General features: G+C 39.1%; 5 protein-coding genes and 2 pseudogenes across 7 annotated transcripts; all 7 read left to right on the top strand.

The window, feature by feature from the left end:
- Positions 1-48,048: 48,048 nt before the first annotated feature.
- Positions 48,049-52,968, top strand: LOC110939818 (calcium-dependent protein kinase 7). Of its 3 annotated transcripts, XM_035990625.1 has the most exons (9): positions 48,069-48,313; positions 48,434-49,001; positions 49,441-49,564; positions 49,672-49,815; positions 49,903-50,055; positions 50,739-50,854; positions 51,320-51,487; positions 51,566-51,796; positions 52,563-52,968. In XM_035990625.1, exons 2-9 carry the CDS (start codon positions 48,501-48,503, stop codon positions 52,716-52,718), a joined length of 1,593 nt encoding a protein of 530 aa, XP_035846518.1. In that variant the 5' UTR covers positions 48,069-48,313; positions 48,434-48,500; the 3' UTR covers positions 52,719-52,968. The 3 variants fall into 3 exon arrangements, with proteins under 3 accessions (XP_022037078.1, XP_035846519.1, XP_035846518.1); XM_022181386.2 differs by having other exon boundaries at positions 48,049-49,001; XM_035990626.1 differs by lacking the exon at positions 49,672-49,815 and having other exon boundaries at positions 48,050-49,001.
- Positions 52,969-55,050: 2,082 nt separating this feature from the next.
- On the top strand, positions 55,051-56,755 carry LOC110939819. Its single transcript, XM_022181387.2, has 2 exons — positions 55,051-55,251; positions 55,942-56,755. The coding sequence occupies exon 2, from the start codon at positions 55,973-55,975 to the stop codon at positions 56,528-56,530; it is 558 nt and encodes a 185-aa protein (XP_022037079.1). The 5' UTR covers positions 55,051-55,251; positions 55,942-55,972; the 3' UTR covers positions 56,531-56,755.
- A 2,172-nt stretch (positions 56,756-58,927) lies between these two features.
- Positions 58,928-60,624, top strand: LOC110938493. The gene is made up of 2 exons (XM_022180794.1): positions 58,928-59,013; positions 59,854-60,624. The coding sequence occupies exon 2, from the start codon at positions 59,878-59,880 to the stop codon at positions 60,409-60,411; it is 534 nt and encodes a 177-aa protein (XP_022036486.1). The 5' UTR covers positions 58,928-59,013; positions 59,854-59,877; the 3' UTR covers positions 60,412-60,624.
- A 499-nt stretch (positions 60,625-61,123) lies between these two features.
- On the top strand, positions 61,124-62,183 carry LOC110938492 (annotated as a pseudogene).
- Positions 62,184-69,671: 7,488 nt separating this feature from the next.
- LOC110942568 lies at positions 69,672-108,246 on the top strand. Its single transcript, XM_022184340.1, has 6 exons — positions 69,672-69,917; positions 70,012-70,978; positions 71,041-71,086; positions 107,546-107,708; positions 108,111-108,134; positions 108,238-108,246. The coding sequence occupies exons 1-6, from the start codon at positions 69,672-69,674 to the stop codon at positions 108,244-108,246; spliced, it is 1,455 nt and encodes a 484-aa protein (XP_022040032.1).
- Positions 108,247-112,959: 4,713 nt separating this feature from the next.
- LOC110942567 lies at positions 112,960-113,697 on the top strand. Its single transcript, XM_022184339.1, has 2 exons — positions 112,960-113,058; positions 113,152-113,697. The coding sequence occupies exons 1-2, from the start codon at positions 112,960-112,962 to the stop codon at positions 113,695-113,697; spliced, it is 645 nt and encodes a 214-aa protein (XP_022040031.1).
- Positions 113,698-124,171: 10,474 nt separating this feature from the next.
- On the top strand, positions 124,172-125,352 carry LOC110942566 (annotated as a pseudogene).
- Positions 125,353-144,179: the final 18,827 nt, after the last annotated feature.

Raw genomic sequence — 144,179 nt, 5'->3', positions numbered from 1 at the left:
AGTCTTGACTTGAAGTTCCGAGAGCAAGTTTGGTGGATGAATTAGTTTGGAGCACCTTGTCCTTCTACACGAGGAAACGTAGGTGTGTGAGTTTGGCATATAACGGAAGATTATAATTTGGAGTTTAACATAGCATAAAGTAGGATATCAAAATAATCATCCTTGACTTATACTCTTATATGACACTACGTAACCACTAGGGTTATATTGTATTTCATGGGTAGTAAGCCCATTAGAATCATACTTGGAGTGTTAAGTCTAAGAGGTCATTCTACTACTTTAACATATAAACACAAGTTTAATATTAAAGGTTCGAATGTGTGTGTATATATATTTAAGTATTACATATTATTAAGTTCAATATTTCAAGTAGGAGGTAGAAGATTAGGATCTTCGTTTAGGTACCTCGAGTCATTCATGAATGTCATGTATGGGGTAGGAAGAACATGCTCCCATTTAGGGACCCCTTGAATGTTCACCACTTCACTTGATGTAAAGACAACCAAGGAGGGTCACGAACTAGGTTTAGTACAATAATACAAACAATCTAACTAAAGAGAAATCATCAAATCATGTGAGGATTTTATGTTGGAACAACCCAAGTTGTTCCATAATCACTTCTCATCAAGAACCAAGCTTGAGCATGACTTGTGGGTGAAATACCCTAATAAAACAGAAAGTATTTGAGGTTTTAACCTCTGATTTATAGTGTCTCAACCTTGTTTTTAAGCTTTACCAACCATAAGAGAGGTTGTAAGCATTAGGACATGGGCTTGAGATGTGTTAGACACAAGTTGGATGAGTTTAAACAAACTTTTGAAGAACTTGAAACAAAACAGAAAGTTTGTGGACAATTTCGGAGCAATTCCAGGTCTGATTTCTCCAAGGAGAAGTCAAGGAATCAAACCCCATGATTATCCAAGCAAGTAGGAAGAAGAATCGAGTGATTTCGTTAAGAAATGAGCAAGTTATACTCACTTTTGTGCAAGAGTATGAATCTGTCTGAAAATGCAGATTTACAGCTGAATTGAGAGTGAATTTGGAGTGATTTGTGAGTGTTGAAAGTGTAGAAATGCTTGGAGAAGGTTTATATTTATAGTGGAAGAGTTTGAGTATGATTGGAGGTGTTTAGAGGTGGCTTAATGGTGATTGGGGAGTGTTAGAACTTAGGATTTCGTGCTAATTCGCGTAGATAATCAGCTGTTGTGTTTTTTTCCCGATCTGGCATCCCCACGCGGCCCGCCTGAGGTTTCAGGCTAAGTTCACGCGTGCCGTGAGCCATTTGTGGTTCTGGGTAAGTTTCATTTTTTTACAATTTGGCCCCTGAAGTTGTGTAATTGATGCTTTTAAGGTGTTTTAAGGGCCATTCTTGTCACAAAAGCATTGTTTAAGATACGATTAAGTATGATAAGTATAAACCAAGTATAAACAAGCGTATAAGTATCCATTCAAGTGTCGTTCTCGTTCAAAATACGTTCCATGCATAAGTTTAGATTAATTACAAGTTTCGCACATAGTTTCCAAGAATCATGATTAAACATAGATTGATTCACCAAATCGAACATACGAGTATACATAGAATGCGTTTAACATAGATGTAACAAAATATAAGCTTCATTAATGATCCAAGTCTCGGTTTGACAATGGTTACAAAGAAGGGAACGATTACAAGAATACAAAGTTTCCAAAAATAGAAATACGATCAAAACCTTCTATAAATGGAAAGTACAAAAGAGCCGGGCGTTACAGGGTGCACCCCCTGGTTCCCACTAAGCTCCTCCCCTGACGACGCTCACCGCTAAGGTTTACTTGTGAGACATATATTCAGAAACGCCACCTACCGCGTGTGAGTTCACGAGACACGGTTTACAAAACTATATGAATAGACAATATGGGTTGTACTAATTAGGCCCAGGGGGCAACACATGCTTAACCTGGATTACCATAACCACCGATTGTTGATCTATCAATCCCCGACCATCAATAGGTATGAACATGTGTCGTTGAGCATACGAGCATCTTTTGCCCTTTTAGCCTTTTCAACACACAACATTAAGGATACTAGCATTCTCATTATTACCAGTTCATACATGACGAGAATACTATCACAGTTTAATAAGCAGTCATGATAACTCACCGGTATAATGGTTGTCAATACAACGGATATTGTCCCTTGGTCCTGTTATAAGTCATGGTAATCCTAGTTAAGTGAGGTTTTACCGAACTAGTTATTACTATGGTCGGATTTGGGCAACCCTACCTAGTTTATGCACAGATAATAAGTCCATGCCTAGACTAGGGTCAATCTACCCATCGCCTATCATGGCTTTGACCCTAAGATCTACTACCAATAATATATTTAAATTATTAAATTAGACTTAAAGACTAGAGAGCATACTTAAAAACGTACTTGTGTATAATAGGAGAAGATTTGAAATTGCGAACTCATAATTTAAATTAGTATCTACTTGTGGGATTCTCCCACCCTATGCGATAGAAATTTGGACGGTATCAATTGGGTTTGTTACGGTACCAACACTTGCTGCAACAACCCAAAGAGAAAACTAAAAGATAAAGTCGTGATATTTTAAAAAGGATATCGAAATATGTTTTACATCTTTTGAAATCCATAAAAAAGATACCAATGTTATCTAATCAGAATCGGTCCAGTTTGGTTCGTCAAGGTAGCGACACAGTACCAACACTCGTATGAATTATATTTGAACCTTCAAAGCACATCACAATGGTATATTTGGAATTTTACAACGAATTATGTTATATTATTAGAATGATGAAGTATGGTAAATGACGTCACTATATAACAAAGAGTAAACTACGACGTCGCTTTGATGAGATGTACGTTTGTTCTTCACTCACTTGTACATCGCAAAGGTATGTTCAAAATTATATAATGAATTATGTTATATCATTAGCATGGCGAAAGGGTAAACAACTGCACTTTATATTACAAAAAAATTCTTTAGCATGAAGTAGCTTTTATTATATGTACGACATAGATAAAAATAAACACGTAACAATGCCATACCTAAAATTTTATATAGTATCGTATTTTTAAACTCATAAGTGAAAAACAAAATACGCTTAAGATTAACATTAATCATAGAGATAAGAGATCATATACAAGTGAATTTCATACAAAGTTTAGGGGAGAATCATGGCCCTGCACGTGTCTTTCATACAAAGACTAGTCAGGTATCCGATTCATGACTCGTCTACATACGTAAGCGGCAATGTGTTCATTGCCGATGCGGGTGCAACCCTGCCAGGTGTCCCGATTTTCTCTTCACTTTAGATCCTAGATGCAGTTGTGAAGCTATAGTACGAGTATGAGTTATAGTGAATAAAAATGAGAAATTTTAGCATCTTAATTCTTTATTTTTAATTTTGTTTTTATAATTTAGTGATCATGAAGACTCGTGGATAAACTTAAGGGTCCCAACTCCCAACCAACAATAGAGTGAATGTAACTTTACGTGAAGCATACTTTGTTTTGGACTTTGTTCGACGGAATAAAAAGGGGTCAAATCTTTGAATATACCATTTGACCTGCTAATGGAGAAACGGGAAAATTACAAAAATAACCCTGCTGAGTGCTGACCTAAGAAATGTAGAAAGGATTGACTTTAGTTTTTAATTTTATCCCCTTGGCCATTATTGATTTTAATTTAAGGCTTATTTTTATCCACTTGGCCTTTGATTGATTTTAATTTAAGGCTTATTAGAATATTACATTGAGAATCTCTTTCATAGAATTTAATTTTTTAACGGCAATCACTGACGTACCATTAAATTATCATTGTGTCATTGGCGGAACCATCCGATTATATCCATCTCCACTAGTCATTAGGCAATAATGCCTATACACCAAATAATTAAAATATATAACTGTTTTTTTTTTTTTTAATTTTGTTTATTGTTTTTAATTTCTCACATATGATTCTTTGTCTTTATCTCTATTTCACTCACAAATAATTATTTTTTTTCTTGAGTTTATACACTCACAAAATTATACTTTGAGATGAATAGTAATCTATATATCCAGAGATGCCCTATCAACTCTCTAGATGTTTTAACTTATTTTAGAGACTCGATGTAGAACATAAAATACACAAAATTGTCATCACTAGAAATTATAGAAAATATGATTTTAGAGATTCCAATAAAAATCCTCTTAAAGCATTCACATCAGACTCTCGATCTATAAAATATATAAAAATATGTGTTTTTAACTTATTTAGGTTCTACATTAGCTTCTTTATTTTGTTCTCCACCTACAAAATTGCAGTTGCCCTTCTGTTTTAGTTCATATATAATTGAGTTAAATGTCATTTTACTCCTTATAGTTTGGGCTATTTTATCAATTTAGTTCAAAGATTTCATTTTTTGCATGTGAGTCCAGTCAGTTTAGTCCAAAGATTTCATTTTTCACGTATGGGTCCAAAAAGGTTTCATCGTTGCCATTTTAGTCCACTGAGTTAACTTCTTCCATTTTTTTGGTTATCGAGAAGGGCAATTTGGTCATTTTATATGGCCGAATTGCCCTTCTAATTAACAGAATTATGTATAAAATGACTGAATTGCCCTTCTGGTTAACAGAAAAAAATGGATGAGGTTAACCCAGTGGACTAAAATGGCAATGGTGAAACCTTTTTGAACCCACATGCAAAAAATGAAACCTTTGGACTAAACTGGCAAAATGACCCAAACCACAGAAACTAAAATGACATTTAACTCTATATAATTAAATGTTTATCAGAAAACTGAAATTACATCTTTAGCATTTTCAAAAAGATTAGACACTTCATTTAATTTTGATGGCTAAATCCATTTGGTGGCTCGTCGGAGTTTGGCTGGAAAATATGGATTTATTAGCTTGTGAGACGGATAAAGATATTCTCGCCATGGCATGGGGGGTTAATCTACCGATAGTACAAAAGAAGGCCTTCTATTGCGTGATTATGGCGGCCTTATGGACCATTTAGACACAAAGGAACGAGAGGATCTTCAACAATGCACATAAGTCACACTCAAGGATGCTCGCTACTATGGCTCAAACATAGAGGTCAAAAGAAGGATATTGGGAGAGATCATTGGTTTAGTATGGGTGTGAAAGGAATTAATTAGTAGGAGATGGGTTTTTGTTACTTGTATGTTTTTCTAGCTCCTGGCTAGAAATGTTATTTGTAACTATTTTTCGAGTAATGATATGATCCTCTTTTCCGTTAAAAAAAATTAATTTTGATGAAAATTAGAGCAATATACTAATATGCAGTGTTTCTTCGCCTTCAAGAGCATTCACATCCCTTCTCCCAAATTATGTGAGAGGGGTTTTTATTTTATAAAAAGTGGTTGTAGGCGGTTATGAGTAGGGGAGAGCGAAAAATGTTATTCTTCATCTGTAAATTTAAGGGAATACTATTCACCCGTTATAATTTTTTATTACATTTTTAAAATAGTTATAAGTGGAAAAAAAGAGAAAATATAATGATTTGAAACCTACTAAGTTCACAAATGGAAATGATTACAAATTGTAAAAATCACTTTGGTGGTTCAATAAGGTGCTGTTTGTTTTTTGGCCAGAACCACTTCTGGCCACTTATGTCTGCGCCGCGCAGACACGCGTAGACCTTTGGGTCCTGCAGCTTGTTTGTTTTCCAGAAGTACTTCTCACCTTTTACCTCTTCCCCACCTCTTCCCCACACAGACATAAACCCACCTCTTCTCACCTCTTCTCACCCATCACCACACAAACTGCCTGATCAAATTTTCCTCTCACCCTCTCGTCTCTCTCAGTTTCGACGGAGAAAAACAACCGGCCACCACCCTCCGGTAGTGGCACACGGCGACGGAGCCACGGCGTCCGGCAACGTTTCCGGCGGCAGTGGAAACAGCGCCCCCCCAGTCGGTTACTCTCCTTCTCTTCTCCTCTCGTCTGTTCCGGCAACGTTTTCGGCGGCAGTGGAAACAACGCCCCCCCTGGATCTCCGTCGGAATTACAAGGGTTCCAGCTACTTCGTTTTCCACCTTTCAGCGTCAATCACAGGTACCATTATGTGCACCTTATTCATTTTAAGGTTCAGATCTTAAACCCACAATCAATTCTTATAATCAGAAACTGTATGGCTCCAATTTATTGTGATGAGGCTTTGGAGAGACGGTGATAGTGGTGGTTCTGTGGGGGCTAGGGTTTGCGGTGGTGCTTGGCTTCGCGGCAGGAGACATGGGGCGGTGGTGGTGGTGAACGGTGGAGGAGGTGGTGGCGGCAGGTGGACAGTGGAGGAGGTTGTGGCGGATGGTTGTGGTGGTGGTGGTGGTAGATGAAGACAGAGAGAAAGGATGTGTATTGTGAAGTGGTTTTTGTAGAGGTAAAAAAACAAACACTCTTCTCCTTGCAGACTGCAGACCTTTGGTCCACCTCTTCTCCTGCAGATGCCTGCAGATGTGGTCCGCAGACTGCAGACCTTTTACATCTGAAAAAACAAACACCATCTAAGACTAAAGGGTATGGAGAGCTCTATCCCCATGAGGATGGGCCGACACATAGGCACCACATCACCATCCATGAATCATGGGCCTCCTTCACTTTTGAGGAGGGGGGGGGGGGTGGAGGATGGGGCTACCCCACCTTATTATTTTATAATTTTCTAAGCTTTTTTTATTAACTTAATTAAAACTATATAAAAATTAAAAGATACTACATAAAACAACATAAATAATTTTATTTCATAACATAAAAAAAGTACATTTCCTAAAAATAAAATAAAAATAAAAAACATTTACGGAAAAAAAATTACATTTCCTAAAAATAAAAAAAAAAAACATACGATGTCCATTTTTTCTTCACCTCTTCCTTCATCCTCCGATACACCTTTTGTTCATCCTCCGGAACCGAGTCGAGATCCAACCTCATTATCCTAAAATCCTCCGCTCGAGCATAGTCAGCCGACACGTTTTTCTTGTGACTATATTTTTCGGCCGCAAAGCCTTTAAACGAACGGAATTCGGAAATTAACTCGTCCATTTTCGAAGACGTTTTTCTTTAAACGAAGGGATTCATGATTGTATAAAAAATGAGAGTGTTTTTTTTATAAAAATGGATGAGAGAATGAGAGAATAATGGAAGAAATGGATGAAAGTTGTATAAAAAATGGAAGAAAATGGTATATATTTAAAGTGGAAGATGAATTTTTTTTAGTTAAATCAATCTGTTGCCCAACGGATATATTTTTGAAAATTGGCTCGTCGCAATCGTCGCTGGACTGCTGTTGTTGCCGTTTTGGGATGGAGGGGGGGGGGGGGGGGTGTGGGGGACCGGCGCCGGTCCTAGCCGGGCCTCAGCCGGCCCCCATACCCACTAGTCTAATTGATTCTGATTCTTCAAGTACCATACCAAAGTGATTTTTCAAAACCAAAATAATCACTTATGGTGCTCTAGTGGTGGTCACGGGTACTAACCATCACTAGTGCTTTAGTGGTGGCTATGGGTAATTTAAGTTCCATTTATGGTGGGTCTGGGTGAGTTTTCTCATCCATGTCTCAAGATCGAGTCTGGGTGATAAGGGTTTCTCATTGAGGGGTTTAAATTGAGGATCTATTGTGCGAGGGGGCTCTCTAGCGCGGACCTGGTTAAGACAACGTATGCTAGACCTCTCGATATTCGCGAATAATTCACACATTTCAAAAAAAAATTGCTAAAATCTAATATTTTGTTGAAAGTTTATAGTTATAGTTTGTTATTATCACGAGTACAAATCCATTCACTGAATATTTCTTAGTTTTACTTTTTTATGCAATGCATGATATTTTAATCAAGTTCACGTTGATATTTTAATGTCGGTTAACATGTTATGTCACCGTTAACACTCTAAATATTGAGATACAACTCATGACCTAACAAAGGACGCAATATTACTTAATTTATTTTTAAACAGCAAACAAACATTATATTACTCTTCAATGTTCCAAACGTGCAACTCATGGCCTAACAAAAGACACAATATTACTTAATTTATTTTTAAACAGCAAACAAACATTATGTTACTCTTCAATGTTCCAAACGTTTTAGAATTGTTGTATACATCAATTGGAGAAAAGTAGGCGTCCTGGTTTTTAAATGTGAAAATCGAACATTTTATTTTGATTTTATATAAATATAAAATATTTTGGTCCGTATTTTTTTTATTTAAATACTAATTTAAAGATGAATATAAATCTTCGTTGTGATTCTCTCACGTTTCAAGAAAACTTGGCATATATGCCGTTCAAGAAAAAAAAAAGAAAAGAAAAGAAGGAAAGAAACATTGGCATATGGTTTATTTATTTATTTATTTATTTATTTATTATACTAGTGGGTTACAGCCGTGCTTCGCGACGGGGCGACCCAATTTTTGATCCGATATAGCAGTCGAAAGAGAAAACTTACAAAATAAAGTCGTCGTAAGTACAAAAGTATGTCGACACGTGTTTTACATCGAACGGAAAACTCAATTACAAAAGTACTTAGAAAGTTAAAGGGTTGTTAGTGTCAATACTAAAAGTTGAGAAAATACAAAAAAAATTATGTCGAAATGTAAGTCAACTTAAGTTTATATCGACACGTAAATAAAAATAAAGATGTAAAAGTCGATTAAAAAGTATTTAGAAAGTTAAGAGGTTCTAAGAGTCAATGCTCAAAATTAAAGGTTAAAAGTAAAAAAAAGCAAATAGACAAAAAAAAAAAAATCACTGACTACAAAAGTATTTAGAAAGTTAAAGGGTTGTCAGTGTGAATACTGAAAGTTGTGAAAACACAAAAAAAATATGTTGAAACGTAAATCAACTTAAGTTTATATCGACACGTAAATAAAAATAAAGACGTGAAACTCGGTTAAAAAGTATTTAGAAAGTTAAGGGGTCGTAAGAGTTAATACTGAAAGTTAAAGGTTAAAACTAAAAAAAAAAACAAAAAGACAAAGTCAAAGATCAAAAAAAAAAAAAAAAATACTGTATCACTATTCATCCATATGTTTCAAATTAATACATACTAGTCTTAACCCCCCGCGTTGCAGGGTAGGGGGTGTAAAACCATGCTACCAGTGTTGCGGAGTGGGAGGCATAAAGTCGCGCTAAGTAGCAACTAAACGAAGACCAAAACCGAGAAAATTTTGAAATAAAATCATGAATTTTAACGCTTAGTGACTCACGTGACGTAAACCATAGACGAATTCGAATATATACCGATACATATTAAAAATTTGAGGGGGTAAAAACAGACAAAATGTGACCAACAAACATCGTGCTATGTGACAACCAAACAACAACAAACCCGAGAAAAAACGTAAAACAATACTATTATAAAAAAACTAAACTAATTTAATTTTTGTTACAAGGTTATACCAAAGCCAAAGTTTTGTTACATAAATATAATCTTAAAGTTTATATATAAGAAAAAAGAAAAGCATAAAAGACAAAACCATAATAAAACAAAAAAAAGTTACTATTGCTCATATTCTTATGAATTAATAATTAATAATTAATAATAATTAATAATTAATAATAATACATATAAGGAATTTGTGATTCTCATATTTAGTGCAAATCTTGTCCCTACAGTAAACTAAAACTTCAACAACCCCAAGATTTCTTTGACACTTTGATCAAAATCAAACAACCCCACTGCTTGACACCAAGAGAGACAAACAGCTAAAATTTGGAAAGCCAATAGCATGAACATGGGTTGCATGATAGACGTAGGGTGACCAAGGGTTGTTTCACGTATTGTGGTTTCATGGTCGGTGACTCGTATCAACGTTCACTATTTACAATAACAAATAACTTAGGAACTTCTTAGTCTCCGAGGACTCTCACTACTAAGGGTTAAATGAATTGAACGTTCAACGAACAATTCGTGACTCGTTTGGTAGGAAGTTTATTTACGTTCGTTCATTTGATAAATGAATGAACATGAACAAGAAATTCCGTTCGATTAGTTAAATGAACGAACATGAACATAGGTCTCGTTTGTTTAATTGTGTTCGTAAACGTTTGGTAATGTGTTCGCGAACGTTAGTTCATTTACATTCGTTCATGTTTGTTTGTTTATGTTAGTCATTAAGGATTGTTGTATATTTATTTATTTTATCTAAACTTAATATATTCAATTTTTGTTTATGTTATGACCGCAACAACTATAATAGCAAACCCTATTCTTACCTTGTTTACGCACAATTTCCCTTTCCTTTCTCTTTATTCACATCGACGAATACTATCGACTTGCGTTCCACGATTAGGGATTCGAGTTCCAGCGCGGTTCCTTTCGCCATACACCTCTAGCCTTCGCTTCCCTCGTTGATTTAATTTATGTTTGTGAACATGTTTATTTCCTTAATGAACGAGCTAGAAATCTTGTTCGGTAAGTGTTCAGGAATCGTTCGTGAGCACATTTATTCACTTGACAAACAGACACGAAGAAAGCCTCGCTCGTGTTTGTTCGGTTCATTTACAGCTCTACTCACCACCAAGTAACTCTAGACGCCCTCCTCAAGGTTTACCTGAGATACATACATATATTCAAAACAACCCCGTTATTGCTAGTGAGCTCATGAGCCCCAGTTTACAAATCTACATTGACAATTATGTATAAACAATATGGGTTATGATAATTGAGCCCAGAACGGCATCACTTTATAATTATATAACAAAAAGTAAGCCGGGAGGTCGCTTTGATGAGACATACATTTGTGCAATGATCACTTGTACGTCCCACAATATGTTCTTTCATAACGAATTATATTACATTATTAGCATGTTAAAAGGGTAAAAGACGTTTTACATAAAAAAAGGTCTATTAATGCCATGAAATAGCTTTGATGACATGTACGACGTAAATAAAAATCAACACGCCGTAATGACATACCTGAAAGTTTATATAACATCGTATATTGAAATTTATTTGATAAAAAAGAACAAAATATGTTTTATATTAATATATAATAATAGATTATTATTAAAAAATATTTTTGTTTTTGCCTGCCCCGAGGCCCGAACTACGTGTCAACAAAGATATTCTCACTTCTCAGTTTCGGGACCTAGGCTACTGTATTTCTTTTTGGGTCAAGCCCATTTTGTTAGCAGATGAACTTGTCCAAGGCTCCTAAATTTTGGGTCAAGACCATAATTATTATCGATAATTTGTAGAAATACAATCGACTTCGATATAATATGTCGGTTTTATTTGAAGTGATCGACTTCAATGAGTTGGTTTAGAAATTAAGCATGAAAATTGGATTCCCATTTGCTTTCCTTTCATTATTATTGTTGTTGTAAAGTGGTATTTTATAATACTAATTACACGTCTAGATACCTTATATTTCTTATAGTCGTTTCACTTGTTACTTACTCGATTAATAATATTTACAATCTAGGTTTCACATTACAGTTTACAGTAGAGGTGCACAAAAACCCGGTTTCATATCTGACCTGGACTCGGTTACGGTTCCTACCTAGTAGTAGGCGGAACCGGTCCATACCCGTTTATACCCTATTGGGCCTACCTGGTGCTAACTTTTTTTCTTTCAAGAACGGTTTCTACCTGGTTCCTACCCGAACCGTTTCCGATCCGACCTGAATTTACCCGGGTAGGAACCGATTTCAACGGTCTAAAAAATCAAAATCGGTTCCAAATGTTTAAAATTGTACTTTGACCGGGTATTTATTTTTTTGACCGTTGGAACCGGTTTTTAGACATCCAAAATCACTATAAATATCTTTGGGTTGTATTTGTTGATACATATTATGTGGACGCGACTCGGTTCGAATCGACTCGGTTCGACTCGGTTAGTTCGGCTCAAGCCCGACGTAGCGATACTCCTCCGTCGTGCGCCCCAGAGTTCGACACGCGAAGCACGAAGAGCCGCGAACCAATTCCCGCCGACACATCACCATGACATCACCATTATGATGTCATGATGATGTATGAGGTGACTTTTCAATGCATGGTCTTTCGTCATGAGCTTTCGTCGAGGGCTGAAGTCTTTCGTCGGCTCCATGAGCTTTCGTCGAGGTATTTCGTCGCTGCAAGTCTTTCGTCGACCTGCAGCCTATTTATATGCAGACTGAAGACATAAGAGATAGAAGAGAGCACACATCTGAGAGTTTGAGAGTATTATATCTTCTATCATTCTTGTAACCAAACTCTTCCAGATCTATACACATTTAAGCTTTAAACGTTGAATCTTTGTTTTGTGTTTGTTCTCTCGCTCGGTTTGTGCCGCAACGAGGATTCCGCATTCATTACGGCACCCGAAACAAGAAATCATCTAAGTCCGACGATCCGTATCGGGACCTACAGTATTGGTTAATTACCCAACTAAAAGACGCTTAAACGAACGCAAAAAAACTACAAATCAAACAACTTGCTGTTGGATTTATATGTACGAGTTCGATAAGTCAACGCTGCTGACCAAGCTATGACCCGTAAGAGTTACACCTTGGGCAACGGACATTAAATCCACTTAACTTGGTTAACTGGTGATCACGAACAATTAACGGAACGAAATATATAATTATCTAGAATAATTATATATCCGCGAGAAACGGGATTTATTATTTATACGGATTATAAATAATACAACGTTTAATTATTTATTTAATTAAACTATGTTTTACGTTTGGGCTTGTACTAGTTGTATTGGGCTTTGGCCCGGGAGATGATTAGTAATAGTTAACTAGAATTACGACCCGCCGCAATGCGGCAGGGATTCTTTAGTTATAACTAAGTCGATTTAGGATGCGCACGTTATGTTGAACCTTTCAAACGAGAAAAAAATAGACGATGTAAAAACGTTCACCCACACACGTACGTTGCGTCGTGTTAACTCGCAAAATTTAGAACGAAACGTAAAAGCGTTAAACCAAAGACGCACTTTTCGATGTGTTTAGTCACAAAATTTAGAACGAAGCATAAAGCGAAAAATTTACGGAAAATGAAAATTATAAAGGGCCAAAGTTGAAAGTAAAAAAGGTTGTGAGCATAGATTGCAAAAGATAAAAAGTTTTATGTTAAAAGTAAAAAAAACAAATAGTTTTGCGTTAAAGGTAATTTATGAAATACATTTGAGTGAAAAGTAAAAAAATCAATTTTTTTTTAGAAACCCTCAAAGCCAAGGTTACAACAACCATATGCATAACCATTTTTTCTTCGAAAAACTCTCAAAGCCAAGATTACAACACATGAGTAAAAAAAAATCAAAGTGGTTAAATCGCAAGAGATGGAAACTTTTGAATTAGAAGTGAAAAATCAAATTAATCAAAGGGGTTAAATTGTATAAGATGAAAACTTTTGAATTAGAAGTGAAAAATCAAATTAATGAAAGGGGTTAAATTAACAAAGATTAAAACTATAAACTTAAATTGTCAAGATTTAAACTTTAAGGTTAAAAAATGAAACAAAGATTAAAACTTTAAACTTAAATTGTCAAAGTTTAAAACTTTAGGGTCAAAAAGGAAAATTCCAATTTTTTTTTTTGAAAAGCTCCCAAAGCCAATTGTACAACTCTCATATGCATAACTTAGTTGCTTTTTAATAAGGTTATAATATAATAGGGTTTATGAGAAAAAACCTAATTAACTATTATATATTTCATAATTCCCCTATATATTAAAAACCCAATGTTTTGAACAGTGCTTTGGAATATATATATATATTTTTTTAATAATTTTTATTATCTTCTTTACTTTTTAAGTTAGATAAGCTTGTGTCAACAGGTATTGGTATTGAAAATACCAGTACGGTTATCGGTACATTAAAGGTAAAAACCGACACCAGCCTAGTACAGAAAACATCAAAAGTCGGTATCGAATTGATTTTGAAAATCTTTTAGTTCGGGAAATTCGGTACTGGTACCCGGTACCATTTGCTCATCCCTGATCATGTGTGTCGTACGAACAACAACGGTATCGTGCAACTTTTTTTTGTTGATTTTCTTCAACTTTTAATGATTTCTTTTTTTTAGTTTCAGGGGTAGGGATGAGCTCTGTGCCAACCAATATCGAATTGGTATTGGTACCGAAAATACCAGTTACGGTACCGATATATGAAGGTAAAAACGGTAACGAACCGGTACCGGGAATGCCAAAAGTCGTGCCAAATTGGTACTTAAGATCTTTTGGTTCGGGAAATTCGGTACCGGTACCCAATATCATTTGCTCATCTCTGACCACAGGTTTCATACGAACAACATTATTACCATACAACTTTTTTGGTTGATTTTCTTTTGGTTATCTTTTTATGTTTTTTTTCTATATTTTATTTTTATTCTTGTCAGCGGTTTCCGTACGCAACGCGCTCATAGTGATTTCAAAACACATGTAAACACAGACTAAAAAACAAAAGATGTTCGCCGCAACGCGACGATAGTAAAAAAACTAGTTATCTTTATAACAAAACAATCTTGCCGCAAGTTAAGAGGTTGGTGATATAATTTGACTTTGTGATAACTGATAAGTTGATAATCATCACAACCAAAGAAATAGAACTGCCGCAAGAAAGTAAAAATCACCACTTTTGTTTGGTGATTTCATACGCCCCTAATCAAAGGCAGACGACGCCACTTCTCAATAATTGTGCCGTCCTTTTTTGTTTTGTGATTCCGTATTCGTGTTCTAGCACTCGTTCGTTGAATCTTGGTGTCTCAAATGGTTAATCTTTAACCACAAAGGTATATTTAATCTCATCGGTAGATTAATTATTATATACATAGTATTTGCATGTTTATAACCATGATCCTGTTCGATTCACTTTTGGTGTTGATTATTTATATTTATTCCGCTGCGTATTTTATTAATTATATATTCAGTTAATAAAATATATCAAACCCGTTTTCATAAAAAAGTAAAATTGACACCACTGAATCCCAACAGTGGTATCAGAGCCAGGTTTACAACATGCAAATCGGAACCGGTCCTTTTAACCGGTTATAGATTTCAAACTTTAACTTGTTTAAAGTTTCAGATCTAAATATTTTTGAGCAAAAAGTTATTTGGTCAAAAGTTTTATTTATTTTTATTTGACCAAAAGATTGCCCACTTTAATATGATTGTGTTAATATGTAAATCTGGCCGACCTTATACTTGTATTTTGTTCTTGTTTTGGTTTTGGTTTTATGGTTTTTGGCCCACTTTGTGGCTAAAAGTTGTAATAGATCAGGGTTTCAATTTTATTATATTTTATTATAATGTTGAAGACCCGAAGACAAAACTGAAGACTTTACAGGAATCAAGGAGGTGTTAAAGACAACTAGATGCACTAGGTCCATCCATGTGGTTGTTTGTTACCCCGTGACCCACTTTGGTCTTGCTATTTGGCTCTAGCAAGATCAAACAAAATGGCCTAAAGATTTACATATTTATTTTTGCTATGATGGTTGCTTTTATCATATAAGTTGTTATATAACATACCAACTTAATACCAAACTTTTAAAAGGTGTTTTAAAATGTTCACAATCAATTATAACAAGTTCTAAATTGATTTTTACAACTTGTAAATATTTGTTATAAAACAAATAGTTTATTGTAAAATAAATAATAACCATTAGAGTTTTTGAAATTTAACAAGTTTTTAACTTTCTAAAACTCATAACTTAATAGTTTTAAAACTATTAACTTTTATATGGTTATACAAGTCGCGACAAACTTAGTTTTAATAGGTTATTTAAAATTAAGTGTCCTGAGAGATGAAAGGGTTCATCAAGATGTCACAACTAAATATGTACTAAGATTGGCTCTTACGACCCTATTTGGTAAATATTAAATTAACCCATAATTAAAATCAATAGTCTATGCCATCCTATCACAAGCTACACTTGGAACGTAAAGGCGAACCATCAGTGTTTGGAGCCACAGCACCACACTTGATGTCTAGCATATCCTTCCAAGGTGCAAGGGTTTCGTTGATACATCCGGCCCTTCCACAAGTACCTCTTTTAGGACGACTATTACTTTTTCTTTTCTCACCACATGCTCCAGCTGTCTCGAAAGTAAAAAGTCGGCATAGATGAGGCTAAACGTATCAATGCATAGACAAGAGTTGTCTTAGCGGCCTCATACTCGAGAGTTGTGCAATTCTCACAATTGACACTCGTTGTCAGTCTGCCTAGTCACTTACTAAAGTGCATGCCACAACTGCCTTTACTACTGACATAGCCAGATTCTCATTCCTTGTTCTAATTACTGTAATGGGTCACTAATTAAATAAGGAAATATACATTGAAAATATTAATTAAAATCTCTTTGCTTATGTAACAGATGTCTAATGAAAACAACTCATTCATTCTCAAGTCTATACTTGAAAAGGAAAAACTGAATAACACCAACTTTCTCGAATGGCACCGCAATCTGAGAATAGTTCTCAAGATGGCTAAAAGCTATATATCTTAGATGGCCAAGTCCCTACCGAGCCTGAAAGTAACACTACTGCTGCTTGTAAGGCACTGGAAAAACATAACGAGGATGCCATTGAGGTAGCCTGCCTTATGCAAGCCACCATGTCTCCTGAACTTTAGAAGAACATGGAAGATAAAGATGCTTATGACATGATCCAGCAACTGAAAGGCATGTTTCAGAAACAAGCCCGACAGGAGCGATATGACACCATGAAGCAGCTCATAAGCTGTAAAATGCAAGAAGGATCATGTGTCAGTATTCATGTGCTTAAGATGAAAGGGTACATTGACCAGATGAACAAACTTGGTTATCCCCTGCAAGATGAAATGGCAGCGGACTTCATCTTGAACTCTCTCCCTAGCTCGTATGACTAGTTCATTATGAACTATAATATGAATGCTTGGGTGAAGGCTGTGCCTGGGCAACATGGTATGCTCAAAACGGCCGAGATGAACATTCCACATAAAACCAACCAAGTTCTGATGGTCAAGTCTGGTGGTGTTAAGAAGCCCAACAACAAGAAAAGAGCTCATAACAGCAAAGGCAAGAAAATGGCTGTTGTTGCTGCCAAATCTGTAGGATCGTATCGCGACCCGAATGAGTCGATCAGAGGCGTTTTCGTCAATTACAGGTGCGGAAAACAAGTAATTGTAACACCTCGAATTTTTGTGTCCAATAATGTGTTAACACGTGTCATTTGATTACACGTGGCATTGATATTAAATAAAGGACTAATATTGACAAACCTTGAAAGTATATAAATTCGAGGGTTATAAATGTCAACCAAGGGTAAATATACTGTATAGTAACCCTAAATGATGCTCGTACCTTCAAACGAATAAATCATGGATCGTACGGAAGCGAAACGCGGAAGAAAGTGAGAGATTACAAGCTACAGGGGTTAACTGTGTCAACATGTTTAATTATACCTCTGAGTGACCCTTTAACGTTCCCGAGGCTTTGTAACAGTATAATACACTCACTAGAATGCAATATATAAATTTCGCGAAGTTCCGTTTTAAAACGAGAAAGTTATGATCAAATTCGTAGGAGAAGGGTTAAAAGCGTCAATAATATAATTTAAGGCTTTCCGGATAATAAATAAATTAACCGGGGGCTTAACGATACTGGTAAATAGCGCGAGGTCCTTAATTGTAATTAATCGAGGGCCATATCGCAAAGTTACCCCTTCAAACCCGAAAGGTCAGGTAATTAATTACCAAGATTTTCTAATCATTACAAAAAGATTTAAAAAGATTTATTTTTAACCCCTTACGGACCGTAAAGGGTATGCCTTACGGACCGTAAGGAGGGGGAATGATTGCTGATGATCCGCCTGTGGCTTACGGACCGCAAGGCCGAAGCCATACGGTCCGTAAGCGATGCCCAGCGACAGAAAATTGGCTGTTGGCTGATTTAAACGACAAAACAACTAAGGATGGGTTTCTCAGGGTCATGGGCGCCCCCTACTCGACCCATAACCCTCTAGGACACATGCCATTCATCCATGATCAGTTGTAGAGTGTTGTGTAATGATCTAAGGGCTTGTCTTTGACTATAAATAAGCACCTTGTGCTCATAAGTTTCATCACAACCCAACAACACTTCTCTGGTCATTCTAAGAGCTCTCAAGCATTCTTCTCTGTTCTATAAACAAGTCTCAACTTCTGTAAGTCCATTAGATCCTTTGTGGTTTGATTTATACTTAGTAAATAGCTAAAAACCAAACCGTCGTAAATACGGTTTGACTTCAAAATAAGTCCGTAATGGCTCAGGCTTATGACGGATCAAAAGTAGTTATGAGTTGGTATTTATGTGGGTAATAAACCTCTAAAAGGGTTCCCTCTGATCACCACTCTAACTAGTTCAAATGTCGAGTCAAACGAATGCTTAAAAAGTCAACAGAAAGCTATTTTAGCGATTCTTGTATAATCTGTAATATAAACGATATGCAACCTGTTTAGACACTCATAAAACATGATATTAAGTATATAAACTCGTTTACGCTCGTTTGAATCGACCATTTGCTATATTGACCCGGTTCGGAGCCGAATGTCGCAAAAGTTTGACTTTTGCTTTGACTTCAGTTCTGACCCGTTTTAGTGAGGTATAGATATGCCTTAGGACTCTCTTAGGACTAGGTTACATGATGGTATAACCCTCTGTGACCGGTTCATTGGTTGTCCGAGCCTTTTGCGCATTTCCGTTAATCGCCTAAAAGTTGACCGTAACGACCTTTTTAAAATAAAACGAATATTTCGGACACGTGAACGGACCATAACCTTGCTTACTAAATTATAAGCATGTCCTTAAAGTTTCACGTCAATCCGAGGTCTAGAATGAGAGTTATGCTAAATGGCGCATTTATAAGAAACTTTTGTAATAAACGGCGCAATTAGCATAACGCCTATCTAAACCAAGATTTCGTCACCAAACCTTTTACCCACTGTTATAAAATAATATTTTGGGATTTTTAAAGATTTTTAATTATTTTTACCTTGCTCATAACCTGCGGTTATGGCTACGGTTCGGTAAATACCGAATATGCCCTTTTCGGCCAAAACTTGAGTTCTACAAGGTCTTTTGATCCGATTCCAGTTGCTACTGATTTTAAATAATAAATAAAGTATTTTAGACTTTATAAACTGTTCGGGAAACTCAGATTTCCTGTAGAACTCGAAAAGCTCTTTAAAAGTCTTTAAAATGACCGAAAAACCCCTACGGGGCGATATATTAACTAAAACTCGTTACGGGCATCACGGAAGGTATCCTACTGATACCACAACCTCTTTAAGGCATATTGACTTAGGAAATAAGCGTAAGACTCTCATGGTTAACCGTTTCGCCTATTACGCGCACGGTTCGGCTTATGAAACTAGTTTTCATAAAATAGCCGATACGGGTCAAATTATATTATTTGGACCCCAAAATCCAGAGTGTGAACCTTAAACCCATCTAAAACAAGTCTCTGAACTTGTTGGGTCAGAATCACACTCCATTCTCGGTTTTCGCCTTTTCGCGCGATTAAACCATATTTATAATTCGGAACCAACCGGTCTAGGCTACGGCCAATATAAAGACTCGTTAGGATTCTAATAGGTTAATTAAAACCTTCGTTCCAGAATAGGAGCCCCAGTAAAAGCTATCGGTGATTTAATCAAACTAAGGATAATACTTGCAAAGGTAAATACTTTTAACTTATTTTCCCTATACGGGCTTGGGATACGGTATAATATTTACCGCTTGATTGAGCATCATATCTTCCATCGCTTAGGTGGTTAATTGAATAATATGATCGGCTCATTTAAACAGTTTTGTTTCTTAAAAGCCTTTGGGGGGTTAATGACCGTTGTCCCGGATATCCTTGGCATCATTTTACGAAATGGCCACGACCTCGACATCCCGGTGTAGGCGTACACCCGGTATATTATGTCGACATTATTATTAAAAGACGTAGCCGTTGGTTTTTACACTACGGTTTTACGCAATGTGGTGTGTCTATTAATCTTTAACCCGGAAAGGATCCGGGCTACTGAACGCATAAAAGGACATGTAATTCGTTCACAAGATTTTAATAATTTTCCCAAGTTATAAAAGAATTTGTGCCTTGTGCATTCAAATCAATTTTAATAAACATTTTCAAATGTGTCAGTTGAACGTATTTACCAGTGTAAACTGACGTATTTTTCCCCAAAAGATTAAGTGCAGGTACTATACGAAATGGGCTGGTAATAGCTTCCTAAGCATCACGAATAGTCTCGCAAACTCGATGCTGTATCTGAATGAACAATATTTTATCATTATTTTGATCCGCTGTGGATACATTCGACTTCTGTAATACATTTGATATTACAACCAGAGGTTGAAGTATATATTTATCTTTAAGCTTCCGCTGTGCATTTATATAATTGTGTGGTTTGACTATATTGTTGCCAACTACGTCACGGTAATCCCCCACCGGGCCCACCGGTGATACACGTGGAATTCGGGGTGTGACAGTAATCAACGTAGGAATAGCTTGCGATTCACTTTAAACTCTTTCTGTATTGATTTGACAGCAATTACATTCAGTTCTCGATCCGGTAGCACTTCGGTACGAGATTCAACACACACTTACAACTGAGATCGCTCCTAAGGTATATATAGAGTTCTGGAACCGCTTATTGGACAGGCCCAATAAGCGATCCAAGTAGTTGACACATGAGCGGTCCAGCTGGTTGCCATTCGAGCGATCCAGGATATGACGTTCGAGCGGACCAGACATGTCCGTTCGAGCGACCCTAAAACCTAATGGGCCATAAAAGCAACCCTAACAATCCAAATCTATACAATTCCACATTTTCTCATATTTCGTGCCCAGATCTAACAATCTAAGACTATGACTCGATACAAGACGTAATCAGCAGATGTAGTGCACCAACAGACTCCCCCTCAGATGTTGATGGAGTCGACTATCGAGTCACAACAATGCTGTATCTTCACATCTTCAGTCTTGATCAGTCTTTGGGCTTCTCTCTCTTCTCTCTCTATATCTTCAGACTCCCCTCTCTCGATTTACTGGTATTCCTTTGTTCTTCAGTAACATCTTCAGGATCTTTGTCGGTCTTTACGTTCTAACAGCTTCTCATCTTATCCTGCATAAGCTCTACCTCAAAATAAATTTCTTTCACATATATTTCAAACATATAACACTGCACCAAATCAGATTCTTATTCAAAACAAACACAGATTTTGATGAACCACTTGAAAGGTTAGATTATGAAAACATTTAATTTCACACACACACACTCCCCCTTAAGTATTGCTCATCATGTTTAGCACTCGGAATTTTGAAAATCAGCTATTCAACATCAGTTGTCGAAAATCTTTTTGACTTTTTCAAAAATTTATGCTAAAACACACTGAAAATCTTTTTGGATTTTGAAATAAAGAAACTTGAAAAGCAATAACAGAAAATATTTACAGACAATATTTTTTGTGAGCTCGTGCAAGAGGATCATATCAGTTTTTGAGACAAATCATCAACACCGTTAAGCTTTAAACATTCTCAGTTCTAAACAATTTACCTAGATTGTCAGTATGTTTGTCCACTTAAATTTTCACACAGATTTCAACTGATTCGAGATACGATATTAATGTTTTAGAGACTTAAACTTAATTGCGTATCACTCCACTTGAATATACTCCTGTATCCAGATCCCAAATATTCAGTCTTACAGGTGAGTATACCACAGATGATATCTGTAAAGGGGTTATGTGCGAGGGCCGTGAGAGCTCAGGTCGATACTTCCGTATACGCAGAGAGATGACGGCTTCGACTTTTGGTGGGTCCCCTTTAGAGGATCTTTTGATTACAACAGCAGCGACTATCAATTTTATTGTTTCATCAGCTTGCTGAGGGCGGCGCTTTTCAAGCATTTTGCGAAAAGCATTATCCGGGGACTAGGTCAGTACTTCCATACAGCAGAAGTCCCGGGATAATACCCCAGATATCACTGAGTATAAAGACCTAGTATCTCAGAATACGGGACCTTTCAAACAAGATTTCGGGGGTTACCCATATATCCAAGAATAGTTACCCACGAATCAAGCAAGTTTGATTTAGGTTTATATCTCGTTTCAATTTACTAAATGTGCGAAAATCTACTGACACATCCGCAGTAAGATCGTTTATTACATTTTGACTTTCCAATTCTTTAGCGTGTTGTGATAGTCCACTGATGTACTATCATTTCCTCTTTTATGCAACAAAAACTCATTTTAAATTTTATCATGTTTTTGGTTTTTTCAAATTTTCTAATGTTTTTGGATTTTCTGAAATTTTCTACTCCCCCTAAAATGCAAACACATTAACGAAAATATGAAAACAAACTGTACAGAAACATGACAACTGATATCGAATCACCTCAATTCGTCATTCACTTGGCATAAACAATCAGAACTCCCCCTATCAACAAACTATTTTCACATTTAGATTTCAAAACACTTAAGTTTGTTTTAATCAAAATGGTTTTTCCGGAAAATAAGTTTGATTGAATTTACCAATTGTAGGTTACCATTTGTATGTTTTACAACCAGTGTTCGAGGGTGTGGTTCATCATCTTGTCTATCGACCAATGTAGGAAAATACAAGTACAACTTAATGTCCTTGATTTACCATTTTCAGTTCAGAAACCTCTGTACCAATTATAAAAAATACACAAACAAACCTCTTTACCGTTTGAATGATTGACGTTACCGAATAAAACTTTAAGAAAGATGTCGATTCATGCTCCACACTTACCAACCTGGGAGCTCCGGCAAGTCCTGAGACTTATTGTTCATAATATGTACCATCCCAGTCACAAACCAGGGATGGTTCAACCTTTTCTTTCTTTGTTTACTTCTCATAAAATTCCTTAACCCCTTTGACTTTTCGATCAATCATCTTGCCAAAGATGTGTTTTACCTTGGGGTTAAAGACCTTCTCAGCATCAAATTCCTGTTCATCATGATAAAATTGGTTAGAAATTTCAACTTTACCAATTTTCTTTTTATAATTCTCAGCCCGAAGTAATGGAAACTCCTCATCATTCACAATCGGAACTGAGTTCTCATCTTTTACATCAGCTTCACCATTTGAAACAACTTGTGGCTCAACTGATTTTGTGGAATCAGTTTCATTGCCTGAAGATAGCTCCTCTGATTTTGATCCATCAGAATCATTACTAGAGCTTTCACCAACCTTCTTAACAACCCATTTCTGGTTGTCAGATTTGGCTTTCTTCTTGTAAAACTTGTTCCAACTTTCACCAATTTCAAAAATAGAATCTTTAAACAGTTTTGTTCTATCAAGTGGTGATTCAAACGCAAACACTTTTTCTGAGATTTATCGAAGAACTCCCTGTTTTGATTGTATCGCATTCGAACAATCTTTTGCAATGTGTCCAACAGTGTTACATCGGTAACAGGTTCTTGTATCTCGCTTCTGTTCGTCTTGCTTCTTCGCAAGAAACTCACTATTTGATTCCCTCCAGAAACTTGTCTTTTCTTCTTCATTGGTTGATGTACCTGAAACAAATGACATTTTGGATTTAAAATCACGAACATGTTTTTCATTTTTCTGTTTTTCTGTAGGCACCGGAGTTTTTGACTCAGATTTTGACTCTGACACGGACTCCGACTTTGACTCTTCACTATCATCACTATCTAACACATGATCCACGACTTTCTTCATCAATTGAGACTGTTGATCAGTGTCAGACGGTGTAAACACAACATCAATACTTTCTAGAAGATTGACTGACGACTCTGACTCCCACTGTAAATTTGTGGCCTTTTTGACTCTTTCATTGTTTGGATGTCTAGGCAAATATCCATTTTCCAGTGGAGGTGGACATCTGTTATAACTGACACCTTGCTTCTTACCAGATGGCGTCTTTTCAGTGTCTTTTTTCTTGTCATTCTTCTTCTTGTCAGCAATCTTTTCATCAGCACCTTTTCCAGCTGCTTTCTCTTCAGTTGACTCATCTTCTTCCCAGACTTTCATGCTTTCAACTGTAGGATAAATCCTGTCAATCACATAGGAAGTACATGAGTAACTTTTTAACAAACGATTAACTCTCTCCGTTTCAATTCGTTGCAGCTCAAGCTTTTGTTCTAAAGCAGCACACTTTTCAATGTAATTGTTTACAACTCTTTGTTTTGTCATAAACGCTCCCTGAAGTGTCTTCATAGCAACTGCTTGTTCTTCACTCGTTTGATTGTACTGATTCATTGTTTTGTTCAGCACATCATATGACTCCTTCAGACTGTTTAAGTTGTAAATCAACGTGCTGTTCTGCTTTTTCATCATCTCACAGTTTTCACATTTCACCGGAACCTCTTTAGCATCAACACCTTCATCAACCTTGAACTTAGGCACTTCTTTCACAGTTTGCCTTTTCACCACCGGCACTTCTTCATCATCACTACTCACCGGCGTCTTGATCTTTTTCTTTTTCTTCTCCTTCTTGACTTTTTCATCTTCGCTATCACTCTCAGCAAGCAACTTCATATCTTCTCTGTATTTTCTCGCCCAATACTCTGTATCATCATCACTATCATCTACAATCTTTGCTGTAAATGCAGTGTAAGCTGTGGTTTGATCAGGAATGTAATCATCCCAAGTAAAATTTGCCCAGCTAAAACCTTCTGCTAACTTTTCATCTTCTTGATCAATCAAACAAGCTTTTTCATTTTCTGGAATGTAATTATCCCAGTTAAATGATTGTTTTTGATTTGGATTAACTACACATGCTCTTTTTCCTGTATCTTCAATCACATCTCTTCCATGTGCAGTCTGAGCTTGATGTTTTTGTTGATGAGATGATTGACCAACTTGGTGATAGATGGCTTTGCGATAGTAATCGTTGTTGTTGTTGAACGGATTTTGAGCTCCACTTGCTTCTCGGTTTGTGCACTCCCTCTTGAAGTGTCTTTTTTCCCTGCATCGAAAACAAGTGACTTTAGATTTGTCAAAACCTAAAGTAGAAACATTCGCATCACGAAGATCATCTCTCCCCGTGATTTGTTTAAACTTCTCAGCTCTCCGTAAAACACTAGCCAGACACCATTTTATGTCCATCAGCTCCCTCTCTTCAGCATCTATCTGGTCGTAGTCTTCTTTTGTTAACATCGGATTTCCAATACGACCTGCAACAAAACAAGTATAAGATTCCAAAACCATTCCTAATAAAGACATTTGGTTTTTGGCAACTTCCTCAGAATAATCTTGATCATTTTCAAGATTCAATACAATGTTGCACTGTAATTTTCTCCCATTCTTAGTTGCAGAGATATTTGGATCGAAAGATGAAAATGGAGTGAAACTGGTTTTGCTAGTTGATCCAGATGAAGTACTTCCAGATGAATTCTTGGCACTGTAGGCAGTCTCAGTCTTCGGAGATAGATTCGAAGATTTCTTCTCATTTACCCCTGCCTTGTAATATAACCCTATGTCCTGTTCTCCATCGAAATCTTTCATTCTAATCACTTTACGTTGTTCCATCTCCTGAGCTTCGATCTTTTCAATGAACTTACTGAGCGTTAGATTACTGAAACCTTTCTTGTTTCTGAGCATCATCAAATATGTGCCCCACGTCTCATAAGGCAATGCCTCAGCAAGCTTCTCAATCAGCTCATCATTACTCTTCTCAATACTTAACCTTTTCATATTTGCAAGCAGATTACAATAACGTTCAATAATCTCTCTCGTACTCTCATTTTTTAACCCACGGAATAAATCGAACTCTTTCTTCAGAAGTGACTTTTTACTCTTGACCATCTCCTCACTTCCTCTAAACTTCGACCGTAATGCTTTCCAAATTGAGTACGACGTTCCATTATGCTGTAAAAGAACCATGATATCTTCCTTCACTGCCTGTTGAAGAAGACTAAGCATCATTTTCTCGTCTTTGTACTTTTTCCGAGCATCAGCAGTAAGATCTTTGATTGGAACGGGTTCTTCATCATCATTCAAAGGTCTAACATACTTTGTCTCTACACATTCCCAAGCATCAAGATAATTTGCTTGCACCCAATTCTCAAACCGACCTTCCCAACCTTTATATTCTTCGATGTTCATTAGTTTAGGAGGTTTTTGCATCGTCCCTGTTTCATTTTCTAACATCGTGGTTTGAATAGAGGTGATTGGGGTACTAGGAGTAGCGAACGCATTATAGAAATCCTCGTCCATTTTTAAATTTTCGAAAAATATTTCAAACAGCCTTAAAAGCGAACTGGGGATGTCAACTGTACACAAAAGCGGACTAGATGATCAAAATGTCACAAAAGCGGTCCAATAAGATCGAATGAGCGAATCTGATGTGTCCAAATAAGCGGGCCGGACTTGTTCAAATGAGCGGTCCAATAATATTCCAGATAAGCGGTCCAACTACTTGTCTGATCGAGCGGTTCACAAAATGTTGTACGAGCGGTTCACAAAGTGTTATACGAGCGGTCCAACTGAGTTAATTTGGAGCGGACCAGGTCACTCAACCGAATAAGCGATCCACAATCGACCGAATGAGCGGTTCAAACAACGTCCGAACGAGAGGTCCAAAACTGTCCAGTCGAGCGGTTCACACGATGTCCGAATAAGAGATTCAACCAATCGGACCTGTTTTTACTTCGAATTTTGGCTCCACACTTTCAAGGGTTTGTCTCTATACTATCGTGCACAATCCCTGAGATTTTCAGCAAATTTCGACCGTTGGAAGTGTCTGAAACAAGAAAAAGAAGGTGTAGAAGGCAGAAATTTTGATGTTTTTCAGCTATTCTCTGCAGAACTCCTCCTCCTGAAGCTCTGATACCAATTATAGGATCGTATCGCGACCCGAATGAGCCGATCAGAGGCGTTTTCGTCAATTACAGGTGCGGAAAACAAGTAATCAACGTAGGAATAGCTTGCGATTCACTTTAAACTCTTTCTGTATTGATTTGACAGCAATTACATTCAGTTCTCGATCCGGCAGCACTTCGGTACGAGATTCAACACACACTTACAACTGAGATCGCTCCTAAGGTATATATAGAGTTCTGGAACCGCTTATTGGACAGGCCCAATAAGCGATCCAAGTAGTTGACACATGAGCGGTCCAGCTGGTTGCCATTCGAGCGATCCAGGATATGACGTTCGAGCGGACCAGACATGTCCGTTCGAGCGACCCTAAAACCTAATGGGCCATAAAAGCAACCCTAACAATCCAAATCTATACAATTCCACATTTTCTCATATTTCGTGCCCAGATCTAACAATCTAAGACTATGACTCGATACAAGACGTAATCAGCAGATGTAGTGCACCAACAAAATCTACCACCAACAACAAGCAGGTTGCTAAACCACCCCATCCCCAGGAGCGTCAGTGCTTTGAATGCAACCAAATGGGGCACTGGAAAAGGAACTGCCCGCAGTATCTAGCCAAGTTGAAGGCGAACAAGGCCAATAACATTGGCACTTCTTCAGGTATTCTCATTTATGTTATTGAACTTTTTAGTGTCTCCAGCAACACATGGGTATTTGATACCGGGTGAGGTAACCACATGGTAACCACATCACTAATGTTTTGCAGGAGCCTGAAAAGTGGAGGAAGCTGAAACAAGGCGACATGGAACTCATCGTTGGTGATGGGAAAAGAGTGCCCGTTCTTGCAACTGGCACATTTCATTTTTCATGTCCTTCTGACCTTGTAGTTAATTTAAACAATTGTTTGTTTGCACCTGGTATAACCAGAAACATTATTTCGGTTTCCCTTTTGTTTGAACAAGGTTTCAAGTACGTTTTTAATGGTATTTCTATTTCTGCCTACTTGAATGATGTCTTTTATTTTGAGGCTAAACCTCGAAATGGTATTTATGAGATTGATGTTCAAACATGTAATAACATATATCACCTTTCTAAGCGTAACAGAGTTGGTATTAATGAAACCTTTCTATAGCATTGTAGACTTGGCCACATAAGTAAGGCACACATAAAATGGCTCCAATCTGAGGGGATTCTTGAATCCACTGGACAAGACTCATTTAATGATTGCGAATCTTGCTTAGTTGGCAAACTCACAAAGCGTCCCTTCACTGGTGTTGGTGAACGGGCCAATGGTCTGCTAGGACTCATTCACACTGATGTATGTGGCCCTTTCAGAACCATGACAAGAAACCATGAAAGATACTTCATTACTTTCATCGACGATTATAGTCGATATGCTTATGTCTATCTTATGAAGCATAAGCATGAAACTTTTGAAAAGTTCAAAGAGTTTCAAAACGAAGTAGAAAACCAACTTACTAGAAAGATAAAAAATACTTTGATCAGATCGAGGTGGTGAATACCTCAGCTTAGAGTTCCTCAATCATCTCAAAGAGTGTGGAATAATTTCAGAACCCACTCCACCTGGCACACCCCAACTTAATGGCGTGAGCGAGAGGAGAAATCGAACCCTACTTAATATGGTTCGATCGATGATGTGTAGAACTAACTTGCCTCACTCCTTTTGGGGTCATGCTCTTATGACTGCTGCCCGCATTGTCAATCTGGCTCCGACTAAAAAGGTAAACAAAACCCCATATGAGATATGGAATGGGCGTAAACCCGATTTGGAATACCTAAAAGTATGGGGATGTGATGCATACATCACAAGTGATGCTGATGATAAGCTCGATCCTCGAGGCGAAAAGGTTGTTTTCGTCGGATACTATAGAAGAAGCGGATATTATTTCTACCATCCTGATGCAAATGTTATTTCCATCAAAAGGGAGGGGGACTTTCTCGAAGAAGAACTTCTTAATCGAGGAACTGGAAATAATGTGGTTGATCTTGAAGAAATTCGAGAACCAACTACAACCGCCGATGAAGTCGGAACGTCTGAACAACAAGAAATTGTTGCTGATGAATCAGACATGAACACAGGCGTTCGTAGAAGTAGCAGGACTCGTAAAGAACCTGACAGCTACCTTTGGCATCTCGAAGGTGCTGAAGTCTTGGTAGTAGATGAGTCTAATGACGAACCTACTAACTACACAACCACTGATGTCCACAACAGTGTCCATTTCGTCCAGCCAGGTCATGCAATCCACCGCGCCCTTTTCCCTAGTAAAATCTCTGGGCTTGCAGAAGACAAAGTACTTATACGTGCAACCCTTGGCGCGGGGTGCATCAGTGAACACTTTCTTCTTAGGACGGAAACTATTCTCATTTGATGAGTGCCGATCGTCGTCCTTCTTAGGCTTAGACGGGGTCGAGGGTGGTTTGCTGTGAGATTTAGAATGGGTTCTTGGCTTTGAGTGTGGTGTAGATAAGGTCCTGCTTCGAGATTCGCTGTACTCTTCATATTGCCGATCTAAGGCTTCTTTAACAGCGTTGTATACCAAAGCTTTCAATTCAGCGCCCGTTATATGAATTTGGGCGGTATCGTTGTCATCCTCCTTCGTATGACTATTAACTTCATTTGGGTCAGCCATTTTGAGATCTTGATCTGCTACAAGGAATATGACAGAATTCTATTTAGGGGTTTATTATGGAATTGTCTTTTATGGCAATTCATTAATCATGGTAAACATCGACCATATTTGGTTAATTTGTTACTCACTTTTATTTAGGATTTGAATATAACTTATCCTAATTACAAACAATATTTTTAGTGGCACAAAATTCTAGTCACAAGGACATTTTATATATTAGTAGCCAGGATTTCAGAGAATCAAGGCATGAAGGTTTGAACCATAGTTCTTTTACCTTTTCTGACAGGGAGTCATAGACTACAACTGTCTTTTGTCTTATATGACAATAAGTATGGCCCGTAGGCACTACATCACTAATGGATGATTTAACCCATGATTTATAAATCATTAACTTAGGTCTTGGAATCCTTTGAAGGATTCTTATATAAGAATGACGCGTGTGATTTTAATGAATCACATCTGCCAAGAATGTTAACATGTTTACAGAGGTTAACAGGAATCTGAATCCTTTAATTAGGTCTCACCATCTTGGCCGGGCCTTATAATGACACCAGGCTAGGTCTCACCATTAAGATTCTTTATCTAATAACTGATAGGCAGATTAATTTAAAAGGAATGATTTTTGATTTATTTATTTCATATAATAGTGCATATAAAGACAGAGATGAAATTTATAACTTAACATTCCATTAATCATAATAATGATTACACACTGCCCTAAACAGGACTTTTAATAGACAATTACCTACGCGGAGGTTTACAGAAAACAGGTCCACGCATGGACCAAATACAAGGATAGATGTCCGCACAGGGACAAAAAGATAAGTCCACGCAGGGACTGAAAGGCAATTGTCCACGCAGGGACTAAACATAATAAATGTCCACACAGGGACTAAAACAAACAGATGTCCACACAGGGACTTGATTGAAATAAGAATTACAATAGAACATATAAAGACTAATGATCTCGTTTCTTCTTCCCTTTTAGCAGGTTTGCAAGGCCTTTAAGGAATCCACGATTGTTCTTACGTTCTTGCTCAAAGTCTCGTTCCACACGATTCAAACGGTGGAGGATTTCTTCTTATTCTGGTGGGGAAAAACGTGGCTGCTGCGTTACTTGCTGAGCCGGGATGGAGGGCGTCGGGATGGAGGGCGTTGTAATTGGCCGCTACCATGAGCTGCGTATCCTAATCCCCAAGGATCCCCATAAGGTCTGTCGGGATGGAGGGCGTTGTAATTGTCCGCTACCACGTATGGGTCGGCATCCGCATAATTATAGTTGTAGTGCGTGTGAGCTGGCTGCTCAAACGGGTTGTACGCTGTGGAACCGGCGTACGCAGGTATAGGGTTATCATACCCAAATGGTGGCGGAGGTGGTGCAACTGGTGCAGAATTCACCTCTGCAGGGTGGCCCGAAGGTTCACCCATTTGTGGTTCTTCAGGCAATGGCGGGAAATGACTTGCACTCGAGTGGCGAGGGGTGCTGAAGTGAAATTCCCTTCCTTAGGTGGACATCCGCGCGCTTGATCACCTACGCCTTGGCGGATCTGGAGGTGCTTGTTGAACTGGTGGCGGTGGAGGCGTGGCGTAACTGCCACGAAACGTGAATCCTCGGAAGGATCCTGTTGCTGCTGTTGCTGGTGAGGTGATGAATGGTGAGAGGGTGTGAAGTACCAATCACACTGGTTAAACCTCGCCTGATAACTGTCGGGACCTTGATAGGGTGTTCCGTGAAAGGATGACCCGTCAGAGATCTCGATAGGATGGTTGGGAGTACCTCTTGCAGGTTCGATGGGATCCGTGTCCTCGTCCATATCTACCGCATTATCTTCGGAGAAATGGTCTTCGGGTCCTAAAGGGTTATAACCTATTGGTTCTTGGACATAATCAGCCGGGTTGAACTGGCCTTGGAAGAAAGGAGTGGGATCGCCATAGGAACGATGCGAAACAGAACGCTGGAGAGGTATGAAAGAAGGTTGAGGGTTACTGGGCTCGTTCTCCGAATTTGGTCCAAAAGAGTGACGGTATGAAGGTGTCGAACTGTGTGAGGTAGACCGTCTTGCGGGCTCAAAGAGGTTCCTCCTACGCCTCTGAGGTTCTTCACTCCTTGTGCTGGAAGGAGCTCGTATGTTGGAAGGTCCGGCCTCGTGATCATTATGAGTAGTGATCGGCCCTTTGCCTCTTCCTCCTCTTCTAATTGCTGGTGGCATATTTCCTGCTTAACAAACTTTAAATCGCTATAAACAATAAAAGACAAACTGGAATAACAATTCGAATTTGTCCTATGTTCTTGTCTAGACGCGAGTATGTGCAATTGTGTCATTGAGATTAAACACATAAGGCTAGTGTTTAATTCACTCAACGTTGGCTCTGATACCAACCTGTCACACCCCGATTTCCACGTGTTTCACCGGTGGGCCCAGTGAGGGATTACCGTGACGTAGTTGGCAACAATATAGTCAAACCACACAATATTTAAATGCACAACGGAAGCATAAAGATAGATTATATTTCAACCATCAAATGTAATATCCAAGTATCACAAGAAGTTGAAATGAATCCACAGGGGATCAAAATAAAAATATAAATATTGTTCAACAGATATGGCATCCCAAGCTTGCGAGACTCTAACGATGCTTAAGGAGTGGCCAGCCTATTTCGTACAGAACCTGCATTTAATCTTTTTGGGGAAAATACGTCAGTTTACACTGATAAATACATTCAACCGACACTTTTGTAAAAATGTTTAATAAAATTGATTTGAATGCACAAGGCACAAACTCTTTATAACTTGGGATAATTTATCAATTAAATATTGTAAAAGAATTACATGTTCACTATACGTTCGGTCGCCCGGGTCGTGCCGGGTTTAAGGTTAATAGACACGCCACAAAGCATAAAGCCGTGGCGGGAAAACCAACGGTTATACCTTTAATAATATAGACACATTTTCGGGTGTACGCCTACACCCGTGTGTCGGGGTCGTGGCCATTTCGTAAAATGATGCCAAGGATATCCGGGACATGGTCATTAAGCTCCCAAAGGCGTAAAGCCAACAAAACCAATTTTTAAACGGGTCACATTGATAATAACCAACTACTAATGAGTTGGGTCAATTGCCCGACCAAGCGGTATCTTTATATACCGTAACCCAAGCCCGTATAACGGAAAATAAGTTAAAAGTATTTACCTGAGCAAGTAATAACCTCAATCAAACAAATGCAAGTATCTTTTACTGGTCTCCTATTCTGGAACGAAGGTTTATAACAACCTATTAGAATCCTAACGTGTCACGACCCCCGACCCACCCTGGACGGAATCGGGAGCCGCGAGCAGTTCCAGTGGTACCCGTGGTATTTAATTTATGCGGTAGCGGAAGTCTTTTATTTACAGGATCTTTTCACCGTAAAATGCTCGTTTAATATATTACACAAAGTTTTAAGGGATAAATCCCATAATTTACAATAAGTTGATTTCACACAGAAATCTTTATTTTTCAAAACACGTTTTATTGGTTTATTTACATTGAGCCACTTCTTGAGCTTGACAGTGCTTTACTGCACTTTTCCTGGATCACACAGATCACCTGAAACATGTTTGAAAATGGTTTTGTCAGCGGGGAAATACTGAGTGAATCATTCTGTTTTCTAAAACGACCCGTTAGTTATAAATTCACAGTATTAAGAGCGATTACAATGTTTCTATCAACCAATTATCAAGAATGGGTATTTGTCACTCGACCGGATCTGTGACTGTGGTCATACCACTATTGGGTCCCGTCGCCCCAATTAGTGACGGTTTACTCACACAGAGTAATACTCACTCACATAGAGTGATAATAATAGTAATGTGCACAATACCACACATACCAGCTGTAATTTGGTGATTACAAAGACTTAATCCCTGTAATTATAACCTTGAAAATAATTTGAGGTATTGTAATACTTACTCACAAACTGTGAGAAAACAGTTTAAAAAGAAGAATGACTCACATTGCAGATTAACGAGCAAATAGATAAGCCTACTGATTAGCCTTGATTAAACATAATTTAACACAATGCACACACAGGCAGGTTAGTAACTAAAACAGCAGTTACGTCAATTCACGAGATTAAACCTTCACAACGATTAATCAGTGCAATACTCGATAATTCAATCGGATTCACAACGAATAACAGAGCATAGTCCGAATTCGAACAGCACTCTAATATTCAAGTCGAAATCACGACGAATAATCAAAGTACAAGCTCAATTGAGCAGCACCTGGACTATCGTTGGATAGTTATAATCGATCGGACGTTGAATCGTAATAGCGATCGAGTTATTACCCTGATTGCGGCAGCACTTCGTGATCGGTGTGTGTTTTGTGTGAACGATATTCGCTATAACTCGATGGTTACAGAGAATTTGGACGTCGATTTTGTACCAAAGTTCAAGTGCCAACGTCCCCTATTTATAGCTGGAAATTGTCCTCCCTCGCGCCACGCGAAGAAGACATGCATACCCGTCGCGTGGCGCGACGGGTCTATTTCTTAGCCTAGGTTGTTTCGTGTCCCAATTAGCCTTGGTGAGTAAGTTAAACGAATAAATTTCGTTTCTACAGCAAATTTAGAAGATAAACATCACTAGGGTTTAACCCCCCCTGAGTTTTAGGGGCCCTGATCCTGATTCCGATTGTTATGAAAATTTTAGGGTTTATGCGGAATCACTTGGGTTTCTCAATTAGGGTTTCCTTAATAGCTAATTACCATCCTAATTATGGATTTTAGTGGCAGTTGTTACATCCTCCCCACCTTGAGAAAAATCTCGTCCTCGAGATTTATTGGAATAAATAAGGATATTTGCGCTTCATTTCTGATTCTAGTTCCCAAGTGTATTCTGGTCCTCTCCTTGAATTCCATTTTACTTTGACCAACACCAGTCGTTTATGTTTGAGAAATTTGACTTTTCTATCTTCGATCTGTAGTGGTTTCTCTATAAACTTCAACTCTTCGTTCACCTCTACATCTTGAAGAGGTACTACCAGGGACTCATCTGATAGACATTTCTTGAGATTGGATACATGAAATACATCATGTACTCCGGCTAATTCTTCTGGTAGTTGTAAACGATAAGCAACTGGTCCTATTCGTTGGCTTATTGGAAATGGTCCTACGTATCTGGGACTCAGCTTTCCTTTCTTACCGAATCGTACTACTCCTTTCCAAGGAGAAACTTTTAAAAGTACTTTATCTCCTACTTGGAATTCAAGCGGCTTGCGACGATTGTCTGCATAGCTTTTCTGGCGATCTCGAGCTGTTTTCAGTCTTTCCTTGATCTGAGTTATCTTGTCGGTAGTTTCTTGTACAATTTCAGGACCTGATAATTGACTTTCTCCTATTTCTGCCCAACATACTGGGGTTCTGCACTTGCGTCCATACAGTGCTTCGAATGGTGCAGCTTCGATGCTTGAATGATAACTATTGTTATAGGAGAATTCGATTAATGGCAAATGGCTATCCCAATTACCACCAAAGTCAATTACACATGCTCGGAGCATGTCTTCTAGAGTTTGTATTGTCCTTTCACTCTGTCCGTCTGTTTGTGGATGATAAGCAGTACTTAGATTTAGTCGAGTTCCCATTGCTTTCTGAAAACTTGTCCAGAAATGAGATGTAAAACGACTATCTCTATCCGATACAATGGAGAGTGGGACTCCATGTAGGGATACTACTTCGTCCACGTACAGTTGTGCTAACCTTTCCATGCTAAAGGTTTCTTTCATTGGTAGGAAATGAGCTGACTTGGTTAATCGGTCTACGATTACCCAAATCGCATCATTACCTCTTTTGGTTTTGGGTAACTTGGTAACAAAATCCATTGTTATGAGTTCCCATTTCCATACAGGCATTTCTAGTTGTTGAAGTAATCCTGAAGGTTTCTGGTGTTCTGCCTTATCTTGTGAACAAGTTAAGCATTTGGATACGTATTCAGCTATATCCTTTTTCATTCCTATCCACCAGAAATTATTTCTTAAATCTTGGTACATCTTATTGTTTCCTGGGTGCATGGTATACCTAGATTTATGAGCTTCTTCTAAAATCTTATTTCTCAATTCTCCTTGCTTAGGTACCCAAATTCGTTTCTTATGGAATTTCCAAATTCCATTGTTTCCTTGTTCTAGTTCTTTTAGGTAACCTTTCATTCCTTCAGCATCATCTTTGATTGCTGTTTTCTGAACTTCTTTGATTTGTGCTATTAAATCTACTTGTAGATTTAACCTCAGAGCACGGACTCGTTTCTGTTTTTCATGGTACTTACGACTTAAGGCATCTGCAACTACATTTGCCTTTCCTTCGTGATATTGAATATCACAGTCGTAATCACTCAGCATCTCTATCCATCTTCTTTGCCTCATGTTTAACTCTTTTTGCCCAAATATATATCTTAAACTCTTATGATCTGTATAAACAGTAAACTTACTTCCATACAGATAATGTCTCCATATCTTAAGGGCAAAAATTATGGCTCCTAATTCTAGGTCATGAGTCGTATAATTCTCCTCGTGCTTTTTCAATTGCCTAGAAGCATACGCAATTACCTTCTTGCGTTGCATTAACACACATCCATAACCTAACTTTGAAGCATCACAGTATACCTCAAAATCTTCTGTTCCTTCAGGTAAAGCTAAGATGGGTGCATTTGTTAACCTATGCTTTAAAATCTTAAAGGCTTCTTCTTGTCTAGATCCCTATTCAAATTTAGTAGCTTTACAGGTTAACCTAGTTAATGGTACGGCTATCTTAGAAAAATCTTTGATAAATCGTCTATAGTATCCAGCTAAGCCTAGAAAACTTCTTATCTCCATAGCTGTTTGTGGGACTTTCCACTTTGTAATTGCCTCTATCTTAGCAGGATCTACATGGATACCTTCATGATTTACCACATGACCTAAGAATTGTACTTCTTGCAGCCAAAATTCGCATTTCGAGAATTTGGCATAAAGCCTTTCTTTTCTTAACAAAGTTAAGAGAACGTGTAAGTGTTCACAATGTTCTTTTTGGCTTTTGGAATAAATAAGTATATCGTCGATGAAAACGATCACAAATTTATCCAAGTATGGTTTACAGATTCGATTCATCATGTCCATGAATGTTGCTGGGGCATTCGTTAATCCAAAGGGCATGACTGTAAACTCATAATGATCGTACCTAGTTCTGAAGGCAGTTTTAGGTATGTCTTCTTTTTGTACTTTCAACTGATGGTATCCGGATCTTAAATCTATCTTAGAGAAATACCTAGCTCCTTGTAATTGATCAAAGAGATCATCAATCCTAGGTAATGGGTATCGATTCTTAATCGTAACCTTATTCAGTTCCCTATAATCGATACACATTCTCATCGATCCATCTTTCTTTTTCACAAACAACACTGGTGCACCCCAAGGGGATGAACTTGGTTGTATGAATCCTTTGCTTAATAATTCATCTAGTTGCTTTTTCAATTCTAGCATTTCGGTAGGTGCTAATATATATGGTGCTTTGGCTATTGGTGCAGTACCTGGAATTAAATGAATTCTAAATTCTACTTCTCTATCAGGTGGTAATCCAGGTAATTCTTCTGGAAAAACGTCTGGGTATTCTGAGACTACGGGGATGTCCTGGAGTTCCTTATTTTTAGTGTTAATGATTACTGAAATCATGTACACCATTTCCTGCTTTCTCGAATAACTAGCCAATTTCATTACTGAGATGAATTTTAGTGGCTTTCGAAGTTTATCTCCAGTAATCAAAATAGATAAGCCTACTGATTAGCCTTGATTAAACCTAATTTAACACAATGCACACACAGGCAGGTTAGTAACTAAAACAGCAGTTACGTCAATTCACGAGATTAAACCTTCACAACGATTAATCAGTGCAATACTCGATAATTCAATCGGATTCACAACGAATAACAGAGCATAGTCCGAATTCGAACAACACTCTAATATTCAAGTCGAAATCACGACGAATAATCAGAGCATAGTCCCAATTAGCCTTGGTGAGTAAGTTAAACGAATAAATTTCGTTTCTACAGCAAATTTAGAAGATAAACATCACTAGGGTTTAACCCCCCCTGAGTTTTAGGGGCCCTGATCCTGATTCCGATTGTTATGAAAATTTTAGGGTTTATGCGGAATCACTTGGGTTTCTCAATTAGGGTTTCCTTAATAGCTAATTACCATCCTAATTATGGATTTTAGTGGCAGTTGTTACATAACGGGCCTTTAATTTAGCCTTAGCTTAGACCGGTCAGTTTCAAAGGATAATTACGGTTTAATCGCGTGAAAGGCGAAAACCGGGAATGGAATGTAGTTTAGACCCAACAAGTTTGAAGACTTGTTTAATATGGGTAATATAACCACACTCTGGATTTTGAAGTGAAAACGATAAGGTTTGACCCGTTTCGGCTAGTTTATGTAAACTAGTTACATAAACCGAACCGTGCGCGCAAATGGGAGTCCTACACAGGTTTCCTAAGTTAATATGCTCTAAAGAGGTTGTGGCATCAGTAGGATACCTTCCATAATGCCCGTAACGAGTTTAATCCCAATATACGCCCCGCAGGGGTATTTCGGTCTTTTTAAAGATTATAAAAGAGGTTTCCGAGTTCTACAGGAAATCTGAGTTTTCCGAACAGTTTATAAAGTCCAAAATACTCTATTTATTATTTAAAATCAGTAGCAACTGGAATCGAGTCAAAATACCATTTAGAACTCAAGTTATGTCCGAAAAGGGTATATTCGGTAATTACCGAATCGATGCCATAACCGCAGGTTATGAGCAGGTTAAAAATAATTAAAAATCTTTAAAAATCCCAAAATATTATTTTACATCAGTGTATAAAAGGTTTGGTGTCGAAATTTGGGCTTAGATAGGTCTTATGCTAATTGCGCCGTTTAATTACTAAAGTTTCCGTAATTGCGCTATTTAGCATAACTCCTATTCTAGACCTCGGATTGACGTGAAATTTTAGGGACATGCTTAGAAATCAGTAACTAAGGTTATTGTCCTTTCACATGTCCAAAATTCTCGTTTTAAAGTGAAAAGGGCGTTATGGTCAACTTTTAAGCTTTTAACGGAAATGTGCTAAAGACCCGGACAAACAACGAACTGGTCACAGAGGGGTATACCATCATGTAACCTGGTCCTAAGAGAGTCCTAAGGCATATCTATAACATACCATAACGGGTCAGAACTGGAGTCAATGCAAAAGTCAAAGCTTTGCGACTTTCGGTTCTGAACCGGGTCAAAACAGTAAATGGCCGGACCAAACAAGCTTAGACGAGTTAATATACTTATTATCATGTTATATGAGTGTTAAAACAGGTTACACGCCATCTACATTACTGATTATGCATAAAATCGCAATTTAGCATTCTGTTGACTTTTTCTAAGCAAGTTTGACTCGACATTCGGACTAGTTAGAGTGGGAATCAGAGGGTGCCCTTTTAGGGGTTTAATGCACACATAATTACCAACATATAACTACCTTTGATTCGACAAACCACTGGACCATTTGTGATTTATCCTAAAGTCAATCGTTAATTACGACGGATTGACTTTTAGGCTATATCTAAGCAAAACTTAACCAAGAAAGGGTGGAGCATACTTACAAGAGTCCTATGCACGACTAGGGATGAGCAAAGAAGGCACTTGAGCTCCAGAAGTGATCAAGAAGGCAGATTGGAGGTGTGAAGAACTTGTTGCAACAATGTGGCCTTTTATAGCAATCATAAGCCCTTAGATCATTGACAACAAGTGCTACAAGTGTTCTTGGATGATCACCAAGTGTCCCTGAGTGCTAGGGGTCGTTTAGGGGGCGCCCATGCTCTCATAATTGCTCAGAAAGTCGGTTAAAACACTCAACAGTGCTTCTGTCCACGTTTTCTGCATCTGGGGCATTGACGCGGCCCGCGTTAGTGATACATCAACTCTTACGCGGGTCGCATGAATCCTAATGTCAGAGCCCGCATCTATACTGCCCGCGTGGCCCGCGTAAGATCCTTTGTTTCTTCAACGCGGCCCGCCTGAGATCTGTTTTTCAAGATTTTCAAATCTTTTGTAATTATTGCCCTGGCCTTTCGGTTTCGAAGGGGTAACTTTGCGTTTTGGGCCTCGTTTATTTACGAATAAGGGCCTCGGAACTTTTATCCAACTTATTAACCCTTGGTTAATTTATTATTACCCGAAAAGTCTTAACTTTCAAAGTTTGACGCTTTTAACCCTTTTTAACGAATTCGATCATAACTTTCTCGTTTTAAAACGGAACTTCGCGAAATTTACATCGCGCATTCTAGTGAGTATAATTTATCATTACAAAGCCTCGGGTATGCTCAAAGGTCACTCAGAGGTATAACTTAAACATGTTGACACATTTGGCCCCTGCAGTTTGAAATTCCTCACTTTCTTCCATATTTCGTTCCGTACGATCCATGATTTATTCATTTGAAGGTACGAGCATCATTTAGGGTTACTGTACAGTATATTTATCCCTTGTTGACATTTTTAACCCTCGAATTTACATATTTTCAATGTTTGTCAACTTTAGTCCTTTATTTAGTATTTAACACCACGTGTAAACCTAAGACACGTGTCAATACATTATTGGACGCAAAATTTCGAGGTGTTACAATATCCTAATAGGGTGTGCAAGCTGAATAAGTCCATTTATGGACTCAAGCAGGCGTCTCGTAGCTGGAATCTTCGTTTTGACCAAAAGATCAAAGAGTTTGGTTTTGTCAAAAATGAAGATGAGCCTTGTGTTTACAGAAAGACTAGTGGGAGCACTATATCATTCCTCATCCTGTATGTGGATGATATACTGATTATTGGAAACAGTGTCCCTATGCTTAACGAAGTTAAACACTATTTGGGAACTTGTTTTGCAATCAAAGATCTTGGAGAAGCAGCTTATATTCTAGGAATCAAGATCTATAGGGATAGATCTAAGCGACTTCTTAGGCTAAGTCAAAGTACATACATAGACAAAATGATGACACGCTTTAAGATGGAAAACTCCAAGAAAGGAGGTGTTCCTATGACTAAAGGGATTGTGTTGAACAAATCGCAATCTCCTTCAACGGACATTGAAATTAAGCGAATGGAAGCAGTTCCATATGCTTCAGCGATTGGTTCTATCATGTATGCTATGTTATGTACTAGACCTGACGTCTCGCATGCTTTAAGCATGACTAGTCGTTATCAGCAAACTCCTGGCATTGCCCATTGGACTGCTGTTAAGAACATTCGGAAGTATCTGAGAAGAACTAAAGATATGTTCTTAGTATTTGGAGGAGTGGAAGAAGAGCTCACTGTAAGATGTTACACTGATTCCAGTTTTAAAGTTCCACTACATACGGGAAATTATGGAACGTGGAGACATCATGATAAGCAAAACGAACACAGATCAAAACCTAGCAGACCCGTTTACTAAGCCCCTGACTCAGGACAAGCATGATCAGCACATGGGTGCTATCGGGCTTAGATTAGCTAGCTGTATGTTTTGATTTAGTATTTGGATGTACGAACTTTTAACAGTTGTACTTTTGAATTCATTGTTGATTTACTAGTTAAATGCAATTCTGAATCTTATAACTGTGTTCGATTTTAATACGTTTAATCCATGAATCTTGCATTCTAAACTATCCGTAGTCGGTCAGACTCGTGGGAACGATTCTGAATTAAGACTATTCTGACTTTGGACTCAATGAGTTGACTTCCAAATTCACAGACCTCGTTGAGAATGACGTTGGATGTAACTCGCATCAAATCATCTTCATGGATCTAAGTCATAAGATGATTTGATATTGGTATACTCATTTAGTATCCTTTGACTTGAGATACATATTAGAACTTCCGTTAACCAAGGATTATTCTTTGATTACTGTCAATCGTTGTCGCGTAACTGCCAGTGATAAAGACTTTAATTGGGAATAGTTCTGAAGTTCAGTGGGAGTTGTATGTAGTCGATATGGGATTCTGTACTCTTACATGATATGTAACAGTTAGACATTGTGGCGCCCTCGTTGATTCAAACTGGTGAAGTGTAAGGCCTTACCCAAACTTACTGTGTGTTTGTTCGGACCACTATGACTCTTGATCGAGAACAATAATAATTGAACACCATATGAGAATGAACTTAATCCATGTCTCATTGATTCAATTTATGTCTTTTACAGAAAGGATAAATGACAATAATTACCATAAGTCTATTGTCTTGCAATAGTAAGTTGTTACTAATAGCAAGGTGTTTTGGTTAATGACTTTAAAGTGTTATACCTTGTTGGGGGCAGCCATGTGCAGCTAGAGCACCGCTGACTGTCTGCGTTGAGAATTTTATCGAAGGTCGTCCAAGTGGGAGATTGTTGGATTTATATGTACGGGTTCGATAAGTCAACGCTGCTGGCCAAGCTATGACCCGTAAGAGTTACACCTTGGGCAACGGACATTAAATCCACTTATCTTGGTTAACTGGTGATCACGAACAATTAACGGAACGAAATATATAATTATCTAGAATAATTATATATCCGCGAGAAACGGAATTTATTATTTATACGGATTATAAATAATACAACGTTTAATTATTTATTTAATTAAACTATGTTTTACGTTTGGGCTTGTACTAGTTGTATTGGGCTTTGGCCCGGGAGATGATTAGTAATAGTTAATAGGGTTTATGAGATAAAACCTAATTAACTATTATATATTTCATAATTATCTTTATAACAAAACAATCTTGCCGCAAGTTAAGAGGTTGGTGATATAATTTGACTTTGTGATAAGTTGATAATCATCACAACCAAAGAAATAGAACTGCCGCAAGAAAGTAAAAATCACCACTTTTGTTTGGTGATTTCATACGCCCCTAATCAAAGGCAGACGACGCCACTTCTCAATAATTGTGCCGTCCTTTTTTCTTTGTGATTCCGTGTTCGTGTTCTAGCACTCGTTCGTTGAACCTTGGTGTCTCAAACAGTTAATCTTTAACCATCGTTGAACCTTGGTGTCTCAAACGGTTAATCTTTAACCACAAAGGTATATTTAATCTCGTCGGTAGATTAATTATTAGATACATCGTATTTGCATGTTTGTAACCATGATCCTGTTCGATTCACTTTTGGTGTTGATTAATTATATTTATTCCGCTGCGTATTTTATTAATTATATATTCAGTTAATAAAATATATCAAACCCGTTTTGATAAAAAAGTAAAATTGACACCACTGGATCCCAACACTTACGACAATGTCTGAATGTTGGAGTGCGTTGGGTCTAATTTTTATACACGTTAAGACCAAAGACTTACACAGAGAGGGTCAAGTAATAACTTTGTGACGGGTTTTTAGTCTCGGGTTAAAGAGAGTTTTGAAGAGGAAATGAGTGATCCAACTGAAAGTTGAAGTAAAGCTCTTAAAGCAAAGATCATTAACATGGCCCAACCAATAGAAAGATTTTACGAAATTTACAGTTCACGAACAGACGAGTTGTAAAAACCAAATGACGAGCAAGTTATTGAAGAATCAATGACTGAGTATGAACAAGTTAATAGAAGACCGTTTACCAAACTAGAAATTCGAAAACTCGTAATGGAAGTTTAATTGTAGTTAGTATTAGTATTTTAGCATTTTATGTGTAATATTAAGCATGTTTAATATTAATGTTATTTTATATAAGTTGAACATTAAAATAACAAACATTAAAACATGAAAGACTAAACATTACGTCATAATATCCTAAGCTTAAACATTAAAATTAACGATAAACTTAAACAAATAAAATACAAAGTGGAAGTTAAACACTAACACTATTTTTGGCCGGCGGTTCCAGATGACTCCCCCGCCTTCTTCGCTTTTTTAACCAAACAATGTTTGTCCGTATGATTTTAAGCATCAAGTTTGCCACGACTTTCATGAACCTCTCACAATATTTGCACCGAGCCATCTCGGTGTTGTCCAACATAAGACAGATGTCGTGGTGTCTCCAGACCTCTGGGTTTCTTTTGGTTTCAAGAACCAAAACAACATTCTCGTTGCTTGCCATCGTTGGAGTCTTGGAGATGTAAAAAAAACTTGAGCGGTTTTGTGTTTTTGAGAGTTAGAAAAGTGGTGGTTAAAACTAAACACTGTAGGTATATTTATACTAAGTTAGAGGGGTATAATGGTAAAAAAACCCGGTTCGGTAAAATTTTTAAAAAAATTTGTACCCGGTTTTCCGGGTTACCCAGACCCAGTCATACCCGATCTGGTTCCACTAGATTCTCAGATGTAAACCTAAAACCTGAGCCGATTCCTACCTGGTTCTTCCTAAAACCCGGGTCCAATGATAGTGTTTTACTGTAAGAATTTATACGTTAGCATACACTCTGTGTTAACATTAGTTCTGAGTTCATATGTGAGGTAATGTAAATTCACATACACAAGTTTTGTAACATTAAAATTTAACATTGTTTTGAATATTGTTTCACCGTATAAGTAATATCAATAATAGACCTTGAAGTCAATAGTATAAAGGACCAAAATAACACACAAAAATATCAGATCTTGAGTTGTTATCTAGCCCTTTTAAATTTTAATAAACAAAGTTTTAGTTGGCTTGTTTAATAAAATCACTCGTCTTTTCACCATATTTAATTAAACAAAATCAACCTATGTCTAGTTTTTTTTTTTTTTTTTTAGACATAAAACAAACGATTGATATAACCAGAAAACTTGTTAAGTTACATCAAAACAGAAGGTAGACGGGCAACAAGCTGCGCCCCCAACCCTTTCTGAATTGCAAACCCCAACCTCCCGAACACAAACCCCTGCCCCCTTGGGGTCGAACAATTGCTGTGGGTAACCCGTTGAACCCTCGTCAAGAAGTTGATGGCTTCTGGCGCTAGGGAGCCAAAAGTATCAAAGGCAAAAGGGATAAATACATGTTGGTTCTCTGCGCAAGCTTTAGCGTACTTATCCACTTTCTTTGATTCTGCCTTTATTGCTGCTAGTCCCGCTACAAACCCATTTTCCCTTAAACCAACCAAAGGGGAAACCCCCGTGAGGTCTACACAAGTATGTTTCCCCCCAGCCCAGCCAAAGACGAGCAGATCCGCTGGTCGCAGAGTAGATCTCCCTTCCATAGGGTCCGTGAGGAAATTCACAGAGGCCTCTTTCTTAGCAGAAATCCCAGCTCTTCTTAAGATGTCCCCCAAAACATCTCGCACCCAGTCATGCCGATATTTAAACCCAGGAAGCTCTTTACTGTGAACTGCGTGCTCCCCATATTTATCCATCCAAGCTTTACGACATATCGGGCATGTTTCATCTTCTAGGTACATAGGGATCATTAGCCGGTATTTGAGAATGGTTCTGTATTTTACTGCCGACATGCATTGTCCTAATCCCTCAATCGAGATAACGGTCAAAAATTCCTGAGCATGGGGACCCTTCAGACACTCAAACACCGCCTTCTGGCGGGGTGACAAATCAAAAGCTTCTCCCAGGCTTTGAGCGATTTTGCTAAAAAGTGCATTCGCCAAAGTTTTTTGTGGCTTCAAGGGGCGGTGTCCTTGTTAGAGAAACCGCCAATATCCAAGTCTGGGAGAGAGACATTTAAGCGTTCGAGCGCTTGTTGATAGTCTGGGTCAAGCCCGACAACTCCACCGTTTCGAAGGATATGTTTTATAAGATCAACCCGTCAATTCATTTACGATCTATTTAACACATTTATTACAACCTGCTAATCTACTTGTGATCCGCTTAACCAAGGGCGTAGCTTTGTGGGGGCGGCCAACCCCCCGAACTTTTCGCTCAGTAGTGGAGAGTAGGTAGTTTTCGTATAGAAATTTTTGGGTATATACGTTTTTGATCCCCCGGTTTTATAGAATTTTTTGGTATATACGTTTTCAACCCCTCGGTCAAAAATCTCAAACTTCGCCACTGCGCTTAACACGTATTAGAGCAAAAGCTAAAATAATAAATAGTTTGCGTACATATTGTAATTTTTCATGTTCCTTATTTTCTAATTGAAGCATAAATATTCGAAGAAGGCCACAAAATGACTTTGACATATAAGGGCAACGGATCGACATTTTCATACATTTAAATACATGTTATTTTTCCTTTTCTTGGGTTTTAAAAAACCAAATATTTTTATTGTTTCAATTAATGAAATCGTTAGAAAATTGATTTAGAGAAAAATGCTTGGATAATCCCTGTGGTTTACTCTTTTTTCACCTTTAGTCCCTAACTTTCTAAAATTACAGCTATAGTCCCCAACTTTTTAATTTTCGTTCCCGGATAGTCACTGGCACGGATGGGGGTTAACTTTTGGTGTTAAGTGTGTGTGAAATGACCAAAATACCCTTACTAATAAATAAAACATAAAAGTAAGAAAAAACAAACCCAACCCCACCCCTTCTCTTTCTTTCTCTCTGCTTCTTGCCCACATTTCACTCTCGTTCTCCTCAAACACACTCCACCAATCCACCAAACCTCTCCTTCTCCGGCCTAAAACTCCCAAACCTAACAATCAAACTCAAAACCAGATCTCGCAGCTCCGCCAGAAGCTACGCCACAGCCCTCGCAGACTTCGCAAACTCAAATGGAACCCTAGACACAACCGCAACCGACATCTGAGATCCGACGAATCCGTACTAAACTTCTTCATCAGCTCGATCGTAAACCTCCAGACCAAACGCGGACTGATCGACGATATTACGTCATCAGGAGTCCTACAACTACACGTCTGCAACTTCCTCAACATCTTGATTGAAAGCAAACAGATCAATTTGATTAAGGAGATTGTGCAGGAGTTTGAACTGTAGGAGATTACTAAAATGTTACTGTGACATATGATTTGAAGAAAATGGAGTTTGATATCCAGAATTGATTCGGTTAATATATGTTTAGAGGATTAGTGTAACGAAAGAGAGCTTTTGGAACCCTAATTTGTCAATCTGGTGATCGTTTCAAATTTAACACAACTTTACTTGGGCTATGGTGGTGGGTTTTAGAGAGAGAGAGAGGGGAGAAAGAAGGTGAGGGTTGACATTTTTATTTTTTAGTGTTCAGGGGCAATCTAGTCATTTTACATCCTCATAACTGAAAAAACTAACTGATGTTAGGCACAGGGACTATTCGGGAACGAAAATTGAAAAGTTGGGGACTATAGCTGTAATTTTAGAAAGTTAGGTATTAAAGGTGAAAAAATGGTAAACCACATGGACTATCCGAGTATTTAACTCATTGATTTATTTATGTGATAAAGACAAGTCTGACTTAATCAACTTTTACCTTTCTTAATATTTCTTTTACTCACGTGATTTAACCCACAATCTTACACGTTCAATCTTTCGAGTCCTTGCAAAGTCCATAATTTGTTTAGAAAACTAAATAAAAATGATTTGTCTACAAGACTTAATAGTCTTCTTTCGAGTCCTTGAAGTAAGGTTCTTACGTTTTTCTTTAATGACAATTCTTAGTCATTTCTGATTTACACCAAATTAATCCTAAATTACTGCTTGCTTGGGATTGAACCCAAAACCCCCACCCCACAAGCGACAAAAGTCTTTACCAAATAAGCTAGCCTCACATTGACAAATAAGTTTCTTACGTAGATTTAGTAACACGAAGAAGACTATTAAGTCTTGTTGACAAGATATATGCTTGTGACCAATGCATACGTGTTTTACCTTACGAGCAGCTGATGTATTTACAAAGATTTTCTTATAGAGTGGTTGGTTGTCATAACTCATAAATAAACTCCCGACTTACATAAACCTAGGGTTTGAAGTGCAGCACACTCCGGATTAGGATGAGTAAATGGTACTTGTATCGGTATCGAACCGGTATCAATACCGAATTTATCGACCTAGAATATTTTCGACATGGTTTGGTTGGAAATTGGCCGGAATTAGAGGTTTTGGCAGAATATACGTTTTTTGTCGGAATCTGGCCGGAATTACCAATTTTTGGCTAGCCGACTAGGCCCGATTAGCGATTAATGGACTGATTAACGAAAAATTACTCAATTAATAACCGACTAGCGATTAAACGCCGACTAGTCGCCGCCTAATCGCGATTTTTACATTAATGGTTTTTCCTTAATATTGTTTTTCTAAATTAATTTTCTGGTTTTGCCATCCTTATTCTTTAATGACCCAATTTAATTTGAATAACTAATAATTCTTTTGGTATATATATTTGAATCTTTCTAGAAGGATTCTTCACTTAGAAGGAAATTCAATTCCAAAAATAAATATTATTTATTTGTTTATTTATTGCAAGTTTAGGTAAACAAAAATACAAACCATAAAATAAAATATTATTCATGAAAGTTTAGGTAAACAAAAATACAAAAGCATCTACAATATTATATTATACTTAGGGCATGTTTGGGTAAGCTTATTGAAACAACTTATTGACTTATTGGCTTTTTGAAAAAGTCAGGATTTTGTGACTTATTGACTTATTGGCTTTTCCCCCTCACATACACCTTCTTTGCCAAACATCATTTTAGAGCTTATGACTTTTCAAAAAGCCAATAAGTCAATAAGTTGTTTCAAAAAGCTTACCCAAACATGCCCTTATTATATAATTTATAAACATTAACACAAAGCATTGACTATTCTTTCAATCTAACTCAATAATCGGTCAGCTGTTTCATACCAATTCTTATTCCCATTACCATCCCACCTCCTTCTTCAACCCCCCTTCTTAACCTTATCCTGCTCAAACTTCAAACATGACAACTCTCATCTTTCAATAATTCTTGGAGTATAATCCAATTGACCAATTCTCACCCTTCCCCCCCCCCCCCCCCCTCATTTCACCAAAACCCCATTTCAAGTTGCTAATCAAAGCAAGATTTCAAGATCTGTTTAGATTCAAGGTAGGCCCTTGTGACCCTTTTCAGTTTCTGTCATAATATACAGTTTTGAGTTGTTGTTGACCTTAAAGTTGTTAAATTTATGATACCCACTTGAATCTTTACACTGTTGGAACATCTAAGGGCACAAAAAGGTTAGATTTTTGGAATATTTTTGAAAGATTTTTGAAAGATCTTTGAGTTTGATCATATGGGTAATTGTTGTGCTACACCCTCCACCTCTGATTCAGAGAACAAAAAGGGGAAAAATAAGCCAAACCCATTTTCTGGAGAGTATGTTGCCCCTAAGAATACTGGATACAAGTCATATGTGTTGGAGAATCCAACTGGGCATGAAATTGGGCAAACATATGTGCTTGGTAAGGAGATGGGTAGAGGGGAATTTGGGATTACATATATGTGTACCGATAAAGTTAGCGGTGAGGTTTTTGCGTGTAAATCGATATCGAAAAAGAAGTTGAGGACTAGGGTTGATATTGAGGATGTGAGGAGAGAGGTTGAGATTATGAAGCATTTGCCACCTCATCCGAATATCGTGAGCTTGAAGGATACTTATGAAGATGATGGTGCGGTTCATTTGGTTATGGAGTTGTGTGAGGGTGGCGAGTTGTTTGATCGGATCGTTGCTAGGGGGCATTACACTGAGCGCGCGGCTGCTGGTGTCACTCGCACCATTGTTGAAGTCATTCAGGTGAAAATTTGTCGATCTTTATGTTCATTTCTCTTGATCAAGTATATGGTAATTGTGGCGGTTGAATGTGCTAATATAACTGTTTGTTTACCTCTTAATGGTTCAGACTGTTTGTTTCACGAGCAGATGTCTGAATGGTTCAGACATTTGCCTCTGAATAGTTAAGCATTATACAGAGTCTGAATAGTTAAGACCTCTAATCTGTATTGGTCAGACATTTGCCTTTGAACGGTTAAGCATTATACAGGCTCTTAATGGTCCAGACCTCTTACTGGTTCAGCACTTAACCATTCAGATGTTGCCAAACAGCCCCTTAAGGCTACAAACCAATTTGTTACATTTTTGTTTGGTAATTGTGGCGGTTGAATGTACTAATGTAACTTAAGGCTACAAACCAATTTGTTACATTTTTGTTTAACCAATTTATTTCTTACTTCAGATGTGCCACAAAAATGGTGTTATACATCGGGATCTGAAACCCGAAAACTTTTTGTTTGCGAACAAGAAAGAAACATCGGCGTTAAAGGTTATTGATTTTGGCTTATCAGTTATCTTCAAACCAGGTAAAGACTATCAATGATCATAACGTGTCCATATTTGATTCATTTATACATGAAAACATGATCATTACTTGATTTTCACTAAACGGGCACGGCTTAATCTACTTTAGGTGAAAGATTTGATGAGATTGTAGGCAGTCCATACTACATGGCTCCAGAAGTCTTAAAACGAAACTATGGTCCCGAAGTAGATGTATGGAGTGCCGGTGTTATCTTATACATTTTGCTTTGCGGTGTCCCGCCATTTTGGGCGGGTAAGTTCGACCGTCTTCATAAACTTCCCAAAATGCGTGAGACGATGTTTTAACTTAACCTTAATGCACGTTCTGTTTTTAATGTAGAAACCGAACAAGGAGTTGCACAAGCGATCCTTAGATCGGTTGTAAATTTCAAAAGGGATCCATGGCCTAAGGTATCAGATAATGCAATAGACCTTGTTAAGAAGATGCTTAATCCTGACCCGAGTGCTCGTCTTACTGCACAAGAAGTTTTAGGTAATATTTATTCGCAAAAAACACGTAACATTCTTTATAGGAAAAATTACAAGTTTTGTCCTTTATCTTTATACCACTTTTCAGGCGGTGTCCTTTTTAACGAATGTTGACAGGCGGTGTCCTTTACCTAGGTATTTTGTTGCAAGTTTAGTCCTTTACACCCAACCCAGTTAAAAACCCTGTTAATTGTTGGGTGTAAAGGACTAAACGTGCAACAAAATACCTAGGTAAAGGACTAAATTTGCAACAAAATATCTAGTAAAGGACACCGCCTGCCAACAAGTTTTTTAACTGGGTTGGGTGTAAAGGACTAAACGTGTAACAAAATACCTAGGTAAAGGACTAAATTTGCAACAAAATATCTAGTAAAGGACACCGCCTGCCAACAACTGATAGGGATTTTTAACTGAGTTGGGTGTAAAGGACTAAACTTGCAACAAATAACCTAGTAAAGGACACCGCCTGCCAACAACTGACAGGGATTTTTAACTGAGTTGGGTGTAAAGGACTAAACTTGCAACAAATAACCTAGTAAAGGACACCGCCTGTCAACATTCGTTAAAAAGGACACCGCCTGAAAAGTGATATAAAAATAAAGGACAAAACTTGTAATATTTCCTTCTTTATATGTGTGTGTAATGTAGATGTATAGTTAGGATCTTTGTTTGATGTATGTATTACAGATCATCCATGGATACAAAACGCCAAAAAGGCGCCAAACGTTTCTTTAGGTGAGAATGTTAAAGCAAGATTGAAGCAATTCTCGTTCATGAACAAGCTCAAAAAACGAGCATTACAGGTAATCAAACGTTCAAGATTTTAGGTTGTCTTATAGTTTTTTTTTTTTTTTTTTTTTTTTTTGGGTTATTGGATTTTATCACCCCAAACTATTGGTTATTGGCCGCTGTCACCCCCAACTATCACTTTGACACCCGCCACCCCCAACTTAACACTTAGTGTGTTCTGTCACCATGTCGTTAACGGATCACTAACTTTTGATCATATTACTATACTTTTGGGGGTGTCCTAAGATCCCTAAAACCTTCCTAAGATCTCTATGACACCCCCAAAAGTATAGTAACAGGATCAAAAGTTAGTGATCAGTTAACGATGTGGTGACAGAACATACTAAATGTTAAGTTAGGGGTGACGGATGTCAAAGTAATAGTTGGGGGTGGCAACGGCCAATAGCTAATAGTTGAGAGTGATAAAATCCAATAACCCTTTTTTTTGTATCGAAGTTTATTGATTTACGGGATTACAGGTAATCGCTGAGCATTTATCTGTTGAAGAATCGGCGGGAATAAAACAAGGGTTTGATTTAATGGATGTCAACAAACAAGGGAAGATAAACATTGTCGAATTAAAAGCCGGTTTGCAGAAGCTCGGTCATCATATTCCCGATGCAGATCTTCAAATTCTTATGGAGGCTGTAAGTATTATAAAAATATCGTTGTTTGTGATCTTTAAGATTTTCATTTTTACGAAGTAACGGAAGATGTTTTTATAGGGTGATGTGGACAAAGATGGATACTTGAACTACGCAGAATTTGTTGCGATCTCTGTTCACTTGAGAAAGATAGGGAATGATGATCATCTAAAAGACGCTTTTGAATTTTTCGATATTAATAAGAACGGATACATTGAGGTTGAAGAGCTTAGGGAAACCTTAGCGGATGAAATCGAATCTGATAGTGAAGAAGTCATTGCTGCCATTATTCGAGATGTCGACACAGACAAGGTTTGTTTTAAATATTAGAGTTAAATGCCATTTTAGTCCCTGTGGTTCGGTCCATTTTGCCACTTTAGTCCAAAGGTTTCATTTCCAAAAAGGGTTCACCATTGCCACTTTAGTCCACTGGGTTAACTTCATCTATTTTTTCTGTTAACGATAAGGGCAATTTGGTCATGTTATATGTAATTCTGTTAACTAGAAGGACAATTCGGCCATATAAAATGACCGAATTGCCCTTCTCGTTAACAGAAAAAATGGATGAAGTTAACCCAGTGGACTAAAATGGCAACAGTGAAACCTTTTTGGACCCATAAGCGAAAAATGAAACCCTTGGACTAAACCGGCAAAATGGCCCAAACCATAGGGACTAAAATGGCATTTAACTCTAAATATTATTATTATTATTATTTTCGGAAGAGTTAATTACTGTTTTCGTCCCTGTGGTTTGTCAAAAATCACTATTTCAGTCCATTAGTTTTATTTTTGCGATTTCAGTCCCTGTGGTTTCACTTTCATAACCATTTCAGTCCCTGTGGTTTCACTTTCGTAACCATTTCAATCCATTATTCTGTTAAGTACAGGGACTGAAATGGTTACGAGGTGGACTGAAATGGTTACGAAAGTGAAACCATAGGGACTGAAATCGTAATTTTTAAACTAATGGACTGAAATAGTGAATTTTGACAAACCACAGGGACGAAAACAGTAATTAACTCTTTTCAGAAATATAAGATTGAAGTCGATTGGTTCGAAAATATGTTTTGTGTCGCAGGATGGACGTATAAGCTATGAGGAATTCGAAGCAATGATGAAGGCGGGAACAGATTGGAGGAAAGCTTCTAGGCAATATTCGAGAGAGCGGTACAATAATCTGAGTCTGAAATTGTTCAAAGACGGTTCATTGAATGTAGCCAACGAGGGACAATAGGTACGGGTTTAATCAAGATTCAGTTTGTTAATATGAAAAGTTCTTTTTCTTCTTCTTGTTGTGCCTATGCTTTAACATGTAATATTTGTGTTTTGAGATATGGGTTGTGAAAAATCCAGCTAAATGGGTATGGGTTTCCTTTTAGGATATGAGATATTGAGATCTTTTGTTGTGGTTGTAATGTATTCAAATGGTTTGTTTGGTTGAACATTTGAAATGCACATAAAATGGGTATTCATCATTTATTTAATCTATAACATTACAACATTTGAAATGCATTCAAAATGTAAATGTCTTGGTAAAATGGTGTGTATGCACACTAACCATCCAATGGATCCAATGGATTTCATTATGGATCTAGGTGTATCCTAATATATACTCAATGGTATCATGATACATAAAACATAGAGAATAATTTTTTTGCACTAATTTTATACTTCTTTGACAAAGTTGAGGGGTTGCCTGGGCTACCCCTAACCCCAACATACATCCGCCCCTGAAGGGGCTTTATCGTTAACTTGCATGGTGTGGGATACAAACCCCTATTAAACAAAATACAACAAAAGAAGGAAATTAAGGAGGAAAAAAATCTGATTGGTTGAAAACATTGGGCCCCACCTGCACATTCCTCTGGCGCTCGTTACTGGGATGGAGCCCCTCCATAGCGCCCCCCTTTTGCGTCTTAGGAAATGGGAGAGGGGCGCTATGGGACACCATTTAAGCTGATGTGGCGGGGGACGGTATATCACACCCCTAGTCTAATTATTATATAGTTGATTAATATTGTTGTGTGAACATAATAGAAAAATATGGTAAATCTTGGTTTGCAAGTTTATCCTTCAAGAAATAGATTAATTTGGGTAAAAGGAATTTGAATGTGGGTTCTTTTGGGTTGACTTAAATTATACATTAGGTTGATTAGAGAATACCCAAGTTATATAACAAGTCGAAATGTGTCACTTTTACTAAGTTCTTAACTTAAAAAATGTGTCTAAATTGGCTAATACCACCCATGACCATTCTCCCTTGTTTGTCGCTGCCACCAACATCATCATTGACAGATCTTGAACGGATTTTATTTATTTATTTATTTATTTATTTATTTGGGGGGGGGGGGGGGGGCAAAGTCCAAATATTTTACACTACGATATTTTTTCTAGAAATTCTGGGTAAAATTAACACTACAAAGCGAAAAAACAAGGCGTCATGAGAAGCTTCGCCATACTTCGCACCACCACCTCCACCACCTCGCCAGTAACACTAGCGCCACTACCTCCATTTACATACACCCATAGTTATCGATAGCGTCCATAGCGGATACTATTGCGAATAGCATGGCGTGGCGGCCAATCACCGCTACGAGGTGCATGGCGACCACATATCGAGCATATAGCGACTCTGACGGCGAATTCCGTCGAAAAAAATACCACTCTGGTGATGCCTTCTACCGGAAACCAGGAAGAAGATGGAGAAGAAGATAGCGGCTGAAGTTATTCAGCGTGTTTAGGCTTTAGGGTTGCCAGAAACCAGAAAGAAGATGAAGAAGATAGCGGCTGAAGTTATTCAGCGTGTTTAGGTTTTAGGGTTTTAAATAACTTTATATCTTTTAACATTTAACCCCTCTATCTTTCACAAGTTTCCATTTAGTCCCTTAAACTTGTAAAAATTACTGAAAAAGTGTAAAATTAATTTGTATATTTGTACATTTAACCCCCTTTATTTTCACTACTTTACATTTAGTCCTTAAGTTTATAAATTTATACATAAAAAGGTATAAAATTAACATTATATATATAAAAAAAATCATAGATAGCTATTTTTTATTTCTTAAAATTTTAACTACATTATCGCTATACACGAAATAGCGGGCGCTATCTGCCTATCTCATCGCTATCGCTACGTAGCATATAGGTACCTTATCGCTATTTGTCGCTGTTCGCTATCGATAACTATGCATACACCATCACCATGATGCAACCTATACCGCTATCACCACCACCAACTTCATCGTTGCACCCATCACCACCACCTTCTTGTGTTTGATACTTCTTTTCTGAACACTCTTTTCAACCCCGACCCAATTGTTCTCAAACCCTTTTAACCTGAACCAGTTTAACCTTTTTTTACGTAAATAACCCATTTTAACCTGAACACATTTTGCTCATAACACTTTTTATTCATAAAAAGTAAAAACTTTCATTTATGAATTGTAAAATTGCCCTAGGCTGGTTCAAAATGTTTGATAAATTCATTTACACCCAAAATTTATAGATATAATTTTCAATCATGACACACGTTCACTTATATAATAATGCATTTACCACAAAACCGTTACTTCAATTACCACGTGCTCAAAATAGTTTCCCGCCTTTTTCCATCTCTCACACACACACTAAACGATTTTGAAGCTACCCTCACTTGATTCAGTTATAATTTCTGTTACACATAACCGTTTTTCAGTCATCATGATTCCAGTTTGATCATCGATAGCTTGGAGAGAAAATCAACTGCTACGTTTCTTCGTCATTGTTAGGTAATGATTCATCTCCCTTTGTTGATTCTTCAACTTTTCGTTTACATTTGCTTACTTGATTCAGTTATATGTTTGATTTGATGTTTGATGATCCGATTTTGTATGTTTCTGTTTGTTATCCCGACACCGAATAATCCGATTCTATAGATCGATTGATGTAGTTATACAATTTCAGTTGTTAATTGTTGTTTGTATGTATCAGATCTGTTTGGATTCACATTCATATTGTTTTTAGGTTTCTACTAGGGTTCTTGAGTTTGTACTGATGATAATTAACAGATTTCTTTCAATCTGCGTTAATTAAAGCTTGTTTGCTGTTTATTTAGATGTTCCTGAAGCAGTCATCGATTATGATTTCTTCGATTCGTCCCTCGTTACTAAAATTATTGTGAGATGCCTGAATTTTCACATATTAAGTTCATGACAATGAAATAACTGTTGGAATATTAATTATAGAACACCTATAGATACAGGTTAATGTAACATTATTATGTAATTATCTTTAGTATAAGTTAGGGTAGTTATGGTTAGTTATGATGTGGCGGTGGTAGTTGAAGAACACTTATAGTTACAGACAATATGTGATTTGTAGAAGATATAGTTGAGCTATAAAGTGATTGAATGAACAATGAAAGAAAAAAGTGGATATATGTTTTCTTCGACTTTTGATGATCATTATTGTTGCTCCAGATATATTCGGGTCGAAGGTAGGTTTTGAAGAATGACAGAACCAACGAAAGATAAGGAGGTCGAATCAAATACAAAAGGGAAAGAGAAAGTCGAGAGCGCTGATCAGGATGACAAAAGCGCTTCAACCAACAGTAGCAGCAGTAGTGAAGATGTGAAGAAATGCATGGACGCTGTGGATTTCTTCGCTATAAAAGCCAAAGATATTGTAATTGGAGGAACTAAAAAGTCAGAAGGTAAAAGTGCTAAATCCAAGAGAAGAAAGAGATCACATGGTGGTATGAAGAGGTCGATTTCTTTAAGATCAGGACTGAGTGAGATTGGTATGAGCTTTGACTCGGACTCTGAACCAACACATGTTGCGAAAAAGGAGCAGAAAGGCAAGGGAAAAGGGCTAGAAGAAGGTGATGTTTTCCAAGGTTCGGATACTGATGATTCAGATGAAGCGTGTAAAAGGATGAAAAAGGAGAGGAATAACAGCGATGATGATGATAGCGATGATGGATCTGGAGCTGGTACTGGTACTGGATCAGGAGCGCACGCTGATTTCTCAAGTCTGCAGGGCCAGGGCGTACAAGTTGCTGGAAAATGATGGAATCGTGGAAGAGTTGAACACTGCGTTTTTACGTGCTTACTTTCAGGGTAAATAAGTCATTAGACAGACACCATATTAGATACTTGAACATGCTGTTTTGATAACTGAAGTAGATGTAAAGATTGTATTGAGAAGGTTTGTAACTACTTTAACAGTTCCAGGGTTTGCATTACCAAATATCAGGATCTTAATTCTTAACCAAAAGTTTCTTTCTACACTTTATAAAGATTACTTGATTTGGATCTTTCATTGTTATTAATGCTTGATAGTTAAGGTGATTAAGTAGTCCAAAAAAGGGCGTGTGTCACTTTAAGAAATAGGTTAATTTGGGTAAAAAGGATTTGAACATGGTTTCCTTTGGTTGGATTTAAATTATACATTTGGGTCAATTTGGGTATACCCAAGTTCCAGAGAAGGTTGAAATATGTTACTTTTATAAAAGTTTGTAACTTAAAACGGGTCTAAATACGCCAACACCATCACAACCATTGTTTGTCACTGTCATCACCAGCACCACCACCGCCACCTCCATCTACATTTCCACCGCGTTGACACCTACCATTACCACCACACTCGCATTTTGATACCTTTTTCTAAACACACTCTTTTTAACCCTTGCCCATTTTGTTTTGAGCACATTTGATCTAAACCACTTTGATACATTTTTTCTAAAACAACACGTTTTGACTCCAAGTTGATACCTTTATTTCATTTTAAACAATATATCAAACGGGGTTTGGCGATGAATAGTTGCTTAAGCTCTGGATGCGATGCTTTTGAGGAATCAACGGATCACGTTTTAGTCACATGTATGAAAGCAAATGTAATCTGGAGGCACATAATGGTGTGGCGAAAGCTTCCAGTGGTGCTAGGCTTTCAATCGATAAAGGACGGTTTGGACTTTGTTAACCAGTAAAAGGGATCAAAGGAACGGAAAAAGGCGATTAATTTGGTTTTTCAAACGACCATGTGACATCTATGGAAGGCGAGAAAAGAAAACGAGTTTAATAACAAACAAGTGGCGGGAAGTAAAGTGAGGGAAGAGAAAAGGGGAGATTCATTCTTATGGTTATAAAGCAGGTCAAAGATAAAGAACCTCGAATAGGTCAGATAGGCGGACTTCAATATCAGAGACGTAATAACGTAGAATTCTAAGTGGGAGTGTAATGTTGTTTCTCCTTTTCCGTTTTTCTGTATTGTACTAATGAGGTTTTTACAACATATGTTAGCCCATTCTAATCATAGAATCTCACCGTTATAAAAAAAAAGTAAATTATTCTAAAAAGGTTATTTTCACTTAGTTTGTATTAAATAATCATTCACTTTTTAAACAAATGTAGTTAGTTTTTATTAATTAATCATTCATTTTTTAAACAAATATAGTTAAAAACTTACAATACGATCATGTAAAAGAGTGGTTGGTTTCACACAATCTTAAATAAATCAAAGAGTTAAATGCCATTTTAGTTCATGTGGTTTGAGCAATTTTGGCAGTTTAGTCCAAATGTTTCATTTTTCACCTGTAGATCTAAAAAAGGTTTCATCGTTACCATTTTCGTCCACTGGGTTAACTTCATCCATTTATTCTGTTAACGAGAAGGCCAATTCGGTCATTTTTTATGTAATTATGTTAACTAAAAGAGCAATTCGGCAATATAAAATGACCGAATTGGCCTTCTCGTTAACAAAAAAAATGAATGAACTTAACTAAATAGACTAAAATGGCAATAGTGAAACCTTTTTAAACAATCTTTAAATTATGTTGACAAAATGGTTCAAACCACATGATGTAAAATGATATTTAACTATAAATCAAATTAGGGTGTAAGGGGTGCTCACCTAATAGGTGAGTCCCCTCTCTTACGCCCAACCAATCCTCGTGTGCCACGTCAACTCCCCTCTTAAACTCCCCTAACACCCTAAATTGATGGCGGCACTCCCCTCTTAGGTGAATTGGTTTTTTTTTTTTTTTAAAAAAAAAAACATTGATTGGTCACTCCCTCTCTCTCCTCCCTCTCTCTTCGGTGAGCCGCCACCGATTCTCTCTCCTCTCTCTACTCACCGCATGGATGGCGGTGTTCTTGCCGAGCGGGAAAAGGGGTCACCGCATGGGGTTGCCGAAGGCACCCCGTGCACCCTTATATAGCATAGATAAGTCCTATTCCTAGAAACGGTTACTAAAAAACCACGTGTCAACCTCAACCTCCAATGACGTAACTCCACGTGTACAAAACAAATTCCCGCCTTCTTACTTCTTCTCTCCCTATAAAAAGCCACCTCACTTGATTCATTCTCTCATAATAATTTCTGTTACAAATCAAACAATCATAACCGTTTCACAGTTATCGTCTCACCTGCAACAACTCTCATTCATTCCACCATTCTTAGGTATTCTCATAGCTCCTTCATCTTCATGTCCTGATCGATTCGATTATCTACTTTCATGTGTATCTGCATCACGTAATTCGTTTAATCCAATTGTATGTGATCGATTGATGTTCTTTTACACTAGCGGTTCTTAATTGTTTATATCAGAGTTGTTTAATTCCACTTTTCCCCAATTATGTTCTTAGTTTTACTTTTATTAGGGTTCTTGAGTTCAATTGAAGTTTATTTGCTGTTTATTCATGTTTTTGAAGCATGCAATTCATTACTATTCGTTGTGTTTGATCTGATTCGCACATTCTGAAAGAGCTGAAATTGTTAGTTGAGATTCTAACACAATTAATTAGGTTTAATACTGGTAATTTTGCTGTTTATTCATGTTTTTGAAGCATGCAATTCATTACTATTTGTTGTGTTTGATCTGATTCGTACATTCTGAAAGAGCTGAAATTGTTAGTTGAGATTCTAACACAATTAATTAGGTTTTTTCTGGTAATTTTACTGTTTATTCAGATTATCGTCTGCTTTTATTAGTTAATTAAGTTCTATCGGCTTGTTCTTGGTTTAGCGATCTTGATTTCGATGAATAGTCCACAACTGATTTAACTGTTCATTATCTATTAGAGTTCTTGAGTTCAGTTAAAGTGTTTTGCTGTTGTTCATGGTCTTAAAGAATGTAATCGATACTCTGTGTTTGATTTCGCACAGAACATTCCGAGATACCTGAAATTTCGGTATCCGCTCTGATTGTTTTGGTCCGAGTTGAGTAATTTTGCTGTGTATTCTGATTGTTGTCTACTTTTTTAGTCAAATTTCTATCCACTTATGTCTATAAAGTTGCATACAACTGATTTAACTGTTACATTATGTGTTGTTATTATATGTTGGAGATTTTGTATTGGTTTACTGAAATACTGCAAATGGTTTTGTTTCAGGAAACAAGATTTAATTCAAGTGAAATGGATCCAGAACCAAACAGTGACAATGAAGAGAAAAAAGATCCAAAAATTACTGAGGATATGAAGGAAAAAGCAAAGGGTAAGAGGCCCATGACTCGATCAAGTAGCAAACAAGTCGAAATGGATAGTGAAACAGCGTTAAATCTGGCACTGATAACCCAGAAGGCCCAAGGAATTGTGATTGATGAAGCTAGAGTACTAAGAAGCAAAGGAAATGCGCCTGCTGTTGGTGTTGGTTCTAAAAAAAGCAAGGGAAAACAGTTGGAAAATGTTGCAAAGGGCTCTTACTATCTGAGATCGAGTCGAAAGGGGATGGATATAGATGGTAAACCACCAAAGGCAAAGACAGTGTCTGGTAAAAAGCGCAAAGGGGGAGAGAGGAAAAGGTTGCAAAGCCCGGAAACTGATACTGAAGAGATGTGCAAAAGAATTAAAAGGAAAAGAGATCGTGATGACGATGCAGATGATATGGATGCAACTCCAGCACGCATGACTCGGTCTAGTAGTAAACTGAGGAGGGTAAATTCCCTTTAGAGGTATTGTTGATTCTTTGCTTTTGGATCTGAATCTTGTTGAAGAAAAGTTTGAAACACTATAGGTCTTAATCCATGCTTCCTGTCATACTGTGTACATGTGTATATTCAACTTTGTCGAATAGTTTTGGTTAGCAAATGTTGTGGTTTGTATATCTGAATCATGTTGAATAAAAGTTTGAAACACTATGGGTCTTAATCCATGCTTTCTGTATTTCTATATGTTTGTATATTATATAGTATATTTGAAAGTTACATAAACATTTGTATTGAAACAGCCGCAACAACAAATCGACTATCCACCATTTTCTTGTTCAATCGTTCAGCCTCGGTTTAAGCTATCTACTATTAACTGCCAAACTGTTTCTTTCTCTTCATCCTTCTTCAAGAACAACACCCGGCGACTACCAGACCCATCAAACTCAGTCTACCAGCGCGTTCTGACCTGTGGAACTTACTCTGTAGACCCATGCTGACCCGTCTTAAATTTATCTTACTTTCTATCTGCTACCCATTTCAACCCATTGTCTGTTATGTATAAAAAATAACCGACTCTCTTTATAAGCCGATTGTTCACACCCAATAGCTTTACCAATCGCTCTCTTGAGACACAAGGCCAGAATTTTGGATAGCACTTTGAACTGCACCCTATGAGGCTTATAGGCCTAAACTCTTTTAGATTAGAATGGTCGCAAACCTTAGCAATTAGAGCAATGAATGATGTATCGCAACAATGGGCCCATGAACCCACCAGTCCAAGTATGATGCACCCGCAGACTATATATAGCCCACGATACGGTTCATATGGCAATAATCATAACAGTATCAATCTAAAGCAGCTGCTTACTGCATGTGCAAGTGCTCTAGCGGGAAACAAGATTAATGAGTTTGAGATTTTGGTAGAACGCGCACGGGCTGCGGTTTCATAACTGGTGACCCGACCCCGAGGCTAGGCGCGTATATGGTGGAAGGGTTGGTGGCATAAACGACGACGCATTGTTAAAAAAACTGTTTGAGTTAGTCCCTTTTACGCACGTGGTGCATTTAGCGGCTCAAGCCGGTGTGCGTTACGCTATGGAAAACCCTAGCTCATATGTTCATAGCAACATAGCCGGGTTCGTTAATCTGTTAGAAATCTGTAAAATCGCGAACCCGCAGCCTGCTATCGTGTGCGCGTCGTCGAGTTCGGTCTACGGGTTAAACACGAAAATCCCGTTTTCAGAGAAAGACCGAACCAACCAGCCCGCGAGCCTCTACGCGGCGACGAAAAAGGCGGGCGAGGAAATCACGCATACTTATAATCATATCTGCGGGCTGTCGTTGACCGGGTTGCAGTTTTTACTGTTTAACGGCCCGATATGGCGTATTTTTTTTTCACTTTTTCACAAAGATATACTGAAAGGGAAGGTGATCCCGGTTTTCGAGGCGGCGAATGACAGGACGGCCCGCACAGCTGCGCGTGTTCAACTTGGGGAACACGCCGCCGGTGCCAGTTTCGGATCTTGTTGGGATTTTGGAGAGATTGTTGAAAGTTAAAGTGAGACGGATGGTGATGAAGTTGCCGAGGAATGGGGATGTTTCGTTTACGCACGCGAATATTAGTTTAGTGAGGAGGGAGTTTGGGTATAGACCGACGACGGATTTACAAACCGGGTTGAAGAAGTTTGTTAGATGGTATGTGAGTTACTATGGAGCGGGTAAGAAAAGTGACCAGTGATGAGAAAAAGATGGATTAGTTGTTGCACAAAGGGTAATGTTGGTTTAAAATTCTTGTTGATTTTGATTGTTTGACTGCTAATTGATTCACACAAATTATCTTGTTATTGAGGTCAGTAATGAAAGAAATTGCAGTCTTTTTTGTTAGGTATAACATTCTTGTTGATTTTGATTTTCAAATGTTTTTTTTTGCATTTTTAACCGACCCGAAACCCGTTCTGACCCGGACCCGTGTCGACCTGAAACCCGTTCTGACCCGAAACCCGTTCTGATCCAAACCCGTTTCGACCCGAACTAAAACAACCCTTTTTAATTGACCCGAACCCGTTTTGACCTATGACCCGATCTGACCCGACCCGACCCATTTGCCAGGTCTAATTGCTAGTTACCTTTGGTCTTACAATAACCGCTTCACTATATTTGGATGAAAAACAATTCCACATCTCTTATTGAGTATGTTAGATTCACATCAACAACCAATAAATAATATATTGACTCCTGACCTTTTTATACAACTATCATGCCCGGTAAAGTCGAACCCATAGCAAAAACTACCTATCCATGCATGTATTTATCTAAAAAATTATCTGTTTCCTCCTTTTGTCCATCCTATATATGTATCTGTTTCTGGACTTCACATATATCGATTCTTCTCTTTTCCTTTGCGTTTTTAGCCACCATCGTGATCGTTGGTTTAACATCTACATCCATCCCATCCCATTGGGTCTCATCTTTTAGAACAACAACACTTTACGAACCCAAGTTTAGTATCGACACGTTCTACATAAAGAACCACTCGGTATTGACATTGGTCGTTTAGTATCGACGCGGTCTACATAAAGAACCACTTGGTATAACAGATAGAAATTGAATGTTAGCCTCTAAGATGAGGAGCAAAAGGATGTTAAAGCAATGATCACAATGGCTGGTAAAAAACGCAAAGAAAAAGAGATGAAAAGATATGTTATGCAAAGCCCAGAAACAAATACATACAGGAAGTAAGAGGGGACGATGACACAGATGATATGGATGGAAATCAAGTAACAAAGACTTAACTTATTAAGGTAAGATAGGGTAGTTTAAGAAATCCCGTTATTCAACTTATTAGAATTTAAAAAGTTTTTTCTTTTTTTTTTTGGGTAAATATTAGAATTTAAAAAGTTTAAAAGTGAAGTCAAATTACATTTGAATTTGAATAAGATCCGAAAAACCGATTGGGATAAGATTATTTGCATTCGGGTCTATTTGTATAAGCTGATTTGAAAACCGACTTACGAAATATGTGTATGATATAATTAGACTGTCCGCAATGCAACAGGCTGCATTTACTACATGCATCCTAGTCATCACTGCCACATCAGCTTTTTACTCATTATTAACAAATGCACTCTCTCTCCTCTTTTTAACTCCAACCCATCCTTCCCACATGCACCTTCTCTCTTCCACATCACCATTTCTTTTTCCAACCCATTAGTTTTTAAAGGACCCATCTTCACCTTCTCTCTCCTGCATTTAGGTGCACTTCACTAAGTGCAAACCCCTTAAGTGCAAGTCCACCCCAATGCATCATTCACAAGTGCACACGCCACGTCATTAAGTGCAACCCTCCAAAAGGAAGCATTGGAGGCAGTCTTATATCTTATATTCATATACTTTTTTTTTTGAACGGCAAATTTGGATCACTAACGGACCACTAGAGTATCTTATATTTATATACTTTTTTTTTGAACGGCAAATTTGGATCACTGACGGACCACTAGAGTATCATTGTGCTACCAGCGGAACCACCCGATCATATCCATCTCCACTAGGCATAATGCCTATACACCAATTCAGGAGGAAACCCAATAAATATGGAAAAAACCCCTTATGGGAATCGAACCCAGGACCTATTGGTCCCAAAGTTTTATCTCACCTCCAAGATACCACTAGGCTATAAAACCATATACTATATTTATATACTACTAATTAGGTTATCACCCATGTGAAAATTAGAGAAATTATTTATTATTCTTAATGATTAATGTATAATGAATACCGTACAAAAAATTGACAAATTAAGCTTTGAGATCCAGACTTATAAACGTATTCATCAACTTTTTCATGGGTTATGAACTTATTGGCATAATGGCACTCTCATAAACTATTGGTTGGTTATGATACGTTTTTTTTTGAACGGTGGATTCTATGATTTATAGAATAGGGCCAACATATGCTGTAAAAACCCGAAAAGACAGAGTACAACTACGAAAGAGCAACAAATACCTCACCCACCCACAACACAAATTATATAATAATATCTCGAATATTGAAATCCACCCATCTATCCCAATCCACCGTATCTAATTTTGATCGACTCTTTAACCAGATGAAGGAGTCAGCTTTAATGTCATCTACCACCATGTTTCCAGAGACTTGAATGTTCCTGTACTCCTTCGCATTACGAGTCTTCCATATATGCCAAATAGTAGTCTGAAAGATCAAATTTATCACCTGTTTCCAAACTTTAGAACCTTTCCTCCCTTCAATATAATTTAAGACTTCTTTAGCCGCTCCGAACAAAGTACCGACTGGGAGCTTCACCCACGCGAGGACATTCCACCAGATAACCTTTGACATATTGCAATTACAAACCAAGTGATCCACCGTTTCAATATTAATATTACACATAGGACACACAGAATTATGAAGCACAACGCCTCGTTTAGCTAATTCCTCCTTAACCGGAATCCTCCCCAAAACGACTCTCCACGAAAAAATATTAACCTTCGGCGGAACCCAACGATTCCAATGTTTCCATTCTTCTTCAATCAACATTGAACACCTCAAAATCTGGTCTCGAACAACAGCAACTGAAAAAGCACTATTACCATCTGATTTCCAAGCCCATGTATCAGGCCCATCTTGAAGCTTCACACCATTTAGAACTCTCAACAAACCAGTCCATTGCTCCCATTCTCTTTCGTTACAAGGAGGCCGAGAGCAGAGGACATTCCATTGTAACTCATTAGTAGTTCTAACGACATTATCCGCAACCGTCGCCTTTTTAAAAGATGAAATCTAAATATCAGGAAAACAATCCATCAAAACCTTCCCACCCACCCAATTATCAACCCAAAAGCTGACATTGACGCCCGAACCAACCACAGCTACAATATGCTCTTTCAAGGGAATGCCAAGATCATCAAAATCTTTTCCTACCAACTGAATATCCCTCCAAACACCCGTAAACTTACCATTAACCGGGATCCACCTATTTTTCCTTTTATTCTCATGAATCGCTCCCACCACTCTAGCCCAAAGGCTATTCGGGTGAGCCTTATAATTCAACCACCACTTCGCCAATAAAGCAAGATTCATACTTCTAAGATCTCCAACACCTAACCCCCCCCCCCCCCCCCCCCCCCCGTATTTTTTTGGTTTAGTCATCTTATTCCACGCGACCCACCGAATTTTATTAGATCCGTCCTTCCTTCCCCATATAAAATCCCTTCTAATGGAATCAAGGGTATTTAACACTTTTTTCGGTGCACGAAACATCGAAAAATAGTAATTAGGTAAAGCACCCATAACGGCTTTTGCTAGCACAATCCTCCCGGCAAGTGAAAGATATTTAGCTTTCCAAGACGAAAGCTTAGAATTAAACTTGTCAATTATAGGCTTCCAAAACTTTACGCGTTTCATATTAGCTCCTATAGGCAAGCCTAAAAAACTAAACGGCATCTCTCCCACCCTACAATTTAAATCATTTGCCATACAAACAACTTCCCCATCATCAACTCCCACCCCATATAAACAGGATTTGCTAAGATTAACCTTTAAACCCGAAGAAAGAAAAAAACATCTTAGGACCCGGTTAAGGTTTTTAATATTCTCTTCGGACCACTCTCCCAAAAACACCACATCGTCCGCATAACACAAATGCGAGATACACGGCCCATTATTAGGAAGACTAACACCTTTAAACAAGCCTCTAGACACCACCCTATTCATAATGACGTCCAAAGCTTCCATAGCTAAAATGAAAAGAAACGGGGAAAGAGGATCACCTTGTCGAAGCCCTCTTTGAAGATTAAACTCCGAAGTCGGCGAACCATTCACTAAAACCGAAGCCCAACTAGATTTTAGACTAGCCCCGATCCATTTCCTCCAAAGAAGCGGAAATCTCATTGCCTTTAGAATCGAAAGAGAAATTTCCAGTTTAACGAATCGTTAGCCTTTTCAAAATCCACCTTGAAGACAAAGATTTTTTGTTTGCTTTTCTTTGCCCATGAGATAATTTCACTAGTAATTAACGGGCCATCAAGGATAGACCGTCCTTCAACAAACGCCGTCTGAACCGGGGCAACAAGAGAAGGAATGACCACTTTCAATCTAAGAGCCAAAATCTTCGCAATAACTTTGTAAAGAACTCCTATAAGCGATATCGGACGAAACTCATTCACCGTCTTCGGGTCTCGAACCTTGGGAATCAAAGCAATAAAGGACGCATTACAACCCCGCTTGATATAGGCTTTCTTATGAAATTCATTCAACACGTCTACAAAAAAGTTTTCCAGCAAAACCCAAAATCTTTTAATAAACTTAAAAGTAAAGCCGTCCGGCCCCGGGGCTCTATCACTCCCACACGCCCATACAGCATTTTTAACTTCTTCCTTAGAAAAAACTGCAACCAAAGACTTTACTTGCACCTCTGAAAGACGTCTACAACCTCTACCATCCAAAAAAGGCCTCCTCTGAAGCGGCTCGGTGAAACGAGACATAAATCGCATCTTCACCTCATGTTTAATCACCATAGGGTCTGAAACAATGTTGCCATCAATCACAAGAGAAGTTATACAATTCCTCGCTTTCCTACTATTTATTAACCCGTGAAAAAATTTAGAATTTTCATCACCCACTTTAGCCCATCTAAACTTCGCCAATTGCTTCAAATCAACAATCCTCTTCTTTTCATGCTTTTTTATTTTCCAGCGACCTACCGTTCTTCTCTCTTTTTCTTCCAGAGTGAGCCTCCTGTTTTCAGCAAGTCTATCAATCAAGTCGACTTCATTTTTGAGAACATTCAATTCTTTCTCCTCTAAGTCTTTGCTCAAATTTCGCTAATCTTTAATATTAACCTTGAGAGATTTTAGCAAGCAAGCCAGATCTTTCATTTTATTGCCAACTGATACATGTGTGCTAACAACCTGATTAACCACTTCCACTATACCATTAGAGCACAACCAACTATTAAAAAATCGAAAGGGAACTGGACAAAAATTTGTAACCGAACATGAAAGCAACAAAGGGCAGTGATCAGAAAGATGTCGCGATAAAGCTTCAAACCTCGCCGTAGGCCATTCACTAATAAATGAGTCCCAAACCAAAACCCGATCTATCTTGCTTAAACTCGATCCATCTTCTGGCATAAAAGTAAACTTATAACCTCCCATTTGATACTCGAGCATCCCCGTTTTAGCAATAAACATGTTAAAAAGTGATGCCCCAAAGCTATCAAACCGAGATAACATCCTATCCCCTTCTTCCCTAACCTCATTAAAATCACCAGCCATAATCCACACCCCATTACTACCTTCTTTAACCCTTCTAAGATCCTCCCACAGAGCACGTCTCTTCGAAAAATCTCTAGAAGCATAAATGTTAGCAACATTAATACGAACATCCGACCCTACCAATCTCCCACTAACCACCAGAAAAGAATCATGCTTAATAACAGATTGCTTGAAGAAGACCTTCGGGTCCCAAATCGAAACCAATCCTCCAGACCTGCCATTAGCATCCACCCAATCCCAATCCATATCCGCATGACCCCAATATTTACCAACTGTAAACGGCGCCAAATTAGAAACTTGAGTCTCCTGCATACATAAAAAAGAGACTCTATGCTTTCTGACCAAAGAATTAATCCACACCGGCTTCTCAGCACCTCCGATTCTCCTGATATTAATAATTAACCAATTCATTTATGACCGCCTGACTCCGATTCGTCCTGCACAATCTTGTTAACCTCCGATCTAAAATTAGAGATTCTAAAACCAGCAATTTTCCCCACCACCAAGGTAGCATCAGTTTCACGTTGTATTTCGTCCGTTGGATCTTTATTAAGATCGAAAGTATAATCAACAGGGTCAAGCAACTCGTCTACTAAATTTTGACCCACCTCCACCACTTCATTAATCAACCGACTTTTCTTCTTCGCAACATTATCTTGCTTTAAAAAAGTGAATGAACCTAAATTCCTCTTTCTATATGATTAATAAATCAATATAAAACAGTGGCGGATTCAGGATTTTTTTTCACCGGGTTCCTTTTGCTAGATTTTTACTAATTCTCACTATTTTTTTCTAAATCATACAAAATTTCCACTATTTTTTTTCATTTTTTTCCAAACTGAAGGGGTTCTCAGGAACCCCCAAAACACCCCTGGATCCGCCACTAATAAAATGTACTTAATGTATTAAACATAATTAAGGAAGTTCAAGTATTTAAACATTAAAAAATACGATACTAATGATAAGGGAATAGTGGATTGGAAACATCAGTTCCCTTAAAACAATTTTAAGAAAATAATACACGTTTTGGAGCTTTTGCAACAAAAAGTTTTCCTTCACTCCTTGACCAGTTGACCATTCAAATACACAAATCTCGCAAATTCTAATTTCTCATCATTCATCAAATCAAACCAACCAATGACAATATAACTAAAAGAAACAAAATCTTATAAATATAAATATCAATTAAACTATGTGAGTAATAGTTATCAATGGGATAGTGGTTCATTAGCAAAGACAAAACATTCAAACACCTGATTTTAGAAGAGAAAAGTATTGGATTCAAGTTTCACAGACGACAATGATTAAAAGAAATTTGTCGTTCGAAAAAAAATATGAGTAATAGTTTACCTAAAAAGTGACTATCATTTAGATAGAAGGCTTTTACTCACTTTTTTCTTTACTCAAAAGTGTGTAATGGTTTCATATGTAATGTATAAAAGAAAAAAAAAATAAAGTGTGTTTGCATCTGATTGGTGGATCCCATGCATCCATCCCCCATGCCCGTTAACTCACCAACGTCCTTACGGGGCGGTGTATAACTCCCTTACATGTTGATGTGGACTTGGGAGTCAATGCCAGAGTTTATAAAAAATTACTCGACTATCTTTATAAGCCAATTGTTCACACCCAATAACTTTACCAATCAGCCTCTTGAGACACAAGGCCAAAATTTTGGGTAGCACTTTGAACTATGCCCGATGAGGCTTATAGGCCTAAACTCTTTTAGAGTAGAATGGACGCAAACCTTAGCAATTAGAGCATTGAATGATGTATCACTAAAGGATAATATAAAAAATAAACCAAATCAATTAGTATTATTATCTTTTTATAAGTTATTTTGTTTCCTAGTTTGGCTCCTAAGTCTTAGGATCTTGATTGTATTTATTCACGTTTCCTGCGATTTGTTATTCAATAAAAAACCAAGTTCTAAACCTAATTTCTCATGGTATCAGAGCGGGCTCTTGAGAACCATCGCTCGTGATTCAACATGACCGGAGAAAAACCCAGCGGCAGTGGCAAGAATGATGCCATTGACGTCACCTCGCCTTATTACATACACCCTTCTGATTTACCCAAACAGATGCACGCGAACGAGGCTTTAACCGATGGAAACTACAGCGGTTGGGCCAAGGAGATGGCTAATTTCCTGTTTGCAAAGAACAAGATGGGGTTCATGGATGGACGATTCCCAAACCAGAGAAGACAGCAGAGGATTATATGTAGTAGATGTGTTGTGATGCCATGATCATCGGATGGCTCACGATGGCGATGGATAAAGACATTAAGGGAGTGTAAAATATGCTAACGCCTCCTCTGAAATATGGAAGGATCTGAAGGAAAGGTTTGGGAAGGAGAGTGTGCCTCGAGCCTATGAACTAAAACAATCTCTTTCGGTTACTCATCAGGATGGTTCATCTGTCTCAGCCTATTATACCAAACTTCGTGGTATTTGTGATGAGATACAGTCAGTGCTTCCAGTCCCACAATGCATCTGTAGAAACTGTTCTTGTAACTTCGGAAAAAGGCTCAGTGAATTCAAGGAAAAAGAGTGGTTGTACGAGTTTTTGATGGGGCTTGATGGGGACTTTACCACAATAAGGACCCATGTTCTCTCAATCAAGCCGACTCCCACACTTGGAGAAGCCTACCGTCTTGCTTCGGAGGAAGAACAACAAAGGAAAATCATGATGATAAAGAGGACTCAAGTGGAGCCGGCTGCGTTAAAAACCCAAGGACGACGAGAAAGACCTTCCAACTTCCAACAAAACAACAGAGGGGTCTCAAAAGAACCCAAGCGAACTGCGGTTGATGAAATCGATCATTGCACTCATTGTGGGAGAGATGGCCACAAACGAGATGGTTGTTTCAAGTTGATAGGATATCCTGAATGGTGGCCCGGAAAAGCAAAGGTTGATAAAGTAAAGCCAAAAGCAACCCACATTGAGACCGAGCCCAGTTTAGCAGGCCTGAATGAAACCAAATATCAGGTGCTCATGAAGCATTTTGCCAATAACAAGCAAAATACTGAAGGTGACCCTATTCGTAAGGTAAATATGGCTGGTAAGCATAATGAAAATAGTGATTGGATCGTGGATTCAGGTTCAACCGAGCACATCATTCATAACCTGGAGTCTCTTGAAAATGGTACTCGAACCATACGAGAGGCATCTGTTATGATACCGAATGGTGACAACATACCGGTAGAAGCGAAAGGGGATTGCACCTTGATCGGTGGAAATAAAATCAATGAAGTTTTATATGTTCCAAACTTTAATTGCAATTTATTTTCAGTTGGTAGATTATCAAAAGAGTCACAATGTGTAGTAAGTTTTTTCCCCGATTTTTGTGTAATGTAGGGCTTACACTCGAAGAAGTTGATTGGCACAGGAAAATGCATTCAAGGTCTACATCGGATGTGTCACACCCCCAAAATCCACACGCGGAGTACCACCGCTTGGAGGCGTGACATGACCAGGATCAAGCCACCAATCATATTGAACATAGCATATAATTCAAAACAGTTTAAGAAATCCAACACAATACAATTGGTGTCCAAACAAAACATAGTTTAAGTAGCGGAAGCATAATATGAAAACCCAATGTAAGTAACAAGTTCAAATGTTAATAAGTTTAACATGGCATCCACGATCCATGTCCCACAACGACTGCGCCTCCCAGTGCAAGCTCCATGAGTACCTAACAACCTGCAAGGCATGTAACAGAGAGTCAACAACAAAGTTGAGCGAGTTCACAGTTGGTTGTTTAGTTTTTAGTATTCGTAGTGTAAACCGTATGTTCATTTAGTAACCGGGTATCGTATATAATTGTATCGCGGCCCTCCAGGCATGTTTGCGAAGATTAGTGGGGGTTTCCCATGTATTCTAGACTAGGTATATTTGTATCGCGGCCCTCCAGGCATGTGTGTGAAGTTTAGTATTTGTATCGCGGCCATTCCAGGCATGTGTGCGAAGATTAGTATTATGTTAGTATCGCGGCCACTCCAAGCGTGTGTGCGAAGAGTAGTATTAGTATCACTAGTCTAGCAGTATCTACAAGTGACCTTCCCCTCATGAGGTCAGTGGTACGTAATCCCAGTAACAATGTAAGTACAAGTAATCATTCAAACCCATTCCCAACCCTGGGAATCCCATGCCTTGGTAGGAGTGTGAACTCACCTTGGTTTGCTCGGTATGCTAAACTATGTGCTCACAATTAATCAATCAAGGCCGAGATGGAATGAAATAATGGATTGATCGCTAGAGAGGGCTTGGAGAACACAAACTACCGTCACATAGAAGAGGGGCTCTAGGGTTTTGATTTGGTCCATTGTTTCCCGAATGCAACAGTTTGCGTAAAATATAACATGTAAATGAACTGGGCCCTTAGTGGGCTTTGGCGAAACAACGGGCCGGCGAAACACTCGTTTCGTCAGGATGCTTGTGACGAAACAAACTCTGTTTCGTCGGTGCGGTTTATGGCGAATCACTTGTGTTTCGTCGGACATGTTAGAGGTTTAATTAGTTTAGATTTTTAATCAGGATACATGATAAACACCTTAATCACATTAAACAGATAACATAACCAGCAAATATCTCAACATATAATTCATATAATCCACGTATACAATTACAAGGCAAACAAGCAAACAACTAAACAGTCAACGTGCAATTGATGTGTGTAAAATGCAACATATAAATCACATCAATTAAGGCATAAAACTAACCCTTTTTAAGTACTAATGTTGGAAAAAGAGTGTTTTTGTCTTTCTTTTGTATTTTCAGGATGAAATGAGCTCAAAATCACAAAAGAAGCAAAAAGACAACTAATTCTAGCATAAATACAAGAAAAGGAATAAAAGTAGACCGCCCGGACCCTCAACGGCACCTCCCAAGGCAAAGAAGAGAAAACAGAAGACTGAACACGCCCCGTGTTCAGCGAACATGGGGCCGTGCCCAAGAAGCAGCAGAAAAGACAAACCAGTAGAAGCTTCCATTGCCCACCTCGGGGCCGTGTCCAGCGGGCACGGGGGCGTGGTGAAAGTACAGCAGGCGCATTAATTGTAATTGCGAATTACAATAATGAAGAGAGAGAATGTCAGACGGGCACGGGGGCGTGTCCAGCGGACACGGGGCCGTGCCCAGCCTTCTGTTCAGCCTATAAATAGGGGTGCTTGGTTTCATTCCATCTCATCCCTTGGCACACCACCTCTCTCACACTTCATCCACCACCCACCACCACCATAACACCATCATCCACCACCATCATCCATTGTCCATCATAGAGTGTGTGAGTCGTCTCGGGATCCAAGATTGATCGTAAGAGTTCTTGACAATCAAGGCCATGTTTGCCTAAGTCTCTTACATCACTTGGTGAAGACAAGTGTTTAGTATAATACTTTTTATTTTTAATCTTTTGCACTTTTTATTTGGTTTTGTATTAATGACTTTAATAACTAGTTACTTATGTTGAAGGTGATCTTTCCTTATCGTTTGTCCGTGGTGTCTTGGCATTATTTTACTGTCTATATAAAATAAAAGATTTTCACCAGTCATATCTCCACGGTCTATATGGAGGTATGTTGGCTACCTGGTCGGGGGTTAAGGGAACGGTTTGGTAAGGGTTTTGCCCTTGTTCAGCGTTTAGAGGTCCTGCTTGGGACCTGGGTCAAATTTAGTAGGATCTCCTTCAATGCCCATAGGTATTGGATGGCGGGGATCCAAACTCTTTGACCCCCTCATAAGTTAACTACTATTAATACTATAACCCGGCTATTTAGGACTGTATCCCTGCTGACTCAGACTACTTAGCCGAGGGTAACGTCACCGCCGAAAGCGGGGCCTATCACAATTTGCATTAATAACTTAATTCATTATCTTTCAATAATCCGACCCTTTAGGATTGTATCCTTGCTGACTCAAACTACTGGGTTGAGGGTAACGTCGCCTTCAAAAGAGGGGCCTACTACAATAACTAAGATAATCTCTTAAACAAGTGCAAAAGTGCGAAAATAATCAAAGGTTATACTAACACACGTGTCGGATCCAAGTGATTCATCTTGTCTATCTGTTTTTATTTTATTTTATTTTTCAGCATTTAGTTAGTTTTTATTTTTCTTAGTTTAAAACATTTTTCTCACTTTTTTGATTTGATTAGACGTTGAGGATAAACCGGTATTAAAAGCTCTTGTGTCCTTGGACGACCTCGGTATCTTACCAACACTATACTACGTCCACGATGGGTGCACTTGCCCATATGTGTGTTTAGTGTTAGTAAATATCGTGTTTTATAAATTTAAAACTTGGCTAAAAGTGTAAAAAGGGGCTTAAATATACATCTAAAATATATTACACTACACACGCATCAAGTTTTTGGCGCCGTTGCCGGGGACACAAGGATTTTAAGAAAGTTAGGAATCAACGGCCTAATCATATTTTTATTATTTTCTTTGATTTTTAGGATTTTTCTTAGATTTTCAGCTTCTGCAGAGCTCAACACAGGGCCGTGCCTGCTGAACACGCCCCCGTGCTCAATCATTGGAACTGGCAATCCTGTTTTAAGTCAGACAGTAAGCTGAACACGGGGCCGTGTCCACGCAACACGCCCCGTGCCCAAGATTCTCATACTGAAAACAGAACCGTTAGATCCCGGCGGTTGGTAATTTCTGACACAAACATGAGTGATAGTAATTCTTTTTACTTTCGGCACTCTTATGGTATGTGGTGTCGATTATGTGGAGGCGAACATGAGAAATTAAAATGTTATTTTCTCAATTATAGGCCCCACTATATAGACCCACCGATTCCTTGTAACCTTAAGAGGGGCGAAAGTAAAAATAAGCACTATCTCTCCTCGAATGCGCCCAGCCAGATATTCTAGGAGAAATGCTCCTTGACGAGTTATTTCAACTAGAAGAGCTAATTCTCAATTGGTCAAAAGAACTTAGGAAGGATTTTATAGATCCATCCCAAGATGATGACCATGAGGAAATGTTGGAACCGCATTCCGACAACCTCGTTGCTCCCGAAACTACCTTTATACCTAGAAAGGACTTGGACGATAGTCGTCCCTGTGTCGATTGTGCCGTGAAGGACTCCCCATCGACTTCGTTCGATGCATACATAGACCTGAGCGATTCGGCATACACCTTCTTTAACGAGAGCCCGGAAAAGGGTTGGACTTGTCCACCTAGAATGAAAATAGGAATTACCCTCACCGATAACCTCTTGCGTTCTCGCCTTAGTATAGGACAATTAAGGTATCTTAGGCACTTTTGTGACAACTCGAAATTCTGAACCTATCTTTGTGTAACGTTTATGAACATGACACGACTATATGAACTTGATTGACTAAGCGAATGATTATTGAATGTTATGTGATATGTGTTTTTAACGAATGTATACATGATATGTTATGTGTATGATTATGTTACTTGAGCCCAAACCGCACAACACTCACACTCGCACAAGCCCACTTGCTTGGGGCCGTATTTTATGAAATCGGACCAGAAGGGGCAGCCGTGATGGGCCGGCCCACTTCTCTTCTGCGTAAACAAACAAACACCCTTAAGGGGTTGTTATCTCATTTGTCACAAAACACAATACACACAACAACCCTAGCTCTTCTCTCTCTCTCTCACGAACCGAAGGCAGCCAAACATCATCCTCATCGAAGTTCATAGGGGTCGGACCATTCTCTTGTTCGGATCAACTCTCGTTCCTTCTCTATTTGGTTAGTATAATTAATTATTGTTTGATGATATTATGTTGTGTGTGGTATGATAATCTCGAATGATAACATAAGGTTCTTGATAGCATGATTTAGTATGATGATAATCGATAGTGTTTTAATATTGATCATGTGTTAATGTTCTAGCCAATCGGATATGTGATTATAGTTATTGTTCGGCTATCATGTCTTGTTTGCGAATTAGATTTGCATGATAATCTGGATGTTATGTTTGATCAATGATGTTTCGGCTGTGATGTATCGAACTTGGATAAGCACCGAGTTGTTATGTTTGCTTGCTATGCTTGATGATTAGACTTGATATGTAATTAGGGTTCATGTGAATTGAAATGCTAGATATGCTAGTTTGATCGATTAGGGGCATGATTGGAAACTGATTAGTTGTTAATTGATTGTAAATATGGAAACTGTTAAAAGCTTGTAACCGATTGCATGACATCCGGAAGTTTGTTACGGATCGCACAAGACCGGAATCGCACAAGATCAGATCATGCAAGATCTGATCCGAACGCACAAGCTGATCCGGTCGCACAAGAGGCCCTGATCGTACAAGGGGTCTCCAGTCGCACAAGGCATGCCCAGTCGCACAAGGGGTAACGTCGTTTAGCTGTTGGGCCTTAGAAGCCCAAGACACAAACGTACAAGCCCACACTGATCGCACAAGTTGAGCCGTTAGGCTGTTTGGGCCGAACAAGCCCAAAGTCAGTCGCACAACCCGTATGAATCGCACAAGGTTTACTGAATCGCACATGTGATAAAGTTTGTTTAACTGTTGGGCCTCAAAGCCCAAAACGAGTCGCACAATGTGATCCCCAGTCGCACAAGATGCATGGGTCGTACAAGTTGAATTATCTGTTTAAGTGTTTGGGCCGTGTATGCCATTGGACTATTATGTTGTTTAATTGGGCCGGGTTATGTTGGGCCGAGTACATTTGGGCTAAGATTAAAACGCACAAGTTATGCTCTTGACTGTTAAGTGTTACCATGATCTATGCGTGTTTGTAACGTGTTAACTTATGTGATACGTACGTGCATTACTTGAGTCAAAACCTGACTTGTGTGGTAACCCTGTTAGGACGTGGTTGACCACTGTTAGTTCAAGAACCCTCTTCTTTGTGTATCTGCCGAGCAACCCAAGGTGAGTTCACACAGCCAAGGCATGGGATTCCCGGGTTGGGAATTAGGTTGGAATGTTTGATATGGAATGATTACTCATACTTACGCAATCACTAGACTATAGACCATCGTCCTCAGGATAGTCAGGACACTTACGTAAAACCTACGTAAACTAGTATCTACCATTGTCTCCCGGGTCGGGAGGACACTTACGTAAATCCTGCATAACCTAACACCCACTACTGTCTTCCGAGTCGGAAGGACACTTACGTAAATCCTACATAAACCCCACGCGTACCACTGTCCTCGGGGAAGGGCACTCACGTAAATCCTGCGTGACCTTGTACGTATTCCTGTTCTCGGATTAAGAAGAACACATGGTTGCAAAGAGTCTAGTAAGTACCATAATGGGAAGCCCCCATTATTAAGGATAAATGTGGGAATCCCCCACCAGTAGTATATACTTGCATGGGAAGCCCCCACTAGATGAACTTACGCATTACTGTTATGAACTTACTTTCTGTGAACTCGCTCAACTAGTTGTTGATTTTCTGCTGCATGCCTTGCAGGACCTTAGGTACATTATGGAGCTTGCACAAGGAGGAGCAGGTCGTTGTGGGCAAATGGATCGTGATTACTTATGTCATTTCATACATTAATACTTATGATTGGGTTTTTACATTAATGCTTCCGCTATACTTAACTATGTTGGTTTTGATAAACACCTTTCGTATTGATGGATAACTTTTACTATATATTTACATGTTCAATATGATTGGTGGCTTGATCCTGGTCATGTCACGCTCCCAAGCGGTGGTACTCCGCGGGTGGATTTTGGGGGTGTGACAGATTGGTATCAGAGCCATTGGTTATAGAGAACTAGGTTTTAATATGGGAAAACGTTTTTATTAAAACCAGACTATAACCAGAACAGTGCTCTCAACGATCCACAACGACGCTTCGCTCCACGTGCAAGACTCGACATCCTAGGTAATAAGGTTTATGTTTATTACCTGCATGCTAGAAACGTGTAGAACTTTGCTCGTATTACGCTTAGATACACATGACACTATAGCATGAGAATCCCTACGTGCTTACGCTTTTCTGTCATCGCCCTACTCGCGAACTATTCTCACTTACGCTACTTTTACAATGAAGACCATGTCTGGACGAATTAACATGACTCAAGCCCAGTTAGAGGCTCTCGTTCAAGCTCAAGTTGCTGCGGCACTTGCAGCTGCTCAAGCAGGTCAACCAGCGCAGCAGCAAGTTTGCACCTTTAAGAACTTCATGGACTGTCGTCCAAGTACTTTCAGCGGCACAGAGGGGGCAGTGGGACTCCTCCACTGGTTTGAGAAGCTAGAGTCAGTGTTCGAGATGTGTGAATGCCCTGAGGCTTGCAGGGTGAAATACGCCACTGGCACGCTAGAAGGAATAGCACTAACTTGGTGGAACGCCCAAGTTCAGATCTTAGGGTTGGCAGCTGCTAACGCCACACCCTGGAACGAATTCAAGGAACTTATCAAGCGTGAGTACTGCACAAGGGATGATATCCACAAGTTGGAGAATGAGTTTTATCACTTGAAGATGACGGGGTCAGAGATAGAAGCTTACACGAAGCGATCGAACGAACTGGCCATTTTGTGTCCTACCATGGTAGACCCTCCGATCAAGCGCATCGAGTTGTACCTCAAGGGTCTAGCCTCAGAAATTCAGAGCCATGTTACATCGGCTAACCTCGACAATATCCAAGACATCCAACGTCTTGCTCATCGCCTTACGGATCAGGCGGTGGAACAGAACAAGTTGCCCAAACGCATCAGTGCTACCACTTCAGCCGCTACTCCCACTACACCCAGTGACAACAAAAGAAAGTGGGATGGGGATTCTAGCAAAGGTTCAGCAACAGTTCAATCTCAAGCTCAGCAGCAGAAGACTGACCACTACCAGAGTCCTAGTCAGCAAACCTCTGGTGGTCATAGACAGAGAAGGTATCAAGGGTTTCACCCCAAGTGTCACAACTGCAACAGACATCACAGCGGCCAGTGCAACAAGGGTCGTTGTCAAAGATGTCTCAAGATGGGTCACGAGGCCAAAGACTGTAGGAGCCCACGGCCTGCAAATCAGAACCAGCAACCGCAACAACCAGCTCCACAGAACCCACAGCAGCAACAGCAGCCACAGCGTGGAAACCGGGGATGTTTCCAGTGTGGGGCAGAAGGTCATTACAAACGCGACTGTCCTCAACTGAACCAGAACCAGAATCGCAACAACAATAACCAGGGCAACGGGAACAACAACAACGGGGGAAACAACAACAACAATGGCAACGAGGCAAGGGGTCGAGCTTTCGTGTTAGGACGAGGAGATGCAATGAACGATCCCAATGTGGTTATGGGTAAGTTTCTCCTTGACGATATTTATGTTACTGTTTTATTTGATTCGGGTGCGGATACAAGTTATATTTCTGTGAAAGCCAGTAAATTGTTAAAACGTACATCAACACCCCTAAGCACCAAACATGTCGTAGAGTTAGCAAATGGTAAGAGTTTAGAAGCCACGCAAATAGTCAAGGGTTGTAGTATTGTCTTAGCCGGTCAAGCTTTCTCCATCGACCTTATTCCCATAGTCTTGGGAAGTTTTGATATCGTTATTGGGATGGATTGGTTATCCCAACATCAGGCAGAGATCTTATGCAGTGAGAAGATCATTCGTATTCCACGTTCTGGTCAAGAACCCCTCGAAGTTCAAGGTGACAGGAGTGGTGCCGTGGTAGGCATCATCTCTTTCTTGAAGGCTCAGAAGTGTCTGCGGAAGGGTCACACCGCAATCTTGGCACTCGTTTCGGATGCATCAGTGAAGGAAAAGAAATTGGAAGACATTCCTGTTGTACGCGACTATCCTCAGGTGTTTCCTGAAGATTTACCTGGATTACCGCCTCACCGTCAGGTCGAATTTCAAATCGAGCTCGCTCCAGGAGCAGCACCCATAGCTCATGCACCATATCGTCTAGCTCCATCATAATTGGAGGAACTGTCAAAGCAGCTACAAGAGCTCTTGGAAAAGGGCTTCATTCGTCCAAGCTCTTCGCCTTGGGGAGCTCCAGTACTTTTCGTGAAAAAGAAGGTTGGTACCTTCAGGATGTGCATCGACTACCGTGAACTCAACAAGGTGACGGTGAAGAACCGTTATCCTCTTCCACGCATAGATGATCTATTCGACCAGTTGCAAGGGTCGTGCTACTATTCGAAGATAGACCTGAGGTCAGGTTATCACCAGCTGAGAGTCCGGGAGGAGGACGTCTCCAAGACAACATTCAGAACTCGATACGGTCACTACGAGTTTCTCGTCATGCCATTTGGATTAACGAACGCGCCTGCCGTATTTATGGATCTTATGAACAGGGTGTGCAAACCCTATCTTGACAAGTTCGTCATTGTTTTCATCGACGACATCCTGATCTACTCCAAGAGTCAGGAGGAACACGAGCAGCACCTACGCCTTATTTTGGAACTCCTTTGGAAGGAACAATTGTACGCTAAGTTTTCGAAATGCGACTTCTGGCTTCGTGAAGTCCACTTCTTAGGCCACGTAGTGAACAAGGATGGGATCCATGTCGATCCATCCAAGGTAGACTCGATCAGAAACTGGCCTGCACCACGTACACCAACGGAAATACGCCAATTTTTGGGTTTGGCGGGGTACTATAGACGGTTTATCAAGGATTTCTCGAAGATTGCTCAGCCGCTTACACTACTAACACAGAAGGGTGTCACCTACCGTTGGGGCAACACGCAAGAAACTGCTTTTCAGCACTTAAAGGATAGACTTTGCAGTGCACCTATCCTCTCATTGCCAGAGGGCACAGACGAATTCGTGGTTTATTGTGATGCATCCATTCAGGGTCTTGGATGTGTGTTAATGCAGCGCGACAAGGTCATTGCTTACGCCTCGCGCCAACTTAAGATTCACGAACGGAACTACACGACGCACGATTTAGAGCTGGGAGCTGTTGTTTTCGCGCTTAAGATATGGCGACACTACCTGTACGGTACCAGGTGCACGATTTACACCGATCACAGGAGTCTCGAGCATATTCTTAAGCAGAAGGATTTGAACATGCGTCAACGACGATGGGTTGAACTACTGAACGATTACGAATGCGCCATCAAGTACCATCCAGGCAAAGCCAACGTTGTGGCTGATGCCCTCAGTCGGAAAGACACTTTACCTCGGCGCGTGCGAGCGCTGCAGCTTACGATTCAATCTAGCCTTCCAGCACAGATATGAAATGCTCAGGTAGAAGCATTGAAACCAGAAAACGTCAGGGCTGAAGCCCTACGCGGCTCACGACAGCGATTAGAACAGAAGGCAGACGGCGCCTACTATGTAACGGGGCGTATTTGGGTCCCACTTTATGGCGGTTTACGAGAGCTTGTAATGGACGAAGCTCACAAGTCTCGCTACTCGGTACATCCAGGATCGGACAAAATGTACCACGATATCAGGACTACTTATTGGTGGCCTAGCATGAAGGCCCACATTGCTACTTACGTCGGCAAATGCTTGACCTGTGCGAGAGTCAAGGTTGAATACCAGAAACCAGCGGGCCTACTTCAACAACCTAAGATACCGCAATGGAAGTGGGAAGAAATTTCCATTGATTTCGTTACAGGCCTACCTAGATCCCAGCGGGGAAATGATACCATATGGGTGATCGTGGATCGACTCACAAAGTCTGCACACTTCCTGGCTATAAAGGAAATGGATAAGTTCTCCACTCTCGCAGACATCTATCTTAAAGAAGTTGTTTCGAGGCACGGGGTGCCCACATCCATCATTTCGGATCGCGATGCACGATTCACGTCAGAACTATGGCAAGCGATGCACAAATCTTTCGGCTCACGATTAGACATGAGCACAGCATATCATCCTCAGACGGATGCGCAGTCTGAGCGAACGATTCAAACTCTTGAAGACATGCTTCGGGCATGTGTTATCGATTTCGGCAACGGCTGGGAAAAGCATCTCCCTTTGGTGGAGTTCTCATACAATAACAGTTATCACACCAGCATACAAGCCGCTCCATTCGAGGCCTTGTACGGACGTAAATGCCGGTCACCTCTCTGTTGGGCAGAGGTGGGCGATAGTCAGATTACGGGTCCAGAGATTGTAGTGGACGCCACAGAAAAGATTTCACAGATACGACAACGCATGGCGGCAGCACGCGACCGTCAGAAAGCCTACGCGGATAAGCGTAGAAAGCCATTGGAATTTCAGGTCGGGGACCGGGTTTTACTAAAAGTCTCACCCTGGAAGGGTGTGGTTCGTTTTGGCAAACGGGGCAAACTAAATCCGCGGTACGTCGGACCGTTCGAAATCATTGAGAAAATCGGAAAAGTGGCCTACAAGTTGAACCTACCAGCTGAACTCGGTGCAGTTCACAATGTCTTTCACGTGTCGAATCTGAAGAAGTGCCTGTCAGATGAGACCCTCATAATTCCTTTTAAGGAACTCACTATCGACGAGCGGTTGCAGTTCGTCGAAGAACCTGTAGAAATCACGGACCGGGATGTAAAGGTCCTCAAAAACAAGAGAATCCCTCTTGTTCGAGTACGTTGGAACTCCAAACGTGGCCCAGAGTACACCTGGGAACGCGAAGACAGGATGACAAAAAAGTACCCCCAGTTATTCGGAACCAATGCACCCACTACTGAGGCTGAAGCTACTACTTCGGAATTTCGGGACGAAATTCCAGATCAACGGGGGGAGGATGTGACACCCCAGGAAAATCAGTGAACGAACGATTGAACTTACCTAGCTTCCTCAGTGAGTGCACATCAAATTTCGGGACGAAATTTCTTTTTAGTTGGGGATAATGTGACAACTCGAAATTCTGAACCTATCTTTGTGTAACGTTTATGAACATGACACGACTATATGAACTTGATTGACTAAGCGAATGATTATTGAATGTTATGTGATATGTGTTTTTAACGAATGTATACATGATATGTTATGTGTATGATTATGTTACTTGAGCCCAAACCGCACAACACTCACACTCGCACAAGCCCACTTGCTTGGGGCCGTATTTTATGAAATCGGACCAGAAGGGGCAGCCGTGATGGGCCGGCCCACTTCTCTTCTGCGTAAACAAACAAACACCCTTAAGGGGTTGTTCTCTCATTTGTCACAAAACACAATACACACAACAACCCTAGCTCTTCTCTCTCTCTCACGAACCGAAGGCAGCCAAACATCATCCTCATCGAAGTTCATAGGGGTCGGACCATTCTCTTGTTCGGATCAACTCTCGTTCCTTCTCTATTTGGTTAGTATAATTAATTATTGTTTGATGATATTACGTTGTGTGTGGTATGATAATCTCGAATGATAACATAAGGTTCTTGATAGCATGATTTAGTATGATGATAATCGATAGTGTTTTAATATTGATCATGTGTTAATGTTCTAGCCAATCGGATATGTGATTATAGTTATTGTTCGGCTATCATGTCTTGTTTGCGAATTAGATTTGCATGATAATCTGGATGTTATGTTTGATCAATGATGTTTCGGCTGTGATGTATCGAACTTGGATAAGCACCGAGTTGTTATGTTTGCTTGCTATGCTTGATGATTAGACTTGATATGTAATTAGGATTCATGTGAATTGAAATGCTAGATATGCTAGTTTGATCGATTAGGGGCATGATTGGAAACTGATTAGTTGTTAATTGATTGTAAATATGGAAACTGTTAAAAGCTTGTAACCGATTGCATGACATCCGGAAGTTTGTTACGGATCGCACAAGACCGGAATCGCACAAGATCAGATCATGCAAGATCTGATCCGAACGCACAAGCTGATCCGGTCGCACAAGAGGCCCTGATCGTACAAGGGGTCTCCAGTCGCACAAGGCATGCCCAGTCGCACAAGGGGTAACGTCGTTTAGCTGTTGGGCCTTAGAAGCCCAAGATACAAACGTACAAGCCCACACTGATCGCACAAGTTGAGCCGTTAGGCTGTTTGGGCCGAACAAGCCCAAAGTCAGTCGCACAACCCGTATGAATCGCACAAGGTTTACTGAATCGCACATGTGATAAAGTTTGTTTAACTGTTGGGCCTCAAAGCCCAAAACGAGTCGCACAATGTGATCCCCAGTCGCACAAGATGCATGGGTCGTACAAGTTGAATTATCTGTTTAAGTGTTTGGGCCGTGTATGCCATTGGACTATTATGTTGTTTAATTGGGCCGGGTTATGTTGGGCCGAGTACATTTGGGCTAAGATTAAAACGCACAAGTTATGCTCTTGACTGTTAAGTGTTACCATGATCTATGCGTGTTTGTAACGTGTTAACTTATGTGATACGTACGTGCATTACTTGAGTCAAAACCTGACTTGTGTGGTAACCCTGTTAGGACGTGGTTGACCACTGTTAGTTCAAGAACCCTCTTCTTTGTGTATCTGCCGAGCAACCCAAGGTGAGTTCACACAGCCAAGGCATGGGATTCCCGGGTTGGGAATTAGGTTGGAATGTTTGATATGGAATGATTACTCATACTTACGCAATCACTAGACTATAGACCATCGTCCTCAGGATAGTCAGGACACTTACGTAAAACCTACGTAAACTAGTATCTACCATTGTCTCCCGGGTCGGGAGGACACTTACGTAAATCCTGCATAACCTAACACCCACTACTGTCTTCCGGGTCGGAAGGACACTTACGTAAATCCTACATAAACCCCACGCGTACCACTGTCCTCGGGGAAGGGCACTCACGTAAATCCTGCGTGACCTTGTACGTATTCCTGTTCTCGGATTAAGAAGAACACATGGTTGCAAAGAGTCTAGTAAGTACCATAATGGGAAGCCCCCATTATTAAGGATAAATGTGGGAATCCCCCACCAGTAGTATATACTTGCATGGGAAGCCCCCACTAGATGAACTTACGCATTACTGTTATGAACTTACTTTCTGTGAACTCGCTCAACTAGTTGTTGATTTTCTGTTGCATGCCTTGCAGGACCTTAGGTACATTATGGAGCTTGCACAAGGAGGAGCAGGTCGTTGTGGGCAAATGGATCGTGATTACTTATGTCATTTCATACATTAATACTTATGATTGGGTTTTTACATTAATGCTTCCGCTATACTTAACTATGTTGGTTTTGATAAACACCTTTCGTATTGATGGATAACTTTTACTATATATTTACATGTTCAATATGATTGGTGGCTTGATCCTGGTCATGTCACGCTCCCAAGCGGTGGTACTCCGCGGGTGGATTTTGGGGGTGTGACAGATTGGTATCAGAGCCATTGGTTATAGAGAACTAGGTTTTAATATGGGAAAACGTTTTTATTAAAACCAGACTATAACCAGAACAGTGCTCTCAACGATCCACAACGACGCTTCGCTCCACGTGCAAGACTCGACATCCTAGGTAATAAGGTTTATGTTTATTACCTGCATGCTAGAAACGTGTAGAACTTTGCTCGTATTACGCTTAGATACACATGACACTATAGCATGAGAATCCCTACGTGCTTACGCTTTTCTGTCATCGCCCTACTCGCGAACTATTCTCACTTACGCTACTTTTACAATGAAGACCATGTCTGGACGAATTAACATGACTCAAGCCCAGTTAGAGGCTCTCGTTCAAGCTCAAGTTGCTGCGGCACTTGCAGCTGCTCAAGCAGGTCAACCAGCGCAGCAGCAAGTTTGCACCTTTAAGAACTTCATGGACTGTCGTCCAAGTACTTTCAGCGGCACAGAGGGGGCAGTGGGACTCCTCCACTGGTTTGAGAAGCTAGAGTCAGTGTTCGAGATGTGTGAATGCCCTGAGGCTTGCAGGGTGAAATACGCCACTGGCACGCTAGAAGGAATAGCACTAACTTGGTGGAACGCCCAAGTTCAGATCTTAGGGTTGGCAGCTGCTAACGCCACACCCTGGAACGAATTCAAGGAACTTATCAAGCGTGAGTACTGCACAAGGGATGATATCCACAAGTTGGAGAATGAGTTTTATCACTTGAAGATGACGGGGTCAGAGATAGAAGCTTACACGAAGCGATCGAACGAACTGGCCATTTTGTGTCCTACCATGGTAGACCCTCCGATCAAGCGCATCGAGTTGTACCTCAAGGGTCTAGCCTCAGAAATTCAGAGCCATGTTACATCGGCTAACCTCGACAATATCTAAGATATCCAGCGTCTTGCTCATCGCCTTACGGATCAGGCGGTGGAACAGAACAAGTTGCCCAAACGCATCAGTGCTACCACTTCAGCCGCTACTCCCACTACACCCAGTGACAACAAAAGAAAGTGGGATGGGGATTCTAGCAAAGGTTCAGCAACAGTTCAATCTCAAGCTCAGCAGCAGAAGACTGACCACTACCAGAGTCCTAGTCAGCAAACCTCTGGTGGTCATAGACAGAGAAGGTATCAAGGGTTTCACCCCAAGTGTCACAACTGCAACAGACATCACAGCGGCCAGTGCAACAAGGGTCGTTGTCAAAGATGTCTCAAGATGGGTCACGAGGCCAAAGACTGTAGGAGCCCATGGCCTGCAAATCAGAACCAGCAACCGCAACAACCAGCTCCACATAACCCACAACAGCAACAGCAGCCACAACGTGGAAACCGGGGATGTTTCCAGTGTGGGGCAGAAGGTCATTACAAACGCGACTGTCCTCAACTGAACCAGAACCAGAATCGCAACAACAATAACCAGGGCAACGGGAACAACAACAACGGGGGAAACAACAACAACAATGGCAACGAGGCAAGGGGTCGAGCTTTCGTGTTAGGACGAGGAGATGCAATGAACGATCCCAATGTGGTTATGGGTAAGTTTCTCCTTGACGATATTTATGTTACTGTTTTATTTGATTCGGGTGCGGATACAAGTTATATTTCTGTGAAAGCCAGTAAATTGTTAAAACGTACATCAACACCCCTAAGCACCAAACATGTCGTAGAGTTAGCAAATGGTAAGAGTTTAGAAGCCACGCAAATAGTCAAGGGTTGTAGTATTGTCTTAGCCGGTCAAGCTTTCTCCATCGACCTTATTCCCATAGTCTTGGGAAGTTTTGATATCGTTATTGGGATGGATTGGTTATCCCAACATCAGGCAGAGATCTTATGCAGTGAGAAGATCATTCGTATTCCACGTTCTGGTCAAGAACCCCTCGAAGTTCAAGGTGACAGGAGTGGTGCCGTGGTAGGCATCATCTCTTTCTTGAAGGCTCAGAAGTGTCTGCGGAAGGGTCACACCGCAATCTTGGCACTCGTTTCGGATGCATCAGTGAAGGAAAAGAAATTGGAAGACATTCCTGTTGTACGCGACTATCCTCAGGTGTTTCCTGAAGATTTACCTGGATTACCGCCTCACCGTCAGGTCGAATTTCAAATCGAGCTCGCTCCAGGAGCAGCACCCATAGCTCATGCACCATATCGTCTAGCTCCATCATAATTGGAGGAACTGTCAAAGCAGCTACAAGAGCTCTTGGAAAAGGGCTTCATTCGTCCAAGCTCTTCGCCTTGGGGAGCTCCAGTACTTTTCGTGAAAAAGAAGGATGGTACCTTCAGGATGTGCATCGACTACCGTGAACTCAACAAGGTGACGGTGAAGAACCGTTATCCTCTTCCACGCATAGATGATCTATTCGACCAGTTGCAAGGGTCGTGCTACTATTCGAATATAGACCTGAGGTCAGGTTATCACCAGCTGAGAGTCCGGGAGGAGGACGTCTCCAAGACAACATTCAGAACTCGATACGGTCACTACGAGTTTCTCGTCATGCCATTTGGATTAACGAACGCGCCTGCCGTATTTATGGATCTTATGAACAGGGTGTGCAAACCCTATCTTGACAAGTTCGTCATTGTTTTCATCGACGACATCCTGATCTACTCCAAGAGTCAGGAGGAACACGAGCAGCACCTACGCCTTATTTTGGAACTCCTTTGGAAGGAACAATTGTACGCTAAGTTTTCGAAATGCGACTTCTGGCTTCGTGAAGTCCACTTCTTAGGCCACGTAGTGAACAAGGATGGGATCCATGTCGATCCATCCAAGGTAGACTCGATCAGAAACTGGCCTGCACCACGTACACCAACGGAAATACGCCAATTTTTGGGTTTGGCGGGGTACTATAGACGGTTTATCAAGGATTTCTCGAAGATTGCTCAGCCGCTTACACTACTAACACAGAAGGGTGTCACCTACCGTTGGGGCAACACGCAAGAAACTGCTTTTCAGCACTTAAAGGATAGACTTTGCAGTGCACCTATCCTCTCATTGCCAGAGGGCACAGATGAATTCGTGGTTTATTGTGATGCATCCATTCAGGGTCTTGGATGTGTGTTAATGCAGCGCGACAAGGTCATTGCTTACGCCTCGCGCCAACTTAAGATTCACGAACGGAACTACACGACGCACGATTTAGAGCTGGGAGCTGTTGTTTTCGCGCTTAAGATATGGCGACACTACCTGTACGGTACCAGGTGCACGATTTACACCGATCACAGGAGTCTCGAGCATATTCTTAAGCAGAAGGATTTGAACATGCGTCAACGACGATGGGTTGAACTACTGAACGATTACGAATGCGCCATCAAGTACCATCCAGGCAAAGCCAACGTTGTGGCTGATGCCCTCAGTCGGAAAGACACTTTACCTCGGCGCGTGCGAGCGCTGCAGCTTACGATTCAATCTAGCCTTCCAGCACAGATATGAAATGCTCAGGTAGAAGCATTGAAACCAGAAAACGTCAGGGCTGAAGCCCTACGCGGCTCACGACAGCGATTAGAACAGAAGGCAGACGGTGCCTACTATGTAACGGGGCGTATTTGGGTCCCACTTTATGGCGGTTTACGAGAGCTTGTAATGGACGAAGCTCACAAGTCTCGCTACTCGGTACATCCAGGATCGGACAAAATGTACCACGATATCAGGACTACTTATTGGTGGCCTAGCATGAAGGCCCACATTGCTACTTACGTCGGCAAATGCTTGACCTGTGCGAGAGTCAAGGTTGAATACCAGAAACCAGCGGGCCTACTTCAACAACCTAAGATACCGCAATGGAAGTGGGAAGAAATTTCCATGGATTTCGTTACAGGCCTACCTAGATCCCAGCGGGGAAATGATACCATATGGGTGATCGTGGATCGACTCACAAAGTCTGCACACTTCCTGGCTATAAAGGAAATGGATAAGTTCTCCACTCTCGCAGACATCTATCTTAAAGAAGTTGTTTCGAGGCACGGGGTGCCCACATCCATCATTTCGGATCGCGATGCACGATTCACGTCAGAACTATGGCAAGCGATGCACAAATCTTTCGGCTCACGATTAGACATGAGCACAGCATATCATCCTCAGACGGATGGGCAGTCTGAGCGAACGATTCAAACTCTTGAAGACATGCTTCGGGCATGTGTTATCGATTTCGGCAACGGCTGGGAAAAGCATCTCCCTTTGGTGGAGTTCTCATACAATAACAGTTATCACACCAGCATACAAGCCGCTCCATTCGAGGCCTTGTACGGACGTAAATGCCGGTCACCTCTCTGTTGGGCAGAGGTGGGCGATAGTCAGATTACGGGTCCAGAGATTGTAGTGGACGCCACAGAAAAGATTTCACAGATACGACAACGCATGGCGGCAGCACGCGACCGTCAGAAAGCCTACGCGGATAAGCGTAGAAAGCCATTGGAATTTCAGGTCGGGGACCGGGTTTTACTAAAAGTCTCACCCTGGAAGGGTGTGGTTCGTTTTGGCAAACGGGGCAAACTAAATCCGCGGTACGTCGGACCGTTCGAAATCATTGAGAAAATCGGAAAAGTGGCCTACAAGTTGAACCTACCAGCTGAACTCGGTGCAGTTCACAATGTCTTTCACGTGTCGAATCTGAAGAAGTGCCTGTCAGATGAGACCCTCATAATTCCTTTTAAGGAACTCACTATCGACGAGCGGTTGCAGTTCGTCGAAGAACCTGTAGAAATCACGGACCGGGATGTAAAGGTCCTCAAAAACAAGAGAATCCCTCTTGTTCGAGTACGTTGGAACTCCAAACGTGGCCCAGAGTACACCTGGGAATGCGAAGACAGGATGACAAAAAAGTACCCCCAGTTATTCGGAACCAATGCAACCACTACTGAGGCTGAAGCTACTACTTCGGAATTTCGGGACGAAATTCCAGATCAACGGGGGGAGGATGTGACACCCCAGGAAAATCAGTGAACGAACGATTGAACTTACCTAGCTTCCTCAGTGAGTGCACATCAAATTTCGGGACGAAATTTCTTTTTAGTTGGGGATAATGTGACAACTCGAAATTCTGAACCTATCTTTGTGTAACGTTTATGAACATGACACGACTATATGAACTTGATTGACTAAGCGAATGATTATTGAATGTTATGTGATATGTGTTTTTAACGAATGTATACATGATATGTTATGTGTATGATTATGTTACTTGAGCCCGAACCGCACAACACTCACACTCGCACAAGCCCACTTGCTTGGGGCCGTATTTTATGAAATCGGACCAGAAGGGGCAGCCGTGATGGGCCGGCCCACTTCTCTTCTGCGTAAACAAACAAACACCCTTAAGGGGTTGTTCTCTCATTTGTCACAAAACACAATACACACAACAACCCTAGCTCTTCTCTCTCTCTCTCACGAACCGAAGGCAGCCAAACATCATCCTCATCGAAGTTCATAGGGGTCGGACCATTCTCTTGTTCGGATCAACTCTCGTTCCTTCTCTATTTGGTTAGTATAATTAATTATTGTTTGATGATATTATGTTGTGTGTGGTATGATAATCTCGAATGATAACATAAGGTTCTTGATAGCATGATTTAGTATGATGATAATCGATAGTGTTTTAATATTGATCATGTGTTAATGTTCTAGCCAATCGGATATGTGATTATAGTTATTGTTCGGCTATCATGTCTTGTTTGCGAATTAGATTTGCATGATAATCTGGATGTTATGTTTGATCAATGATGTTTCGGCTGTGATGTATCGAACTTGGATAAGCACCGAGTTGTTATGTTTGCTTGCTATGCTTGATGATTAGACTTGATATGTAATTAGGGTTCATGTGAATTGAAATGCTAGATATGCTAGTTTGATCGATTAGGGGCATGATTGGAAACTGATTAGTTGTTAATTGATTGTAAATATGGAAACTGTTAAAAGCTTGTAACCGATTGCATGACATCCGGAAGTTTGTTACGGATCGCACAAGACCGGAATCGCACAAGATCAGATCATGCAAGATCTGATCCGAACGCACAAGCTGATCCGGTCGCACAAGAGGCCCTGATCGTACAAGGGGTCTCCAGTCGCACAAGGCATGCCCAGTCGCACAAGGGGTAACGTCGTTTAGCTGTTGGGCCTTAGAAGCCCAAGACACAAACGTACAAGCCCACACTGATCGCACAAGTTGAGCCGTTAGGCTGTTTGGGCCGAACAAGCCCAAAGTCAGTCGCACAACCCGTATGAATCGCACAAGGTTTACTGAATCGCACATGTGATAAAGTTTGTTTAACTGTTGGGCCTCAAAGCCCAAAACGAGTCGCACAATGTGATCCCCAGTCGCACAAGATGCATGGGTCGTACAAGTTGAATTATCTGTTTAAGTGTTTGGGCCGTGTATGCCATTGGACTATTATGTTGTTTAATTGGGCCGGGTTATGTTGGGCCGAGTACATTTGGGCTAAGATTATGCTCTTGACTGTTAAGTGTTACCATGATCTATGCGTGTTTGTAACGCGTTAACTTATGTGATACGTACGTGCATTACTTGAGTCAAAACCTGACTTGTGTGGTAACCCTGTTAGGACGTGGTTGACCACTGTTAGTTCAAGAACCCTCTTCTTTGTGTATCTGCCGAGCAACCCAAGGTGAGTTCACACAGCCAAGGCATGGGATTCCCGGGTTGGGAATTAGGTTGGAATGTTTGATATGGAATGATTACTCATACTTACGCAATCACTAGACTATAGACCATCGTCCTCAGGATAGTCAGGACACTTACGTAAAACCTACGTAAACTAGTATCTACCATTGTCTCCCGGGTCGGGAGGACACTTACGTAAATCCTGCGTAACCTAACACCCACTACTGTCTTCCGGGTCGGAAGGACACTTACGTAAATCCTACATAAACCCCACGCGTACCACTGTCCTCGGGGAAGGGCACTCACGTAAATCCTGCGTGACCTTGTACGTATTCCTGTTCTCGGATTAAGAAGAACACATGGTTGCAAAGAGTCTAGTAAGTACCATAATGGGAAGCCCCCATTATTAAGGATAAATGTGGGAATCCCCCACCAGTAGTATATACTTGCATGGGAAGCCCCCACTAGATGAACTTACGCATTACTGTTATGAACTTACTTTCTGTGAACTCGCTCAACTAGTTGTTGATTTTCTGCTGCATGCCTTGCAGGACCTTAGGTACATTATGGAGCTTGCACAAGGAGGAGCAGGTCGTTGTGGGCAAATGGATCGTGATTACTTATGTCATTTCATACATTAATACTTATGATTGGGTTTTTACATTAATGCTTCCGCTATACTTAACTATGTTGGTTTTGATAAACACCTTTCGTATTGATGGATAACTTTTACTATATATTTACATGTTCAATATGATTGGTGGCTTGATCCTGGTCATGTCACGCTCCCAAGCGGTGGTACTCCGCGGGTGGATTTTGGGGGTGTGACAACTTTGGGGTTGTTCCAACAAATCAAGAACCACCCGATATAAATAAACTCCTTAGTAGCGACAAACTTCATAAAACAGCTACCCGACACGGGGCCGTGCCCGGCCAACACGCCCCCGTGTCCACCAAAAGATTCCCTTCTGATCAGAACGTCAGAATACGGACAAACTGTGTCAGAATTTTATCTGCACACGGGGCCGTGTCCAGCGAACACGGGGCCGTGTCCAGGAGGCTGTCGTTTTCTATAAATGCAGCCAAAAATCCTGCACATTTGGACCAACTTGGGACAGAGATTTGAAGGAATCTTCTCTCAAACAATCCTAGGTAAGTCTAAAAGAAGGTTCCAACAACTCATCTTGTCCTTTCCTCTTCTAGACATTTCCTTCTTTTCATCTTTCTTCAAGAACTACCATGAAAAGTTTGAATTTTTCAACCTTTGTGGTAGGAAACAAGGAGTTTTGATCATGGAATCTTGGTGAAAACATGTTGTGTAACATTGTTTAAAGTTATTTATGACCAAAAAGTCTACATAAATTCAGAAAATAACTTAGAAACCCAAGATTCCTTGCTTCAAAATTCTGTAGAAAGATGAACACGGGGCCGTGCTCAATGAGCATGGGGCCGTGTCCAGAAACTGTTTCGTTATATAAACTACTTTTGGTTTATTTTTCGTAGAATGGCGAGTGAAAACAGCGAAACATCATCCGTTCATTCCTCAAACAGCAGAAGGGGAAGAAGACCCTCCGTTGAAGCTACACTTGTGCACTATGTGATAGCATTGAGGGAAGCTCTCGACGAAATGACGTCAGTAGAGGAGGTCCTTATTGACCGTATTAACGATCTTACAATGGGACTTGAAAGTAGCTTCCAAGAAATTAACCTTTTGCACCAAAGGTTAAACATTCTTGTAGCACCTCCTATGGAGCCAGTCCTTCCACAACAGGACTGGAACTTGGCACTCGGGGTTAACAACCCTACCGGTTGGGACGACTTTCCCGCAGAACCTCCCATGGAACACCCACAAGAAATTCCAGCGGAAGTCGAAACTCCTTAAACTAATACAAATGAGCCCTCTTTTCTCCTTCCAAGGGAGGTAGAGGAGTGGCTCGCCGATATATGAGGAGGACCACGCCCGGAAAAAGGAGTTCTAAAAAGCCTTATCTAACCAAGATTAGTAGCTTCTTGGAAATTTTGCTATATTAGAATAAAACATAGGGCTAGAACTCCATGGTTTAATATTTATGTACTTTCATCTTTAACTTTATGTAATATCTCTCTATGTTTGCAATGTTATGATGGTTTTTAAGATTGATGGTTGTTTAGCGAATAAAACACACTCATGGTGGTAATGAATGAAAAGGGAACGAGAAAAATGGACCCATGCACGAAGAACAGAGCAACCCGACACAAATCTCCATCACAGAAGGCTCAACACGGGCCGTGCCCAACCAACACGACCCCGTGCTGAGCCACCTGCAGAAAAACACCCAGTTCAGGTAACTGGACACGGGCCGTGTTCAGCGGACACGCCCCCGTGTCCAGGCTTCTGTTTTAATTCTTTAATTTCGTTACTGGCACCTGACCACGGGGCCGTGCCCGGTCACCACGGGGCCGTGTCCAGGATGCCAGTAACATAAATCTTTGCTTTTTAACCTACTTTTACACATTCTAATCAACCAAAAACCTTATTTTTGGAGACATTGAGGACAATGTGTAATTTAAGTGTGGGGGGAATGCTAAAACCTTGAATTTTGCAAATCCTAAATACAAGCCTTACACAAAACTCTATTGGAACCGCTAAACACCCCAAAAATTTTTTCAAAAAACTTTTTCTATTTTTTATCATTTACTTGTCTTAGTTTAAGTTGGGAATAACAAGTTCTAAAAAGGTTATATTTTTACAAATTTACAACCGATAGCGTCGTGATAACAAAGAACCAACATAAGAAAATTACGAAACGGCATAACAAGTCTAGTTAAAAATTCGATTATATATACTTGATCACATTAAAAACCCATTCCCACAAAAGTGAGTTTTGAGCCTTTATTGAGCATAAAGATATACATATTTAGACTAAATGCTCATTTTTCGTTTCTTGTGTGAATAGCCACTTGGTTCTTACAACTCTAGAACTTGCCATGACAATACATTCCCGGTCCTTACCAACTTAAACCCAAGTAAGTAAGTGATGGAGGCATTAGGACTAACCATATTTTTCTTTCTAAACCATTATTTTTCATTTTTTTTACCACCTACCCAAAATCCCCCTAGATAGCCCCTTTGAGCCTAAACCTTTCATTTCATTACCCCAAAACGCTTTTTGCCCACCAAAAACCCTTTTTATTTTTCACCTTTTATTTTAGTAACAAGCTCGGTTTTTTGTAAACTCGCCTTTTTTATGTGATGAAAAAAAAAAAAACAAACAAACAAACAATGATGAAGTCAAAAACAAACAAAAGCTATATAAAAGCTTGTTTGGAGAAATACTTCAAAATAAAAAGTCACTAAAAACAAGGTATGTCACGAAAACCGACGCTTTTTACGATTTTCGCCTTTTTTTCTAACTAACCCAACCAACCACCTTTAACCCAAGCCTAACCCTTCACCCCAAAAAGTCCTCTTGATATTTACAAAGGTAAAAAGTTAAAAAGGAGGAGGATTGATTGCTTGACAAGCCTATGGAAGGCGTAAGTTCCATGCCGCTCTCGAGTGATTCACTAAAAATTACACCTTCGGCCGAGTGTTGAGTGATCCCCCGCGAGGTATATGAACTTGTGTATAAATGGAATTTTAATAAGGCATGCTATGCCTAAATAAGTAATTTATCTTATGAAACGTTCAAAATAAATCATAACGAATAGGATTGTAAATAAATAAAAATAAAACTTACAAAGACCTTGGATTCCCGACACTCTAGGACAAGCTAAAAACTTTCTCTTCTACCTATTCCATTTGGGAGTGTAAGCCACATTTAAAAGAGTTTTGCTTGAGGACAAGCAAAAGTTCAAGTGTGGGGGTATTTGATGTGTGTAAAATGCAACATATAAATCACATCAATTAAGGCATAAAACTAACCCTTTTTAAGTACTAATGTTGGAAAAAGAGTGTTTTTGTCTTTCTTTTGTATTTTCTGGATGAAATGAGCTCAAAATCACAAAAGAACCAAAAAGACAACTAATTCTAGCATAAATACAAGAAAAGGAATAAAAGTAGACCGCCCGGACCCTCAACGGCACCTCCCAAGGCAAAGAAGAGAAAACAGAAGACTGAACACGCCCCGTGTTCAGCGAACACGGGGCCGTGCCCAAGAAGCAGCAGAAAAGACAAACCAGTCGAAGCTTCCATTGCCCACCACGGGGCCGTGTCCAGCGGGCACGGGGGCGTGGTGAAAGTACAGCAGGCGCATTAATTGTAATTGTGAATTACAATTAATGAAGAGAGAGAATGTCAGACGGGCACGGGGGCGTGTCCAGCGGACACGGGGCCGTGCCCAGCCTTCTGTTCATCCTATAAATAGGGGTGCTTGGTTTCATTCCATCTCATCCCTTGGCACACCACCTCTCTCACACTTCATCCACCACCCACCACCACCATAACACCATCATCCACCACCATCATCCATTGTCCATCATAGAGTGTGTGAGTCGTCTCGGGATCCAAGATTGATCGTAAGAGTTCTTGACAATCAAGGCCATGTTTGCCTAAGTCTCTTACATCACTTGGTAAAGACAAGTGTTTAGTATAATACTTTTTATTTTTAATCTTTTGCACTTTTTATTTGGTTTTGTATTAATGACTTTAATAACTAGTTACTTATGTTGAAGGTGATCTTTCCTTATCGTTTGTCCGTGGTGTCTTGGCATTATTTTACTGTCTATATAAAATAAAAGATTTTCACCATTCATATCTCCACGGTCTATATGGAGGTATGTTGGCTACCTGGTCGGGGGTTAAGGGAACGGTTTGGTAAGGGTCTTGCCCTTGTTCAGCATTTAGAGGTCCTGCTTGGGACCTGGGTCAAATTTAGTAGGATCTCCTTCAATGCCCATAGGTATTGGATGGCGGGGATCCAAACTCTTTGACCCCCTCATAAGTTAACTACTATTAATACTATAACCCGGCTATTTAGGACTGTATCCCTGCTGACTCAGACTACTTAGCCGAGGGTAACGTCACCGCCGAAAGCGGGGCCTACCACAATTTGCATTAATAACTTAATTCATTATCTTTCAATAATCCGACCCTTTAGGATTGTATCCTTGCTGACTCAAACTACTGGGTTGAGGGTAACGTCGCCTTCAAAAGAGGGGCCTACTACAATAACTAAGATAATCTCTTAAACAAGTGCAAAAGTGCGAAAATAATCAAAGGTTATACTAACACACGTGTCGGATCCAAGTGATTCATCTTGTCTATCTGTTTTTATTTTATTTTATTTTTCAGCATTTAGTTAGTTTTTATTTTTCTTAGTTTAAAACATTTTTCTCACTTTTTTGATTTGATTAGACGTTGAGGATAAACCGGTATTAAAAGCTCTTGTGTCCTTGGACGACCTCGGTATCTTACCAACACTATACTACGTCCACGATGGGTGCACTTGCCCATATGTGTGTTTAGTGTTAGTAAATATCGTGTTTTATAAATTTAAAACTTGGTTAAAAGTGTAAAAAGGGGCTTAAATATACATCTAAAATATATTACACTACACACGCATCAGCAATCAATGCGAGTAAGGAATCTTGGAAACTCGAGTTGTCACATTATCCCCAACTTGAAAGAAATTTCGTCCCGGAATTTAGCATGCGGTTACTGAGGAAGCTAGGTAAGTTGTATCGTTTACTGGTTTTCCTGGGGTGTCACATAATCCCCCCGTTGAGTTGGAATTTCGTCCCGAAATTCTGTAGTAGCTTCAGCCTCAATAGTAGTTACATTGGTTTTGAACAACTGGAGATATTTGAGTTTCATTTGATCTTCGCGTTCCCAGGTGAACTATGGGCCACGACGGGAGTTCCAACGAACTCGAACAAGAGGTATTCTAGTGTGCTTGAGGACCTTAACATCCCGGTCCGTGATTTCAACAGGTTCCTCGACGAAATGTAACTGTTCGTCGATAGTGAGCTCCTTCAAAGGAACTATAAGGGTCTCATCTGACAGACACTTATTCAGATTCGACACGTGAAAAACATTGTGAACTCCCCCGAGTTCCGCTGGTAGGTTCAGTTTGTAGGCCACTTTGCCTATTCTTTCTATGATTTCGAACGGTCTGACATACCGCGGATTGAGTTTACCTCGCTTACCAAAGCGAACCACACCCTTACAGGGTGAGACTTTGAGTAGAACCCGGTCCCCGACCTGAAATTCCAAAGGTTTCCTACGCTTATCAGCGTAGCTTTTCTGACGGTCACGAGCTGCCGCCATGCGTTGCCGTATCTGAGCAATTCTTTCCGTAGCATCAACTACGAGTTCTGGACCTGTGATCTGACTATCGCCCACCTCTGCCCAACAGAGAGGTGATTGGCATTTACGCCCGTATAATGCCTCGAATTGAGCGGCTTGAATGCTGGTATGGTAACTGTTATTGTACGAAAACTCCACCAAAGGGAAATGTTTTTCCCAGCTGTTGCCGAAATCGATAACACATGCCCGAAGCATGTCTTCTAGAGTTTGAATAGTGCGCTCAGACTGCCCATCCGTCTGAGGGTGATACGCTGTGCTCATGTCTAATCGTGAGCCAAAAGATTTGTGCATCGCTTGCCACAGTTCTGAGGTTGGCACCCCGTGCCTTGAGACAACTTCCTTGAGATATACGTCTACTAGAGTGGAGAACTTATCCGTTTCCTTGATAGCCAAGAAGTGTGCAGACTTTGTGAGTCGATCCACGATCACCCAAATAGTATCGTTTCCACGCTGGGATCTAGGTAGGCCAGTAACAAAATCCATGGAAATTTCCTCCCATTTCCATTGTGGTATCTTTGGTTGCTGAAGTAGGCCCGATGGTTTCTGATATTCGAATTTGACTCTCGCACAAGTTAAACACTTGCTAACGTAAGTTGCGATGAGGGCTTTCATGCTAGGCTACCAATACGTAGTTTTGAGATCGTGGTACATTTTATCCGAACCTGGATGTACCGAGTAGCGAGACTTATGTGCTTCATCCATCACAAGTTCTCGTAAACCGCCATATGGTGGGACCCAAATGCGCCCCGGTACATAGTAGGCGTCGTCTTCCTTTTGTTCCAATCGCTGCCTTGAACCGCGTAAGGCTTCAGCCTTGACGTTTTCTGGTTTCAATGCTTCTACCTGAGCATCTCGTATCTATGCAGGAAGACTGGACTGGATTGTGAGTTGTAATGCTCGTACACGTCTAGGTGTAGTATCTTTTCGACTGAGGGCGTCAGCCACAACATTGGCTTTGCCCGGATGGTACTTGATGGCGCATTCGTAATCGTTCAGTAGCTCAACCCATCGACATTGACGCATGTTCAATTCCTTCTGCTTGAAGATATGCTCGAGACTCCTGTGATCGGTGTAGATGGTGCACTTGGTACCGTACAGGTAATGTCGTCGTATCTTAAGCGTGAAAACGACAGCTCCCAGCTCTAAATCGTGCGTCGTGTAGTTCCGTTCGTGAATCTTAAGTTGGCGCGAAGCATAAGCAATGACTTTATCCCGTTGCATCAATACACAACCAAGACCCTGTATTGATGCGTCACAGTAGACCACAAAATCGTCCGTGCCCTCTGGCAATGAAAGAATAGGTGCGCTGCAGAGCCTATCCTTTAAGTGCTGAAAAGCTGATTCCTGAGTATTACCCCAACAATAAGTGACACCCTTCTGTGTCAGTAGTGTAAGCGGCTGTGCAATCTTTGAGAAGTCTTTGATGAACCGTCTATAATAACCCGCCAAACCCAAGAATTGGCGTATTTCCGTTGGTGTACGTGGTGCAGTCCAGTTCTTGATCGAATCTACCTTGGATGGATCAACATGAATCCCATCCTTGTTTACCACATGGCCTAGAAAGTGGACTTCACGAAGCCAGAAGTCGCATTTTGAAAACTTGGCGTACAACTATTCTGTTCGAAGAAGTTCCAAAATGAGTCGTAAATGCTGCTCGTGTTCCTCCTGACTCTTAGAGTAGATCAGGATGTCGTCGATGAAAACAATGACAAACTTGTCCAAGTAAGGCTTGCACACCCTGTTCATAAGATCCATGAAGACTGCAGGCGCGTTTGTTAATCCGAATGGCATGACTAGAAACTTGTAGTGGCCGTAGCGAGTTCTGAATGCGGTTTTGGAGACGTCCTCATCCCGGACTCTCAGCCGATGGTAGCCTGACCTCAGGTCTATCTTTGAGTAGTAGCTCGACCCTTGCAACTGGTCGAATAAGTCATCAATACGTGGAAGAGGATAGCGATTCTTCATGGTCACCTTGTTCAGTTCGCGGTAATCTATGCACATGCGGAAAGTACCGTCTTTCTTTTTCACAAATAATACTGGAGCTCCCCAAGGCGAAGAGCTAGGACGAATAAAACCCTTATCCAAAAGTTCTTGCAGTTGTGTAGATAGTTCCTCCAGCTTTGATGGAGCTAAGCGATACGGTGCTCGAGCTATAGGTGCTGCTCCTGGAGCTAGCTCGATTTGAAATTCGACCGGGCGATGCGGCGGTAGCCCAGGTAAATCTTCAGGAAACACTTGAGGAAAGTCGCGTACTACTGGAATATCCTCTAATTTCTTCTCTTTCGTTGATGCGTCTGTAACAAGTGCCAAAATGGCGGTGTGGCCCTTACGCAAACACTTCTGAGCCTTTAGAAAGGAGATGATGCCAACCACGGCACCACTCTTGTCGCCTTGAACTTCGAGGGATTCTTTACCAGAACGGGGAATACGAATAATCTTCTCCTTGCATAAGATCTCTGCTTGATGTTGAGATAACCAATCCATACTAATGACGATGTCGAAACTACCCAGAACTATAGGAATGAGATCGATGGAGAAGATCTGACTAGCTAAGACAATGTTACAACCCTTGACTACGTGTGTGGCCTCTAAACTTTTACCATTTGCTAACTCTACGACATGTTTGGTGTTTAAGGGAGTTGGTGCACGTTTTAACATTTGACTAACTTTCAAAGATAGATAACTTGTATCCACACCCGAATCAAATAATACAGAAACATAAAAGTCGTCGAGAAGAAACTTACCCATCACTACGTTAGGATCATTCCTTGCATCACCCTGCCCCAGCACAAATGCACGACCCCTAGCGCCATTATTCCCATCATTGTTTCCCCCGTTGTTGTTCCCATTGCCCTGATTATTGTTTTTGTTGTTCTGGTTCTGGTTTAACTGGGGCAGTCTCGCTTGAAATGGCCTTCAGCACCACACTGAAAGCATCCCCTGTTGCCTCGCTGCTGCTGGTGCTGGTTATGTGGAGCTGGTGGTTGTTGTTGCTGGTTCTGATTCTCAGGTCGTGAACTCCTGCAATCTTTAGCTTCATGACCCATCTTGAGACACCTCTGACAACGACCCCGGTTGCACTGACCACTGTGGTGCCTGTTGCATCTGTTACACTTTGGGTGATTTCCCCGATATCCACCCTGCCCCTGACTACCAGAAGATTGCTGACCCGGACTCTGGTAGTCATTAGTCTTGCGCTGCTGTACTTGAGACTGAACGGTAGCTGAACCCTTGCTGGAATCCCCATCCCATTTTCTCTTGATGTCACTGGGAGTAGCAGGAGTAGCAGTAGCGGTAGTAGTAGCGCTGATACGCTTAGGCAGCCTGTTCTGTTCCACTACTTGATCTGTGAGGCAATGAGCTAGGCATGTAATATCCTGGATATTATTAAGGTTGGCCGATGTCACATGACTTTGAATTTCTGGTGCTAGCCCTTTAAGATACAACTCAATACGCTTGACAGGAGGGTCCACCATAGTTAGACACAAGATGGCCAGCTCGTTTGACCTTTTAGTATAAGCCTCAATCTCCGACCCCGTCATTTTCAGATTGAAGAACTCTACTTCTAACTTGTGGATGTCGTCTCGAGTGCAGTATTCCCGCTTGATCAGTTCCTTAAAGTCGTTCCATGGGGTGGCGTTAGCAGCTGCCAACCCTAACATCTGAACTTGCGCATTCCACCAAGTCAGCGCAATACCTTCTAGAGTACCAGTGGCGTACTTCACCCTGCGAGCCTCAGGGCATTCACACATCTCAAATACGGACTCGAGCTTTTCAAACCAACGGAGGAGTCCAACCGCTCCTTCAGTGCCACTGAATGTACTTGGACGACAGTCCATTAAATTCTTGAAAGTGCAAACATGTTGCTGAGCGTGTTGACCTATTGTGTATAAGAATAGGACAAGGTTAAACACAAGATTTGGTTTAGGAATGTAGGATCTAAAGATCCTAGTGTGAGTTACGACTGAAGGGTATACCTCCTGCTTGTGCGGCTGCAAGTGCCGCAGCAACTTGTTCGTTAATGAGAGCCGTCAACTGGGCTTGTGTCATGTTAATGCGTCCAGCCATGATCTTCATATCAAAGGCAACATAAGTGAGAAAGGTTCGTGAAAATGCGATGACAGAAGAGAGTAAGCACACAAGTGTTCTCAAGCAATAGTGTTACGTTTATCTAAGCATACCATGAGCAAAGTTCTATGCAATCTAGCAAGTAGGTAATGTAAACATAAACCATATTACCTAGGATGTTGAGTCTTGCACGTGGAGCGAAGCGTCGTTGTGGATCGTTGAGCACTGTACAGGTTATAGTCTGGTTTTAATAAAAACGTTTACCCCTTATTAAAACCAAGTTCTCTATAACCAATGGCTCTGATACCAATCTGTCACACCCCCAAAATCTACACGCGGAGTACCACCGCTTGGAGGCGTGACATGACCAAGATCAAGCCACCAATCATATTGAACATAGCATATAATTCAAAGCAGTTTATGAAATCCAACACAATACAATTGGTGTCCAAACAAAACATAGTTTAAGTAGCGGAAGCATAATATGAAAACCCAATGTAAGTAACAAGTTCAAGTGTTAATAAGTTTAACATGGCATCCACGATCCATGTCCCACAACGACTGCGCCTCCCAGTGCAAGCTCCATGAGTACCTAACGACCTGCAAGGCATGTAACAGAGAGTCAACAACAAAGTTAAGAGAGTTCACAGTTGGTTGTTTAGTTTTTAGTATTCGTAGTGTAAACCGTATGTTCGTTTAGTAACCAGGTATCATATATAATTGTATCGCGGCCCTCCAGGCATGTTTGCGAAGATTAGTGGGGGTTTCCCATGTATTCTAGACTAGGTATATTTGTATCGCGGCCCTCCAGGCATGTGTGCGAAGTTTAGTATTTGTATCGTGGCCATTCCAGGCATGTGTGCGAAGATTAGTATTATGTTAGTATCGTGGCCACTCCAGGCGTGTGTGCGAAGAGTAGTATTAGTATCACTAGTCTAGCAGTATCTACAAGTGACCTTCCCCTCACGAGGTCAGTGGTACGTAATCCCAGTAACAATGTAAGTACAAGTAATTATTCAAACCCATTCCCAACCCTGGGAATCCCATGATTTGGTAGGAGTGTGAACTCACCTTGGTTTGCTCGGTATGCTAAACTATGTGCTCATAATTAATCAATCAAGGCCGAGATGGAATGAAATAATGGATTGATCGCTAGAGAGGGCTTGGAGAACACAAAGTGCCGTCACACAAAAGAGGGGCTCTAGGGTTTTGATTTGGTCCGTTGTTTCCCGAATGCAACAGTTTGAGTAAAATATAACATGTAAATGAACTGGGCCCTTAGTGGGCTTTGGCGAAACAACGGGCCGGCGAAACACTCGTTTCGTCGGGATGCTTGTGACGAAACGAACTCTGTTTCGTCGGTGCGGTTTATGGCGAATCACTTGTGTTTCGTCAGACATGTTCGAGGTTTAATTAGTTTAGATCTTTAAACAGGATACATGATAAACACCTTAATCACATTAAACAGATAACATAACCAGCAAACATCTCAACATATAATTCATATAATCCACGTATACAATTACAAGGCAAACAAGCAAACAACTAAACAGTCAACGTGCAATCAATGCGAGTAAGGAATCTTGGAAACTCGAGTTTTCACAGGATGGGTATGGTGGCTCAAGAAAGAAAGGCTATGGCGATCAAAGTTGACGTTAAAGTTTGGCATTCAAGACTAGGTCACGCTTCCGATTCCAAAATCACATATTAATTTTTTAAAGATGTTTTTTTTAATTTTAAAGACAATGCCTGTGATTCATGCATTAAAGCTAAGCACACACGGACTCCGTTTCCTAAGAGTTTTATTAAGACTAATGAATATTTTGAGTTGGTTCATTGTGACATTTGGGGTAGATATCATAAACCATCAACAGGCCATGCGAGTTTTTTCGTAACCATTGTCGATGATTTTAGATGGGCACTTTGGTTTTTCTCATCAAACATAAGAGTGAAGGGAGTGACTGTTTGATAAGCTTTCACAATATGGTCAAAAATCAGTTTTCAAAACCAATTAAATGGATAAGAAGTGAAAATGGATGTGAGTTCATTTCCAATCGCATGAAGGAGTTTTATGCTCGTGAGGGCATTTTACTAGAAACTACTTGCCCTCACACACCCCAACAAAGCGGGGTGGTGGAGCGAAAACACAGACATCTCCTCAAAACCGCTCGGGCCCTCATGTTCCAAGCGATCATTCCGAAGCGATTCTGGGGAGGGTGTATAGAAAGGAAAACATATATCATTAATCGACTCCCGTCCAAAGACATTAAAAACCAAACACCATATGAGATAGTCTTTGGACAAAAACTAGATTATGATCACATGAGGACTTTAGGCTGTTTAGCCTATTATAGTGGTATAGAAGCAGGAGGTGACAAGTTCAAATTCAGGGGGAGACCAGGGGTGCTCATGGGATATCCACAAGGAACAAAAGGTTTTAAAATTCTTGACATCCAACATGGTAAAATGGCCATATGTCGCGATGTCAAGTTTGTTGAAACTAATTTTCTGTTTGCCCATTTTAAGTCTAAAACCCAACTTCTGAAATATTCAAGGTACCCATGTGGTATGATGATGACTGCATTAAACAAACAGAAGCCTAGAATGATGAAGGGAATGTTATGGCAGATTTTGTCCCACAAACCGAACCCACTTAGTCTGGTACTACCCATGTACCGACTGATTTTGTTGGTTTTAGAAGTGAAATGCAAGTAGAGAATGACACAACCATCGAGCAAACCCATAATGAACCTAGAGTTGATCACTTGAATGCTGCACTTTTGTGTGCTCCGGTACATAAAATCCACTCTTGGTCAAGGCATTTTCATACCTAAGAGTGGTGGTTTTAATATTGTTGCTTATTGTGATGCCGATTGGTTGGGATGTTCTGACACAAGACGCTCACGGACAGGTTATTTGTTACTTTTGGGTGGTGCTCCAGTGTCTTGGAAAACAAAGAAGCAGTCTGTGGTTTCACGTTCCTCAGCAAACAATCCAGTTTTCCATGAGAGAACTAAACACGTAGAGATAGATTGCTTTTTCGTTCGAGAAGGGGTTGAATCTGTTATCTTTTTATCGGTTATTCTGTTTCCTAGTTTGGCACATAAGTCTTAGGATCTTGATTCTATTTTATTCACGTTTCCTGCAATTTGTTATTCAATGAAAAACCAAGTTCTAAACCTCCTGCAACTTGTTGCCCGACTACCTGCCATTGCTTTGTAATTGCCCTTTTTCGTGTGGAATGATATTGACGATGGTTAATTTAAATAAAAAAAAAATCACAACCTTTGTTGATGTAACCCTTACAATCACATTCTTTAAGAAAAACAACACATAAAATCACCTCTAAACATGTCTAGTACTTTTAATAAATTTACCATCAAATGCTTTTTGACTACCACAAGCCAAGACACATCTTTAATTTCATCTTTTAAGAATGGATTTTTAGCAGGCCCATATCCTCCTCGGATGATAAGGAATTAAACCGATTGCTAGTTACCTTTGGTCTTACAATAACCGCTTCACTATATTTGGATGAAAAACAATTCCACATCTCTTATTGAGTATATTAGATTCACATCAACAACCAATAAATAACATATTGACTCCTGACCTTTTTATCTATCCATGCATCATGTATTTATCTAAAAAAATTACCGTTGGCCAAATTTAATAAAAATAAACCAATGGTATATGCCCATCTCAACCCAAATACAGAAAAATATAGAAGTATGTTGAAGAGTTTTGGTTAATATATACACATACACTAAGGAGCAAATGGAATTTATCTTCCTCCTTTTGTCCATCCTATATATGTATCTGTTTCTGGACTTCGCATATATCGACTCTTCTCTTTTCCTTTGCGTTTTTAGCAACCATCGTGATTGTTGGTTTAACATCTTTTAGAACAACAACACTTTACGAACCCAAGTTTAGTATCGACGCGTTCTACATAAAGAACCACTCACTATTGACATTGGTCGTTTAGTATCGACACGTTCTACATAAAGAACCACTTGGTATAACAGATAGAAATTGAATGTTAGCCTCTAAGATGAGGAGCAAAAGGATGTTAAAGCAATGATCACAATGGCTGCTAAAAAACGCAAAGAAAAAGAGATGAAAAGATATGTTATGCAAAGCCCAGAAACAAATACATACAGAGGAAGTAAAGAGGGGACGATGACACAGATGATATGGATGGAAATCAAGTAACAGAGACTTAACTTATAAAGGGTAGATAGGGTAGTTTATGGAATCCCGTTATTCAAGTTATTAGAATTTAATAAGTTTAAAAGTGAAGTCAAATTCCATTTACGAAACATAGTTATTTTAAAACATAAATACTAGTAATAATAGTTAATTTAAAACATAAAAAAATCAAAAAATGTGTATGATATAATCAAGTAACGAATAAGGGTAGATGGGGTAGTTTTTGGAATCCCTTTATTCAAGTTATTAGAATTTAAAAAGTTTAAAAGTGAAGTCAGATTCCATTTGAATTTGAATAAGATCCGAAAAACCGATTGGAATCAGCTTATTTGCATTCGGGTCTATTTGTATATGCCGATTTACGAAAAATCGTTAATTTAAAACATAAATACTAGTAATAATAGTTAATTTAAAACATAAAAAATCAAAAAATGTGTATGATATAAGTATATTATAGTAGGTTATTGCCCCGTGTAATATACGGGGTGAATCATAATTATAATGTGAAATAAAAAAATATGTCCATAATAATATGATCTAAGTATATATAATATAGAGTAATATGCAGACCAAATACGAAATAAATATTGAAGTTTGTATAGCCATTCATAATAATATGATCTGTTATTTGTTTTAGGATTTGTCATACGAACTTAACATTTTGTACCACTACTAATATTTATTGTGACATTTTCTTGTTCAAAGGTAACGTGTCTGATTTTATCAGATAATAGATTATTCTGACGGGTTAATGTTGGCATAATATTATATTTTCTACCATTCAAATATAATTTCCTCACTTTCGCTATCATTAACATTAATATAAGGTATGCTCGTATTCAAAGCTATAAACCAATATGAATTGTACAAAATAATTACTTTTATCACAATTAGTAAGAAAACCAATAAAAACTATTGATAATGTAATATGTCCCATACCATTTGAAAGGTCTGAAAAGGGACTTCTAGACTGATAAAAGTAATGTAAATGAATAAACAAAAATTGAATCAATAAAACCAATTAACTATAGTTGAGAAAATACTGTTATTATTTAATATGATCATAATAAAAACAAACGTTTAGCTTTATCTAAATAGAGTAAATTACGTTTTTAGCCCCTGTGGTTATATCAGTTTTACTATATTGGCCCAAAATAAGAATTTTTAACAGATCAGCCCCCATGGTCCCATTATCTAACCGTTTTGGCCCCTAAGTCTAACCAAACCCTAACCCTGGTTAATTTCTTGGTCACATGGGTTGCACATGATGGGTAAAATTGTAATTTCCCCTCCCCCTTTTATGACTTTATAAATAAAACCCAAAATCATCATTTTCTTGAACAAATCAGATCATCATCTGCATCTCTCTTGAACAAAAACCCAGATCTGATTTCTTGAACAAATCATATCATCATCATCTGCGTGTCTTGAACAAATCATCATCTGCATCTCTTGAACAAAAACCCAGATCTGATTTCTTTAACAAATCAGATCATCATCATCTGCGTGTCTTGAACAAATAGTAGGGTTGATTGATGGTATGGTGATGATGGTGGTGAAGAACGGTGACCGGAGAAGACGATTGATGTGGGTTACCAGTGATGATGAGAGGGTGGTTCACGGTTGTAGGTGGTGGTTGTGGTGGACATCGGAGGTTGGTTCGACGGGGAAGACGATGGAGAAGAACGGCCGGTGGATATCAACTCCGTTCAAACATCCGGCGACGATTGACACAGCGACGATCGATTCCGTTCAAACATCCGGCGACGATTGAATCACCCAGGTCAGTCGGATTTGGGGGTTTCATTCGAACACACAAAACACTGAATTTGGGTTTTGTTTTTTATTTGTTCTTTGACAATTTTGTGTTAAGAATTTAGGGGGTGTTTGGATGTTGTTTATGTGGGGATGATGATGATGATGACGATGATCTGGGTTAGATGATGATTGTTCTTGAAGATTAGGGTTTGAAGATGATGATGTGCAGATGATGGGTTCTTGTTCTTGAATTTAGGTTTTGTTTTTTTTTTTTTTTTATTTGTTCATGTTCATGTAGATGAAGAGTGTTCTTGAAATCTGGGTAAGTTCATGTAGATGAAGAGTGTTTTTGAAATCTGATGAAGATCTGAAACTGATGTGCAGAAACTTTTGGTTTTTTTTTTTTTTTTTTTTTTTTGCTCAAGTTCATGTAGATGAAGAGTGTGCTTAAAATCTGGGTAAATAGAAATTAGATTTAAAGGGGAAGAGAAATTACAAAAATACCCTTGCATGTGACAAATAATTAACCAGGGTAATAGATGGAGTTAGTCTCAGGGGCCAAAACGGTTAGATAATGGGACCATGGGGGCTGATCTGTTAAAAATTCTTATTTTGGGCCAATATAGTAAAACTGATATAACCACAGGGGCCAAAAACGTAATTTACTCATCTAAATATTTACAAAATGTTCTTGCAAGAATGTCTAAAGAAACACCGTATGTTGTGTTTGTGTTTACACATCAAGGATTTTGATTTGTTTCATTGTTTGAAACGAAAATCCATGTATGATTGTTTGGAGAATCATGCACTGATGCACTTATAACTTTTATATAGTTGTAAGGAGCATTGCAAAGCATAATTATGTTTATTTTAAGAAGAGGTAGTAAGTATATTAGGATTTTGATTATTTAAAATCTCATTCAGAATAATGGTGATTCATTCTAGATATATGGATTCAATCAAAATAAAATTCTAATATAATATTTAAATTTTTTTAATTTAAAATTTAAAATTTATTTATAAAGTATTGATGCCCTCATTGAATGACATGTGTCTCAAATCAGATTTCATTTATTATATAGTATAGATATAGATCTTATATAAATACAATCTATCTATATCTTCTATACTATATAATAAAAGAAACCAATAAAAGGACATACGTCATTCATTCATTGAAGCCATATATTTTTATAGATAATTAATATCAATTAAAAAATGATTATAAAAATAAATTTAATATAAATTTAAATAATTTGTATAGGAGATAGTATAGTATTTTATGATATTTATAACTTTGTTATAGTTTCCTTTCTTACCCCAAAACTTTGTCAAATTTTATCTTTACTCTTTTCTTAGCCCTTAAGTTCAGGAAATATAATTTTTAACCACTTAACTTTTTATGAACTTTGTAAATGCCACTTTGACCCTCTCAAGAGTTTTTGCCTTGACAATATAAATTTGAGTTAGTCGGTCGCGTATAATACGTTATGATTGTACGATATAAATTAGATTTACGTTACTTTTTGATCCAATCGCAATGCAACTATAGGATATATTGAGTTCAATCGGATACGTCAAAACGTGCGTTTTCATAATGTTAACACATCACATAACGTTTGGAATAATCCTTTCAATATAAAGTAATAAAATGTAAATGATTTATTTATTTTATTAAACTAAAGTAGTTAAGGATATAACCTATTTAAAAAATGTTTACAAGGGCTAAACAAAAATATTAATCAATGTTTATTTGTTCTATACTTTTATTTCTGTGTTCAATTCTCAACTCAAATACGGTAATCACTATGTTTACGTGACACTTATAAGAACCGCCACCTGAATCACCCCATCCATCGTATATCGAGTATATCCGTTAGTTTTTTAAAGATGTTACTACACAAAATTACATTTATGCAACTTGTGTAATACACGGGGTTTTTAAAAAAATATAACTTTTTTATTATGTAGTATATAAAATTAGATTTATTCAATCCATATAATACATAGAGTTTATAAAGATATAACTTTTTATTATGTGGTATATAAAATTACATGTGCTCAACCCGTATAACACATGAGGTTCTTAAAAATATAACTTTTTTCATTATTTAATATATAAAATTAAATTTACTCAACCCGTATAATACACGGGGTTCTCAAAGATATAACTTTTTTTATTATTTAATATATAAAATTACATTTATTTAACCCGTGAAATACACGGGGTTCTAACCTAGTTCTTTATATATTAGTAATAAGGTTATCGTGTGCGACACGGGTTAGAGAAATTATTTATTATTAATGATTAATATATAATGAATACCAGGTAGAGGATCCTGTAAAAAGTGCTCAAAGTGTGAGAAGTGTATTATAACACTATATATAATACTATATAACACCATATAAACACCGTATAACAATATGTAACACCATATAATATCATATAACACTATATATCATTATATAACAAATATAACACTATAGGTTGTCCGATAGCATGTCTATGATAGATGTATAGTGTTATATTTGTTATATAATGATATATAATGTTACATAGTGTTATATGGTATTATATGGTGTTACATATTGTTATACGGTGTTTATATGGTGTTATATAATATTATATATAGTGTTATAATACACTTCTCACACTTTAGGCCCTTTTTACACTATCCTTACCCATGAATACCATACAAAAAATGACAAATTAAGTTGTGAGATCCAGACTTATAAACATATTCATCAACTTTTTCATGGGTTATGAACTTATTGGCATTCTTATACGCTTATTGGCTAGTTATGTTACGTGTTTATGCTTAAAATTTTACAAAAAAAAAGCTATATGATTAATGAACCAATATAAAATGTACTTAATGTATTAAACACAATTAAGGAAGTTCAAGTATTTAAACAATATAAAATATGATATTAATGACTAGTGGGAATGCCCGCGCGTTGCCGTGGCTATTTATGTTTTTTTCCGCCCGTTGCGTGTCGGGTTCACGTATTTTGTTTATAAAAATAATTTACTTTGGTGATTTTCGAAGTTGCTCCAAGAATCATGCAAGTTAAATGGGCAATCGTACCGGGCTGTAAATAGTTTATAGGCTGTAAATAGTTTATAGGCTTCCGTATCGATGTCAGTGTTGCTTGACCCGCTTGCTTTTTTATGATTGTTCTATGGAGTCACTCGACTCCGTAGCCTATACATTCCATCTGTCTATTCCTACCAATTATGCTAACTGCTATTGATGTTTTAGAAAAATAGAATCTTGAATGAACGGCTCTTAGGGCTCTCACACAATCTTCTCTTTTGACAACTACTGTGATGTTGTACTCTGAGCATATCGGATGTTAATAACTTAATATTAGCCTGCAATGCAAGAAGGTTGCGAGAAGCATGAATAACAAATGTGTGTATGTTGGGGAATTTCAGATTGCATTATGATTAGAGAGGCGTGATGTCACTTTCAGATCAAATTATTTCGGTGGTTCACTCGAATAATTCAGTCGGATACAACTCTGATTTTTGAGAATAGAACCAGGGTATGTTGTTTTTGTCTGCGAATTTTTGTGAACCAGGAAGAAAGTGATCAAAAAACTGTATGGGAATTTGGGGGTGTTTTGCAGATAATTGCCTCTGGCAGTTATGTTCGAATTTAATCAAATAGCATTAAAAACTGTCTTAATTTTTTGTCCTAAAATTTAGGACGAATTTTCATAAATTTTATTTTCTAAGGCATTTTCCATAAAGCAATTCAATTAAAATAAAACTTAATTAACAAGGGGCTCTGCCCCTTGGACCCCGCCAGGGGTTGCCGCCCCTTGGAGCTTGCTCCTGCGGGCGCTGCTCCGGAACCCCCGCCAAGGAGTCGTTGCCCCCTTGGAACCCCCGTAGAGTACGGGCTCCGCCCGTACACTTCGAATTATAATAACTCAAACAAGCATGCATTCCCGCACCTCCTAACTTGCTTGATGCGTATCATTATTCGCTTTAATCACCAAGTCAATCCCGATTACACTAAAATATATAATAGTGTATGTATATATATTATATTTAAAATATTTTGTTTCTTTTTTATTTGACAATAAAAAAGAAAACTGAAAAATAAAAGAATAAATAGGTAAATCGCCAAAATCGTCTCTGAGGTTTGGGACTTACAAAAATCGTCAATGAGTTACGTTAACGATACATGTTAACTGAGTTAACGATTTGGATGTAAATGCAAACAAAAATAAAACCTAAGAAAAGTGACCAAACCTATGGGACGGTTTTGGCATTTTACTCTTCAATTTAACATGCTAAAATTATTTTTTAGAGTAAAATGTTATTTTCGTCCCTAAGGTTTGACCACTTTTACGAAATTCGTCCCCGAGGTCTAAATTTCGAGGGAGGAAAGTCGCATTAAATTGCCAAACTCAAGGATGAAAATGATAATAAAACGCAAACCTGAATAACTCAAATGCACAATATGTCAGTATGTTTGACTGTTTAACATGTATTTATTTTTATTTTTAATTTCTAAACTAAAACATAATTTTTAAGTTTAATCATACATCTAAATTCCTATAACCAACATTGGTTGAACTGCTTTTCTAACTGTGAGTACAATTAATTCCTGTCATACTACACATCATATTGTAGTTATGTAGTGATGAACTGTGTTGGTCCACAATTTGCCAATGTTAACTTTGATTCAGGTGTACAAGATTTTTTTAAATATATCACGGATTATGATAATGTTTAGCTATGGCTGACTACTTCTATCAATATGTATACATGACTAATAATTGTAGTTGTTTTAGGACAAAGACAATAGTGTGTACACAAATTTCTATGATTTGTACAATTAGGTGTTACAGAATCCATATAAGGTTACAAACATGAAGCAGTTAACGAAACAAAACGAAAGAAGGACATGATTGTAATATGTACCGACTGTCGTAGGGACTCTGCATCTAATAGTCGGAACAATAGGAGGATGGCGTAGTGGGCGTATTGCACGTGCTAAAGATGGAAATGATTTTCGATCATCTCATTCCTATTATTATTGCACTAATTATATTATTTCCTTTTCTTTGTATCAGAGCAGGAATAGAGAAGATCTTGTTACACCAAACCTCCAACCAGAATTCTAACCACCATGACCGACGACAAAGATTGTGGAAGGAAAAAGGAGGAAGTAGGTTCCGACCACAACTCTCCATACTATATTCATGCCTCAGATTACGGATTACCCGAGGTAGATGCACATCAATGATGTGCTCACAGATGGAGACGGTCACTACCTTGACTGGTCTCAAGAAAGACTACATTTCTTCTTCGCCAAAACAAGGTGGGTTTCATAGACGGGACAATCAAGAAGCAGGAATCTGATGCAACTTACATGGCCTGGATGCGGTGTGACACAATGATCAAGGTTTGGCTGCATACCGCCATGGAGAAGGACATCAGAACCAGCGTGAAATACGCTTCGACTGCCCAAGAAATCTGGGCAGATTTGAAGGAACGATTTGGTAAAGAAACTGCCCCTAAGGCGTATGAAATGAAACAATCACTTAGTCCTATCCGACAAGACGGGTCATCAATCTCAGCATACTACACAAAGTTACGTGCATTATGGGATGAAATCCAATCAGTCTTCTCTACACCCATATGCAATTGTGGCAATTGCACTTGCAACATTGAGAAGAAAATGGTGGAACTAAAAGACAAAGTAAGGCTATACGAATTTCTGCTAGGGCTTGATTCTAATTTTGGAACCATAAGGACCCAAATACTAGTGATGAAGTCAATGACATCGCTTGGAGCAACCTATCACCTTGTGACAGATGTCGAACGACAAAGGGCTGTCTCAGGAATGAATGTGACACCCCGTTGAGGCATACTCACTCATACTAGCTTGACAGTGACTGCCTTAACTTTCGGGACGAAAGTTCTTAAAACTTGGGGATAATGTGACACTCTAGGTTTTTTCGAGCAACCTCCTTGTTTAGCATTATGTGTATATATATTATTAAATGAAAGTTCGTGAATTTATCTTGATGAGTTATGTGATCCTTGTATTAAGTATGTGTATTATATATATATATATATATATATATATATATATATATATATATATATATATATATATATATATATATATATATAGTGGAGAGTTCAAATGAGAAGAAATTTTTTGTAAGAATAAAAAAGAAGAAATTTCAACCAATAAGATTGCTTCATTTTACTTCATTTAATTTTTGTATTTAATATTAGTATAAGGGTACATTGGTAAACTTAGATGGATCATTAATTGGTAGTCTTACTTTTTAATAGCTAACTACATTGAATTTGTAATTTATTTTCAAAAAAACATATTTTTCAAAAAAAGAAAAAATATATAATTTTAAGTGTAGCATAACTTACAAGATGTGTAGGATGAATTACGAGCTGTGTAGGATAATTTCAATATGTGTAGGATAAATTTCAAAACGTGTAGGATAAATTTTGATATGTGTAAGCAAAAATTTAAGTGTGAAGGATGATAGTGTTTATGACTAATTAGTCAAAGATAATAATAAATGAGTTGAGAGAAAAACTATTTAATGTTTTACATTTTTACCCTTTGTTCTTTTTCTTCTTAATTTAATTTTCTTCTCAAATGAACTTTCCCCTATATATATATATATATATATATATATATATATATATATGTGTGTGTGTGTGTGTGTGTGTGTATGTATGTATAATAGTGAACCGAGACCGCAATGGACCCGACTCGAGACCACCCGGTCTCAGGTAAACCAAATCGGTTGGGCCGTTTGGACCGCGCCCCTCCCTTTGAGCCCACTCGAAATCCCTTTAGGGTGCACCTTGGAACGAGTATAAAACCCCCCACATAAGCCAACATTCCCCTATTTTGGACACTCAATCATCATCCCAAATCCCCAAACATTCCCTCACACTCACTCCCACACTCTCCTTAATTCTCCCTCACTAAAACCCTAAAACACCACCACAATCTTCCTCTCCTCCTCTCGGGTCGAACCGACAGCAACAAGGTTCTCGGATCAGCTCATTACCATTACTCGGAAGCTCCCTTCATCAATCCTCTATACCTTCAACATCTAGCCGGTTAGTGCTTTGTAGTTGCTTGGTTAAAAACGATGATTTATGAATGCATAAAAACTGTTTTGTTAGTTGGATGTTTGAATGAGTATGTTGCTTATTAGATAATAGATTTGTTATCAATGTTTAGATGATAATTGATGAACAATGTGTTTCTTGTAAACCGAATGAATAATTTGAAATACAAATGATATGGATAAGCTAGTGTGTTTTGAACAATGGATTCATACTAGAAAGTGTAAGGGAAATATTGCTTTGATAATGTTTTGCAAGATTTCTTTAATACCTAGTTTAGGTGTTATGATTCTTGTCCATAAAATGCAAGGTTATGTAGGATGAACATATGATGAATATGTGTTGAATGTGTTTGAATGTTGATATGAATATTTGAAATCTTAGGTTTTGATCGGTTTTTGTTAAGAAGTAGACAAAAAAACATGTTTGTGATATTTCATTGGATAGTACATAAAATCATGAAATTGGAATTCTATTGGTTAGTACAAGTCTTAGCAGGTGTTCTAGAAACATCAGACAAGCGAGTCGAGACCCTCAGTTGCGACTCGAGACCGCCTAAGTGATAACTCGAGACCGCGGCGATTGCGACTTGAGACCATGGTTCTTCAACTCGAAACAAACTTCAGGGACTCGAAACCTGCAAGGTCTCGACTCGAGATCTCATGATCTCGACTCGAGACTGAACTCGAGACCTTTGAGATTTCGACTCATGCCTGCACCACTCGAGACCAGCCATTCGCAACTCGAAGTTACGACTCGAGACCACGTGTTCTCGAGTTGAGACCACCTATTCTCGACTGGGCTGTCCGACTCGGTTATTGGGCCACCAAATGTGACAACGTGTTTTGGGCTTGCATCTGTGCTACTGTTGATAAGTGTTGATTAACTGATTAAAGATTAGAACAGGCCCAATAACTTAGTGTATAATTATTGATGTGTATGTTGTGTGTTATGCATGCTACGTGTTAGATACGTGTAAAATATACGTGACATCTCTATACCCAAACCTGACCTATACTGGTAACCATGCTAGGACGTGGTGACCAACGTGCTTGACCAAGCAAACTAATCTGCTGAGCAACCTAAGGTGAGTTCACACACTAAAAGCATGCGTCCCAGGGAGGGACACGAACAAACTGCCATCTTTGGGAAGAATTCGTCCAAACTAATATTTCCGGGGGAAAAGATGCGAATGGGTACTTTTAAATTACTATCTCCGGGGGAGATACGTTTGGATATTATTTATAAATCACAACTAGCAAAGCTAAACGAAAATCTATCATATTAAGTCCCTGCTTACAGTACCGATTAATCGCTGGGGGCGAACGAGTTATTAGTTGATAGCGCTATTAGGTTTAACAACCTCACACCATGACCGGGGGGATCGGGCGTGAACTACTAGACCTTGCATCTTGGTCAATGATGATAGACATTGACTCGGGGCACAACATCTTTTCGTCAACAGTTTCGGTAACGCCAGTTTACATATGGGGTAGCTCCCCATGACGTGATTATAAATGCTTTATCTAAACAACTCATGTTTTCGAAAAGTTAAAACTGGACACCTTGTGAACTCGCCAACATTATGTTGACATCCTACTGCATGCTTTGCAGGTACCCAGTGACTCAGGAGCTTGCAGCTTGGGGAAGTGTAGTGGTCGCTTCAACCTGTGTGTTGGGTTCTAAATAAACTTGAACTATGAACTTTCTTTAAACTGTTTTGCCTATGCTTCCGCTACTTACTTAAACTGTTATTGGAACTTAAAAATTTTGAACTGTAACAATGGTACTTACTAACCATTATGGTTGGTGATCAATATTATCGTTAACTAAATGCTCAGTATAATTGGTGGCTAAATCCTGGTCAGTCACACGCCTCGCGGTGGTACTCCGCATGTGGTTTTGAGGGTGTGACAATGAAGAAGTCAAACCAGAACGCCATAGCCTTTCAGGCATAAGTTACATTCAAGTGTGAACAAACCAAGCCACAAGCGATGTTCACTCGAATAGACCAAAAGCGTAGCAGTGAGGATGGAACTGAGCATTTTGATTTCTGCGGGAAATATGGACATAACAGGGATGGATGCTTCAAGCACATTGGTTACCCAGAGTGGTGGTTTGGCAAGGGTAAACAAAATAAACCGAAAGCAGCCTATGTGGAAGGAGAGTCTGGTTCCGCAATCAGCTTGAGTGAAGAACAATACAAACAATTTCTAAAGTTGTTTGGAAACAGAGACGTGAAGAAGGAAGAGAACGTACCGGTCGCGAGCAAATGTCTAAATGGTTCAGACATTTGTCTCTGAATGGTTAAGAATTATATAGAGTCTGAATGGTTAAGACATTTAACCTGAATTGGTCAGATATTTGCCTTTGAACGGTTAAACATTATACTGACTCTTAATGGTTCAGACCTCTTAGTAGTTCATCATTTAATGATTCAGACCTCTTACTGGTTCAGCACTTAACCATTCAGAAGTTGCCAAACAACCCCTTATAAACATGTTCATCAACTTTTTCACGGGTTATGAACTTATTGGCATTCTTATAAGCTTATTGACTAGTTATGATACATGATTATGCTTAACTTTTTACCAAAAAAAAACTTATATGATTAATAAATCAATATAAAATGTACTTAATGTATTAAACACAATTAAGGAAGTTCAAGTATTTAAACAATATAAAATACGATACTAATGATAAGGGAATAGTGGATTGGAAACATCAGTTTCATTACAACAATTTTAAGATTATAGTACACGTTTTGGAGCTTTTGCAACCAAAAGCTTTCCTTCGCTCCTTGACCATTTAAATACACAAATCTCGCAAAATCTAATTCCCCCATCATTCATCAAATCAATCCAACTGACGATATTATAACTAAAAAAACAAAATATTATAAATATAAATATCAATTAAACTACGTGAGTAATAGTTATTAATGAGATGGTGGTTCAAAGATAAAACCTTTAAACACCTGATTTTAGAAGGGGAAAGTTTTGGGTTCAATTCCCATAGATAACAATGATTAAAAGAAATTTGTCGTTCAAAAAATATACGAGTAATAGTTTACCTAAAAAATGACTATTACTTTTTTTTTCCTCAAAAGTGTGTAATGGTTTCACATATAATATATAAAAGAAAAAAAAATGTAGTGTGTTTGCATATGATTGGTGGGCCCCATGCATCCATCCCCATGCCATTTAACTGGCCAACGCCCTTACGGGGCGGTGTATAACTCCCTTACATGTTGATGTAGACTTGGGCATCAATGCATTACACTTGGTCTAAGGGTGGAGCGTATCCATCAAATTTTTCTCAATCTTCTCAAATGTCGCATTAGTTTTTTCCTTAACTCTCCAAACTACCCAAATTGGAGGGCATCCACCAAGATTTCCCCGAACTTCCTAAAATTATATATATGTGTGTGTGTGAGAGAACTCAGAGACTAATCTTGAAGTTGATCATCAGTCCCAAAAGGGAGGGGTGGTGTTCCTGTTCGTCCCCGAGCTCCCTGAACCCTTCCTTGATCCCCCTCCGTCTACCATAATATGCACACTTCTTTTGCATCTCACCCCCAAACGGTTTTAAAGCCAGTCTTACTTCATTCGTTTATAAGTTTCATAATTCCATTTAGAGTTAACTGCCATTTTCGTCCCTGTGGTTTGGTCACTTTGGCCATTTCAGTCCATTTTTCAAAAATGCGCCATTTTCCTCCCCGACGTTCTGGAAAGGTGCCATTTCAGTCCAAAAATCATAACCCAGTTAAGTCAGTTAGTAAACAAGGATTGATTGTGTAAATTTGTAACATAAAGGACTGATTGTGTAAATTTGTAACACCACCACCACTAGCCCTGCCACCACCACCACTCCGCTGCCACCACCACCACCACCGCCACCACCGCCACCACAGCCACCACCGCCACCACAGCCACACCGCCACCACTGCCACCACCACCACCACCGCCGGAACCGGAGCTCCGGTGGTCACCACCGCCGCCGCCGGAACCACCACCATCAACGTCATTTTGGTTTTTGTGTGTATGAAAGATTTGAACTTGTATGAAAGATTGTGTGTCCAAAACCAAAACCCGTTTCACGCTGCTTCAAACAGTGACAAAGGTGACAACAGTGGAGATGGTATGATGGTAATTATGATGAATGACGGGAATGATGTCGGATGATGACAACAATGGTGACCGGAGTTGCAGGTTAGCCGGAGATGAGAAGGGTGGTCGGAGAATGGTGCTACGGTGGTGAAAGTGATCGACGGTGAGGTGTGCGATGGAGATATAAAGGTTGTCGGGTTATGCGGAACGATGGTGGTCGCCGGAGTGAGGGGTGAAAAACAATGATGTTCGGAGTGATGACCGGAGAAGATGGTGATGTTGCAAGTTTGAGCGATGATGAACGGTGATGAACGGACAGTTGCCTTATGTCGAAACAACAGTGATGAATGGAGATTGCGGTGAGCGGAATCAGAATCGGTTTTTCGGGAAGTTATGTTTCGAACAGAAGTTGCAGGAGATGAACGTTGAAGATGATCTTGTTTCGGAAGCTTTCGAATGGTGGTGATGAACGGAGCCGAGCTGTGATCACCGGAACCTGCAACTTCATCCGAATTCAGGCAAATCGTCTGCATCCTCCATTTCGTTTTGCACGTAAACGTTCCAGAAAATGTATAAAACGAGAACGTCGGTGTGGCTGTGGTGGCGGTGGTGGTGGTGGTAGTGGCTGTGGTGGCGGTGTGGCTGTGGTGGCAATGGTGGTGGCGGTGGCAGTGGCAGTGGCTGTGGTGGCGGTGTGGCTGTGGTGGCGGTGTGGCTGTGGTGGCGGTGGCAGCGGTGGTGGTGGTGGTGGCAGCGGAGTGGTGGTGGTGGCAGGGCTAGTGGTGGTGGTGTTACAAATTTACACAATCAGTCCTTTATGTTACAAATTTACACAATCAGTCCTTGTTTACTAACTGACTTAACTGAGTTATGATTTTTGGACTGAAATGGCACCTTTCCAGAACGTCGGGGAGGAAAATGACGCATTTTTGAAAAATGGACTGAAATGGCCAAAGTGACCAAACCACAGGGACGAAAATGGCAGTTAACTCTTCCATTTACGTATCACAATAACAACTTCGTTCCTCATGACAAAGTTCCAATCTTCATGATGCAAGATGTGAGGAAACAAACTATTGTTAATCCAGATAGAAGAAGATAAAATTTATTTACTACTTAATCATACTTTCATGACACTAAATAATGGTTTTTATTTATAAAATCTAGTGGTATAGAAAGATTTAAGTTTTTATTTTTTGTTTACCTTTTATAATATGACCTATCACTAAGAGTGATTGATTTAGTATGCAAATTTCACTACTAGAAAACTACATATTTTCCTACAAAAGTTTCCTACAAATTTTTCACAACTAAAATTTTGTTATAATTTTTCTACAATTTTCTCACAAAAAAAAAGAAAAACAAGAAAAACCCAAAACTTTTCTTCAATTTTCCGACAAAATTGTCACACAACTACCAAATGTAGCAATTTCGTCACAACATTAATTAGCTTTTCGACAAATTTCCAATTTCCGATAAAATACATTAAAATTTTGTATTATTTGTACCCACAACAAAATAAATAATTTAAAAAATAAAATTTCTAAATTTGTCTGAAAGTTGTAGCAAAACTGACACCACTTGCTACGGATTTTCATCAAAAAAAAGTTAATTTATTACATTTGTCGAAAATTGGTAGCAAATTGACACTAGTTGCTACGGATTTCCTACAAAAAATAAGTTAACTTATTTCTTATTATTCAATTGAAGAAAAATAGATAATTATATGTTAAATTTGTCGAAAATCTGTAGCAAACTGACACAATGATCAAGGTTTGGCTGCATACCGCCATGGAGAAGGACATCAGAACCAGCGTGAAATACGCTTCGACTGCCTGAGAAATCTGGGCAGATTTGAAGGGACGATTTGGTAAAGAAACTGACCCTAAGGCGTATGAAATGAAACAATCACTTAGTCCCATCCGACAAGATGGGTCATCAGTCTCAGCATACTACACAAAGTTACATGCATTATGGGATGAAATCCAATAAGTCTTCTCTACACCCATATGCAATTGTGGCAATTGCACTTGCAACATTGAGAAGAAAATGGTGGAACTCAAAGACAAAGTAAGGCTATACGAATTTCTGCTAGGGCTTGATTCTAATTTTGGAACCATAAGGACCCAAATACTAGTGATGAAGTCAATGCCATCGCTTGGAGCAGCCTATCACCTCAGGAATGAAGAAGTCAAACCAGAACGCCATAGCCTTTCAGGCATAGGTTCCTGTCAAGCGTGAACAAACCAAGCCGCAAGCGAGGTTCACTCGAATAGACCAAAAGCGTAGCAGTGAGGATGGAACTGTGCACTTTGGTTTCTGCGGGAAATATGGACATAACAGGGATGGATGCTTCAAGCACATTGGTTACCCGGAGTGGTGGTTTGGCAAGGGTAAACAAAATAAACCAAAAGCAGCCTATGTGGAAGGAGAGTCGGGTTCTGCAATCAGCTTGAGTGAAGAACAATACAAACAATTTCTAATGTTGTTTGGAAACAGAGACGTGAAGAAGGAAGAGAACGTACCGGTCGCGAGCAAATGTCTAAATGGTTCAGACATTTGTCTCTGAATGGTTAAGAATTATATAGAGTCTGAATGGTTAAGACCTCTAATCTGAATTGGTCAGATATTTGCCTTTGAACGGTTAAACATTATACTGACTCTTAATGGTTCAGACCTCTTAGTAGTTCAGCACTTAATGATTCCGACCTCTTACTGGTTCAGCACTTAACCATTCAGAAGTTGCCAAACAACCCCTTATAAACATATTCATCAACTTTTTCACGGGTTATGAACTTATTGGCATTCTTATAAGCTTATTGACCGGTTATGATACATGATTATGCTTAACTTTTTACCAAAAAAAAGCTATATGATTAATAAATCAATATAAAATGTACTTAATGTATTAAACACAATTAAGGAAGTTCAAGTATTTAAACAATATAAAATACGACCCTAATGATAAGGGAATAGTAGATTGGAAACATCAGTTTCATTACAACAATTCTAAGATTATAATACACGTTTTGGAGCTTTTGCAACCAAAAGCTTTCCTTCGCTCCTTGACCATTTAAATACACAAATCTCGCAAAATCTAATTCCCCTATCATTTATCAAATCAATCCAACCGACGATATTATAACTAAAAGAAACAAAATATTATAAATATAAATATCAATTAAACTATGTGAGTAATAGTTATTAATGAGATGGTGGTTCATTAGCAAAGACAAAACCTTTAAACACATTGTGATGCATAGAGTAGTTGTACTCTTTGCTTAGGGAAGTTTTCAAAAAAGTTTGATATAATTACAATTTTAATCTAAAACTATTTTGGTTTTTCAATTTTAACCTTAAAGCTTTCTATCTTTGTCAATTTAACCTTATAACCTTTTTACTTTCAACTTTGGTACCCTATACTCTTCATATTTCGCAAAAATTCCATTTTATGTTTTGTTCTAAATTTTGTGATTTAACACAACGCAACGTTCATGTGTGGTTCAACGTTTTTACGTTTTATTTTACGCTTCGTTCTAAATTTTGCCAGTTAACATTACCCAACGTGCATTTGTGGTTCAACGTTTTTATGGTCGTCTAATTTTTCCCGGTTGATAGGTTCATCGTGACGCATGGGTCCTAAATCAACTTAGTTATTATTTCCCATGTTTTATGTTTCGGTCTAATTTCTCCGCATTAACACGTCGCAACTTTAGTGCTGGTGTTCGTTGGCGGTGCTGTGACCTTGGTGCTATTTGTCACGGTTTTATGCCCCCACCGCAACGCGGGGGGATTACTAGCCGTTACGGGGCGGTGTATAACTCCCTTACATGTTGATGTAGACTTGGGCATCAATGCATTACACTTGGTCTAAGGGTGGAGCATATCCATTAAAATTTTCTCAATCTTCTCAAATGTCGCATTAGTTTTTTCCTTAACTCTCCAAACTACCCAAATTGGAGGGCATCCACCAAGATGTCCCCGAACTTCCTAAAATTATATATATGTGTGTGAGAGAGAGAGAACTCGGAGACTACCCTGAATTTTGTTTACCATTTATAATATGACCTATCACCAAGAGTGATCGATTTAGTATGCAAGTTTCACTACTAGAAAACTACATATTTTCCTACAAAAGTTTCCTTCAAATTTCTCACAACTCAAATCTTGTTATAATTTTTCTACCATTTTCTCACAAAAAAGAAAAACAAGAAAAACCCAAAACTTTTCTTCAATTTTCCGACAAAATTGTCACACAACTACCAATTGTAGCAATTTCGTCACAACATTAATTAGCTTTTCGACAAATTTCCGACAAAATACATTAAAATTTTGTATTATTTGTACCCACAACAAAATAAATAATTTAAAAAATAAAATTTCTAAATTTGTCTGAAAGTTGTAGCAAACTGACACCACTTGCTACGGATTTTCATCAAAAAAAGTTAATTTATTACATTTGTCGGAAATTCGTAGCAAATTGACACTAGTTGCTACGGATTTCCTACAAAAAATAAGTTAACTTATTTCTTATTATTCAATTTTAGAAAAATAGATAATTATATGTTAAATTTGTCGAAAATCTGTAGCAAACTGGCACCATTTGCTACAGATTTTCGACAAAAAAAAGTTAATTTATTTGTTACTTATCAATTTTAGAAAAATAAATAATTTTTAAAAATAAAATGTTAAATTTGTCGAAAATTTGTAGCAAATTAGCACTAGTTGCTACGGATTTCCTACAAAAAATAAGTTAACTTATTTCTTATTATTCAATTTTCGAAAATAGATAATTTTAAAATAATACATTAAATTTGTCTAAAATTTGTAGCAAACTGGCACCACTTGCTACAGATTTTCGAAAAAAAAAGTTAATTTATTTGTTACTTAACAATTTTAGAAAAATAAATAATTTTTAAAAATAAAATGTTAAATTTGTCAAAAATATTGTAGCAAATTAGAACTAGTTACTACAGATTTCCTACAAAAAAGTTATTTTATTTGTCAATTTATCAATTTCAAAAAATAGATAATTTTAAAATAATACGTTAAATAAGGTTAAAACATATGTTAAAAAAAGTTAATTTTCTATAACTGTTAAAAAGATTGGTATTCAAGTTTGAATATTTGAAAACAAGTCATGTTATAACATGATGCAGGCATATCTTCCTAGTGAGACTCCTGCGTTACTACGCCCATACAGAGAGGAAGAGATGGTAATCTTGAGAGGAGATGGGACTGGAATGCTTGAAAAATGGGACAGGGTTTACGATTATGCTTTGTATAACGACTTGGGAGATCCAGATGACGAGGAGAAAGTATGCCCGGTTATTGGAGGGTCATCTGAGTACCCCTACCCGCGTAGGTGTACAACAAGCAGACAACTAACCGAATCAGGTTCGCTATATATTTTCAAGTATAGGCATAGCGGTTACACATGTTAAGTTAAAGATATGTTAAAAGATGTCTTTTTTTTTTTTGACAGATCCTAACACTAAAACCAGATTTCCGCTTGTTGAGAGTATGAAGATTTATGTCCCAAGAGAGAGGTTTGGACACTTGAAGAAGTTTGATTTTCTTGCTTATGGAGTTGAATCAGTCCTTAAATTCCTTCTCCCTGAGTTTGAAGCTATAGCCGATGACACCCTATATGAGTTTGACTCATTTGAAGATGTCATGAACCTTTACAATGGTGGAATCAAGCTTCCCCAAGGACCATTACTTGATGGACTACTAGAAATATTTCTTTACAAATATTTAAAGAACTTATACGGTCTGATGGTGAGGGGTTTGCTAAGTACTCAATACCACAAGTCATTGAAGGTACCAATTCTAGTGTCCCAAATCAACTACAAACAAACGTAATCCATATGTCACAAATAAAATATGCTTCATTTTTGCGTTGTAGAAACGGTTGGATATTTTGATTTGCAAGAGAAATGTTGGCTGTAGTAAACCCGGTTTCTATTAAGCTTTTGAAAGTAAGCTATACGTGTGTAGTTACACTTCCGCAAAACAGGAGATTAAGATTAACTGATTATTGTTTCAACTGACAAATTTTTATCCATAAATTTTGAAGGTTTTTCCGCCAATTAGCAAGCTGGATGCCAATGTCTATGGTAACCAAAATAGTTCAATAAGAGCACCTCACATAGAGGAACATCTGGATGGTCTAGAAGTGGACGAGGTATCATTCTTAAAAATTATTTTGTTTATCTAACGAGCATGAAATAAGTATTTATAGTTGTAAACTTGAAATATTTTTAACATTTGCATTACAGGCACTAAAAGCAAATTGACTTTTTATATTAGATCACCATGACAAACTGATGCCATACGTGAAGTGAATCAATGCAACTTCCAACAGGATCTGTATAGGGTTATTGATCCTGTCGTTGACCATCTTGCCATTCAAGGCAATGCCGGTGATCACTCTAAACTTTAGGTGAACCACCCTTCATAATATTTTCTTGAATCATTTTGGCTTTTGCACCTTGACTAATGCCTTGTTTTGCATATGTATGCTTCTCAATACTTTTCTCAAATCACAGAGCTTCTGCATAAACTGCCTTGTGTCATCCTTTTGATGTTAAAGACCGATGATTGCTTGCGTGCTGTAAATAACGCTTTGGTATCTCCTCTTTTACCCAATTTAATAATGTCACGTTACCATATATAATTTGGAACTAAGTAGAAATGAGGTTTGGTATTGTTGATTGACAGATACATAGACCATCTGTGGAATCATTCATAATCATAGGAAGAGTTTCTTCGGAGGCATTGACAAGATTTGGAAAACCAATTGTGAAGAAAGAAAGCTACGTGAGCGGGTTGAAAGAGATTAAGGGGAGCAACGAATGCAAAAACAATTGAAATGCGTTATGAGAAAACTAGATTGTCCGGGTACTTAAAGGTAGTTTTTTTGTGTACTATTTAGATCAATATGTTAAAAATTGTTAGTTTTGTAATATGTAATAACTTGAGTTTATGTTATTGTATATGTGGTTAATTTGTAAACAAGATTGTATTATATATTTTCTGCATTCTTAGCTGAAAAAACTGATTTTTATTTATTTTTTTATATTTTTTTGTTATTTGTCAGAATTCGTAGGAAACCGAAAATGAATGTATTGTCGAAAAGTTGTTGGAAAATATATACTTAAAGAAAAATATTTGTGAGAAATTTGTAGGAAAAATTAGAATTTATTTATTGGAAATTTGTAGGTAAATTTAAAATCTATTTGTCAGAAATTTGTAAGAAAAATAAGAAATTATTTGTCGAAAATTTGTAGGAAAAATTAGAATTTATTTGTCGGTATTTTGTCAAAAATTAAAAGAACATATAATAACATTAATATTATCATTATTAATAAAACATATTATTATTATTATTATCATAAAAATATATTTTTTATTTGTAGGAAATTTGTAGCAGATTGTTAAGAGAAAGTTTTATGATTTTGTTGGAATTTTGTCGCAAAATAAAAATAATTATTTGTAATTATGGATAATTTTTCTTATAATGTTATTGATTTTAAGTAAAATATCATAAAATAAAATACAAAAATAGGCATAATTGTCGAAGAATTGTAGGAAAAACATAAAAAACCGGTTTGTAGGTATTTTGTGGCAATGCTTGTGACGATAAATTATTGTTGAAAATTTGTGAGAAATTTTGTCATAATTTTGTAGGTAACCTGATTTTCGACAAGCTTATTTTGCACGAATTTTTTTGTAGCAAATCTGTAGGTAAGACCAATTTCCTACAGATTTGCTACAAATTTGGCTGTCACAAAGAAGACACTTTTCTAGTAGTGTTTGTTGTAGTATACAATTAGTTCATTTTCTCAAAGTACTCAAATTCATTTTTTCTATTTTTGAATTAAATCAAATTAATTTAATAATGGTATAAATTCTACGGTGGGCGCCCAACGCCAACATACACAGACACAAACGACATATTCCATGGGTTTCAGCGGGTAGTTGTACCCTTTGCTTGAAGCCAATCCCTGTACCTAACGCCATGCGACGATGTTACTACATTACCCTTCCATCCGATCTCACTATGCGTTGCCCCTATCATCAAATTGTACACACTAATCTGTAAATAAATCATACTCATAATTCAAATTATTTAGCATAAACTATTAATAAATCATCTTCATAAATCAAATAAAATATGTTTTGTCTAAATTAAATTAATAAATAAGTTACAAGTTAAAGATATGTGACATATAAATGAGTTTATGATAAATTTTAAAGGGATATCAAACTCGCCGACTCAACTACTCCCAGTGATAATGGTGTTGTTTCTTTTGCTCTTGGAACTTGAATAAAAGTTTGAGTCACATTATGTCTTGATCCATGTATGCGGATATTGAACTATTTTTGGTTAACATATATCGGCTGGTTATAAGAGAAACAATAATATTGGAGATAGTGAGTGATGCATTAAGGGGCTGTCTGTTTAGCTCTTAACGAGACTTTTAATGGTTCAGACTTCTTACTGGTTCAGCTCTTAATGATTCAGACTGTTTGTTTTGCGAGCAGATGTCTGAATAGTTCATATATTTGCCTCTGAATAATTAAGACCTCTAATCTGAATTAGTCAGACATTTACCTCTGAACGGTTAAACATTATACTGGATCTTATTGGTTTCAGACCTCTTACTGGTTAAGTGTTGAACCATTAAGAGGTCTGAACCATTAAGTGCTGAACCAGTAAGAGGTCTCAACCATTAAGTGCTGAACTAGTAAGATGTCTGAACCATTAAGAGCCAGCATAATGCTTAACCATTCATAGGCAAATGTCTGAACAATTCAATTCTTGTAGCTCCGACGGTGCGAGCCGATACGGTGCCTTGGCCACAGGTTTTGCGCCCGGAATCAATTCGATTCCGAACTCTACCTCCCGTTCTGGTGGTATTCCCGGTAGTTCTTCCAGGAACACGTCTTCATAATCACGTACCACCGACACGTCTCCAATTTTGAGGGATTCTTTCTCCGACTCGCTTGCGTATACCATGTAGGCCTTGCATCCATGTTTCATAAGTTTGTGGGCTTCTAGCATTGAGCATACCACCGGGTTACCTCCTTTTTCTCCGTATATCGTAACTTGCTTTCCGCTAGGAGACGTCAATTTTATTTCCTTTCGGAAACAAACCACCTTCGCGTGGTATTGGGACAACCAATCCATCCCCACGATAACTTGGAATTCTCCCATCGACATCGGGATCAAGTCTATTGTGTAATCTTCGTCATCAATGCTCAATTTACAGTTTTCACATACGTCACAAACAATGAAACTCTTGTTATTACCTATCTCTACTTCTAAAGGCATAGGTAATTTTGTTAGAACAAATGAAGGATGTCGAATAAATCCATATGAAATAAAGGATTTATTCGCACCCGTATCAAATAATACACGTGCAGGAATCGAGTTTACAGCAAATATACCTGAGACCACTTCAGGTTCAACTCTTGCTTCAGCGGCAGTCAATTGGAAAGATCTTGCCTTCGCTTTTGGGGCTTCACCTTTCGTGTCTTGCCCATCTTTCTTTCCAACCAGCTTTGGGCATTCCGACTTCTTGTGACCCGGTCGATAACAATTGTAGCAAACCGTCACTTTCTCCGGGCATGATGTAGCCATGTGTCCCGTCTTCCGACATATGGGACAAGGTTTATCCTTGAAGCGGCATTCGCCCTTATGTCCTTTTCCGCAAATTTTGCAACTTGGCGACCCGCCTTTTACATCCGATTTCTTCCCTGTTTCATTCGTTCGCGCTTTCTTGCTAGGGCTTGGATTAACATCATGTGCCCTTCGTTCGCCCCGTTCAACTTGCTTTTTCAGTTCAATATTTCCCGTTCCCGAGCACCATTTATGATCTCGGTAAGGGTCTCGTATTTTGAAGGAGTCATAAACTCCCTATACTCGGCGCTCAACATGTTATAGTAGTAGTATATCTTTTGTTCTTCATTCGTCACCAATTCATTGCAAAACTTCATCTTATCCATAAACGTCGCCGTAATCTTGTCTATGGTCTCGCCCTTGTGCCTAAGTTGCATGAACTCTTCCTTGATTCTGTTAACGACAGCCTTAGGGCTATGATGTTTAAGAAACAGCGTCTTAAACTCCTCCCATGTCATGATCTTAGCTGCTTCGGTACCAATTTCTCTCTTTTTGTTATCCCACCAATCTTTCGCTTGACCCCTTAATTGACCCGTACCATAGGCAACGTAGTCATCTTCATCACAATTGGTCCTCTCGAATACCCCTTCAATATCGCTTAGCCATCTTTGGCACACTATTGGGTCAACCTCCCCATTATATATTGGTGGTTTACAGGCCATGAATTCCTTGAATGAACAAGGCTTTCGTCCTCCGGGCTTTTCCTATACTAGATTAGAACTATCTTCCAATTTCTTGATTCTCTCGTCTACTATCGAAAGAACCGTGTTTTGAATTTTATCAATAAAGCCCGACAAACTATTTTCGATTGCCTTTCTAACCTCTTCGGTAATCATTTCTCTCATTTGTTCGGTGACTCTTGGCACCGGGTCAGCATTACCTCCATCCGCCATCTCTATTACTGAAATGTTTACACTAATTGTTAAACATTTCATTTATAACATGTGATTTACTTGTTTTGATTTAATCAAGTTCATAACTTGATTCAACCGTTCTTGTTTCATGCATTTTCTGTGTTTGAGTGAGCTTACACACTCTTTTCATGCATATTTGTTCATGATTTATTTCTATATTCTCTAAATCTACTTAAAACGATTAACTCTTACCGGATGCTTGATCAAACTTGAACCGAACACTTTATTGACAACCTTGAGCTCTGATTACCAACTTGTAAGACCCTGAATAAAAGGACGGGATTTAATAATGATTTACATGAATTTCATACTAAAATCTGAGTTTACAAAAAGTTTTCATGTTTAAAGACCATACACATTGATAATAAGTACAAAACGAGTTTTTAATAACACCTACTAGTAAACTACTAACTAGCTTAAAACATTGATCACATAATTAGCAAGTCATTTACATCAAAAACATCGTCTAGACAAGATTAGATTAACGCGGAAGCATTCAAAATATGTGTTCGGTTCTTGTAACATGCTTGATCACCATCCGGGAGCACCCCGATTAGTACCTAGAGTCAAAATCACTTAAAAAGTTAGATATAACATAAATACAACACTTGTAAACGAGTTCTAGTATCGAACCATCGAAAATAAAACAAAAATTCAGCTTTTACCCTGTCGCGTGTCGAGAAAGGGTCTTCGCGTGGCGCGGGAGGCCCCGCGTGTCGCGCCAGAATTGCTTACCCCCGTCGCATGGCGCGGGGGAGCACGTTTTCCAGCAGGTCCAGTTTCTGGACCTGCATTTTCTGCCAGCTCCGGATTTTCACTATGTTCAACTTCAAAAGGTCATAACTTTGGATTCGTAAGTCCGATTTAAGTGATTTTCTTTTTCCTACACGACCGTAATTTAATTACGGACGCGTTTATCAACACGTTTTGCATAAAAATATCATTTCAAAACAGTTGTTCTATAATTTGTCACTTGTTTAATTGACCCATTTGTTTACAAGTTCACTAACATGTAATATTATCATATAAACTTCAGGCCAATGCACCCGTTTCTACGTTTACCAAGTGTGAGCTTTTGCTCCCCTCCCGAGGGTTGCTTGTGCAATAACCATCATGCTTATTTTCAAGGATTTGACCATGCCTTTCGGAATCATTCGACAAGTGAATGTTCCGGACTATAATCCCTCTACAAGGGTTCATGCTTTTGCAACGGATTTGCGTGTCCGTTATACAACCTACGCTCGATACATAACCAATCAAAAGTGATGGCTATTAGTTACTACGTTTGTAACACAACTTGTTTTGACCCGTTTGGATGCCGAATGGGTATACCCATTTCTAGACACATCCAAACTCTATTTCTAACTCGTGTTTTGACCTGTTTTACTTGTCTAATGCACTTTATCACTTTCGTGACTTAGTGGTTTTTCTTGTTTACCAATTTTCAATACAACAACGTAAAACCAACAATAAAACATAATGTAGCGAAATTATAAGTCGCGTACCTTTAAAGCACACCTTCCCCACGCGTATTCCCTCCGGCTTGTCCGCTTGATGATCCGGTCTCCTTGCCTAGAGAGTTCAATTTACAATTGATTTAGAACTTTTTTGTAATTATAAACACATAATTTGTCATAGTAGTCGATTATGCGTTTTCATCCGATTTTTAACATATTAATCCCCATTTAGGCATTTGTACAAACACCTAGCGGGCCAGATTTTCACATAATCAATTCCAAGTTCATGACTCGTTATCTTATCTAAATCAACTTCAATTAGGTGACTATACGCATATTTCAACATCAATATTTTAGAAATTATCTCATAATTTCATATTACACTAGAACAAGAATCAAAATCCTAGTGTTCATCAAATTTTTACAAACTTATTAGTCACCTACATTGGTGATTATAAACCCTACAATCTTTATGCAAGATTTTGATAAGAAACCATCTAGGGTTTGTCCCTAGACACTATATTACTTGTAATTTCACCCATGCAAGACCTAATCAAGCTCAATTTCAGTTCTTCTTAATTAACCTAGAATTTAAGGTGAAACAAAATGTAACACCTCGAAAATTCCTGCCCAATAAAATAAAGACACGTGTCATGGGAGACAAACGTGTCAGGAACCCGGATCAAATAAAAAGATGTATGGTAGGATTTTAAAGAGGGCGTCATGTTACTAAAAATACCTCTGAACGACCCAAGGGCGACATGTTATTAAAACACCTTTGAGCGACCCAAATTTATAAATCCCAAGATCCTTAAATCGTCTGATAAACATCTTATATGTTAACCGGTTGTTTTCTAAATAAATAAAAATTCCATCCTGTATATGAAAATTGGGTCTTTAGGAATATTTCTACAAAAACTCCAATTTAAATTCTGGATTTAAAAAGAAGTTGAAATAAGTTTAATAAGTCTTGTTCAACTTTATTGAGAATCCAAGACTTGTTCTTGGTATTTCCGTCACTTTAACCTCCCACAAAAATCCAAAATGGAGTGAAAGCATGTAAGGATCATTCAAACATGCAATGGCCGAGCAAAGAGGACCCACAACTGAAAAAGATGTCATGACATTCGGACTTGTGAGATTGCATGGTCAATTCTTGGAAGTTTGCAAATTTTTGGCTTCTGGCCATCGGTTACGGACCGTATGGCTTAAAGCTTACGGTCTGTAAGGAGGGTACCTGGGAGATTTCAGGAAGGGTAGGTTACGGACCATAAAAGTTCAAGCTTACGGTCCGCAAGTGGAGCATACGGACCGCAAGGTCCCAGGCTTACGGTCCGTAAGGCTGTCGCTGGCAGCAGGTTTTGGACAGCTGCCTGTTCAGCCTGTTACACCGACTTAAATGGATGGTTTTTAAAACCAGGGACTTGCTAGGCAGTATTTAGCCTCATAGGGGCACCTGGAACCATCTCACATCAATTGTAGGGTCACTTGGCATGATCTTGAGCCATGAGGTTCACTATATAAGGAGCTTGAGTTGTGATCATTTGGACTTGCTCACTTGCATTTTTGTTCAAGCACCTTGGAGCTTCTCTGGACAACAACCAAGATTCCCTTAAGTCTCTAATCCTATTTAGAACCATTGTAAGTGATCCTAATCATCCTTAATCCATTTTAGCTTAGTTAATTAGCGAAAAGTCAAACCATCGTAATTAAGGTTTGACTTCGAGATTAGTCCATAATTACTCAGTAAAATCTTGAATTAAAAATACCTATAAGTAGGTAACTATGTGGGTAACAAACCCTTAAAAGGGTATTTCCAGATTCCCACTCTAACCATGTTAATTGTCGAGTCAAAGTATACTTTAAAAAGTCAACAGAATGCTTAAATCCAAATTAACTCTTAATTAGCAATATAGGATACATGCAACCTGTTTGATCATTAATATAACTTGGTAACTAATGTAAGAACATGTCCCAACATGTTCAACTCGATAATTTTCTGTTTAGACCCGGTTTGGAACCGAAAGTCGCATAGTTTGACTTTTGCTTTGACTTTCAGTTCTGACCCGTTTTAGTCAAGTTTAGGATTGCCTTAGAGCTTCTTTTGGACCTATTTACATGTTAGTATATCCCCCTGTGATTATACAACTTGGTTCATTAGATATCTTATTCACATACATGTTTCCGTTAAATGCCCATATGTTGACCATTATGCCCAAATGTCCATAAAATGTGATTTTTGAAAATATAAAAGGGTAGACATCTTAGTTACTGAATTATAAACTTATACCTAGAATTTGACATCAGTTTGAGGTCTAGAATTAGAGTTATGTTCATTAGCGTAATTAGAAGCTTTCTTAGTAATTAATTAGCGTAATTAGCATCTAACCCACCTAAACCCAAATTTTATATCAAATCCTTATACCCACGGATATATAATAATATTTTGAGATTTTTAGAGATTTTTATTTAATTTTAGGCTGAGCATAACTTAGAGTTCTAAGCTAAATTCGGTTATTGCCGGTTATGCCCTTTTAGGCTATAAAATAAGTTTTATAAATCCTTTTGACCTCAAACCTTTTTCTACTGATTTATTATGATAAATATATTAATTTGAGCCTTCTGGAATTATAAAAATATCAGTTTTTTTCTTTTAAAACCCGGAATTGGCTCTAAATCGCCTTTTTAGGCATTTTTACGACATAGTATGCGTCAGAACTAGTTTACATATATAACAGTCAATACCTACTGATATATTTAGTAAAATTTTATATTATAACAGTAAACTAAAGTTTGAAACTCATATTTCCAGTTTTGACCTTTTAGGCTTATGTGAAATTTACCAAAATGCCCTTTCGGTGCATAAGATGGCTATAATTAATAAATTTCACATTTATTTGATACTATACTGTTATAACATGATAAACTAAGTATATTTACTGATTTATTCAGATATATAACTCAGATGACTAATTCAACTCTTTTATACCCTTTAAAATGACCAAAATGACCTTATGAGGCATAATTTGTGTTTAAAATCATTTGGGGCATAATAGGACATATCTTACTGATATCACAACATATTTGGTGCATATAATCTCAGGAAACTTGTATATGATTTATATGGTTACCCGTTACGCACTTTCGCGTTCGGATCGGCTTATGTAACTAGTTTACGCGTATTAGCCGAAATGGGTCAAACCATATCATCTTTGTCTCAAAATCCATAATGTGTTTAGTTTACCCATATTAAACAAGTCTCCAAACTTGTTGGGCCTAAATCACATTCCTTTTCGGTTTTCGCCTTCCATGCGATTAAACCGTGTTTATCATTCGAAACTAACCGGTCTAAGCTTAGGCTATATTAAAGACCTGTTAGGATTCTAATAGGTTATTATAAACCTTCGTTCCAGAATAGGAGACCCAGTAAAAGACACTTGCATTTGCTTATTGTGGTTTATACTTGCTCAGGTAAATACTTTTAACTTATTTTCCCTTATACGGGCTTGGGGTACGGTATATAAAGTACCGCTTGGTCGGGCAATTGACCTTAACTCATTAGTAGTTGAGTATTATCAATGTGACCCGTTTAAAAATTCTTTTTGTTTGTTTTACGCCTTTGGGAGTTTAATGACCATGTCCCGGATATCCTTGGCATCATTTTACGAAATGGCCACGACCTTGACACGCGGGTGTAGGCGTACACCCGACAATGTGTCCATATTTATTAAAGTATAACTGTTGGCTTCCCGCCGCGGATTTATACTATGTGGTGTGTCTATTAATCTTAAACCCGGCACGAACCGGGCGACTAAACACATAACAAACATGTAATTCTTTTACAAGATTAGATTTGATTAATTATCCCAAGTTATAAAAAAGTTTTGTGCCATGTGCATTCAAATAAATTTTTAAATGTTTTCAAAATGAGTCAGTTAAATTGTATTTACCAGTGTAAACTGACGTATTTTCCCTAAAAAGATTAAGTGCAGGTTCTACACGAAATAGGCTGGCTACTCCTTAGCATCGTTAGAGTTTCGCAAACTTGGATGCCATTATCTGTTGAACAATTTTCTCCTTTTTATTTCGATCCGCCTGTGTATCTATTTCAGCTACTATGTGATACTTGGATATTACATTATGTTTGGTTGAAATAAATCTATTTTATTGCTTCCGCTGTGCATTATAATTTGTGTTGTTTGACTATGACGATATCAACTACGTCACGATACTCCCCCACCGGGCCCACCGGTGACACGTGGAAATTTAGGGGTGTGACAGGTTGGTATCAGAGCCAACACTGAGTGAATTAAACATTAGCCTTTTGTGTTTAATCTCAGTGCACGAATTGCACATTCTTCGAGTTCCAAGTCTAGACATCGAACATAGGACAAACTCTGTTTTTGTTTTATTTGGTCTTTTTCTTTTATATATATTGGTCGTTATCTTAACCATGTTTGCAGGTCGAAAATGCCGCCGAGATTTCTGAGAGGACGAGGCAAAAGCCCAGTCACGGGCCATGATCATGAAGCCGGGCCTTCGCACCGGCGGACGCCATCCATTACCATGAGTACTAGCCCGCAGGAGCCGTGGAGGCTCTATGTCGAACCGGGGAGGCAGTCGGTCTCCATCAGTTCCTCACCTTCATACTTGCATTCTTTCGGGCCCCAATCAGAAATTGAGCCTAATAACCAACCACCTTTATTTATACCTTTGCAAAGATCGAACTCTCACCATTCTTATGGCGACCCAACCCTAGTCTTTCAGAGCCGGTTCAACCCGGCTAATATCTTTCAAGAACCCGTGGGATTCAACCCACTAGGACCCGAGGATCATATCTCAGGTGACCACGCTGATGATATGGATGAAGACACGGACCCCGTGGAGCCTGCATCCGGAACACCAAACCACCCCATCGAAATCTTCGATGGGTCATCATTTCACGGATCACCCTATCGTGGTCCCGATAGTTACCAGGCGAGGTTTAACCAGTATGAGTGGTATTTTACCCCGTCCAAGCACTCGTCTCCTTATCAGCAGCAGCAGCAACAGCAACAGGATCCTTCCGAGGATTCTCGATTCGTGGCAGTCACTTCGCCACCACCACCACCAGTGGAGCAACAGCCGCCTCCGGAGCCACCGAGGCGGAGAAGGTCAAACGCACGGATGTCCGTGCAAGGAGGAGTTCGCATCAGCACTCCTCAGCCCTCGAGTGGCAGTCATTATCCGCCACTCCAAGAGGAAGAAGACCCGCAGATGGGGGGTCCATCAAACCCCATTCCAGAGGTCAACTCAGTGCCTATGGCACCACCGTTGGGTTTTGACAACCCAATCCATGCATACGCCGGTTCAGCGGCGTATAACCCTTTCGAGCAGCCGGCGCATACTCATTACAACTATGCTAGTGTGGACCCATACCAGGAGGCGTGGGACTACAACGCTCATCACCCAGAGGGACCATATGGAGGTCTGTGGACCACTGGTTATCCAACTTATGGGTACCAGCATCCGCCACCTCCTCAACTTCTGTACCAGCCTGATCGATGTCGTAAGGTCGGTCAAAAATATAATTAAAAAGTGTCCTATTCACCTTTTACTAGTAAAGGGCAAGTAGGGTGTCGAATCCACGGGGAATCAGTGGAAAGTATGAAAGCTCGTTGTTTATGACTATTATCTAAATTTACCTAATTGCTTTTTTGCAGTTTTGATAATGATTATGAAAACAAATGTAAATTGTGATTGTAAACAATGATGAGAGAGTGGACCAATCTCTGGGTTTTCAGGTTATGCAGAAAATCAGGTCACTTAATTACGAATAGTTGGAAATCACATAGACATGATTTGAAAACTTGTTTTGATAAATAATGAACAGATAATATATTTGATTGCAATGATCCACGATCTAAACCGAAGGATTGATGCAAATGAATAGTAACCCAATTAATTACCAATTTAAGATTTCATAAACATAATCCAGTTCAATGATTAAAGGTTTAAAACAATGACATCCTAGAATTTAATCCCGGTTGTTGATGAACAAACCAAATAATTGATGAACTAGAATGAATACGATAATCAAATATTGTTTAATCAAAACAAAAACAATAGGAACGACTAACCGAAAGTTTATTCGAATCCTAATCCAAACAGTCGTAACAATAAACAACCCAACGTTCAAACATAAACCCTAGTCCCAGAGACGGTCACGGGACGACTAGCCGCTCATGCCGTGTGCACAACCTTCAATAGATTGAAAGAATGATGAAGTCATGATCGGTTCGGTATTGCGCGGGAGATATGTGATGGTCGATGATGAGTGATGATTAGAGCCGAAAGTTGTGTAGAGTGGCTGCCTCCCAATTCGTGAGTATCCCAGTTGTTATATGGCTGCCTCCCAAAAAGTCAATCCCTCCAATCGATGGACTCCTCCAGCCCACTTGTCAACAGATCAGAATTTCATTTAGGGTTTTAAAACCCATAAATTGGCCCACCATACAAATGACGTGCATGCTTTCTTTTCATGTGTGGATTTGATGTTCGTCAACCGTAGGCCCTAATTCCAACCGTAAACCTTAAGTCCAAGTGACTGTTTCCTTTTTTTTTTTTTTTTTTTTTTGCATGTGATGATAATATTTTCAATTAAAGTTCCTTTTCAATCCTCCCATGTGCACGTGATCCTCAAGTCCATCAATTTCCTTTCATGTGACCTTTTATGATATATATTGATGATGATGTGATGAGATTTTATTAAAAATAATGATCCTCCAATTCTCAAAATCTGTATGTATATATATGACGGCTGATTTCTTTTTGATTATCCTCAATTCGTTCCCATGTGCATATATGTTCACCTTGTTTATCAACTTCCAACGTTTCGCATCATCTCTAACCTCGTCATATTACGCGTTTTACCTGTAGAATTATAAAAACCCGTAGTTATTATACTCGCGACACGTAATCACTTAAAACACAATAAATTACGTAATTTAACACACTTAACGCTCGTGCTTTGCACTCTCCATCACAGCCGCCGCAGCCGCAGCTAATCCCGCCAGAGCGTTAGCAGGAGGTTCTCGAGAGATTGAACCAAGTTGAGCAAGAAGTTCGGGAAGACCATAGGGAGCGGCAAGGCTTCTTCAAGGGTCTGTCAGACCTACTCAAGGGGAAGTCCAAAAGAAGGGGTCATTGAAGACCTTTTGTTTATTTATTTTAGTTGTAATCATGTCCCTGCGTGGACTTTTTGCTTCAGTACTCAGCCCCTGCGTGGGCTTGTCATTTTGTATTCTGCCCCTGCGTGAGCATGTCTTGTAGTTGACCCCTGCGTGGGTTTGTTTTGTTTTCCGCCCCTGCGTGGGCATTTATTTTCGTAGAAGTCCCGTTTAGGACAAATGATGTACTTGTTTAAACAATTTATGAGATGTTCTAGTTTAAATTTTCATTTTAATTATTATTGTTAATTGTGCATAAAGCATGAAATAAATGAAAATAATAAAAGATCTGTCATCATATTAAAATGGTAAAATCTAAAAAGAACAGAGACCTAGCCATATGTTTTCATAAAACAAGGCCAAGATGGTAGTTCCGTAATTAGATTAAGATCCATATTAACATCTCAATTTAGGACTATTCTGCGTTAATTATTAAAGAAATCTTAGAGGTAAAAACCTAGCCTTTATGTTGATGCAGACATGGCCAAGATGGTAGAACCCACATGATAGATCCCAATCATTGTTAACATCTGTTAGTATGTTAACATTCTTGGCAAACTGTGAATCAGTAAAGTCACACAGGCCATCCTTTATAAAGGGTTAATTTTAAATTCCCTTAATTATATAACCGCTTCTTAGGGGCGAAGTGCCTGTGGGCAATAATTAAATGTCCTCCGGGACTAGAAACAGTGGTATCTTATGACTCCCTGTTAATAAATGGTGATGAACTATGGTTCAAACCTAAATACTTGGGTGCTAAAGTCATGGTTTATTATTAAATTAAATTGTCCTTGTGACTAGGCCTTATGTGCTATTATTTGAATATTATAGGGTAATAATAAAAATCCTAAAATTCTAACAAATTAACCTAAAATGGCAATTTAAAACCATGGTTAATAAAATATAAAATACTGTAAAAACCTTTATATAAAACCTTGCCCATTATTTATATGTAGCAATTGAAGCTACATGGCTGGGTCGGATGAAGTGAACAGTTATCCAGTGGAAAACCATAAAAATGCCAGAATACAGTTAACTGGAGCAGAGATTCAAGCATTAGTGGATAATGCAGTTACAAAAGCCTTGGAGAGGCAGAACAGTGAGTCCTCTGGGACCCAAAGTAGAACTCTGTCTACACCTCATTCCAAGACAAAATCTCATTCTGGGACTCAAAGCAAGCCACCCTCTGTTCAGCCCAAACCCAAGAAAGATGACGATCGTCACTCATCGAATGAGAACAGTGTTCAACCTAGGAAAATAGTGTTCGATGATACACCTCACGCCAAGGGTTGCACGTATAAGTATTTCGTTTCATGCAAGCCCTGAGATTTTACTAGGGAGAAGGGCGCTGTGGATTGCATGACCTGGCTGGATGAAATGGACACTGTTGTGGACATTAGTGGTTGTGCTGAAAGGGATATGGTAAAGTTTGCATCCAAGTCATTTAAGGGTGAAGCCCTAGCGTGGTGGAGGTCCTTGATCCAAGCCTCTGGAAAGGTTGCCTTGTACAACATGTCATGGGAGCAATTTGTTGCTCTCAACAAAGAAAACTACTGCCCTCAGCATGAGGTTGAAAAGATAGAATCTGATTTCCTATCACTGGTCATGAAGAACCTGGATTGCCAGGCATATCTCATAAGTTTCAACACCCTGTCAAGATTGGTTCCGTACCTCGTGACCCCGGAACCAAACGGATCGTACGTTTCATTGGGGGTTTGGCCCCAGAAATCAAAGTTAGCGTGAAGGCCTCTCGCCCCGCTACATTTAGATCCGTAGCGGATATATCTCTGTCCCTCACACTGGATGCAGTGAGGCAGAGATCATTGAGAAATGCTGACTCTGAGAAAAGGAAACGTGAAGATGATAATTCACGTCGGTCAAGCAAGAAGCATAGAGGGAACCGTGACCACAAGAAGGGGTCTGGGACCAAGAAGGGTGATCAGCAGTCGGGCGATAGGCCCAAGTGCAAGATTTGAAAGAAGCACCATTTTGGGAGGTGCAGGTATGAACAGAAATCCCAGCCGAAGGCGTGTGGGATTTGCAAGTCCTCTGAGCATAGGACCCTTGAATGTAAGAAGTTGAAGGATGCAACTTGTTTTAGTTGCAATGAAAAAGGGCATATCAAGACCAACTGCCCAAAACTGGCAAAGAAGGCTGAAGATGGGAAGAAGACCAACGCCAGGGTCTTTCAGATGAATGTTCAGGAGGCCATCCAGAACGACAACGTCATAACCGGTACGTTTCTCATTAATGATGTTTTCGCAAGAGTATTATTTGATTCTGGAGCAAACAAATCCTTTGTGGATAGTAAGTTTTGTGAGTTGTTAAAATTGCCTGTTGAAGCCTTAAGTGTGAATTATGTGGTAGAATTAGCTGATGGGACTATGGAAACAGTCTCGACTGTGTTAGATGGATGTGTCATATCCATTAGGAACCACTCTTTTCCTTTATCCCTGTTACCCTTTAAGTTAGCCGGTTTCGATATAGTGTTGGGTATGGATTGGTTATCGCGTAATCAAGCCCAGATTGTGTGCAACAAGAAACAAGTGGTGATCAAGACCCCATCTGGTGAACCACTTACCATTCAGGGAGATACACATCATGGATTGCCTGAGCAAGTGGCTATGTTGAAGGCATCCAAATGTTTGAAGAAGGGTTGTGTCATTTATATGGCACAGGTGACCATTGATGAGCAGAAGCCCAAGATTGAAGACATCCCCGTTATTTCTGAGTACCCTGAAGTTTTCCCTGAAGAACTACCTAGTTTGCCACCAGATAGACAAGTGGAGTTCAGAATCGACATCATTCCAGGAGCAGCTCCTATTGCAAGAGCACCGTATAGATTGGCGCCAACAGAAATGAAGGAATTGAGAACGCAGCTAGATGATTTGCTAGCCAAAGGTTTTATTAGACCTAGTTCGTCTCCTTGGGGAGCACTGATCTTATTTGTCAAGAAGAAAGATGGGTCGATGCGTTTATGTATCGATTACCGAGAGCTTAACAAGGTTACTATCAAGAATAGGTATCCTTTGCCCAGGATCGACGATCTGTTCGATCAATTGCAAGGAGCAAGCTACTTTTCTAAGATTGATTTAAGGTCAGGCTATCATCAATTGAAAGTTAAGGATGAAGATGTTCACAAGACTGCATTTAGGACTCGTTATGGTCACTACGAGTTCCTAGTGATGCCTTTTGGGCTCACTAATGCACCTGCCGCATTCATGGATCTCATGAATCGTGTCTGCAAACCTTATTTGGATAAGTTCGTTATCGTCTTCATCGATGACATTCTCATATACTCGAAAAGTCAAGCTGACCACGAGAAGCATCTCCGATGTATCCTTAAATTGCTTCATCAAGAAAAGCTCTATGCAAAATTTTCTAAATGTGAATTTTGGCTACGAGAAGTCCAATTCCTTGGACATGTAGTCAGTGAGCATGGTATCCAAGTAGATCCCGCTAAGGTTAAAGCTGTCATGAATTGGCAGGAGCCAAAGACGCCTACGGAGATTCGCAGTTTCCTAGGTCTAGCAGGATACTACAGGCGCTTCATCGAAAATTTCTCAAGGATTGCAGCACCCCTGACTTTGCTGACTCGCAAGAATAGCAAGTTCAATTGGGGACCTAAGCAGCAAGAGTCATTCGACATTTTGAAGCAAAAGTTGAGTAACGCACCAGTGTTGACGTTACCTGAAGGAATCGATGAATTCGTAGTCTACTGTGATGCGTTACACACCGGGATGGGTTGTGTGTTAATGCAAAAAGGCAAGGTCATTGCCTACGCTTCACGACAATTAAAAGTGCATGAAAAGAATTACACCACTCATGATTTGGAGTTGGGTGCCGTTGTATTTGCACTAAAACTATGGAGGCACTACTTATATGGAACCAAATGTGTGATCTATTCCGATCACAAGAGCCTCCAGCACCTGTTCAATCAGAAGGATTTGAACATGAGGCAGCGACGTTGGATGGAAACCCTGAATGATTATGACTGTGAAATAAGATACCATCCGGGCAAGGCCAATGTAGTCGCAGATGCCTTAAGCAGAAAAGAAAGGGTGAAACCAATAAGAATCAATGCCAAGAGCATTGAAATCAAGAACAGTCTGAATGAAAGGTTGTTAGCTGCACAGAAGGAAGCTGTGTCAGAAGCTAACTATCCTAATGAAAAGCTAGGAGTGACTGAAGAACAGTTATCCTATGGCAAAGACGGAATCCTGAGATTAAATGGAAGAATATGGGTTCCTGTTTATGGAGGACTTCGTGACGTCATCCTTCAGGAAGCCCACAATTCCAGATATTCCGTTCATCCTGGGGGGGATAAGATGTACCAGGATGTGAAGGCAAATTATTGGTGGATAGGCTTGAAAAAGTCTATAGCCACCCATGTAGCTAAATGTCTGACATGTGCTCAAGTCAAGGCTGAGCATCATAAACCGTCAGGTTTGCTTCAACAGCCTGAAATTCCCACTTGGAAATGGGAAATGGTGACGATGGATTTCATCACCAAGTTGCCTAAGACGCAGAAGGGAAATGATACTATTTGGGTGATAGTTGATAGACTGACTAAGTCAGCACATTTCCTACCCATTATGGAAACTTACGGTTCGGACATGTTGGCCCAACTGTATGTTGATAAAATCGTATCTCTGCATGGAGTACCGGTATCTATTATCTCTAATAGGGATACGAGATACACTTCGCATTTTTGGAAGAGTTTCCAACAGTCTCTGGGTACGCAATTGAATTTTAGTACAGCTTACCATCCTCAGACGGATGGGCAGAGTGAGCGTACCATCCAGACCTTGGAAGGCATGCTTCGTGCATGTGTGATTGATTTAGGAGGTAGCTGGGATAAGCACCTACCTTTGGTCTAGTTCTCCTATAACAATAGCTATCATACCAGCATTCAGGCTGCGCCTTTTGAGGCACTATATGGTAGAAAGTGCAGAACACCCATTTGTTGGGCAGAAGTGGGAGACACTCAATGGTCAGGTCCCGATTTAGTCTTTGAGACGACGGACAAGATTGTCCAGATTCGTGACCGCCTAAAAGCTGTCCGAGATAGGCAGAAGAGCTATGCGGATAAAAGGCGAAAACCCCTCAAGTTCGAGGTTGGTGATAAAGTTTTGCTCAAAGTATCACCTTGGAAGGGGGTCATGCGATTTGGTAAGAAAGGTAAGTTAAGCCCGAGGTATATAGGACCATTCGAGGTCATCGAATGTGTTGGGTCAGTGGCTTATAAGTTAAACTTACCTGAAGAGCTCAGTGGTATTCACAATGTGTTCCACATCTGCAATCTGAAGAAATGTCTAGCTGATGAATCACTAGTCATACCACACATAGATGTGCATATAGATGAGAGCTTGAAGTTTGTGGAAAAACCTGTGTCGATTGAGGATCGACAGGTAAAGAAACTTCGAAGGAAGCACGTGCCTATTGTCAAGGTCAAATGGGATCCCGCAGAGGTCCCGATTATACGTGGGAGTTAGAGTCCTCAATGAAAGAAAAATACCCTCAATTATTTCAGTAAATCTCGAGGTCGAGATTTCTTTTAAGGGGGTGAGGATGTAACACCTCGAAAATTCCTGCCCAATAAAATAAAGACACGTGTGATTGGAGACAAATGTGTCAGGAACTCGGATCAAATAAAAAGATGTATGGTAGGATTTTAAAGAGGGCGTCATGTTACTAAAAATACCTCTGAACGACCCAAGGGCGACATGTTATTAAAACACCTCTGAGCGACCCAAATTTATAAATCCCAAGATCCTTAAATCGTCTGATAAGCATCTTATATATTAACCGGTTGTTTTCTAAATAAATAAAAATTCCATCCTGTATATGGAAATTGGG

The sequence above is a fragment of the Helianthus annuus genome, chromosome 5 (genome assembly GCF_002127325.2).
Source record: "Helianthus annuus cultivar XRQ/B chromosome 5, HanXRQr2.0-SUNRISE, whole genome shotgun sequence".
NCBI lineage: Eukaryota > Viridiplantae > Streptophyta > Magnoliopsida > Asterales > Asteraceae > Helianthus > Helianthus annuus.
The sequence above is the reverse complement of the archived record's forward strand: the minus strand, read 5'-3'. Positions and strand labels throughout refer to the sequence as shown.

Coding starts and splice junctions, on each gene's coding strand:
- LOC110938493 (XM_022180794.1), top strand. CDS start 59,878: ATGGATCCAGAACCAAACAGTGACAATGAAGAGAAAAAAGATCCAAAA.
- LOC110939819 (XM_022181387.2), top strand. CDS start 55,973: ATGACAGAACCAACGAAAGATAAGGAGGTCGAATCAAATACAAAAGGG.
- LOC110942568 (XM_022184340.1), top strand. CDS start 69,672: ATGACCGGAGAAAAACCCAGCGGCAGTGGCAAGAATGATGCCATTGAC. Junction 70,979..71,040: donor TTGCAATTTATTTTCAGTTG/GTAGATTATCAA, acceptor TGTGTAATGTAG/GGCTTACACTCGAAGAAGTT. Junction 107,709..108,110: donor GGTTGTGGTGGACATCGGAG/GTTGGTTCGACG, acceptor ATGTTCATGTAG/ATGAAGAGTGTTCTTGAAAT.
- LOC110939818 (XM_022181386.2), top strand. CDS start 48,501: ATGGGTAATTGTTGTGCTACACCCTCCACCTCTGATTCAGAGAACAAA. Junction 49,002..49,440: donor CCATTGTTGAAGTCATTCAG/GTGAAAATTTGT, acceptor TTCTTACTTCAG/ATGTGCCACAAAAATGGTGT. Junction 51,797..52,562: donor GAGATGTCGACACAGACAAG/GTTTGTTTTAAA, acceptor TTTGTGTCGCAG/GATGGACGTATAAGCTATGA.
- LOC110942567 (XM_022184339.1), top strand. CDS start 112,960: ATGACCGACGACAAAGATTGTGGAAGGAAAAAGGAGGAAGTAGGTTCC. Junction 113,059..113,151: donor CAGATTACGGATTACCCGAG/GTAGATGCACAT, acceptor CGCCAAAACAAG/GTGGGTTTCATAGACGGGAC.